The sequence below is a fragment of the Centroberyx affinis genome, unplaced genomic scaffold, assembly GCF_046629955.1.
Source record: "Centroberyx affinis isolate AG114_WGS23_722 - 3 ecotype Tasmania unplaced genomic scaffold, CSIRO-AGI_Caff_v1 ptg002780l_1, whole genome shotgun sequence".
Classification (NCBI taxonomy): domain Eukaryota; kingdom Metazoa; phylum Chordata; class Actinopteri; order Beryciformes; family Berycidae; genus Centroberyx; species Centroberyx affinis.
The window spans coordinates 1-139,597 of NW_027280935.1; the positions used below are offsets into that span (position 1 = coordinate 1).

Here is a 139,597-nt window from a genome sequence, read left to right on the forward strand (position 1 = left end):
CTCACTTCTGCTGTGAATGATCAGGGAACTCACTTCTGCTGTGAATGATCAGGGAAATCAAATTGCATTGATATCCAGTGTTCTTGTCATCATTGTGCTTGTTAAAATCAAAGTAGTGAGAATACCTTCACCCAGAGAAATTCAACTTTTCTGCATTTTCCAAACTGTCAGACTACCTAAACCGGCTTAGTGTGAGTGGACGATGACTATGATTTAGACTAATCTGGAAATTGAGGTGGGATGTAGTTTTTGGATAATTCAACTTCAATCTGACATTTGGGGTGATAACAATGATTTGTAACTACAATGTTCTTGCTAAAATTAAAATAGTAATCCATTACATTACTTGTTTGTGGGAAAAGTGATAATACCACTGTCATGCGTTACCACCTAACACTGGGAAGAAGGGATGGATGAAGGAGAGGGGGAGTGGGTGGCTGAGTGCATGTTAACACCAGGTTTTGCCATGACATGGAGAGAGATGGTGGCTAGAAAAGTGGTAAAACAGACTGAGAGGGAGGAGGACATTTCGGAGGATTGTTGTTTCATCATTTGGAAATTCAAAGCTGAAAGCTAAAAACAGCAGCTTGGTTTGGCCATTCAGGAGTAAAGCTATCCTGCCCGTTGCCCCCCCCCCCCCCCCCCCCCTCTCTCTCATTCTCTCTCTCTCCAGCCTGATGAGACATTGGAGCCTTTCTTTGACTCTCTGGTTCGCCAGACTCCTGTCCCCAACCTCTTCTCTCTCCAGTTGTGTGGAGCCGGCTTCACCCAGAACTACTCCCTGGGCAGTGCTACTGTCGGCGGCAGCATGGTGAGAGACACACACACATGCGCGCGCACACACACACACACACATACACAAATCAGTAAATGCCATATTTGGAGCCAATATTTGATAATCTGTGTCCCTGTGCTCTCAGATCATTGGAGGAGTGGACCCATCACTCTACGTAGGAGAGCTTTGGTACACACCCATCCGCAGGGAGTGGTACTACGAGGTTATTATCGTGCGCATTGAGGTGAATGGACAGGACCTCAACATGGACTGTAAAGAGGTGAGATCTGACAGATGGATGGATGCAAAAATCAAAGAAAGAAAGAAGGAAAGAAAGAAAGAATGGAGAATCAGTACTTGATACTAGCACACTGAATAATTTTAGAGAATATAGCTGATAGAGACTAACAACTGGTTTCTCTCTCTGTTACAGTATAACTATGATAAGAGCATTGTGGACAGTGGCACCACCAACCTGCGCCTACCTAGAAAAGTGTTCCAGGCTGCTGTCAAGGCCATTGAAGCTGCCTCTTCGGTCAGTCCTTACTGTACCATAGATACCATGTTATAACTCTATCTTTAACTTCTCTATCATGCCCTCTATGCTGTTGTCTTTCATTTTTCTTAGAGACTCCTTTTTTTCTCCATTTTCTTAATCCACTGCCCCAACCATCACCCATGTCTTGAGAGGTCTGATGAAAGTAGATGATAGTATTCTACCACACACTGAAAAGCCTCAGACTCATTCCATTACTTTAATATTTATAAGAAAGACAACTCTTGCCCCTGTATGGATGGAAAAGCCTGTCAATCAGCATTTAGACCACAATAAAACTCTCAATTGAAACCAAATAGATTTAATAAAACAGATTAATGCATACTGATCAAAATGTTGCATTAGAATCAATTCAGGTTAAGTGCTTTCCACAGACAACCAGTGTAGTATTGATCGATTATACAATAAATATGTAATCAAACAAACTGCAACTGACGACACTGATTGGCCAATATCTATAATAATAGATTTTAACAAAAGGCCAATATTGGTCCCATCCCCAGCAAACTGACAGGTCGGTCTAACTCCAACACAAACCTTGAATGGCATGTCTCAAGACTTCTCCAGACATCAATGTAAATAATCCTATGTCGTGGAAGGAACACTCACATATTGTCTTGTGTCTCCTACTCCCCCTTCTTTCAGACGGAGCAGTTTCCCTCTGGGTTCTGGCTGGGGGAGCAGCTGGTGTGTTGGCAGGCTGGTACCACACCATGGCACATCTTCCCTGTCATTTCCCTCTACCTGATGAGTGAGAACCGCAACCAGTCCTTCAGAATATCCATCCTCCCCCAGGTAACTCACTTCCACCCGAACGTGGTTTGCTTAAGCCAAATAGATACGCACTAGACCACAGACCCACCATTTGATAAGATTTGGTCATTCATATACATTCTTTCATTGGGCTAACTCATTTGGGTCCCATGCTGTAAAAAGTTGAAGGACTACTAAGAAGCAAATGCATTGTAGGAATACCACTGGGACGGGTGTATAATTTACCTGTCCAGCTAATGTGAGGTTTGCACTCTGGATATTTCTTGCAGATGAAAACACATTTGTCATTACTATCAAATGTGAGACAAAGCTGTCCAAGGTTTGGTACATCTTCTATGATTTTAGCTCTTAGTTTCTATCATTGACTGTCTGTAACCATGAATAAATGCAAAATTGCCTTTTCCATATGCACTCCTACGGAAAGTCTGGTCACAATAAGTCGCTCTATCCCTCTCCAGTACTTTTGTATAATCCTCAATATAGACGAAAGCCTAGGCTAGGTACTGTGAAAAAAATGACCACATTTCAAAAAGAGTTGCTTTTGAGTATAATTTCTGAAGCTTTTCATAAAACTCAGACAAGCCATTAAGTGGTTTGTATTCAAAGCCATTCAAAGAGGCCTTGGTGGTGGTGGAATGAATGAGATCTATTTGACAGCGAGCTATGAGAGCCGAGGTTCACTTCAGTGCACCTGTGGGAGGCTGGTGACAAAATGAAAAGCTTGAAAAAAGTTTTTACTTTCTTTATCTTGTGTGCCTAATGTGTGTGTTTAATTTTTGATGCATTCTCATATTGGCTAAGCAATAAATCACCACACATAGAAAGTATGCAAAGCCCACACAGATGCATAGACATAAAGGCAGATACCCGGCAGATGATCGAGAGCCATGCTGGCATTCTAGGCATTAAGTTAAGCTCATTTAACCCCATTCCTCTACCTCTTTCTCCTTCTCTCCCTGTTTCCTTGCAGCAATACCTGCGGCCCGTAGAGGACGTGGCCTCAGCCCAGGAGGACTGCTATAAGTTCGCCGTGTCCCAGTCCAGCACCGGCACAGTCATGGGAGCTGTTATCATGGAAGGCTTCTACGTGGTCTTCGACCGTGAGAAGAAACGCATCGGCTTCGCTGTCAGCACCTGCCACGGTGAGGAGGAGGAGAGGATGGAGGGACGAGGAGGGGGAAGAGAGGGAGAAGGATCAGGGATGGCTATATTTAGAATGAGGAAGGTGTGGATATTAATAGGATGAAGGGCTGGGATGGAGGAACTACAGAAATATGGGAGGAAAAGAAAAAGAAGAAAAATGAGCAGGACAGCAGATGGGAGTTCCTGTACGCTTCGTTACAGTCCTTGGATTCCGACTCGACTGCCTACAGTGCTGTAAGGGAAGAGCTTCATTCTAAACTGAGACCTGCTCTTACTCAGCATGGATTATTTTTGAAGGTGTTAGCTCACTAAAGACCTTTGCTGACAAAATAGTAACATATTAGATGGCATAATCATTGTATTCCTCAAGTATTAAGCAATGAGTTCAGTTAACATGGATTTTTCAAAATGAGTATGTGTATTTGGATGAAACCCTACAGATATCCAAACTTCTAACTTCTCCCCATTCTCCCCAGTGCATGACGAGTTTCGCACAGCGTCAGTAGAAGGCCCGTTCCACGGCGTCGACCTGGAGGACTGCGGCTACAACATCCCCCAGACGGACGAGTCCACGCTCATGACCATCGCCTACATCATGGCGGGCATCTGCGCTCTCTTCATGCTGCCGCTGTGTCTCATGGTGTGCCAGTGGCGCTTCGCCCGCTGCCTCCGCCCACACGGGGACTTTGCCGACGACATATCCCTCCTCAAGTGACAGGGGGAGAGGAGACGGACACGAGGAGGCATAGGGACTTGCACTTCAAATATAGGAAAGAGATTGATTGTGGTTAAAGATTTCAATAGATATACAGCATCATGAGGTGTAGGCGCTGTCGAAAGAGAGCTACGAAAACTCTTTTCAGGAATATGATATATAAAATAAATACAGACATACAGTGAATACTCAGAGACCAAGCCGCTCTCAAACCGGAGAGCATGGATGGATAACTAGAGCCATTACTGACATATACGAAGAAGCGAAAGCGGGTATCATCAGCTTCAGTTATGCCTGTTCGAGCAACCTATGCAGATAAGCATGGAGATGTAGGGAGCAGAAGAAAGGCAAACTCTGTGTGAAATGGGAAACAAAAAAAAATTGCTCATTGTTATGAATAATGTGGAAATTAACCTTGGAATTTGAGATTGGATTTGAGATTGAACGATTTTTCTCTTAACATTGCAAATCTCCACAGAGTGATTTTGGTTAGTGGGAAATGAGCAGGCAACAGATAATTTACAGACATGATAAAATGAGAAAACTCACGATTCAGATGTAGATCGCTTTGTTGAGGCATGATGTAAGACATAATATATGTATGAGGTGAATACATGAGTGTGTGGTCACCTGTGTGTGTGGGAGCTTGTGTGTGGATATAGATGTATAGATGTACGTGGTTGTGTGAATGGATGATATGGGGTTTGACGTGTGTGTGAGCATGCCTGTAAGTGTGCACAGCTGTACTGTAAGTCTATACACAGAAAGATTAAATGAAAATGAAGATGATAATTATTGAGTATGAATAGCATCTATGAAACACTATTTTGCATATGCCAGCAAATAATTCTGAAATACAAATCAAGTAAGCATAAAGAGACTAATTTGGTCAAATATCAGATTGTAACAGCATTTATGATAAGTTCAGTTTTACTCAGTGTAAAACTGAGACTACTGAATACAGTTAATATCAGATGTCACTTTTTCTTCTTATATTGATAGCTTAAATGTATCTATTGTACATAGAGTTGTGCATTTCAGATCAGTATGCACAAATTTGCACACACTCATACACAAAACCACATTGCTTATCCTCGCCAACTACTGCTGCACCATCTGATGATTTGCACATGTAACAACACATTACATGTAAATGAACCAAGACTATAGGGCTTCTTTCACAGACACAGAAACAGCCTAATTCACCACATCTTTCAATGGGGACCATCTGTATGCTAGGACGAAGAAACCAGCCCAAAATATGTTATACACAAAAGAACACATGTATGTCTATGAGGGACAGTTTCTACTGTCTCTCAGCAAGCTGTAAATAGAAGAACTCAGAACTGTATATTGATCTGCCAGGCGCTGGCTGGCAGCACAATTGAACCAATAAAGTACTTATTGTAACTGTAACATGCAGTCATGTGGTTTTTAATTTCTCAAGTTACCAAGTACATATCCAACTCTACAAAACTCAAACCATCTATTATTTTGTGTCAACATCTTTAAGTTTGACCATTTTCATAACAGAAAGTTCCAAATTTCCATTTCAAGCATTCAGTGTTTCCCCCAGAATTGTATTCTTGTCAAGGCAGAAAAGGATTTAGACCATAATGTGACATTACCCATTCTAATGAAATTCTTTTAGGTGGGGTGGCAGCTCCTTAAGGCAGGGTGGAGAAGGTTCCGTAAAAGGTTTTACAGATTGAGACCACTGAGGAGTTAAAAAAAAAAATAGGAAGAAACTTTCATTATATTGGAGGTTGATGACAATGACCAATTTTAAATAAAAGGCCAGTAATGGCCTGACATATGCATGTCAGGAAATCATCATCAGCCTAAACCTAATGCAGAATCAGCATTATCTTTTAGATAACTAATTCAAAAACGATTTTTTTATAAACTTGTTTTTGTGTAAATCTTTTATCCGATTTCTTTAAATTATATTTCTATCCTTTATTCTTATCTTTTTATCTTGTGGTGCATTTCTGTTTTTACTTTTACTTTAATTTATTTTTCTATTGATATTGAGTAGGATATTTGCTTTGTTTAATTGTTAAAGCTATTTATGAACAAGTGCCATTTGTATTAAAGTGTATTATTAGATGTTACTGTATTACGACCAGTGTCACCCATCAGAAACAGAGCCGAGACCAAAGCCTGAGACGCAGACCCTAGACTGCCCTCCTGTGGTTTGGTTCGAGTGCTGCACTTGACTCAATCATGGCTTCAAACCAATCAGGTGACACGTATGACGTTTCCGAAACTGTTGGCTGACGTAGTACGTCTGTTTGCGTAATTTGTGTTTTACGGAAATGAGATGACAAGCTTACCAGTGTTTTTTGTCGCACATAGACGAGGGACGACTTCAGTGGAAAGGTAATATACGTGTGTTATGATAAAAAAAAAAAAACTATTGTGGCAAAACGTTTTCATGGCCACTGATACCTTCCCTTTTCCGTTCTCGTAGAAAGGCGGCGATGACAGTCTTTAGGTCGCCAGCGTTTGTTTGGTATCTGAATTAGCTTTCACAACCACAACAGTAACTGTACGGTGAAACTCGTGTCCTGCTCCAAGTTGTTCCCAGTTTCAACAATGTTGCTACAAATTTATATTGACATTAGTCATTTCGTCGTAGCCGTAGAGTGTAGCAAACCTTTGTCATACAATTGAGGCGGTTCAGTCAACGACTAACGGTAGCTAGCTAGCCAACTGGATGAGCTACCAGCTAAAAACTGGGCAATCAGCAAAATTGAGAGCTAGCTAGCTACCTGCCTTCTGCCTAGCTAGGTGTAACAGCTGTTAGGTGGTTTCAAAGTATGATAACTTTAATTTAAATCCCACTGACCACTGAAGTCAGATTGTTGTTGATGCTAATGTTTTTAAAAGTTTTAGAGGTGATCTGTTTGAAACATATTGACTCACAGTTTTATCTGTGATACTTTAGATCTGTTGATCTCTATAGGGATATTATCTTCTGTTGCCCTCCTACAGTGGGAGGACAGAGGTCAGGGTCAGATACTGAACAACAGCTGGTTGTTCAGTATCTGACAAGAGTGTGTAAATCCAAGCCCTCACTCCCCTCCGAGAGGCAGCCTGCCCTCCATGTGATGTATTATGTACGCCATGTGGAGGGATACTCACTTGGAACTAAAGTTAACAAGGAGGACTGGTGAACTGGTATAAAAACGGGAATGAAACATTTTATATCTTTAATTCTCAAAGAATTATGGGAAATCTAAATCAATAAACTCCATCAGAGGGAGGATAGTCCTAGGGGAGGGAACATCAATATGAACTCATGAACAAAAAATGTAAACGACTGACACTCCAAAAGGGCGTGTTAACACATCCGGGTACTGCAGGAGATTCCCCCGAGTGTGGAACGAGGAGGGAACGTAAAACTCTCAGCCATTCAGCCAGTGTCTTGCCTGAGGACACTTCAGCAGGGCAGATGTTTGTTGTGATAGGGATGCCTTCCCCCCCTTTCTGTATTTTTTTTTTTTTTTTTTCTGTTTTTTTTCTCAGTTACAAACTGTCTCTGAAAAATACAGAGACGGTTTACTGTCATCTGGGCGTATTTGTCAGTAAGTGCTTATCTAGGACTGCTGATCAACTTCCCTTAATTAGCCTATCTCTTTTCATTTAAGTTGAAAGCAAGACCTCCCTCCAGATCAGCACAACTATTCTGACATACTCACCAGTATGTGTCAGTTTTCAAATGGTGGATATCTCCTTGTGGAATGACACTCTTAACTTTAGTACGTTCTTTTAGTTAAGTTGGCAAGATTCACTAGTTAGTTCTTCACAGTTTGGGGCCGAGACATCTAGACTAGGAACAAGCTTATCGTGCAATCTTGTTATGACACGTCTTTATTTAGTATGCGTAATATGAGCATACACACCCGTGTTATATAGCTGGGTCATTTTGTAGGTTGGCTGTTTTGATGACATAAGTCTTTTCAGGGAAAATGGTTCACTGAAAGAATATCTTCTACTTTGTACAGGTTTGTGCTCCTCCTCCCAGTAGACTACTTTGTGTTTTCACACTGGCTAGTGAAATCATAGCTGAAGTGTAGTGAATCACAGGTCCCACCTTTTAATATCAAAACAGAGTTATCTCTGAGTTATCTGATGGTATGTGATGTTTCCCTTTTAAAGAAGAAAGTTGATTGTTTTTCTTCTGTCATTTAGCTAACAAGGCTATGAAAGCTCATGGTACAGCACTCGTCTGTGAAAGCGTCTTCACAGTGTGTATGGTTAGCTCAAGGATAGACTTGAGTTGCGATTTATCAAGAGAGTGTTAATGAAGCATGTGCTTCAACCACAGCTCTCTGAATCGGTGGTCGGTAAGAGAGTTAGCCTGCTGCTGTGAAATGTAACTGTTGGCCTCCGAATACTGATGAGTAGCCAGATTGTTCTCAGTACTAACAACATCTCCGTTCCTCTCCTCTTCTCATCTCTCTTTGTCTCTTGTATCCAGGTTGCTGTTCAGATGAGGAAGGCCTGCCTGGTTGACCCCACGCATCGCCTCCGTTGCCATGGCAACGCCCTATTTCCCCCCATTCCTCCTGCTCCTCTTTCTGTCCTCCTTCTCCCTGCTGGTTCTGACCCTCCTGCCCTCTGTTGCCCCCTCCTCCTCCTCCCCTCCCTCGCCATCGCCGTCCCACTCCTGTTGTCCAGGTCAGTCCTGGGCGGTCCGGCTCCACTCTGACCCACATCTGAAGGGAGAAGATGGGGAGCAGAGCTCTGTGGACCTGGATCTGATTGCCGACAGGGTGAAGTATTTTTTTCATTCATATATTTTTAGCCCCGCGACAGAAGGGGCTCTATGGAGCGCACGGTCGGTCGGTCAGTCGGCCAGTCGCTCTGTTCACCATTTTATGGCCATGTGGGTGAAAGTGTGCTGCAGGGAGTTTGATTGCAGACTCTCAATCGGGAGACCTGAGGTTGATTCCCGGCAGAGATGCTTCCACAAAATTCAACGTCTCGGGGCTGTTAGACTCTTACTCTAACAGCGCCATAGTGGCATTATGTTTGATGCTCCCTGTTTGTATCCTATTTTCTGCTGCTGCAATGACCCCATTTCCCCACGGGGATCATCTTCATCTAATCTATTTTAAAGTTGCCTAGGTCAGGGAAAAGGATAGGTTGCCCGGTTATAGAAGTATCGCCCCAGTTTAAATTGTGTACTGATTGGCTGTATTCTCTCCATCCCAGGTAGCGGAGCAGGCCGGACTGGAGAACCAGGGCCAGATTGGGCAGCTGGAAGGCCACTACCTGCTGTGTGCTGCCAAGCCTGACGCTAGGTCTGTGGCCGGGGGAAAGAGTGTCCGGCCCGGGGACGTTCTGGCAGCCCACCCCCATGTCCTGTGGCACTCCCAGGAGAGAGTGCTCAGCCGTTCCAAGAGATCAGTGGCCTTCAACGACCCCCGATACCCCAAACAGTGGCACCTGGTGAGGATGTGGATGATCCGTCTCGCCACTTTCCATTTTCAACCTTTTTCTTTTCACTGCCCTTCTCACCCGACCGCTTCCTTATTTTACCCCGTCCCTTGCAGCACAATGACCTCAGTAAGGGCATGGACATCAACGTGACGGGGGTGTGGGAGCGCAACATCACTGGCCGAGGAGTTACAGTGGTGGTGGTTGACGACGGGGTGGAACACACCCTCCAGGACATCCAGCCTAACTATGTAAGTCAGAACCGTAACAGTCATTTCACGCTATGATCGAATGTGCTTATGACTGGATAGTAGAGATAAGAGAAATCCATTTGAACTACCTATGAACTTTATGTGGGAGTCTTTCTGTTATGGATTAACTTTTTGGAGAGAGTTTAGGGTTTCTGAAAAAGCACAATCGCCAAGTAAGGCAAACGGTTTGCACGTTTGCCAACTAAGGGTGTGTTCCTGCCATTCCAGTTTTTTCAAACTGCCAATGGCTTTTTTTTTTTTTTTTAACATTAAAGTCAAGGTGGAGTCACCAAAAGGCAAGGCAGACAGAAAGCATCCACTTTGGAAAACTTGCTGTGTCTGGCTTTATTTTAAGCAGAGTGGAGTGAGTGAATGAGTCTATTTATTTATGTATTTATTTATTTTTTTGGAGAAAGTCCAATCACAGCCAAAAAAAAGAGGCAGGTTTCGCACTAGGTGGGCAGCTGACAGTAGATTTTCTATAATGATAGTCTTTGCACAACCGTGTGTATGTGCCAGGCGGAGGAGAAAGATAAAGTCAGAATCTGTAGACTCCCGCACACTGTCTTCACTTGCAAGGATTTTATTTCAAGACACAGCGTTTCGGGCAGGTGACCTTCATCAGGTTTTGCGGGAGTCTGACAGATTCTGACTCATTTTGATTCATTTCAGCTGACGGTTGATGACATCAACAACCAGAATAAAAATGGGGTTGTTCGTACATGGAGCATGGGGTTTCTGGTACAAAAGTGCTGAGAGTGGCAGTACTGCAGCTACATGTAATGGAAACAAACTATCTGTTATGCAACCTGCTAATGTTTTTTTATCAGCACAAAATTAAGTTGAGGCAGTGCTTTTGCTACAAAAAAAGCACAAAAGTGTGAACACTCCCTAAGAGGTCAAAACATTCTATATTCTTTTCCATTTCATATAAGCGGTCACTGGTCCAATAACGTTATTCATGTTTAGACTTAGTGACAGTTCAATCAGAGCATCAGAAGTTTGGATTTCAAGTCTAACTATTTTTCATTGTGATCTGGTTAAGTCTGGGTAGCGGTGCCTCTGAGGAACTTGCCTTTCCCTTTCTGTAAACCACGTACTCATTCGCCCACAATGCGCTTGTGTCCCTCTCAAGAGTCCGGAGGGCAGTTACGACCTGAACTCCAATGACCCAGACCCCATGCCCCACCCGGACGCCCACAGTGATAACCACCACGGGACACGCTGCGCCGGAGAGATCGCCGCCGTTCCCAACAACAGCTTCTGTGCCGTGGGAGTGGCCTACGGCAGCAAGGTGGCAGGTGCGGGAGGCTTTCTTGTTCAAAGCTCGGATATCCCAGCGCTAAACAAGACAGGACTGTGTTGTGACGCCTCTCTTTCTCCTTGTTCTGTGTTGAGGTATCAGAGTCCTGGACGGCCCACTGACAGACAGCATGGAGGCCATCGCCTTCAACAAGCACTACCAGGTCAACGACGTCTACAGCTGCAGGTGTGGAACACTGTCTGTCTGGTCCCATTAGGTATTTCTGTAAGGATAGAGACTTCAGTACACTTTAAAATATCATTGGGAAAATTGGGACCTAAATATATTTCTGATATCGGTTTAAAACAGTTTCCAAGGATGTTTTAATGTGAATTTTTACCATCCCATAGTATCATATTGTCAACATTTTGTGCTCATTTGGCTTCACACATCCACATTGAACTTGTCCACCTCCTGCACATCGCCGTACGTTAAGTGATTCCTTTGATTTGGACTGTTGTCTCTTCTAGTTGGGGTCCAGATGATGATGGACGCACTGTGGACGGACCACATCCTCTAGGCAAGGTGAGAGAAAAATCCAAAGTGCCAGGCAAGAAAGCTTGTGTGCACCACTCTCTTTCTCCTGCAGAGGGCAGTACACGGCAGCAGATCAGTCACAGACATGTGGCAGGATTGTGTTTACAATGTTTGAACTGTTTGTTTTAATTTCTCTCTTGTACTTGATGTTAAAAAAGTATCATTTTCCCTCTTTTAACACAGCAAATTATCTTACAGTGGATGATGAAGCAGCATTTTGTGTCTTTCCTCCGCAGGCGGCGCTGCAGCACGGCGTGATCGCTGGCAGACGAGGCTTCGGCAGCATCTTCGTGGTTGCCAGCGGTAACGGTGGTCAATACAATGACAACTGCAACTATGACGGCTACGCCAACTCCATCTACACCATCACTATCGGTAAGACACAGCAGCTGTCAGGTGTGTGTGTGCTTGTGTTTTAGATGTGGACATGTGTGCATAAGGCCATAAATGATCATGCTATGTGTGTGTGTGTGTCTGTGTGTGTGTTGCAGGGGCAGTAGATGAGAATGGCCGGATGCCCTTCTATGCTGAAGAGTGTGCGTCCATGCTGGCTGTCACCTTCAGCAGTGGGGGGAACGAGATGAGGAGCATTGTAAGTCCAAAGTGAACACACATACACACACACACACACACACACACACAAAAGGGATCAAGAAAGATGACGAGGCTAAAGAATGGAGGAATGAGGACAGGAGGATCACTGGATCATCCCAAAGTTTCCTTCAGGATATCTGTGGATCCTGGAAAAGTCATAAAAAATATATAAATTGGAATTAATATGTATTAAAATGTCTTAAATACTCTTAGTAGAGATCTTATTTTTTCACCATGCAATGGTTTATTTGCACTGCATGTCCACTGTTAGACTCAGGGTATGCAACATGTTTTTTTTAATTACATGTCCTTACTAAGCACAACTTGACTTAGTGTCCCTTTCCAGTTAATTTCCTTTTTCATTCCTCCGCTTCATTAACTATATTCAATCGGAAATAGGCTGGTTTTTCCAGTCTTGTTTCTTAAATCTCTATTAAATTTAAATTTTCTGAAACCTGCAGATACCATAGTCATTTAGCAAGATACTGAATCCCCTAGTTGCTTCAGAGATGCTCCTCCTGCACTCAAACAAATCCCTAATTGCACTGTATGGCAGTTGAAGCGCTCTAAAATTGAAATGTTAGTGATAGCGAAAGAAGTTTGAAAGATTGAAAAAGAACTCTACAGCTGGAGGAGCAGACAGTATTTTAATCAGAAATGATGACAGATGAATGGAGTATGGGCTCAGTGAAGCCATCGGCTTCTATTTGCTGCTGTTTGTGGCTGTCACCGTGGTAACACAACCTGGAGCAGGGATGTCATTGCCAGGTGGAGAAGTGCTCAGCAGGCACTGGTTCCCTCTGGAGAAGACTGATCCACCACCAACCACAGAATGCATCATAAGCCAACTGCTTACCACACACTTCCTGTAGTATTTCACTCTGTTCAATCCAACCAAGTCTATGAAGCTCAACTGGTTTCCCAAATTCATTTTTATCACAGTGTTGTTACCATCTCAAAAGCCTGGAAAAGTCACAGTACAGGCCCACAGCAGTTATGGAAACATATTACACATCAACAACGTTTTGGCAATGTCATGGCAGTTTGTTCATAATTTTAATTTCTCAACCAGTCAGGTCAAACTTGACTGCTGGTAGACTGAGGCAATTTTAAGGACTAATAACCCAAATAAAAAATTCCTGATTATATAAGTCCCTAAGGAATAGTTGTGGCTAACCAAAAAACATGGGGTACTAGAATCAGCTTTTTAACCAAAGAAATTCAATGTTTGAATATGCATGTTGACAAATCGTCATGGATACTTCACTATTTATCATAGAAAGCTTGTTGAAATTGTAAACAAAATGTGTATAAACCTTTTACTACTGAGTCTTTTATTTGTAAGCCTATGCAGTTAAATATGATTTTAGTGTCAGGATGGGTTTTGGGAACTGATGCTTTGTTTGGGCTTAATCGCTAGATTTGCACTGGAAAGACATTGGTGTTTTTAGACTGATCATTTATCAATCCCTGAGGGACAAACTGGGGTAAAATTAGGGTTATGATTTAGCTCACAATGTCCACTATCAGTCTTTACTTTGGCCCTTGTCACCAAAGCAGCTACTGCTTTTACTGCCAGTCCAGCCTCTCTTACCCATTCTCATTTAAGACTGTTAATGTCATAACAGTTAATAACAATTAATCACAGAACAGTCCAAATCACAGTATTGACTATTGCAATTTCCGAAAAACGCAAGAGGCTGCAATTTACTATTAAAGAGAAAATGGTTTCAGACGGCCTTCAAAACAAGGTGTTCTTTTACTGTGCACAATCCTAGGCCATGCTTTGCCATATTCAAACTAAATGAAGCCTGTTAAGATTTCAGGTTTTTCTCCCCAAAGTGCTGAAAATTGAATTATGTAGAAATAGCAGTCCACACGTGTACTGTAATTGCATTATCAAGACAAAAAAGTGTGACGTTTATGTTAATATGACGCCGCCCTATTATGGAAACTCGCCTCCTGATAACGCTTGTACGCTGTCACCACAAAGACAGCTGCCTCAGGACGAACACGACTGGCTCTGCTGGAAAACCCAGTGGATGTGCTGCACTTGCACAGCAGCTCCTATCTGTCTACATGGGCGGGACAGCTGTTGGAAAAAGGCCTTACATGACGTCCGTCTGTAAACACAGAGGTCTGGGAATTCCTCGGCACACATCCCTACGGTCCCTCTATCACACAGGCTGTCACTACTGTGTGTGTGTGTGTGTGTGTTGAAAAGTGCGTGCCTCTAAGTGGTGGTCGTGGAGGTTATATGCGATTGTGTGTATTGTATACGAGTATGTATGATTGTATATGGGTGTTTTTCTCGCTGTGAGAAACTCTGAGCTGAGCTGAGTGTCTTTCGATCTAATATGGTATAGGTCTAATATGTCTCACACACACACACGATAGAAGTGAGAGAGACAAAGGTGAAAAAGAATAGTAAGAGACGACCTCCTCTCCCCTCTTAAAGTTCCCATCCACTATAAATTCTTCCTCTCCTCCCTCCCCATTCACTTACCATGTTGTATTCTGTCACAATATTAAACTCCTCATTCCTCCTCTGCATTTCCATTCCCCATTTCTATTTTTTTTCTTTTATTGGTAGAACTACTCTCTCTCCCTCTCTCTCTCTCATTCCTTTCATCTCCCTAAAAGCTGAACCTCCCTATGGCCTCTCCCCCCTGTCAGTCAGTCTTCATCTGCACCATTAACCGTACACAAACCATGTCAACCTCAGGCCACCCAAAAGTAAATATGTCCTGCCGTGACGGGCTCCGTGACACCGGCGCCTTGGGTGAAGTGCTAGGGACTTTGACTGTTTATGTTGGATATACCCTAATGTATACGTACGTGTGTGTTAACAGTTTGTGTTTGGTCTCCTGCCAGCGCTATCACCACCCTCGGCACCGTTTGCACGTGTCTCCGCAGTCGTATCTCCCGCTCTCAACGCCTCACTGTCAACCTGTCTGTCTTCTTAGGTGACGTCGGACTGGTCCATGCTGCACGGGACCGGTTGTACGGACGGACACACCGGCACGTCGGCCGCGGCCCCGCTGGCGGCCGGCATGGTGGCCCTCATGCTGCAGGTGCGGCCCTGCCTCACCTGGAGGGACGTCCAGCACATCATCGCCTTCACCGCCACCAAGGTAGGCTTCATTCTCATAAGTGTAAATATTATGTGATGAAGTTCATTGCTGCGGTAGTGACTTTACAGGCCTGTATCGCTGTGTAATTCACCTGGTTTCTCATGTCAGAACCTTAAAGGAAAACTCCACCCTCAACACAGTCTCGCACTGTTAGATATCATCGTTCTGTGATGTTCAACGCATTCCAGAGGTGATTTGTGATGAAGCGTTGTCATTTTTTGGTGAACCAACATTCCTTCAATCTGCCTCATCTATCTTTACTTCAGTTAATGAGTTCCTACATTTCCCAGATTGGACTTTCGCCAACCCCCATAGAAGAGACGAGAACTTGTTGCGTTCAGCTCTCGGTTATACATGTAGGTGGAGAGAGCAATAGAGATAGCATAGTAAGAGCATAAGAGTGAGGGTTTTTCCAGTCGAGAAAAGTGGGAGTCGCACCCCTTACTCAAAACTCAACATGTCTTGTAGCTGCATTGCATTCTGGTCTATTGAGGCAACTGTCGGTGGAGAAATTGGTATCTCTGCCTCTTCTACGATGGATTTCTCCCTGTTGACTATTGAGTGCCTGTGCAAAAATGCAACATACATCGGCAATTTTTTTTTTTTTACAGTTTTGAAGTGTTTTAGTGTGGATGCTGTAGAGGTCAGTGGGTGGGCCATGGCAGAAACATTCCCATTATGGCCTCCCATAATAAAAAATAAACAAACTCTCATTATACTGAATTGGACAAAAACATTCACCAAATGATAGTTGTTGTGTTAACCCTAACCCATCCACTCTCATCTACTTAGGTTGATTAGAATAAGTTATTTTGGGGGCGCCCTGGAGGCTCACAGAGTAGAGCGCGTACCATAAGGCTCAGTCCTTCCCACAGCGACCCAGGTTCGAATCCGGCCCGTGGTTATTTGCTGCATGTCCTCCCCTCTCTCTCTCCCATACCTTCCTGTCTCTCTCTCACACCGTTTCTATCAATAAAGCATAAAATGCCTAAAATAAATCTTCAAAAAAAAAAAAAAGAATTAGTTATTTTGCAATCTCGGAACCCATCGTCTATCCGTCTGACGACAGATTAGACTCTGGGGGCGACGGCCAATATTTTGGGGTTTCCGGTGTAGCCAGCGGACATCCGGGCCAAGACTTCCTCTTCTGTGCGCCGGTCATTGTTTACAGTCCGATTAGCAACTTGAGACGCGAGAATGGAGTTGGAGTTGAGAGACGACGTCTCATATGCAGATATCTGTTTATAGAGATTAGCCGAAATGTCGTCTGGACCTAAAACACCTACAAAAAGTATCGATGTTTGTGTATTGTGTGAAGAAACGTTCGACTCGTCACGTCTCAAGTTGCTAATCGGACTGTAAACAATGACCGGTGCACAGAAGAGGAAGTCTTGGCCCAGATGTCCGCTGGCTACACCGGAAACCCCGAAATATTGGCCGTCGCCCTCAGAGTCTAATCTGTCGTCAGACGGATAGACGATGGGTTCCGAGATTGGTTATTTTGTAACTATAGTGCTTATATGTTATTGTGTTTTTGATATTGTAAGTGGACAAGAGAACAAAAGTTGTGTGTGTGTCTCTTATTTGTGAATGTGTGTTTGGACAGTACGACACCAGCGCAGACTGGAGGAAGAACGGAGCTGGCTTCCACCACAGTCACCAGCACGGCTTCGGCCTGCTCAACGCATGGAGACTGGTCAACGCTGCCAAGGTACACACATACACACAGAATAGTTATGTATGGAACTTTGGAGCCTTTTAGGTATCGACTGAACAATATACTAAGCGCCGGAAAATCTTTCGCTTTTCACTGGAGAAACCTGCTTTACTGTCACTCGTCAGACAGCCAGTCTATCTACTATCAGTGTTGTGGTTACATTCAGCTTTATTTGCATTTTGTTTCACTTCATTTTAGCCCTGTGTTATCTAATAAAGAGCAAACCAAGTCAACATGATCATAATATTTCAGGCCAACAGCTGCGCAGCCCCTCCAGCCACCAAAACTAGTTTAGCCTCCTCCACTGTCTTCCATGTGATAACAGCCACACAGGCAGCATCCTTAACTAACTCCATCACTCCTGTTTGAAACGCATGTATCTTGCATGTATTTTTTTCATGTTCAGCAAATCTCTCTCTCTTTCTTTCTCTCTCTCTCTCTCTCTCTCTCTCTCTCTCTCTCTCTCTCTCTCTCTCTCTCTCTCTCTCTCTCTCTCTCTCTCTCTCTCTCTCTCTCTCTCTCTCTCTCTCTCTCTCTCTCTCTCTCTCTCTCTCTCTCTATGTCAGGTTTGGGAGTCCGTGCCATTCCTTGTCTCCTATCAGAGTCCGGTATTGAAGGAGGAAGAGCCTATCATGATTTATCCTGACAAACTGATCCACATCTGGAATGGTAACTAGCTCTACTTGCTCTCCCTCTCCCCTCCCCCTCCCTCTCTCTCTCTCTCTCTCTCTCTCTCTCCCTCTCTGCCTCAGCTCTCTATTGGACAGTTGTTTGTAGAGTTTACACATTGCAGTACGTAGCCAGTCCCTCCCTCCCTGCTCCTCAGTCAGTCTGCCTGTCCATATTAGGAAATGTTCTTCAGTTTGTGTGTCCCAGTGTCCACTCTGAAATATTGGACTATTGGACTCTCTCTCTCTCTCTCTCTCTCTCTCTCTCTCTCTCTCTCTCTCTCTCTCTCTCTCTCTCTCTCTCTCTCTCTCTCTCTCTCTCTCTCTCTCCCTCACACACACACACACACTTGCATGTACACACAGGGTGACCTTATCCTAGCAGAAACATCTCCTCCTCCCTCTGCTGATTCTCTCTTCTCTTTTTCCTCCCCTCCCTCGATCTGTATCTTCCCTCTTTTATGGCCTCGCTGTGGTCAGGAGCACAGCCAGAGGACGTGCGTCTGTGTGTGTGTGTGTGTGTCTGTTTAAATGAGTTCGCATATGTCTGTATTTGCCACTGGAAGAAAGAATTTCCTCACTGCTGTGTGTGTGGGGCAGATAAAGTGGATTGTGTGTGTGTGTGTGTGTTACTGTCTAGTCTCATGCAGCAGCAGTTTCTGTAGGACAAAGCAAAGAGTTGCTGACAGTTACAAAGTACGCCTGGGCTAAATTTCAAAAAGATATTATACTGTTTCAAACCGCCTTATTACACATTTCCCCATTCAAAACTCCCATGAATCATTCATGGTCAAATCCGTACCAGTCTTTTTCTCATTGACAGTGTTCAGGTCAGCCTGTCACTCTCCTCCACAGTGTGTTTGTTGTTCTAGTTGCTATGTGTTTTGGCTGCCTTATTAGCTAATTTCCTGCCCTCAGCATTTCAAAGAGCTGCCTTCCCATGTGAACACAGCCGCTACTGGTGTGTGTGTGTGTGTGTGTGTGTGTGTGTGTGTGTGTGTGTGTGTGTGTGTGTGTGTGTGTGTGTGTGTGTGTGTGTGTGTGTGTGTGTGTGTGTGTGTGTGTGTGTGTGTGTGTGTGTGTGTGTAGTTTGTGTGTAGTTTGTGCCAACTTTCACCTTATAACCACCAGTCAGATCCCATTCCCATCCAGCACTAGAGGGGAGTGAGTGGTGTTGCTTAATGGAAAGATGTCGCAGTTGCTCAAGTGATACAGGGTGTGTTTGTGTGGTACTGAGTGAAAGGTATCTGTGTGTGTGTGTGTGTTGCCTCTCATTGTGGGAGGTATTGGAGCGTCAGTCTTTGGCTGTGAAAGGTGTGTTATATACAAAGCAGCAGAGTGAAGAACTGATAAAGTGAGGGATATTGAAGTGAAGGAAAGAGAGGGAGAGAGCTTGTGATAAAAGAGGGAGGGTGATTGAAAATGTAACAACATTCAAGATTCAACTGTTATTTGTCCCAAAGCCAAAAAAAAAAATTACACAAGACAGAGGAAATAATATAGTTATAGTGAACACGTATTCTCTCCTTTCCTGCCAATAAAGCATATTGAACCAAAAGGAGGTTTGACATTGTTCCCTGTGTTAGAAATCGTAGAAACCTATCTTCTACCAATCATTTCCTCTCTTCCTCCACTCTTGTTGCCTCCCTTCCTCCCTTTTTCCCTGTCCTGCCTTCCTCTTCCCCTCCACAGTCTCCACGCCTCTCCTCTCTTTCTTCCACCTGTCTCCGTCTCCTTACCGCCTCTTCCTCTACAGTCTCTCTCTCTCTCCTCCCACACCATACACCCTTTCCTTCCCTCTCCTCCCTTCCTCGTTCCCTTGCATCCCTCCCTGGCCCGAGGATGTGTGCAGCCCTACATGGTCAAGTAGCATCAGGGCCCACAGGCAGAGTCCAGGAAATACCAGGGCATTACTGGACACTCGCACTGGGGGGGGGGGGGGTGATGGTGAGGAAGACTGATTGATGATGGCTTAAAGGATAAGGCCGGTGTTTTTTAATGCATCGCTTACCGTTACAAATCCTATGTAAATAACAAAATCGGCAATGATTTTGTTTTGCCAGCATGTAGCCGGTGCCCAATGAAGCCATGTCCCAGCAGCCATAGAACTCCATTGTATTAAAAAAATGATTAAAAACACGTCACAGGTTCTATGCTGCCAATGTTTGTTTTGATTTTGTAATATTTCATCATCACGATGCACCGGGCCAGCCGACTTTTTCCTCAAACAACTTAATAAGCCGGCTGTAAACACGTTTGCGATCTCAGGAAAGTAGTTCCGTAGCACCGAAAATAGTCCCCGGCGTGATGAAGAATTTGTTCCCATTTGATTTGGTAATAACTACAACAGCCTGACTTTTCGTGGTAACAGTTAGCGATTTTTAAAATTGAAACTATGTCTTTGTGAGCTGTATTTCAAGGTTTTTAGCTTACAATTGGAGCCAATGACTTCTGGGTTGACGGCTAAAAACGGTACGTGGAAAGTCAGAAAGTAACGGGAGTAGAGCAAACGCATTGTTGATTTTGTTATTTTCATAGGATTTGTTGACGGTAAGCAATGCATTAAAAAACACCGGCCTTATCCTTTAAAGGAGAGAGAATGGAGAGATTTGCCACATTTCAAGATGCCACTGTGTCAGGCACGCCTTGTGTTTTATTTCTCATCCAGCTGCTCTGCTTCGCCCCCCCATCATGTTGTGCAACAACTGAAAATGCACAAACTGCCAGATAATGTAATAACTTGTCAAAATGTAAGAAAGTGTCCCTCTAAATGGGTGTAATGTAATAAATTGCTATGCATTAGATATTGTAATAGCATCACACTATTACATTAACCAGGTTTCAGTACATTTCCAACCCATTTAGAGGGAGATTTTTATTAAATTTTTAATAACATCTGATATTGTAACAATGTTTTCCTGGTAATATAATGCATTATTACCTTAACTGGGGATAATTGCATTAGAAGGAGTGTACTTCTACAATTGTTATTTTGAAAGTAATGGCAGATAGCCTCATCATTCCAGGATATACACACAGACACACACACACTAAGCTCATGTCTCCTCTCCCCCAGTCACTTCCGCTGACCTGAGCCAGTCGGGGCTGCAGACACTGGAGCATGTGTCGGTTACGGTGACGATAAGCCATCCTTGCCGTGGCAACGTGGAGATCATGCTGGTCTGCCCCAGCGGCATGACATCACTCATCGGGGCCCGCCGCGCCATCGACACGTACATACACACACACACACACACACACGCTCACCCACTTGAAACCATTTTTAATATATGTGATCACGTCTTCAATGCTTTTAGCGCAGATTAAGAGATAATGGTGAAAAAAGATGAAATTAGTGTGTTTGGTTAAATAATTGAGTGAGATTAGTATTGAACACCAAGTAGAGCATTGAGAATTGAGTAGAATTGCGGCTACAAAAGGAAGGAAATAAAATAATATAATAATCATATAGAAAACAGTATGCATATTTATAATTGAGTACATGTTATACCTGTACTGTAGTGATGGCAAAAATTCAGTTAAAAAAATATTATTCAGGTACAGAAACAAGTGAAAAACAAACAAATCACCCTATGAAGTTTGTATGTGTTTGAATATGTGGGCATATGTTTCTCGGTGTTAGCTGACATAGTTGTCTCTTGCTGGTGCGCGTGTGTGTGTGTGTGTGTGTGTGTTGATATGCATACAGGGACCCTTCAGGCTACCAGGACTGGACTTTTTCCACTGTGCGCTGCTGGGGAGAGAGAGCTGAAGGCCAGTACCGCCTACAGATAGCTGACCACAGTAAGACGCTGCTACACACACACACACACACACACACACACACACACACGTGCATACACTGACAAACAGAGGAAGTATTGTGAAGCATCTAGCGAAGAGAAGTGTCAGTAATGGGATGGGAATGTCTTAGCGAGGGTGGGATGCACACACGCGTCTCTGTCTGTTGTTCGCATGTATTTTTTTCATGTTCAGCCAATCTCTCTCTCTTTCTCTCTCTCTCTTGTTACACATCGCTGCATGTCCACACTTGGCCTGAAAATGGCAATCATCCTGTGTCTGCATTCCTTTTTCCTGCTCTCATTCTCCTTCTCTTTCCTTGCTTATGCATTGTGGCTAGATCACGTCCAGACTGCGTAGAATCCTGATCACAATGCGAACCTGATCGCTTCTTTATCTGGTTTTTCTTGTGCTTCCTTGTGACCAAACGTACACCCAACACACTCCTGTCTGTGTGTCCCTGTAGAAGAGCCGGCGTCCCAGAGGTGCGCTGCAGTGGGGGTGCTGAAGCAGTGGAAGCTGACGCTGTACGGCTCCTCTCTGACCGACAGCGATGTCAGGGACAGACAGAGGTCAGCACTCACACACTTTTCATACTGTCGTCCGCCTAGTGACGGCAATGTAAGTCTGTTTTATGGAATGCAAGTGATTTCCTCCCAGGTACACTGAACGCTTCCTTCAGGCTGGCTTTCCCCTGAACTATGGGATTGTATTCTTTTTGAATTATTCTGTGCATTTTCCCTTTTTTATTTTATTTGTTGTTTGTTGTTTGATTATTGGCATTTTTTTTTTTTATTTATCTTGTATTTGTAACTTTGATCAGGGTTATTACAGTTTTGGGTTTAATGCATGCTGATTGTCTGTGTGGTGATTGACAGACTAGTGGAGGAGGCTATGAGTGGCCAGTATCTGGACAGCAGCTTCTCTCTGCCCTGCCCCCCCGGCCTGGACATCCCACCGGAGATCGTTAACCCCTTCACCTCCAACAGCCTCAAGGTAAACTCCCACTCCACCTCTCTCTCTCTCTCTCTCTCTCTCTCTGTGTCTCTCTGTCTCTCTCTCTCAACATCAAGGTACACACACACCAAACCAAACAAAATCTACAGGTATATAGAATATTATATATAGGTATGTAGTTTTATGCACTGTCAATATCCTTCTCTCACAATCAGAATGGATTTATCATCTTTTTCTTACCTACATCAAAGAAGAGATGTGAAGACGGTATGCAGCCGGTTTTTCATCTTCAACTCTCCCTCTCACTCTATATCTGTCTCTATTTTTGTCTAAAGTGTTCCCACTGGTCATGGAATTCCTGGAATATCAAGGAATTCTGAGCTGTATTCCAAACAGGGCAAGTCAGGGAATTAGATAAATTCTCTGGGGAAGTCGGGGGATATCAGAGAATTTTACAAATGGTCACTTCACAGGAATATAGTAGAATGTATTTTCACACATTCATTGTATTAGATTGTGTGTTTTGAGTCCATCTGTATTGGAAGCCAGACTGTTTACCTTTTTAGAAAAAAACAATATTAACAAACCAGGAAGGAATACATTTTTTTAGGTCATGGAAGCTCCAACCCACAGTGGGAACCCTGTGTCTTTATTTTTTTTCTCTTCCTCCCAGTTTTCCCCTCTCCTCCTTGCTCCCTCTCTCCTCTTCCCCTCTTGTTTCTTCTCTCCCACCTCATCCGCACGTCCATCAGAGAACTGGAGAATCCAGCAGTCTTGGCATTCTGATTTACCGTCTCTGTCTTTCTCCTCCAGTTCCTGCTGTTGCTGGGCTGCTTTGCTCTCTTCTGGTCCCTCTACTACACCCTGGAGGTCACCCTGGCCCACCTGGACCTCAGGGACCTGCTCTGCCTGCGCAGGAGACGGCGAGGTCACCGGGCCAGGAGGGGACGCCGAGGCGTAGAGGAGGCAACGCTGGAGGAGGAAGAGGAGGCGGAGGAGGAGGAAGAGGAGTGGGACTCAGGGGTCGAGTTGCATGCAGTGCTGGAAAAAGTGATGCATATCAATGGAGAGAGGCCCGCCACATAGCACTGAACCAGATGATGGACCTAAGACCTCTCACTGTCCATGCTCATGGATCCTCTCAGGCTCTGACCCCCTTTAACCTTTCTGCTGTCCTACTCTGGCCCCTTAAGTCTTAACTGTGATGGGTTGGGGCACAGAGTGGACTGGAGATGGACCTGACTGTGAAGAGTGGACTCACTTGTGTCCCTCTCTGCATTCCCCAAACATGTGGCCTTGTATCAAAATCTATGTGTGTTCGTGCATTGACATAGGCAGTAGGGGTGTCAGAGAGTGTGTGAGTGTGTGTTCTTGTACTTCTATCCTTCTACCAAATGTCCTCACAAGGACAAAGATGAGGAAAATCCTCCAAAGAGAGGACATTTTGCCAGTCAGGGGGCTAGATAAGGGTTGGGACTTTGGTTTAGGGTTAAGATTAGGTTTAGGTAAGGGGTAAGGTTTAGGCATGTAGTGGAGAGCGTCCTAATAAGATTAAATGTACAAGGATGCTTGTGTGTGTGTGTGTGTGTGTGTGTGTGTGTGTGTGTGTACATGCTTGTATGTAGGCATATGTGTACACAAGGCAGAGGTTTTTAGATTGGTGGGATGTGCCACTATCATGGCACAGACACCATTGAGCATTAACGTAAGGGAGAAAGTGCACTATAGAAAGTTACAGAACTGCTGATGTGTGTGTGTGTATGTTACAGTTACTGTGTGCTGATGTGTGTGTGTGTGTGTGTGTTCCTGTGAGTGTGTGTGTGTGTGTGTGTATGTGTTGTGGCACGAGTGTGTGTGCCTGTAGTGTGCGAGGTCTTCCATGAAAGTGAGGTTTCAAGAGAATACTGTCATTTTAAGAAAAAAAAATATTTATTTTCTGAGATTGTATTTGATGCATTTGACTTTCAAGTCTGGGGTTGTTGTGTGTGGGTTATCAATTTCCTCCAGTACTTAAAAACTTGAAGTGGGTTTTTCCAAGTGTGTGGGGTTTGCATATGTATGTTTTTTTTTGTTTGTTTTTTTTTAAATCAAGTGTAATATATACACAGTGTGCCTGTTGTACAGATATAAACCATCTGAGTTTAATGATTTATATATAAAGTGTTTAAAAAAAGGTATTAAAGAGTTCTAATTTTTTATGTAAAGGACTGTTTGGAGTGAAGCTGGAGGCTGTGCTTTGCTGTGCAATTCACAGGTGATCTGAATGATAATAAAAGACTGTTGATGGAATATCCTTTCTGATTGTGTTCATATGTTTGGAACATGGGTAACACACAGACACACACACTTCTTCACATCAAACTGAAATACCCAGAATCACAAAGTCAGTGCGGTGATGTATTTCAAAGTCATTATTTAATAAGACAATGTACAAAAATATTGGAGCTGATACAGCAGGCGTAGCATTCTGCAGGAAGTGGTAAATATTGGTCAGTATTGTAACATATATTGTAAGTATTTGTACGCTACGGTTTGTATCACCACTCAATTTGCAAAAAACATCCTTTCTGTAGGCTTAAGACTTAATCTTGATGTTTGAGTCAGAATCCAGAACTATTTCTTATATCTAGGGAGGAGATTCCATAATTCACACATTGGTTGAGAGATGAAACAGTTATTGTTGTTTTCTTAAACTCTCTCACATGCCCACATAGTGTATAAGAAGGAACAACTTGACTTAGGCACAAGATTAGCTTGGGTTGTTTTTTTTTACGTCCAAGGCAAGTAAACTCATTACATACTGTATATTGGCTCTTTTTACAGCAACTGGTTCTGGTTTTAGGGCATTATTAAGACTACAAAGATTCAGTTTTACTCGTCCTACCTGCAGCGGGAAGGACAAAGCAGGGTGAGCTTTGCAATGGTCGCCAGTGCAAGATTCTATGTAAGGGGTTCACGGGAAGTGTTGAGACTAAGGAGGGGTACATGGAGGTGCGGAAGGTTTGGGGACTGAAATGTAGAAAGTAGCGGAGTTCCGAAGCAGAAAAGGTTTTGGGGACGGAAAAGGAGTTTTAGTGGACCGACAAGAAGCTTACAGGCTCTAAGAGGGTGTTAGGGGCGTCAGGGTCGAGGAGCTGAAGAGGTTTTGGGTATCTGTGGCTCAGTGATTTCAGAGGATCTGTCGGGCTCTTCCATAGCTCATGCCCTCCTGAGAGGCTCCCTTATTGGACCCCATCTGTAGGCCAATCACATTTTTCCCCGCCTTCATCTGCTCATCGGAGAAATCCCGCTTGTTCTCCTGGGATTTCCTGCAACAAATCATGGGAAATGTCAAAAGACAAAAGACATACCCTGGAATGAAACTTGAGAATGTAAGAGATTAGCTGCTAGAGTAACTGGTTACGTTCAGCTCAGATTTTAGGACCGGAACTCAAGTATTCGCTAAATTCTGATTCTCACTAGAGTCCAAAGGGTAAATCAAGGTCCAGCTCCTGCATAGGACTCACTTGAAGAACCAGTTAGGGTCTCCGCTGTAGGTGCCTTCGTTCTTGGTGACGGCCAAGCTGCCCAGAGCTGACAGGGTCCTCTGCACTGCCGCCAGGTCCTTACCTGTCCCAGCACACATACAGGCAAGACTATCAATCCAGCATCAGTCACATCATGATCACTCTGTGCCTGTGCATCATCATATCTGAACTTTACAACAGAATTCTTCAATATATGGTCTATCTAGGTTGGGGTGAAAGTCTTTCACCCCCTACCAGTTCGTCTCTTCCAAAGAATACGTTCCAGAAGAATTTGTTCTTGTTGCTCAAAGTCATTCTAACACTCAAAGTGTTTGCAGTAACCAAGGAAAGAAAACCATGAAAAGCCCTCTGACCTTCCCAGAGGTCCACGGTCTGGAACATGTCGGTCTTGGTGACCCCGTACTTCTCTGCACCATTGAGGAACTGGGAGATCTGCTCCATCTGCTTGAAGGCCATGGACGAGCTCTGGATCTTCTTCACCGGCTTGTCCCCAGGGAACAGACTGTTTATCAGCTCACTCAGGACCTGGGGAGATGGGATGGAGGGACGAGGGGTAGAAGAGAGGGTAGGGAAGGGGAGGACAGGAAGGAGGAGAGGGGGAGGTTAGCGGCATTCATCTTAATAACATTCACATTGGGTCAATATGACCCGACCAGATTAACCGCTGCATGATAGATGTGCAGTACTCTTACTTACTCTTTTACTTGTTCTGAAAACAATCAAAAGACTTTGTGCTTGTAGTAGGGCATTGTGTGAGCCTATGGTGCCACCTACATACAGAATATGGACGTTTTATTCATCACTTTGAATTACTTGAAACTTGAAAACTGCTCATGCTCATGAGGGACGGGATGAGAGACATTTGCAACCATCTAGGAGTTCATCCACACCTAAATCCTGGGGAGGAAAGTGTTCAATAGCTGCTTTAATGCTTCCATAAAGTGGTATTCAGGGTAAACATGGGTGGCAATCAGCAACATCTGAAAAATAATCAATCCAACACACTACGTGTACTCACACATCCGTCTTTAAGCCAGGTCTGGAAGCCCAGTTTGCCCGCCTCTGGCTTGCCCACACCAGAGCCGCACTGGAGGCTGATCCACTCCACCAAGATCTGCTCCAGTTCGACGTCATACTTGCTGTCGATCTTGTCCTGAACCTGCCGGCTCATCCCGTAAGATGGACCCTTGTTAGCCATGCCTCCCTGACAGTTGAGACGGAAATGGAGGAAGGGGAAGAAGATTGAGAGGGATAGAGGACAGGAGCAGGAGGAGGGGATTGTGGAGAAGATGGATGGAGAAGATGGATGAGAGGGAGAGGGATGAAGGAGGACAGGGTAGGAAGGGAGAGAGGCAGGGGTGGAGGGATACATTGAAGGGAGAGGTGAGAGGGATTAAGGGAGAAAGTCAAAGAAAAATAAATATGTCAAGGGATTTAACTGCAGATAAGTTTTCACATTGTCTATTGGCTACAGAATAGAGGAAGAGGAAATATGATGCTCTGCAGTTTAGTTTCCCCTGGTAACATCCTTACCTACCTTCTTTACAACTTACAGCAGTGTGTATATTCATGTCAACTTTTGGGTCTGCACTTTGTATACTGTCATCAGACTATCAGTGCATTCATACATTGTTCTGTGTGCATGTGAATTGGCATCCCAGTTTCCACTAGGGTTGTGTTTTGGTTGAAACAAACAATAGCCACCAGTCCAGTATTTGGACATAGCTATAGCCACAAACATGCAGAGGCTTGCGAATACCTTTGGACAATTGCCACATTTACTCACAAACACACATATACTCCCTGCATATATAGAAATCCAAACATTGATGACATGCATGTCAAAGGCGTGTGTATAAGCACAGATGTTCAGCACGCAAGTTGAGTACCTTTACTTTCCCAAAACAGAGACAAACTGCATCAATAGCCTTGTGTCTCCAGATGCACACCAATTAGCCGTATCATGACCTGTGTCTGAGGCAAAGTGGTGTACAATAGGAGCTCTGTATCAGCCAGCTGATTTTTGCATACTTGATTACTTAAATACACTCTCTCTCTTTCTCTTTTCTCTGTCAACACACACACACACACACACACACACACACACACACCAGCATTTTTGCCATTGTATTGCTTTTGGGCCAACAGCCAAGTGCAAAGCCCATGTCAAAGTGCTGTCTGCACCGTCACCTTTGTTGCCATCTTGGTGTCAGGTCACTTCAACTTGTTCCTGAGGGGGGGTTCAAAGTTCAAATGTTAAAGGTTAAAACCAGGAGCTGACCTGATGAGTTTCATCCCTGGTCTGAGATGATGGATGGATGTTTCCAGGGGCAACAATGAAGTAATATTTGTGAACCATGCACAACTTTTCTTTCTCAATTTTGGGAGAAAATGCTTTTTTCCATGGGTCGATGGGTTTTCTCACTCATGGTATTTGCTGCGGTTTACATTGCATAACGTGATAGAATGCCAAGTTGGGCCAAGACCGGGTTAACACGTGATTTCTTCTACCTCGTCTTACAGTTATAATGTGCAGGCCACTCAGCACAACACTGCTGACAGACAGATGCACAGGTCTGCATACTGAAGTCTACGTGCCAGTGGCATTAATGGACTGCTGCCCAGACTGTCCGCAGACTGTCACCACCAACCCAGTCTAATATTCACTGCATTCCCTCTGGTGCTTTTCCAGACCCCAAGAAACCAAACACACATGCAGGGCAACATGCTCACTTACACACAGCCACAAGTTTAGATATGTTCTCTCTCTCTCTCTCTCTCTCTGACTGTCTGTCTCTCTCTTGCACACACACACACACACACACACACATACATACTCATACTCCTCATTACCCTCGCTGACATATGCGTCATTATAGAATCATTACCAAGCAATGTTTGTCTGGTATGCCGTTAACTTGTCCTTTTTTCCATTGGCCCCCAGTCCTCAGCCTCATAAACAACTATCTGGACCGCAATTACTAATCATACACGCTGAACTCTTTGCAGAGAAAGAAATAGAGGTTATGTTCACTACATTGTGCACTCAATGCCCTCTATGTCCTGCCTGAAAAGAGAAGAGAAGAGAAGAGAAGAGAAGAGAAGAGAAGAGAAGAGAAGAGAAGAGAAGAGAAGAGAAGAGAAGCAACATCCCACATCAGTCTGTATTTGCGTATCACATAATAGCTTTGGAGGTTAAATAAGACCGTTGGGGCCTAGTTTTCATGGTATTTATGTGCGTCCAGGGATCTGGTGTTATGTTTGGGACCAAGCCCAGATATAACAACTCAGGATCAGCTGATAAACAAGCTTCTGTGGTGCCTGGCTGTGTCTCCCATATCTAATGCAGTCAGTGGTCTTACTAGTTATCATATTTATTGAAAGGAATAGGTGCTGTTCACTTACAAACTTGCAATACTATGTATTTTTATAAAACATAACTTTCTTACAATGGTCTGGCAAGCAAGGGATGCCATATTCAATATATTAATACTAATACTCCTGCTATTACTATTAATACTGCTGCAACTACTACTGATGCTACAAGTTCTACTACAGACTACTGCTACTACAGCTTCTAATAAAGGTACTGCCACTACTACTACTACTACTACTACAATTTCTATTACTGCTGCTGCTACTACTATAATAACAGAGAAGAAGAAAAAATACAAAAAGGCAAATGCACAAAATAATTAAAAGAATAAAAATAGAATACAGACCACAGATTCAAATGAAAGGAGGCCTGTTTTCAAAACTGTTAATGTACTGTATCCCACAAAACATGACATCATTGCCTCCATCCGTCCCTCCATGTTCTGTTTTTCCTGCTCTGTTTCTGTATCACCATGGCAAATCTGCCTAATGCCAGAGCAGGAAACCAGTGTGAGGGCTGTGGTCACTGTGGCAAACTGTGGCAGCGCGGAGGGGACGTGGCGTCATGTGGCCTTGCCTCCACTACAGTTAACCAGCTAACCACCGTATAATGACTTGGTATAAGCTGCCAGTGAACTGTGTAAGATAATAATCTGATGCATGACTGAGCCAATTCTCTTCCCAGTTTCCCCCTCCTTAGGTCAAAGCCAGCTACAGAACAGCTGAGGCTAGTAAATCTTTAGGATCTTTCTTGACACTTCAGCTGGGCAGATGCTTGCCAACGCACCAGCTTGAACCCGGGGGCCGCTGGTTGAAAGACGGTCCCTCTGTTTGCTGATGTAGGGTGGCGAGGCCCTCAAAGTCAGAGCCCTCTCATTATATGGCTCTGGTTTATGCCATCTGTTCAGAACACTGTGCTGCTTCACTTAGAGCTGCCAGCAGCCTCGAAGTATGGAAAGTGTTTTGATGCAGCTCAGTCCTAGAGCCCTTCATGGTTCTGGTTATGCTAAAGGGCTTTATTGCTGCTGCGTGTCTGTGCTGTTGCATTCATATTGACTCTGGAATGGCAGTGTAGATAGTGCGATCAGATTCAGCTCAATCCCAGAACCCTGCACTGTATACAGCTGTGGTTAATTCCCATTTGTCGGCCTTATGAACTACTGTGCCTCTCTGTTCTGCTCCATCTGTGTGTGTGTGTGTGTGCTGCCTCTGACCGGCAGTGTAGATAGTGTTATCTGCTCTTGTTGCTGCTACTTAGCAAGCTAAGCTGTCTTAGACTTCTGCTGCAGGCCTGGTGTTGCTGGAGTCACTGGAACTGCTGTGGTCCTGAATGCTTCACCAGTTATCTTCACTTCAAACATCACAGCCCTGCTTCTAGTAACGGCGATGGAAATTTTGGATGTGTTTGAACGTCTTTTATGGACAGTAACGCATAGAATATGCCTTATTTATCTATATCTCTGTATCCAATTCCATGTATATGCCTGTCTACCTGTCTGTGACTTGTTTTTCTATACCTGCCAGTCTGTCCAGGTAACTCAGCTGTCTGCATCTGTGTCTTCAGTGGAAAGTGTGTCTACCCCTCATGGCTTCTGAACTCATCCAAAGCCCATGTATGGCAGTGGATCATTTGCTAGCGTAAACACAGATATGCAAGTGTTACACAGGTATGCGTCACTGTCCAGCTCACCTCCCAGCTTCTCCTCACCTGCTTCCACACACAATACACACACACATAAAGCCTCAGCTGATATCAGAGTGATGGTACAGAGAAACAGCCAATGAGTCTACATTTCCATAAAGTCATCTTTTGTCCAGTTATTAACAGATGACTGACGACTGAACATGATCGACCCCATAAAGCATATCGTATATAACAGCATTTTCATAAACAGCAAGTACGCCCACACAGGATGGAATGAGTAACTGAGATGATGGATATGACACCCAAATAAGTTAGAGAAACAGCAATATCAAACTTCACACTTAGGTATGATAAACAATGACAGCGCTGTATGCTGTTTAACTCAATGTCTTGATACAGCGCTTGATCTTTTGACCTTTTACTGGTTAAATTGCTTCTGTTATATAAGGAGTCCAACCTCTGCTAGTGTCACCATTTTGCCAAAGAAGTTTGAGGAGTCCTATATATGAATATGAAATGATATGGGGCCAGGCTAGAAAAGACGTCAGGCATTCTAAACTACTGACTGACTGACTGACTGACTGAGTGATCACCTGACTGACCGCTTGACTGACCAAAGGCCTGACTGTCTTTTCACCTGACTGTCTGTCCAAAAACTCAGTACAGGACCCTCGGCCTATGGAAGAGTAAAAGAAAGGCATACTCACTGTGTGAAGGAATAAGTGAAGAGTCAATCCTCTGCTGGCTACTAGTGCAGCGTGTGGGGGTGAGTGTGGATGCTTGACTGAGTGTTTGTATACGCTTCGCAGGGACCTCCCTCTAAAAAGTGCCGGCTTAAAAGGACCAGACGAGGCAAAATGACTTCACTAGTCTACCAAAGAGAGGGAGGGAGGGAGGGAGGGAGGGAGGAAGAGGGAGAGAGAGAGAGGAAAAAGGAGGGAGAGAGGGGGAAGGAAAAAGGAAACCTCATCCTTAAAAGGGCATAGCCTTTCTGCAGCTCTCTCTCGCTCCCTCTCCCCTCCGCCTCTCTCTCTCTGCCTCTCTTTCCCTCCGTCTCTCATCCTCTCGGTCTGGTAAAAAAGCCCGGCCTTATTTGGGTAGAGCTGCTCTGTGGAGAGGAGAGCGAGCAGCCAGACGGCTTCGGTTTGGTCAGCAGGAATTCTCCAAATACCTTCACCACACCTCTCCTCCTTCAGACCGACTGCAAGGAGGCAAGGGAGGGGGGAGAGAGAGAGAGAGAGAGAGAGAGAGAGAGAGAGAGAGAGATGTGGATGTGGAAAGAGAGTGGATGCAGACATGGATTGAAAGAATGGAGAGAGGAAAAAGAGGCAAGGGAGGCAGAAAAGAGAGCGAAGGAGGTGGTGCTGAATAATGCCATGGTAGGAAGCACAACAAAAGCCAAAAAAAGGAAACACAATTTTTCCTCAATACACATTTTTCTCTACCGAAGTTTGCAGTTGGAGGAGAGAAGGAAGGAAGGAAGGAAGGAAGGAAGGAAGGAAGGAAGGAAGGAAGGAATGATAGGAGGAAGAAAGGCAGTGAAGGTGATGCACAAAAGGTGTGCATTAGGACAGGAGAGGAAGGAAGGAAAGAAGGAAGGAAGGAAGGAAGGAAGGAAGGAAGGAAGGAAGGAAGGAAGGAAGATATGGTAATGCTCAAAATGAGAGAAAACAGAGGAGAGGAGAGGAGTCATCCAGGCAGAGAACACCATTTAAGTCCTCGGTACTCTTCAGCAGCTGTACTCCTAGTGTATGAGTGTGTGTGTGTGTGTGTGTGTGTGTGTGTGTGTGTGTGTGCTCCCCACCCACCCCATCCCATCTATTGATGGTAAAACATTCCCATCTCATTACCGACGCTTCTCTTGGCACAGCGCTCCTGGGTCCATATTTACCAAAGTTTCCTAGTACTAAGAGTTGGTCCTGGTGGTGAAAGATAATCCTTAGAAATATGTCATTTTCTAAGAATTTCCCCATAAAAATAAGATTAGATCCTATTAAAGATAAAAAAAAAACTATTCATGAAGCATCTTAGCCCTTAAGACAACTCCTGAAACTGTTAAGAGGGAGGAGGACTTTTAGAAAGATTAGGATTTTCTTAAGAAGAGGAGAAAATGGCTGCAAGAAGCGGAGAAATGTTAAAAATGGTCCAAACGCTGAATGGCAGGGAGTTAATAAAGTGCTTCATCAATCATGCAGCGATGATCATTAGAGATAAGTGATCACAATGTTAAAATATTTGGCAACAGGCAAAAAGCAGGTCAGCAGTGATGATTTGGGTCTATCATAACCCTCCATCAGCAGAATAATCACAAAAACAATTGTAGCTCTTTCACAGCCTGTTGTGACGCAGTTTATTTAATTCCCACTAGATGTCTGCAGCTTGCGAGCCAACAACGCTGCATTTATGGGTATAACAGGCTTCCCCGGTGTTGATGGGACACACGTTTGCATCTACTCTTGTTCGACAACCCTATTTATATAGGCTTGCCAACTGTAGTCATGGTCTTGAGCCATATTCACCACCTCTTAACGTCAAATTGATCATAATAAGATCAGCCTGCCACTTCCACACAAATAAAGCCATCATCACGCCTCAGCCTGTGAGGAACGTGTGAGTATTAAAAAGTTTGGCAAGTAAGTAATTAAGTAAGTTTAGTCAAAAACTCTGTCAAAAGTTTTTTGACATTATAAGTAAGCCACACTTTAAACAAAATTGTGTGACTATTGAGTGTGACGCAACGGGGTCAACCACACGTGCTCTGAAAACTTTCACTTCAACATATAAGTGAGGACTTCAGATAGGCCTAACACACAGACCTATCAAATTAGCGTAGGAACAACAATTACGACTGCTCGAATTTAGTTGGGAAGTTAGCTAGCTTACTAGCTAGTTAGCTACCTAGGTTATATTCTGGCAGCTAGCTATAGCGGGCCAAATATATTGCCTTTAAATATGAATCTACATCCCTCTGAATTTTTGATATCAGCAAAGCAAGCAAAGATGTTTATTGTTTAGCAATAGGGAACAAATTTTGTGTTGGTGGAGGGCCAAAACACAATTATTAAATGAAAACCCAAAGTTTTGTTTTTGTTTAATGTTTGATATTGTAAAAATGCTGTAAATGTAAAATAAGCAGCCCATTCCTACCACACTGGTGCCAATAACCACGATATAGCACTCCCTCTTATAGCACTCCCTCTTATGTTATAGCACTCCCTCTTACAGCACTCCCTCTTATGTTATAGCACTCCCTCTTATATGTTATAGCACACCTTCTTATATGTTATAGCACTCCATCTTATAGCACTCCCTCTTATATGTTATAGCACTCCTTCAGTTTAGCAGTTTCCTGTATTAAAAAAAATTAACATGGTCAGTGGGCTGAATGCCAAAACATTATCTTATTTAGCAAAATAAAAACAGCTGCTTGGGTTTTATATAGTCAAGATGTTTATTGATACAGCCCTAGCCCATTGTATCATTGCTCTCCAGATATTACTGATGTCATCTAGTCTTCCCTGACCTCTCAGAAACTGCCACAGTCTGTCTGCTGTCATCTGGCAAACAATATATCATTTGGTAGCAATTTTACAGCTTATGGATGTGGATAGGAGTTAGCTTTATGGTCAATTTAAAGCGAGGACATGGATTGTTATTCATGTCATGCTGCCAGGCCAATACTAGCCTAACTATAATTATAGAAGCTTAATGGAATGACTGGTATGTGTAAACTTTCATAATGTCTGGAGAGTTAAGAGTCTGTGTGTCTGTATGTGTGTGTGTCTGTATATGTGTGTACACAGGCATGTGCATATGTGCACGTAGACTTAGGTATGGCATGATTTGTGTGTGTATGCTTGTGTATGTGTGTAAGCAGCTTGTACATCAGTAGCCCATGTGTTTATAGAACTGAGGGAACTCACTTACTCCCAGCCTGGCCGTGGTTTGTAATAATTTATAATGGGCTTCCATAGAAGGCACTTGTTTACAATGTGGCACAATATCGTCATAGGCAAAATACCTAGCAGCTTTATGGCATAGGCCCACTGTTATCATTCCCAAATCATATCTAAGGCTCTGACTGCTACCTATTTCCATTACCATTCCATTCCAGTTTGTGTGTGTGTGTGTGTGTGTGTGTGTGTGTGTGTATAGCAGGCAGGCTAAAATTAATACAAAATAGACAAATAAAGCTCCGTAATTTATCAAATCAACTTTTATTATGTCCAAATCAAAACTATTTCACACTTCAGACCATCATTCGTTGTGTAGTGCATTCACAAGTGTGCTCTTATTTATGTTTTAATGTTGGATGTGCATTTGAGAGCCTTCCTGTTTTCCTGATGTGGAAAAATACATTACGCATGCTGCTTTGTGTTTGATTTTGTGTGTGTGCATACATATGTGCCTGCGCCAGTCTATGTGTGTGTATGGCTTATGTTTGTTTTCTCTACAGCGGGGGGTTCTTCAGCTACGGGTCTTGACCCAAAATGGATCGCGAACCTACTTTTGGTGGGTCAACACATGACAGCGAGCAAAAGAGCTGAGCAAGGATAAATGTACTCGGTTTAGGTCCTGGGGTGACAACGTTTAAGAAGCTCCGGTCTCCAGTTTGTGTGTTACTCTTCCTCGCTGGGGTAGAGGAGGAACCCAGAGAACCTGTTGTACTCTTTTCTTCCACAGAGGTGCCTGCCTGACACCAGCTCCATGTAGACCTGGCTGCCTCTCCGCATGTGCACCAACACCACCTGAGGACGTACACATTGTACAAGTAATGGGTGTGTAATGACATTCTTTGCTAAATAGGTGTACATTGCCACTCATTTCAATGAGATAGTATTTTCAGCAGTTGACAACTTTATTGTATTCTTTTTTGATGGATGGCTGCTTGGATGAGAAAGTCACCTGATTTCATTTTTAAATGTTGCCCTAGACATGCTGATTCTACCTCCTCAAAAATGTATGTGTAATCCACTGGAGTAATGAAACTCAGTAACATAAGTAACATAATAGCCTTACTTTAACCAGCCACTGTACTTCCAAAATCTGGACATCAATCATTCCATTTTACAGACTAAAATGTGACTAGTATTACCATCATTTACAACCCATATCAACCATTATGTTCATTAGTGTGTATTATCTCTCAACTTGTTTTTTCCCTTTTGGACATGTTTTTTCCAACTAGAAATCCCCTATTTATGTATTTATTTACAATTTGTAATCTGATCACTGGGTTTGTTTTCAAATCTAACAGATGACAATTGCCATTTTATGTAATCAGATTACTGTCAACAGTGCAGGTGTTGTACCTGAGTGCCGCTGTCCTCCGAGTCTTCCCGGTTGTCCTCCCACATAGACACCACCACTGCCCCGTCATTCATCATCTGGACCTACAGACACGACATAATACACAAAAATACACAAAAGACTCACTATATAGTCTGACACTTTTCTGAAATCAGATGTTTGTTGAGTCTGTCCGGTTTGTTTACCTTGTGGTAGAGGCGCTCAGCGGGTTCTCCTACGTTGGAGTACGCTGTGAAGGAAAAGACGTAGAGACCACAGCGAGGGGCGGTGAAGATACCTGGAAAGGCGGAGGGAGAGTTAGTGGGACTGATGTAGAGGTAAAGTAACCCTAACCCTAAACTATGAACTCTGGTCAATGATTAATATTACTTCCTTGTGTACTATGAACTCAAAAAGGTGGATAACATTTTCACAAGTTCATTGAATTTACCCTCAACAACATTTGTGTGTGTGTGTGTGTCTGTTTCCTACCCAGAGCCGCGTTATATCCATTGCCCTCGTTGATACCGATGTTACCGTAGGCGATGGGAACATTAGTGGTGAAAGGACCAAAGCAGCCTGCACTGGGAACCATGGTGGCCCTGAAGACAATCTGACTGTTTTCTGAGAGAGAAAGAGCGAGAGAGAGCAAGAGAGAGAGAGAGAGAGAGAGAGAGAGAGGCTTCAGTGACATATAGCATGAAAAAATGAGTGTGCACCTGTCTGTGAGTGTGTGTGTTTACCTGTGATCGCCTTGACGCCGGTCTGCAGTGTCTCCAGCCTCTGCCACAGCTTCACCAGCCGGACGAAGGTGGCCTCCTCCAGCTGGTACATCTGGGTGGCCACGCAGCAGCAGCCGCGCTGGCGGTTGAAGGCACAGTCGCAGTCCCAGTCCCCGCAGGGCAAGGGGCCCTTATAGGTGACTGTGGAGCGATGGACGGATGGAGGGGAGACGGGGGCGATGACAAGAGGGGAAGAGAGGAGGAAGGGTAGAAGTTCAAAATGAAACGGCGTCAGAGTGGAGACCAAACTGGCTTGCTGTTATCAGTGACTCCGACTAATTTGGGGGACAAATTGTGGAATGGTAACACACGGACTACTTTCAGGCGGATAAACACAGGCGGATGATTGGCCTTGTAGCGCGGTAGTTCCGATGTAAACGAACCCAACTTCTCAGGTGAAAGTGAGTGAGCGCATTGATTTGAAAAAGCGGAACAGAGACTACTTTTCATTCACGTATAAAATGTTTATTATATGTTTTATACTACTATTCTATTCCTACATATTCAACACATAAATCCCCCTTCATGGATTAACGTTACTGTCTCTGAAGTTTGGATTTGATACCGTAAATGACGAGCAATATCATGAATGGGATTGAATGGTGTCTACTTAGTTTCCATTCAAGGCGATGACGGCAGCGTGACTGTTACACGCCGCAGAGAAACGACTGTTGGACGACTTCTCTGGAGAGATGCCACAAATCACACCCCATATCACTTTCGCTAATTGTGTGATAACAGTGTGTAAACATCCACAGCAATTTTGTAAGGTAGACAGGACAAACTGGAAAATAAGGCTAACTTTCATCAACACCTTAGGAAACCTTTAAGTTAGGGGAATTCATAGGATTCAGGGAAATTATGTAACTGTATGATGGTGAAGCAGGGTGTTGCTGCAAAGTAGCAGGCAATGCTCAGTCGACTTTCTCTGAGTAAATTAAAGTAAAAAAAAATAAATAAAAATAATGTCTGGGATGCAAAACAGTTTCAAAAAGAATTAAGGCTGAATAATGTAAAATTGTACAATACATACTCATAGTGGGTTAGTGTAAGATTAAGGCAGTAGAAAACAGGACCAAAGTGATGTGGTAGTGTGTGTGTGACTTACGTGCCGCATGCTTCATGATTTCATAGGTAGACAGAGCTTCCACACTGGCACAGAGACACAGCGCCGCCCACAGGGACACGACCGACAATGCAACCAACTTCATAATCTGAGGAGAAGTATTTAGTCATGGGTTAATATGCACCTGGAACCATAGAGACTAGATGATTTGTGTCGGGTGGGGGGTAATTTACATGTTACAGGTTTACATTAAGAAACTAACAAAAACAAACTGCTACAGCTGCTGAATAAAAACAGTAATTACAGATCCTAGGCTGGATTTCTCAGGGTTAAAAGGCAATTTAACTGTGAATTTTTGCTAAAAAAAACAACAGCTTTGCACAGCATTTGAAATAATGTTTGTAGAAAAACTGCCTGTATCAGTCAAATCGGCTTAAATGGTAATATTATTCAGAATAATCCATATTCTATAGATTTTGAAGATAAAATAATCCAAAAGTAACAGAAACTACAGATTCTACATCACTGAGTTTGAGTAATCCATTTTATTACTCCATTTATTATAATTTGAGGCAGCCAATCCAAAGCTATAACTCATTACATTTTGAAAATTACCTTTGTGTATTACTGCTTTTCAAATATATTGAAATTGGTTGGAAAGATTTAGTCTCAAAACATAGCTGGTCTACATAGTAAATCACATCGCCCAATCAGTAAATAGTTGAAATATCCAAGAGAGAAGAGAAGCCTAAATTTTGGCTATGAATTCATAAATTTATACATTTTCTCAGAGTCTATTAATCCATCAAAGCACCGACCATTTACATTTAAGGGAAGACACTAATTCCTCAATGCCTTATCACTGTCAAACTGTATCATCTTTGATAAATTGCAACGTCAAAATGATAGATTACGGTTTATTTCTGGTTGGAGTGACTAGTTTATGGATACATTTCTGTGATCAATTTTATTGCTGAATGCACAAGCTCTACACAAGGATAGCAACATAAAACTTACTGTATTTGTTCCCCTGCTCTCCTTGTTCTGAAAGACAGTCTATGCCAAATCCCTGTGAGTTGGTGACACTGAGAGTCTTGGTCATTGCAAGAGTTTTAAGCAGGGGATGGTTTTGACTTCCTCTTGGTGCACATCAGGTGATCTTCCCCTCGACAGGTAAGTGACTGCAGCTCCGCCTCCATCACGCGTAGACACACACACACACACACACACACACATGCAGGTTTCACAGCCAAAACACTGACACGGCAATACCTCCCACAATGAGAGGCAACACCCTGGGTTTCTTTGGTGTGAAAGAGCAAGAATCGATCGCATTGTGCCTTTCAGCAGACTATTGTGTGGACCATAATAGCTTTTATTAGGACACTGGTGTCTGGTTGCTCTCCTCCCACAGGACACTGGCCACTCAGATATGGGACTGATATGGAGAACATTGTTGTTGGGTCTCAGAGTATGTAATGGTCTACAGGGGAGAAGAAAAATAGAAAGGAACTGATAGAACAGTGTTATCGGCCCATCTGAAAAGGCCCAGATCTGACACCAGAATACAGCATCACCCGGTTCTCAGGGAGGAGACACTCCCTACCTTTACTTTCCTTCCCCGCTGACATTGTTGGAGACCCACAGGTGCTGATTGTTGTCTGTTGTGATTCCAGATAAGAGATAGCCGCTTGGCTAAATTGGACTCCAGAGCAAAGTGAGTCAAAAGATTTTGGGTTGCAGGGCCACAATAATACGATAAGCGCTCACCAAGCTAGCCAAGAAACAGGACAGACTCTGCTTCCCTCTTTGTTTTCTAGAGTTACCATTAGGGATACCACCGTCTTTTAATTGTTATCTACCATTGTTTCTTGTTTTTTAGGATAGTGTCATTGCACTGACATGTTTCAAGGAAGATGTGAATTGGATTTCCCAAAGTCATCCAAGCAATTCCTATTTGTTGCAGACACACAAAGCGTTAGAGAATACACTGATTTAGAGATGTCGGTTGTTTTTGGATCCCTTGCTAACTGAGCTGACTGTAACGATTGCTGTCCACATAGGACTGTAAATTGTCTCTTTGTGTACAGCTTTTGCCTATCTCCTATGTCTAAACAAATTTTTTCAGAGGTAAAGAGATTGTATTCTGTGCTTTCATAACATACAGTGGTCTGTGTAACATAACATATCGTGTGCAATTATTTGAGACTGGTTTGATAACTCAGACCCTTTTTACTTATATTCATTCTTCTTCTATATTCATTCTTCTATTTTAGAATAATATATAATATAATATATAATATATGCATATTACAGAAAATCTTTAAAATACCATGCAGCTACTACAGGCAAAAAAGAAAAAAAAACACAGAAACTCCTGATACCATAAAATAACCATAGAAGATGAAATAAATAATTAAATAAGTACATAAATAAATAAAGTAGCTATATAATAAATAAAGTACAATAAACTCACTAATGCGAGAATGGAAGTGACACATCAAAAAACATGTTGCTGTCTAAATATTTAAGGAGCTCACTGCAAAATGACAGTCAGCTGTGTGCTGGTCCATGTGCACGATTGTCCCTGCTCTCATTAATCTCTATAGTGGTTGTTTGTGACCTGAAGCTGCACAGTCACTTGTGAGAGTCCTCCCTGGTCCTCTGGTCCTATTAGATAATGGGGTGTTTCCTATATTGACACTTTTGAAGTTGTTTTGCTCCGAGGGGCCGTGCATTGTCTGTGTTCTTGTGACAGCCACCTGCGTGTATGGAGTCCCCAGCCAGTCAACCTGGTTCTTCTTAGCTTCTTATCAGCTAGATGGAGGCCAGGGTGTATCAGGTGTTGATTTATGTCTGCCTCGGCCTCATCGGACCAAAACAGACCAATCCTTGAGACGACCCATATAACAGGATAGGATGGAGCCACGGCACAGGTCCGCCTTCAGTTCAATGATTTCAAACCATAAGCTGATGTTTGAAGTTTGAAAGGAACACCTCCTTTTCTGATCATGGATGGATTACTGAACAGGCCAACCGGGCACAGGCCCAGGGGCCCAAGAGCTCAGGGGGCCCCTGAGCCAGAGCCTGATACATGATGATGCTATCACTAACTTTACCTTTACTGCCCCACAGTCTAAGGGCTTTGTCATTTATTTATTTACCAAAGCCCCAAAATTCCCCCATAATAACCTAAACATTTGTTTTGAAGGTGTCAACATGGCACTGTCACAGTGAGTGTTCCCCTCAGTTTATCTATAGCGCTTTAGCAGTAAAGCTCTGCATTATTGTCCAAAGGCCTCGTAATGTAAAGTCATGGTTTACAAAGACCCCAAAATGTTGTTTTCCCCTCCTGATCTGTCAGAATAGGACCCACTGACTCATACCAAGTCAGTGGGCAATCAGAGGCATTTTGCACTTTAAAATATGTTTTTTAGGCCAAGAATAATATGTGTTTGCACCTTGTAATTCCTTTGTAATTGTTAGAATTTAGTTTCTTTCCCATAAGGGGCCGGTTCACATGCCGTCTTTTGCGCACTCAAATCCATTCACTTTACTGGGGGCGCGCGGCAGACGCACGCAAACGCGAGGGCAATGCGGTCACGACGCGCACTGACCGCGACCATGGCGCACTGAGATACAAACATCTCAGCTTTTTGGAACGCCGCAAGCGCACCGCATGTCACACAGCCTGAAAGCCTGAAATAAGCCTTGAATCACTCACCATCCAAACGAAGGTCCAGGCGATATTTCCGTACTCTCGTATTTTTGCGCTGCATTATTGTTCAAAGGCCTCGTAAAGTAAAGTCATGGTTTACGAAGACCCCGAAAGTTTTCTACTCCTGATCTGTCAGAATAGGACCCACTGACTCATACGGTAGAAGTTGGGGCATTGCAGGCAATCAGAGGCATTTTGCACTTTAAAATATGTTTTTTAGGCCTAGAATAATATGTGTTTGCAATAACAAAAAAAGATAGGCATAGCAATATTAAATACGCAATGAGGGCATTCAGTTGTTAGAGGTGACTTAAACGGATTCCAAAATTATATTCAGATAGGTGTTTTTCTAACGTGCTGTTGGCTTTGAGTGTGTCAATTCTGAGCTGTAAAGCCTGAGTTGAGATTCAGGTGATATTGTGTGATTGGCTCTGCGTGTAGTTGTGGCAATAAAAGCAGAGTGATCTCTCTGAGATTGTTTGATATGAAGATGAAACTGGTATTTTCATCCTGAGTTCGCTTTCAGTGCAAGTGCCACCTGTAGCATTGTCTTTGTGGTCAGGACAAGGACCAACTAATATAAGCTTGCTTTCAAAGGTTGAGCTTTGATGTTGATGTGATGTGATTGCAGAGAGGAACGTTTAGAGCTCCCAAAGCATTATGGTTGGTAGAACTGCATGATATTTGGAATGACTCATAATGTCAGTGTTCATGCTTTTTGCTTGACCTGTAGAAAGTCATATATTTGTTAGATTATCTCAGTCACCTGCACTTCTGTCATTTCATACAGATATTTGGTTGGTATGTCACATCTGTAGAATGTAAAATAATAAAAAAAAAGGAGCTCCAACCAAAAAAAGTTCCAATTTTAGAAACAGAAGGCTCAAGCTAGCAAGTAACGTCAATAATGTTTAATAATTATGTCAATAGCTATTTGTTATTGTGTTAGTGGATATTAATACAAAGTAACTCACAATGCCAACAACTTTTCATAAAATCCTGATTTATTTTCAATTACAGACACACAGGTATTTAGCATTTTTCCATTACAGTGTACATCACATGATTGAGGATCATGTCAAAGATGTAAAAGATGTGTAAAAGATGAACAGCTGTTACAAAAACAAAGCTAGTCAGGCTGTGTGACATCAATCAGGTGTGACGATAGTCAGAGGATGGCAGATGGCAGTAGAATTAAGAACTTCTTTATTTTGAAAGGTCCGTAACATAATCTCGGTAATTAGGACCTCATCTTAGAAAGGATAGTGGAACATAATGGAATAGAAACAAGCAAATTGAGGATGGAAGGATGTTGCATAGGGGAGAGCATGGCAGGAATAAGAGATTAGGGGCCACAAGGTACAATTATCAATATAGAATGACCTGATCTATCAGACCTTAACCTTGTCAATAGGTCAAGAGTTGGTACAATGCGCGATGCAGCTATTGTTCCCTAGCTTAGTTGGTAGCATAGAGCAGAAAGCCAGTGAAAGTATTGTAGTGGGCTTTGTTGTCGCACAGGTAGCAGCCAGGGGGCAGTTCCACGGCCACCCTATCGCCAGCCTGCAGCCGCAGGGCCAAAACAACGGTGGCGCTGTCTTCTTGGTCCTGCAAGTTCCTGTCACTGGGCCCGGCCATCACCACGCCGTTCACAGTCACAGAGGCACAAGCGTCCAGGCTGTTACCGGGAGAACCTGCGTCACTGTAGACGGTGAGGGCGAAGCTGTAGACACCGGAGCGGGGAACAGTGAAGACACCGGTGGTCGTGTTGTAGCCACCTCCCAGGTTGATGAAGACATGTTTGTAGACGATGACTGCTTTTTCACGATTCACACCTACGCAAATGTGCTCGTCGAGGCTGCCCAGAGAAACAGAGAAGGCACTGCGGCTGTCTGGAGATGGAGAGGAGAGGGGATAATACGGTTAGGTCACGATCAATTTGATTTGGACGCCATTTTAGGTAACATTTGGAAAAGCTCTTGATCGGGCTGTGTGACAGGGTTGGTGTTGTATGAGTGTGAGGTGTGTGCAAGAGTGTTTCATGATGTTCAATACTCTCTTGTGACTCTCTTGTGGTTTGTGTGACTCTCATGGATATGTGTCTCACCTCTGATATTGTTGAGGGTCGCCGTCGCTCTCTCCAAATCCTGTTCCAACACGTTGAGGCTCAGGTTAAAGAACGCCTCCATCCTATACATCTGCTTCTGCATCAGACAGCAGCCGCATGACGCGCTGTCCGTAAGACACACTAAATACACGCACAAAAACATATACAGACAAATAACACCAGGTTGAAGTTGTGCAGATGAGCATATGTGCATACACAGCAACTATGTACATACAGACAACCCAGGCTTAGCTTATTTCTCCATCAACCCCTCACCATTTCCATTGTTTCCAGGCTTAGTTGTCCCCTGCCCACCGTCCCAGTCATATTGGGCTACAGTTGCTCCCAGCAGACACAGGAATGTAATGGCTGAGAGGAGGAGAGCACAAGCATGTACCATTCAGTACTTCACAATTATGTCTTAAAATACGGTCTTTGGTTTCACACTATGCCTCCACTTTCCATCAGGACATTTGACACCTGAATTGTTGTCACAGCGCTTACTTTTTTGAATCTATTTCTAGACTAATTTCTACAAGTCATTCTGGAGTCCAAGTTCTCTGTGGAGCTCCAAGCATCTCCCTCCTACATGCTATGCTGCGATAGTTGCAACTTGTAAGCGTCTCTGGTCTCACCTCTCATGTTGAAGCTGGCAAACGATGATGGTTGCAGAAGGTCAGAAGGACGGATGGTGAGATAGACAAACAGAGGGACAAAAGTCAGGGTTATATACTTTACATAGAGCCCCTCCCTTTCCCTTCAACTTCATTCCTCCTCCTTTGATACTGCTCCTCCCTCTTGTTCTCCTTTCTCCTCCCTGTTTGCCCCTACGCCTGTATACCTGGAGACTCATGCATTTCTTCATCAGTGGGGGCTTCTCTCAAACACACACATGCACACTCACACACACACACACACGCCCTCCAGGGCTTTGTCTTGTAGATGTAGGCCAGGTATCGGCTATCCTCTGGGGCAAGCTGTCCGCGTGGTTTCAAAGTGTTCCCATCAGACAAAGATACTGTCCTTCCTCTCTGTTTACAGGTGCATGCGGGCCTCCGCCTCAGCATTATGGGCAAATGTGTGTGTCATTGAGAGAGTGTCATATTGCGTGTCAAAAAGAGAGAGTGAGCTATCATTGTGTGCGATGCTGAAGATACTGTGTGTACCTGTTCATATACACTTGTGTCAAAGAGAGGGACTCATCGTTGATGTTAAATGTGATAGACGTTTGCGTCAGAGTCTCTAGGTAGCTGTGTTTATGAACTGCTTTGAACTCATTCCCATCACAACAATATATTACAGGTAAAAATGCCGTTTAGATTTTTATAACGTTGCGGTATCATTTTGTATACCACCAGGAATCAACTTCCGATGCAAGATAGACGCTTTGCACCCAAGAGGATGCCATGTCATTAGCGTTCACTTTATTTTCCTAATTTGTTGAACCTGTGCCATTACGGCAGTACATAAAAAACTGTCGCTAGCGTGTGTAAAATGAGAGTCTCATTGTCCTACTGTGAATAGTGTTAGATTACTGAAGTTGAAAACACAAAGCAAGACTATGTGTTTGGATGACAGGAGTAAGAGAGAAACAATTGAATCACAAAAAAATTTCCTCAAAGAAAGCGAGGAACTGAGGAACTGAGATTCAATCAAAGAAATCCTGGATTCAAAATAACACAGCAGTCATGACCGCATTGTAGGTTTATGGATCAGATCTTATCCACAATCAGAGATAGAACAGACAGACAATAGACCAATGAAGGTCAAATACGCCTGCACTGATTCTTCCCATGTACATATCCATGGAGAATACTGAAGATATTACTGATAACTGATAGAATGGGAGGGGGAGGAGCAAAAAGAAGGGGAGAGAGAAAAAAGAAGAGGAAAGCATTCAGGCAGGCAACGTGTAGGGATCAAAGATGGATGTTTTTTTCCAAGGAGTTTTCCAAACAGTTTTTTGGTTATTCCTCTAATTATATAAAGGAGAACTATTATGTAATGCAGAACCTGTATTACACAATATCCAAGCTACCTAAAGACAACACACAAGGGCTACTCATACTCAACAGCATTCAAAATGACCATGGAGCACTCATCTGTTGCAATAGAAGACGTGAACAAAATAAAAAAGATGTGTGGACTGTGAAATTTCTAAGTACTATTTATAATTCAAATCATTATTCTTTTGCTCATTCCTTTATTCATAACAAATACATTTTTTTATACAAGTTTACATGACCAAGGACTGGGTCATAGATGCAAAGCACCCTACTCCTAACCGCCTCTAGGGGCAGATAGGCTAACCCTGAGAGAGTGAACGAATGAATGACTGAATGGATGACTGAATGAATGAATGACTGAATGGATGACTGAATGAATGAATGAATGAATGAATGAATAAATGAATGAAGAAATGAATGAATGTATGTGAGTGAGTTACTTTCTGGATCCATGAGGTGCTTCGCATCTAAAAACATCAGCTGAATGGAGGCTGTGTACAAAGAACATTTGAATAACTGTAGACTCACAATAGAAGGTAGACAGCAAAATAAGTTATTGCAACAGTGTCATAAACTGATATACAGTAGTCTCATTGTTGAAAAGTGTTCTTTTTTTCTGTATTGGATCAAACTCCAGAGCTAGAATTTATGCAAGACATTGACTTCTTAATAAAATAGCGCCACATACTTCCAACCAGATGTGCAGATAGTACTGTAAAACGTATACATGAATGCCCTGTTTCCAACAAGGACCAGGGTTCCACAACAGGCTGTCGTCCATCTAAAGCTCAGTCCAGCTGGCACATAGTCACCGTGGCTCCCGCCCCCGACCAGAACCTGAACCCTGGGTATAGTGGTCCAGTGAACTGGCTCTGGTGCCAGTAGATGAGGTGGGCCTGGTTGTTGGCGATGCGGTAGAAGGCCAGGACCCCAGCATGCTGATCCAGATAGACACCAACCCGTCGGGCCTTGGGCGAGCCCAGCAGGGTCTCCTGGCCCCCGTGCCAGAAGGAGAAGCCTGTCCCGGACCAGTACAAGCTCCAGGACAGGGCATTGTGGCCCAGACGGCTCAGGTCGTCAGAACCCTTGCGTTCCATCTCCTTGTAGGCCATGCCGATGGTGATCTGCACAGCAACAGAGGGGAAACCATTACGAATGGAAGCAAAGGAGTGATGGGAATACACAGCTGACTATGGCAGTTCAGTTGAGTTCATTTATCAATTTACAGCTGCACTAGGCAACTTTGCACGTTGGCCACTCCAAATGGCAGCCAGAGGTAACTGCTTGCAAAATTTGAACTTCAATAGTCAGAAATCATGTGACTTGAGGTCAGTAAACTGCACACAGCACGCTCATGTTTACCAACCCGGGCGGTCTGTGATGCTTTATACCAAAGATGGCAAAGGGACGAGAGAGGAAAAGATCTCAAGTAGGAATGGAAGGTCTCTGATTCCACTTTGTGATTTAGGCTGATAAGATGGGTGTATTTTTAGATAAAAATCTTGATGATTCCCATCAACTTGCATTACAATTGCATGACACATACAACTAGCTGAATCTGCATGCAGTAAGTCCATCCCTATGGATCCTTACCTTCTGTCCAGTCCACTCCACCTCCCAGTAATAGGGGCTGCCAGCCAGGGGCTCTCTGCAGAGGACCTGTCTCCAAAACTGGAAGCGTTCAGGATGGTCTGCTGGGTTCAGGTTCTCAGCCCGCAGTGTGGCCTTACGACCCCCATCTGACAGCAGCAGGTGGCGATACTCAGTGTTGGGGTCCATGGTGGGCTCAAAGCGAACTGGAGGGAGAGAGTACAATTCACCAAAGGCTACTGTTGGCTACTGTTGTCTAGATGGCAAATTAAAAGTTGGATCACTATCTATGGTTAAAAAAAGGTTGCTTCCCTTTCGTGTTGAAGAATAAACAGACTCACATTTCAGCATGTCTTCTCTAGTCTTGGGCTCTGGGTTCACAAGTCCCACTGTTGTCACAGGAGATGCTACAAAGAACAAATTTACAACATAAATAAATCACTGCATAAATCACACAACATAGTTCATAGGGGGAAGTTGCAGATTAATTGTCTGCCAACAGCTTCCAATGCGTCAGTATTTACCTTGAGCTTGAGGAGGAGGGAGTGGCGGAGGAGTGGCCGAAGCTGTCAAGAGAGATAGAGGAAGAGAGAGGCCACCAAAAGGAAAAACAAAAATTAAGTCCATGACATCTCACATCAATAAAACAACTTTATTCTTGTACTGTTGCAAGTATTCCTATTAACTTACCTTGAGGGCGAGCAGGGGGTAGAGGCGGAGGGATGGAAGAGGCTTCATTCCCAATGGAAGAGAAAATTAGAGGATAAATGAAACAAAACACTCACTGCCACTGGGAGGCCACAACTGCTTACTCTGCCACTAAGTCAAAGAGAACATGGTATAGTGTCACTGGACACAGTAATTCATTAAGTAAGTAAACTGATGTACCTTGAGGTCGAGGAGGGGGTAAAGGTGGAGGGTTTGTCGTCATCTCATAAACTAGAGAAAAGGGCAGATGGGTTATGAGAAAACGTAAATGTTTTCTTCCATTCAATACATTACTTTGGTATGTGATGATGCAAAGTGTACCTGTATTTAGCTGAGGATTTGGTTGCTTTTCTTGTGCCGTGTTGATTCCTACTAACAAAAACAGCAAAATACTTCATTGTTATTTCTTAACTCTAACTTATGGTCTTTCCAAGAAAACTTGTGCTTGTGTTGAAGGGTTATTGTGAGTTACCTGTGTTCTCTGCAGTGGCCTGACTGCTGTCATCACCTGCTGTAATGCCTGCTGCAGCCACGCCATTTGCTACTGGAGCCATGGAGCCATCATTCACTACAAAAGGAGAGAGGACTGTTTGAACCCTCTGAACAGTTTAGTTTAGTTCAGTTTAGTTTATTAAGTTTATTTGTCAGGGACCATGTGCAAAAAAGAACATTGATCTCAGAAAAGAGAAAAGATGCTTTGCACCAGATTATAGCTATTTGCTAATTTCCATCTGCAGTCCCAGGGCAGGTCGACATGAAATACAGCACAAACAATACAATAAATTACAAAGTACATGTTGAAGTATAAAAAAATCACATCTAGTCACATCACCACATTTCATACACACACTGCACAATATGTGAGATCACATAATGCTATACAATAACACTAACAATAACAGAAAATAGAATAGAATTGACCTACTGAACCAGATATTACCCCATCCTCTCCATCCACTACTGACCTACTCTGAAGATCTTGACCAGGCTGGCTTTGCAAAGGTCCTGTAGTGAATCTCTGAGATCTGTCATGGCTGAGCGGATCGAAGCTACCACCACTTCCTCCTGATCCAGCCCTGACTCTTCTCTGGCCCCGGTCTGGCCCCGCGGCTCCAAGGTCAGGAAGTTCTGGAGAACAAGTAACACAAATTAGTGCAACGACTGACTGAGGTTCTCATTGTACTGGTGGTGAATCCTATCCTTTATTTATCCAGGGAAAACCGACTGAGCACAACTGCATGCTTTCAGTAACACCCTGCTTCACATTCAGTTACATTCATGCCTGGCACAACCACAAATGACTGGCAAAGTGATGTTAATAAAATTGGTAGGTGTACCTGATTTAGGATGAGGGTGAAGGGTTGCGTTTTTGCAGGTGCAACTGAAGCTCATCAAGCATGCACAATAGAAAACCCACTAATCTATAATATCAGGATTACATTCCCTTCCCAGTGGCCCATGTGTTATACCTTCAAGAAGCAGATGTGGTCCTGCATGTCTGCCAGTCTGCTCATCTCCTCACTCCTCCAGTGGAGCTGTGCCACCTCCTGCTCCAGACTGTGGATTTGCCCCTCGGCCCGGCTGCCTAGGGAGGCCTCATGGGTGCCAAGGAGCTCGCCCACCTGGGTGCCCATGAGCTCCACGCTCTTCATCAGCTCTGAGAACAAATCTGCACTCTCCCTCTGCAGTGCCTGGACTGAGGCCTGGGAGTGGAAGTAGGGGAAGAGAGGGAGACAGGAGGGTGAAGGGTGAGCAGATGATAGAGGAAGGAGGAGCAACAAAGAGAGGGAGAGAGGAAAGAAAGAGGGAAGGTTGACTATAGGCTGTTAATGACAAAAAGGCCCCTACATCAAACTTAGGTAGTGGTGCTGAAACTATCAGGCAATTGTTCCTTACCTTATGTTGACGAGCAGCTTGTGGGAGCTCCTTAAGCTCCTTCTCAGTCTCTTGGATTCTCTTCTGTACGTCTGCCTGCATCTGAACTAGCTCATTCTGGACACACACACACACACACACACACACACACACACACACACATTATGTAGCATCAACATAAAAACCCCCCCTCCTTGACAAGAATAGACTGAGATGAACAGATTGGTTTCAGTCACCTGCGCCATAAAAGCAAAATCTCGTTTTCAGGAAATAACTGTAAACCTGACTAAATAAGGAGGAACACATCTGCAGATGAGACATGGACATGGACTGCAAAGATTGTTGGTTGTTTAACAAGAACTTCAAGTTCAGCTGCACTGTGAAAACACTACACTTGTGACAACGCAATACTTTATTCACAGTCCTCGACACTAAGAACCACATGAAATGAAAACAAAATAAAAGAGCACTATAATATTATAATATTACCATGGTAATATTTGGCTTGTCCAATACATACCTGTCTCTCTCTCCTCTCTTCCTGTGGCCTGAGCACACGATGGCCCTTGTGTCCATGCTGACAACACTCCTCACACACGCACTCCTTGTCATCGTGGCAGAACAGGTCCAGGGGTCGCTGGTGTTGAGGGCAGGGTCTGGGGGCCACCGTGGGGAGCTGAGGGTACACACTCCCCTGCCGCAGAGGAGCCCCGTCCGGTAGGACCTCCAAGTAGATAGGCATCGATGGTGGGGCAGAGGAGATAGACATGTAGGGGCTCTGCTTGAAGCTGTTGGCTCTCAGTTTCTCCATAGCCTCCACTAGGACAGTGCTCCTGGCCAGCGAGGGTCGAGGGTTGAAGACCTGCCTACACTGGGGGCAGCTGTACTGGCCCTTGGTGTCCCCCCTGTCCCAATGCCCCTGGATGCAACCCAAGCAGTACGAGTGTCCACAGGGTAGAGTGGCCGGGTCGTTCAGGGTCTCCAGGCAGACTGAGCAGACGAAGGTCTCCTCTTCAGACCAGGCTGAGGCCATGGTGTTGGGTGGAAAGGAGGAGGGTGAGCTAGATTTTCCAGAGGTGAGACCTGGGAGTATGGATAACCACAAGGTTCCCTGTTGGAGCAGGCTAAAGAACTAGGAATAATGCTATCAAGGCAACCAAGTTATAGCAACGCACACAGGGAAGGCCAAGCTGAAATGCCAATTCAGATGCATCACATGCTGTTTAAAAATCTAAGCCACCTGGGCTCAGGGTGGAGCTGGAAGAACAGGTGGGGCAAGGAGTTTCTCTCTGATGTCAAAGGTGCGTCATGAATGTCATGAATGGTCATGAATGGTAGGCCTTTGGAATAACAGTGATGTACCACTGTTGACCACTCTTATATTGCTGTATAACTAATAACATAGTATGGACACACAATCTTATTTTTGCCAGATAGGACTGGTAGGCTCCTTGTTGACTAAAATAGAACTGATCACTATGGTTTCAGCCTCCTCAGTGATGCAAATGAGAAGGAATCTGAAGAGGGCAGACTGGTTTTTCACCTTCTCCTAAGACATGACGAGTGACGAGTGACATGAGGACACTATGAAACTATCAGGGGTTTTCCTCAAGATTTCACCAGTCAATAATGTCACCTCTCCTCCCCCTATTTATTGATCCCAAATACTAAACGGGGAATAGTTGTGAAATAAGTTTGCCGTCATCACAGTATAGTGAGGGCAGGGCTTACTGACATGAAGTAACTGAACGCCATATTGACTACTGGCAGCCAGCTAGCTGGGCGAAGGGCCAGCTATCGATGTTTCAACTTTCAAGGTGAGTGTGTTCAGCTTTCAAACTATATTTTACTTTTAAAATGGGGCCACTTTGATGATGTTTGACTTTGAGATGGAGACGTCCGATCATTGTTTTTCAACGAGTGCGAATTTTAGCACCAGGATACTATTATATTTGTCCTTCTTATTTTGCCGGTTTTATGCTAGGCTGTTAGCCGGCTAGTTAGCATTTGACAGCTGACTGAACTAACGTTAGTTAACCAGCGTTGGATAACACTAGCTGACAGTAGAGAAGCTGCAAAGCTGACAATTGTACCAGGTAGTGTAATTTTATAGACTGCTGTTAACACCAAAGGATAGCTAGCAAATGTTCGCCAGCTAGCTAACGTTAGCTGGCTTACAAGTTAGCAAGTCAAAGTTTGACAACAATGGACAGGTTGGATTGGATTGACTGACAGCTGAACTCCATGGGTTTGAAGAATTGTAAGTTAAGTTATCTGGATCCATAACAATAGCTGGAGTGAACCAAACAGATAAACCTTAAGTGTAGCTAGTACTGCTAATAGTTAAGCTTGGTAAACATCCGAGCTCGGATCAGCGAGGCTTCTGATATCTGAGACAGCCCCCTCTACTCACCAGGTCAGGATCCTCCTCCTCTCAAGCAGGTGGAGACATGTGGCTTTTCACGGTCTACTTGAGCTGGGAAATAGATGATACTCCAAATACAATCAAATACTGATACTTTTACTTGATTATTATAATGAATGGTACTGATTAAATTCTCTTATATGGCTTCTAAAGTTGCATCATGTTTCCATTTCTTTCTCTAGAATGTTTAGGGGTCCTCAGATCCTGACCTGGTCTTGTCCCATAAGGCCACTGCTGCTCGGAGTGAGAGACCCCCACCTCCCTGCTGTATCTGAACACACGTGTACCAGATGGCATGGTGCTAGAGCTGGGCAGGACAGGAGAGATGAAGGGAGCAATGGCAGAGATGGAGGAAAGGAAGGATTGTCATTATCCAAAGAGACTGCAGACTCGGCGCTCTCCTTGTCAGGCTCGGACTGTGATAATTATCAGCTGAAAGCAGCTTCATCTCAAAACCTCATACCCAGAGGATTTCTTTCCAGCCGTCACCAGCCAGCTCAGGTCTCAAAACCCAAGCTAGCATCTGACACTTTGAAGTCCACCATATTGGAAGATTTAGCACAAAATCCCAAAGCTCTGAGCACTTACCATGACTGTTCCATCCACACCACGTGCCTTCCACCCCAGAGACGCCCATGGAACACTAACCAACCTTCACTTAGTTTCACTGCTAAAACTCAGGGTCTCCTTCTTCAAAGCCATTCATTTTACAGACAACAATATCATAGACCTGTTAGCTTGTCGACACACAGACCATGGATTTTGAACCACTTCCAGAGTAGACTTCCGCCCCGCAGCCTCTCTTTTCCCCAGACCAGAGCCGTCCATCTGGCTGCCCCTCGTGAGGCGACTGCCTTGAGGGGCTGCCTGTCCCCAGAGAATGAAGAGAGGTGTCGACGGAGCCTGGGGCCCAACCTGAAGTTCTATGAGGGGGCCAAAGGGAGGAGAGGCGCGGGTCAGACCCAGGGAAAGGGCCAGGGGAGATGCGCGTCCGTCCTGGTCTCTCTCTGTTCTGTGGAGGGGGAGCCGGCGTTCCTCTTCACCCTGCGCTCCAGCACACTGAAGGGCAGACACAAGGGAGATGTCAGGTTAGTGCCGGGCTAGTACCATGCCTCATAAATGAAACAGTGTTTTCTGTAGATGTTAAATTATATTAGATGAAATGATCCCTATGGGGAAATTGGGTCATTGCAGAGGCAGATAACAGGATACAGCAAAGAAAAATAGGATATAAATAAGAATAGAGCAAGTGGGGGGTATTAAACATAACAGAACTAGCAATTTCTGTTACGAAAATATATTAGTAAAAATAAATATGACAAATATGATGATAGATGATAAATATGACAAAATATGACAGCATGCAAAATGACAGCAGTAGAACATACTGAGACAAAGTAAATGAATTGAAAATATACAGTATATGAGGATGTCATATATATGAGAAAACTTGAGTTTGTGCGCAGCAGTGTATTGCAAACTCATTTCCTTCCATTTGTAGCTTCGCAGGAGGGAAGAGCGATCCGTCCGACCGAGACGTGGTGGCCACGGCGCTGAGAGAAGCCCGGGAGGAGCTGGGTGTTAACGTGGCAACAGAGCAGGTCTGGGGCGTCCTGCAGCCTCTCAGGGACATGGTGAGGGAAAACCAGCAGAAATCAGACCTTTACTGATTCTCGGTCTTTGGCAGGACGTTCAGATTACGAGTGACAGAGCTACAGGAAGTAAGTCATTTTCAGTGGGAGTCGGCGACACAGAGCTGTGTCGAAGTTGAGCTGACCTCAGCTTTGTTCACCCTCCAGTGACAACCAATCACAATAGTGAGAAAGTTGTTTTCCATTCCCCTTTTGCTGAAGGTGCTTTCAATTCTCAATCCATGTTCACACAATGCATGGAAATAAAATCCATTCAAATGTATAGGCCTACAGATCCCTACAATATATATAAAAGGAGGAGGAGATATGATAGGATGATACAGGAACAATGTTCTGTCATTCTATTACATATACTTTGTCTTACATTATATTGTTGTGAAATTTTCATGTATGGCCATCAAGCTAAAAACAAGGCTGATTTCTTAGTTCCTCAAAAGTTTACATTTTAAAGTTAAAGTTGCATACAGTTAAATGTAATATTTTGTTTTAGAGGTCTTAAAATGTTGTGGCTCCTTGGTAAGCTGTTTTTTTCTGGTTAGAGTTCAGCCCAGTCCCTGTATTTTCTGATAAGTCTACAGTCGTCCTCATTTTCACATTTATTTCAGTAGCGAAATTGGTGTTTATATTTAATTCTCATCATTGCCATTAAAAAGTCTTAAATTTAGCATGATGAAACTTGCAAACATCCTCTCTACATACTGCAGTCCACTACCCTACAGACTCTGGTTTGCCATTAAGTCAGGCCACTGTCAAATATTTTTCCCTGCAGGAATTGTATCAAGTATCAAGAGAGCTCAGCAGAATGTTGTTATTAATTTGGCCTAGCTTGTAAATTAGAGAAATAAATGGCACATTATTTTGCAAGTGCTCTCTAAGCTCACCTGAATTTTCCGGTACATACAAAACACTATAATTAAGACAAGGAACAACGTAGGCATTTCTATCACTTGTCTAATTAGCAGAATTAGCAGTCTTGGCATTCTGCTATGATACGTGCCTCTGAATCTGACGCTGTTCCTGTTTTTCTCTCGCCCCAGTCAGGGATGATGATTGCTCCTGTCCTGGCTAACCTCGGGCCCCTAGAGGTGCTGTCCTTCAAACCAAACCCTGTAGAGGTATAGTCATCCAATTCCTATTGGTGTATCACTTCCCTATATTTTATATCCACCCTAAAAGGGCAGATTTCCACTTGTCTCACAATTGAAATGGCTGGAGGTTATTTTAAGGCATGGTGGCAATTTATCACCAGCTAGCCACTAAATTCTGGTAAATTTTGGTTGTGGCTGATAAGTTTGTTTAATGTACCAGATACTTTGGCACATAAAAAAAACATTATTTTATTGTGTTGTATGTTTCTATGTCTGGGTAAAAAAAAAATACAAAAGTAGCTGGTGTGTATTTGAAAACCACTGAGGCCAAAAAATTAAAGGGGCATTAAGTAATCTATGACTTCTAATCACTTCTATCAGCGACCAAGAAACAACATCAGTAGGTCTCTGACACAGCTTGTGGTGGCCTGAAAATTGACACAAACCATAAAGTCACAGAGTACTGACTGGAAAGTGAGCTTTGAAAGTCATTAATCTCAGCACCAGGCAGAGTAATTGAGTCCTTGGTGTTGGTCTGGGTTCAAATCCAGACTGAAATTTGTTTCTAATGAATGCCAAAATTGTAACATGTAGTTTTTTGGCTTTGTCTACCCCAGGTGGAGGAGATCTTCACCTTGTCCCTGTCCCACTTGTGTAACCCCCAGAACCGTGGCTACACACACTTCCGCACTGGCGACAAGTATGGATACACACTTCCAGTGTTTCGTAACGGCAAGCATCGAGTGTGGGGCCTGACAGCCGTCGCCCTGGACCACACCCTCAAACTCATTGTGCCGCCTTAGCAACTGGCTCAGCCAATCACAGCTGTACGAGTTAAGCACATGAATATCATTTATGATAACGGAATGATTTGATTTTGACTAATGTGCAATCAGCAGGTCTTGGTGTAGCAAAGTCAGGGCAGGCATCAATGTGAATACAGATACAGATAGATATTTATTCACCCACTCTCACTTATGTTGGAAATTCCTTTCATGATTGTAAGTAATACAGTAAGGAGTAGGGTATTTTCGCTTTTTGCACTTTCTGAGCCTTGGGTGAATAAGAATCTGTTGAATGGATTGGTGTGTAAACATGGTGGCCAACTGGACTGATGTCAAAGAGGAAGAGTAGAAGTTGACGTTTTGGTCAATTCCGTTATGGAACAGATATGAAAAACATAATGACATCAACGGGAATGCCAGTATTTTTATGCACCTGATCCATTCAGACTTACCTGAACCCTCCACAGTATCAATATTGATCATATTAGGGACCTCTTAATTGTCTAAATGCTTACAAATCCTTCTTTAACCTGTCTTCACCTCTTCTGCAACTCCAATTACCAATGAAATTGATTTAATAAGTTAATAACAAATCATAAGTTTTCACCTGTTCAATCATGGAAAGAGTACTATATGTGGTCTTAATATTTTGTACAATCATTCATGATGCCGCATAAAGATCAGTGACCAGAATATTTCCTTTAGGATCAATCAACCTCAATGAGCATCAAAGCTCCTTTTAAAAAAAACCCTGTGTTTTTAACTGAAAATGGTGAGCAGTATTCTCCGTAGATGTGGGTTGAAAAGTAGATGAAATCATTCACATTTCAAATGTCAGCTTCTTCTGTGGCACTTGGACATGGGTAGCCCATGTAGCACATGGGGAGACTTCTGTTTATTATATTGTATCAGGCGGGCTCAGTCAAGCACAGCTGAAATACAGGCAATGATTTCCAGTGTGATTCAACCCATGTCTGTTTCCCATTTTCCCTCCCACTGCAATCACTGAAATAATATGAGCACACCATGCTGTGGTGCGCTGTTGAACAATGCAATAAAAGATGTTTTATGATAAAAAGCTATTCTCTCTGTAATATTCATTCCTACATTATGCGAGAATAATCTCTCTTTGACATGATTGACATCAAAGCAATAAATAAAGCGCAGAAAAATAATTTACATGCAATTTGATTCCAATCGGAGATTAAGAACTTTCATTTGATTCGTCCAGCATAATCAGTACTGAATCACACAAAATCAAAAAAACCCTTTGCATCTACTCGAAAGCTGCACTTTCAACAGTTCAACAGTCACTTTTGCAACAGCTAATGTTCCATAGTGTTGTGCACCGGTTGTATGGGCTTCTTGTTAGGTAGTGTAGTTATTGTAGTCTTAGGTTTTGGCTCTCCCTTGTGGCCTGCTTGTGACAACAACACACCTCTTCAATGTTGTGGACCTGGTGGCCTATCCAATGGGCCTTAATCCAAAAAGCAGCAGAAAACTAGCATTGACTCCACAGTCATGCAATGTGCAGGCCTTTGAGTCCTCAAGCACTCCATCCTGTGCATCAGGTGCCAGATGATATGGAAAGAAATGTTTGGAGTGCAGCCGGGATAATTCCCTGTTTCTCACTGCTACACTGTCTCATTGTTAACTTGAATCCATTGTTGCTGTTGAGGCATCAAGGCAACGAGCACTCCATGGGGTCCTGTGAGTCGGGCAGGAGGTGGCAGTTGAAGGGCCAGCTGAAGGAGAAGAGATCCAGGGCCTGGCCGCACTGCTGTTCAGCCGAGGTGCAGACGGAGCGGCACGGCTGCAGGACGCCACCGTGAGGGCTGCACTGGGGCAGGAACATCCCACACAGCAGCCTCCGCAGGGGCTCGAAGCACGCCAGCTCCATCAACACCTGGACGAGAATACATACAGAGAGTAAGGAGGAGGGAAGTGGAAGAGGGGTTTGCATACAGTATGTTAGGGTTGAATTAGCCGCTGAAGTGGCTGTATCTACATGAGCGAGTGAGTCAGTTGTCCATTCGTTCCTTTTTGTTTTATTTGACGCACATATTGCACACTCACATTTGTTTGAATGGTTTTATGTATTTTAATTATTATTGTCAAAAACCTGAGCCTGTATAACTAGTTGGGGGACTGCACTTAAAAAGTGGACAGCAGGAGGCAGTGCAGCGCTGCGGCCTCGCACTGGGACTGGAGGACCACGCGCTGGTTAGTTTTCTCACATGCTGAGAAGCTTTGGAAAAGAGAAGCTAAGCATTTGCCATGTCTTTCATTCTCTCCTATTTTTGCAGGTTGGTGTGGTAAAAGTACATAAAACCAAATCAAAAATATTCCTTAACGTATATTAACCCATTTTCCTTGTGTTAAAATGAGAGGTTGTAGCGAGAATCGAGTTTTAAGACTGTTGTAAAGGAATGACTAGCTACTGTCGAATGTTGCTAGCAAGATGGCTGCTTTGCATTTTATTTGTCCGTAAGTCTTTGGCTCCTGCATTTTCGTGGTGGACTGATGTAAATGGGTAAAACATTGATAATGTCCATGAAAACTCTTAACCCACGCTATCCCAGTTGGCGTATTCAGCGTTAGAATAATTTGTTTGTTCTATAAATGCCAATTGTAATAGGTTAGTCTTCAAGTAGCCTACTCCATAGGAGCATGAATATGTTTTGTAGCTAAATGCTAACCAATGTATGTGGATTTTTATCACCAGTATGAAGAGACCAAATCTACTGTAGAGAGGTGATTTGTGGTTGGTGATTGGTTTAATGTTGAGATGTGTGAATGGGACACTAAAGCAGTTAAATGCAAAATGTTATGTTATATAGATAAGTTTAGGCTTGTATTTCATTTTTGATATGCACATATTTTTTATTAATTTTATCTCTTAGTTGGAATTTCATTTTTAATGCATTTCAAAAAGGACTTTGCATGATTTAAAGAACAAGGGACAAACACAGTAGCCCTAAATGTGAGAAAGTAAGTATTTGAGCCAAAGACTATTGATAATTGCCAAATGTTTAACAAATGTATCCTGAGAAGCTTTTGAAGAGAGGCCACACGTTTTCCGTCTCGTTCATTGTCTCCTGTTTTCGCAGGGTATCACACCTCTTATTGGCTCTCACCGCCCGAGACCTGTAACACCACCATGGGGCTCTGGAGAAAGTAAGTCTTGCACCATCATGCACAGCTCCTTCAATGCAAACTACAGCAAATGTTGATGGTAGCTGAAATAGTATGCAAATTTGTCTGCAACAGTGGCCACAAATATTGGCAATATCAAAAAAATATGGAGAAATAACAAGATGATAAAGCAGCAATTGTTATTTAAAGGTTACTTATTTTGTTACATAGCTCACAGATCCACAAACATACAGTAGTGGACACATCAATTAATTTCTGAAAATCATTAAATAAACTAAATAAAACATTAATTAATAACTGAAGTTAATGCAGTGTTGCCTGGGTACTTTATATGCCCAGTTGCATCTATCTATGCATGTGTGTGAGTTGTATGCGTGTTTTACCCGGTACTGCCGCAGCAGCGTAGCAGCCTCTCTCTGATCGGCAATGGACAGCCAGATGTTAGGGAAGGAGGTGAGGTTGTAGCCGAGGCCCTGACACATTTCTACCTCTATGAACTCACATGATGAAGCTGGTGGGGTGGAGAGAGATTATCATTCATATTCTTATTTAACATGCATTCATTTTTATTTTTCACATTCAGAGAACTAAAGAGCTAGAGGAAGAGATAGACGTGTAGGGTAGGTTTTGGTTTGAAGTGGATTGGACTGGACTTAATTGATCCCTAAGAGATAGCTTCCAAAGCTTTCTAGTTTTTGGATTCCATTATTGTAGTGATTTAATAGTTGGACTGCTTTCAGTGGTTTGGATTGGACCCATTGGTCGAAATGGAAAATCTCTAATTTCTCACAACGCTGGCAAATTTGGCACATCTACTTTATTTGATAGTTCACAATGGAGAATAACAGGAAAGATGGGAAAGTATGATGCCATGACGTGATAAAGGTCATGAGCATAGACTGTATGAGCTGGATTCAGATGTGTGATGTCACAAGTACATGGTGTACAGCATAGACTGCTTAGCCACCTCAACACGGAACAAATCTCTTTTCCACGTTTTTCTTACCTTTTCTCCTCACCTGCCATTTATTTTCCTTACACTTCCCTATCATATATTATCATTCAACGGGCATAGTCACGTTTATTTATATAGCCCTTCGTCACAAGCATGTCTCAAAGGACTTTACAGAGAATGAGCTTACCTACTCTACGGCTGTACTCACTACAAATTGATAAGAGCATCAGCTAAATGCATAAATGTAGACCCTGACCTTGCCTGGCACATGTAACAGAGTGTCTGTGGGTCCTGAATAACGCTTAAATTATATTGTCTAAGCTCATGGCCTTGAAGGGTCTGGAATATAGTTAAATTAGTAAATAAATGAAAATAAAACTAAATTCAGTTTTAGAGGTCTTAAAATGTTGCAGTTTCTTGGTGCACTGTTTTTCAACCTGGTCACATGCTGTGAAACTGCTCTTATGTATGTATGTCTTTTGAGCATGTATATCTTTTTTATGTATTATGAATGTCTTGAAAAAGTCTTTAAAAGTCTGTAACTTGGGATAGAGATAAGAGCAACACACCAAAGGGAGGGTAGGTGGAGTTGTCGCAGCCTCGCTCGTCTGCTCCGTCAGAGCAGTCGTTCCATCCATCACACAACCACTGCTGCTGCAGACACTCTCCTGTACTGCAGGCAAACTGGCTGGGACCACAGGTCCCTTCAGACAGAAAACACAGGGGTTGGTAAAAAAAGAAGAAGGAAAAAAAACAAATTATGTTAGTAGGTGGGAATGTAAAGAATTTGCCTCGTAACTGGACTGTGGTACCAGTAGTGCTGTGGGTAAAATTAATTAGTAGAAACTGGAGTTAACAGTAGCAAGAACTCACTATCTGCTAGGGACACGGCCTGGTATGTTGCATTAAAGCCACTGTCAGCCACTCCCTCGTCAGCCACAAACACCACAGTCATCTGGGGGCCAGAGGAGGTCAGGTCTGGTGGGAAGCTGGTACCACAAAACCTGAGACAGTGACAGAGGTGAGTCAGAGAGAAGCCAAAGAAGGAGGAGAGAGAAAATAGGACGCATCAAAAAATAGCTAGTGGTTATATAAACCTCATAAAAGAGGACCATATTTACCCTCCAAATATGAGCTTGAAACACATCTCTGACAAGGTAAGGATCATTCAAGCTGCAGTCACTGTCCAGTAGGCTACAAATATGTCACAACAGGGTAGTAAAAACTGATAAGGAGTTTGAATATAGCATGTGACATGCATAGAATAAATGATGAAATAAAGAGATACTGTAGGTCTCACCGTCCTAGGACCCGTCCAGCTCCAGTGTCGCCGCTGTCGTGGACCTCCACATAGTCAAACTCACACACATCCTGAGTTTCCAGGCTGAAGTTCCTGAAGCTCAGTCTGATCACATGACCCTCCTCTATGGATATACGCCAAGTACACAACTGACAGACAGATACATATATATGGAGAGAGAGACAAAGACAGGAGATCAGAAAACAAACCCAAGTTTCACAGTGACACAGCTCTGTAATAGCCAGCTTGGAGCGTGTCTAGAGGTATTTTGAATTTACCTGCTGGTGAGGGTAAGGCTTGGGGTGGTTTGGACTTGCCAGGTATCCATACGGCCCTGTCTTCTGTCCACCACACTCTGTGTAATGACATGGGGAACAACAGCTATGAGTACTGAGCAACATAGATTTAAAAGGTCAAATCAGTAAGAGATCATACTTTTTCCTGGATTCACCTGGCCAAGCATTTTCATGGAAAGAGCAGGTGATCCTACTATTTCATACGCCCAATGTATAATAATGCATGACATCAACAGAGGATCACTTGTTTGACATTGTTCGTTTAGGATCAATCAGTGTCAAAGTGCCTTTTCAGTTTTTAACTGAAATGATTTGAAAAGTTTATGAAATCATTTTCATTACAATGGGAGATTGTGACTGTGCATTTCTTTGTACTCTGTGAGCATGAAGTCAATAGGATTGTGTTCTAGGTTCTAGGTTTTGATCAAAACATGGTATCAGTTTGCTTGCTCTCACCGTTGTGCTTATGGCTACAGTTGGCCTCATCTGTTTGGTCGTGGCAGTTTGGTTGGCTGTCACACACAGATACAGGCAGCAAACAGCGGCCACTGTCACACATGAACTCCTCTCTGGAGCAGCTCTCTGAGAAAACACACATTTGTATTACTATGTTTCTGAGGACCTTCATAGGCAACATTCATTTCCTAACCTCGTAGCCTAACCATTACATAAACCTAAGTCTAACCGTAACACTAAACCCCAAAATAACCCCTTAAAGCTGCAATAAGGCTAATAGCTAAGCTAAACATACGAGAAATGTCGCCGGTTACCAGTCTTGCTTTGCCAGATCTTTCTCCCTCTGAAGGTTACGTGTCCCACAATGACAAGTGAAGAGGCAGGTATCAAGTTTACTAGTTTAACAAGTTTACTTGCTTCATTGATTCCACCATTATGAGAATTTCTTTCAGGAATGGGAGGGGTTGAGGGACTAATACTAAGTTATTTGCAGCCCACATTTGTATCAACAAGTCGCTCTCACTCTCGGGTAGCTAAAACAACCTCCTAATATCATACCTCTGTAAACAACAATGTGTGAATAAGATAAACAGAGGGCACCCCACAGCAAATAATACACATAACCAACTGGATTACATATAAACTCTGACAATCTCAGCAACTCAACCCAGCCAGGTCTACATTTGAGGTAGCTGCATGAAACAAACAATATGTAACTGCTCCATACTGAGCAAAACCAAAACACCACATCTCAAGCAACATCAACGACAACAAAATCACCATCTCTCAAGCACAAAAATAGACTTTAACTTGACTTGAAACAAAAGTCATGACAAGTGAATAACTATGTCAAAACTACTATCAAAACCTACACTACACACCATTTTAGGTTTAGATGGTTATGCAAGGGTCTCAAATAAGGCGTTCGCCTACAGTAAATATTTATTTGAGTGACATGGCTTTGTACTTTAATTGAATAGAAATCCTGTACAAAATGCATGTATTTCTCCTTGCTCTGGACTGTCATGTCCCCAGCTTCCTTGTGACTTCCTCAGAAGAAGAACAACACTAGTGAGCCTCAAGTTCATGATAGTGTATGACAGGTCCACCTTGACTAAAGCAAGCCTACAATCTCTGTATTAATCATAGTCTAAGCAATCTTGGCGTGTCTGCTGTCAGCAGCTTAAAAAGATCTAGTGGAAAATAGAATCTTGCTGACTGCATGCTCCAGAAAATTATACTGTAGTCATGGATATATCAGCTTTCATTCAGACTTTGTTTGATTGATCAAACAGCCAAGTTGGCTGAATCCACAGGCCACCATCACAAGTCCCCAATTCATCTTATCTAAGAAGGGACCTGTTCATGTGTGGGGGCGTTCTGGTGGCTCGTTAGGTTATGGCAGTCGTTTTCAATGATGTGCCATCATGACCCAATATTCATATTGGTATTGCAGTGAATGCTGGGGCAGCCTTGTGCTTTTAACCCAGCACTGTAATTGCCTCAGTTTCAAGGGAACATCAGAGGGCTGAACAACCACTCGCCCTCGTTTCATTTGGCTCACTTGGTAATGGGACATCCTCAAACATGGCAATGGCTTGCACGAACGCGCAAATCTGAGGGTTAGTGTCTAGGTGTTGAGTGGACGAATTGGGATGGGGGGTAAGAGTATGAATTAGGCTCTTTTACAGAAGGTTTGAATTTTAAGCAATCTGCCCAGTGGTGAGTATATGTTGTTTGAAGTACAGTAGACATAGCTATAGGACTGCAGCAGTTGTCAAAACTCTGTGTTGATACACCATGATGGAGAGCAGGCTGAAGTTAGCATTGGTGATGACCAATTTAATTGACTTTCTTTTGAAGTTTTTGACAAATGTTAACTCAGTTGCTAACTTCAGTTAAAACGTAGTTTATTGAGGTTACTAGAAATACAAGAGAACACACAAAGATACATGCACAGATGTGCATATACATGGAAACGTGCAGGGACATGAACACAGGGGCACGTGTGTGCACATACACACACACACACACACACACTACTGACTGTGTTCAGGTGGTATGGCCCTGTACTGTGCAGTGAAGCCGCTGCCTGCGATGCTGCCATCAGAGCGGAAGGTGACCCACACTGTGCTGCTGTTAGTGTTGACTGTCGGTGGTGCTACATTACCACAGAACCTACAGAAGAGAGGTATAGACCAAGAGAAGAGAAGACAGAAGAGTGGCCAAGAGAAGAAGAGAAAGGAGATTCTAATTCTAATGCATACTTGTAAATGAATCTTTTTTTAAATGATCTGTTTTTTCCATGTAGTATAGGAATGTTCTATTCCTTTAACACTTTTGTGTTGGTAGATGATTTTACAAACTTTCCAATGTAAATTCTTAAAGCATTTGTCAACAAGAGTTCTGCAACATTAGAATTTAATGAATCATGTTATGACACAAAGACTCACCTAACTCCACTATCAAAGCATGCCATTTAAGTAAAAAGGGTCAAGGAGTTTAAATGCTATGAAGTTTCTCCAAGAAAGAAAAGTCTTCAATAATAGTGACTGCCTGTGCATAGACCTTTAGTGCCACCTACCAACTATTAAAGGTAATGACACGTATACTAATAATGTCACTTCAGAACATATAAAGATTATGCTCGGCATACTTTGTTCCAGATGGTTGGTTTTGCCACAAGAGACAAAGTCAACTTACTATACAGTAGTTTTCCATAATTGACAAATTACCTGACACTATTCTTCTGATTCTGTTCTATATTTGCAGTTACTGTTTGAGGTCTGCCTCGCATCCTTCGTCATCTACGACCATCCCACAGAGCAACAATGCCCAGAGTTTCAAACGGTTTTCACATGAGCAGAGACAGATGTTGACATTTGGATATTTTACAGTGTGGGATGGACACTGATGTCAAGCCAGGATGTCACCATTTTTATACACCTGGTAAGTTACCTATAAAAAAAAAACCGCATCCTTAATTTGTCTCTCATCCTCCAAAGACATCTCATTTACTCTCAGTGAAGGAAATGAGAAGGTGTATCATTATGTCATCGGAAGTATCATTACATTTACATTTTAGGCAATTACATGACATTCTCATTCAGAGTGACTTACAATGAGTGCAACAATAGAAAAACTTACACACAACCAAAAATAAGGAGTACAAAGGTTAGAGGCCTCAAGTAAAAAAGTGCGTAGATTTCACACTGAAAGATGGCATACGCACACAACTTGAAAAGTGCGTACACACAGAAAGTTTCAGATGTATAAAATCATGTGTACACCAGGTCCTGCGCACCTTGTCTTTATACATCCCAGTCAACGTGAAATTGAGCGCACATGCACAAGCCTCTCATGCCGCCTTGTCCCGTAATGAACTATGCAAATGATCATAGATACGCCCCTCTTGTCATTTTCTTGTCAAAAAAACAATGCCGAATGTGTGCTGTTTTCAGTGCGCCCCGCTCCAAATATTTCCAGTGTACTTTTACACACGCTGTGTCTTTGTAAGGTAAAAATTGCATAGATGAACTGATTCAAAAAACAATGTGCCGTGTTCAGTGTTACCTGCTCTGCCACTCCAAATATGGACAATGTGCTTCCTTAGTGTTTTTGGCTGGACCGCAACAGCGGGGCCAGCCGTATAAATGCGAATGTCTGTCACTCACTGACTGACTGAGTGATGAAGTTACACCATTGGTCGGCTGTGGCACGTGGCACACTATAGCATTACAGAGCCAGAAAATTGCTGATCTCTGCTGAGATCGGGAGCCAGTAAGCAGGCTGACCAATATCATGCATGTAAGCTGAAGCTAACTGAAGCTAAAGTAGAATCTATACAATTATATCATATCGCCGGTTATTTCGATGAATATGCGTGAGCTCAGTCCACCTGACAGCCCTCTGTTCTGTCGGCAGAGAGAGAGACACAGACAAGCATGGAGGTTTCGGCCGGTTTCCCGGAGTTTCCCTGGGGCATGGTTGCAGCCAGTGCCGATAGCTGGGCGCCGATTTGTTCCCGGTGATCCGGCCGAGATTTCGGCGGGGGTCCCGACGCCGATGCGTCACCGGGTGTCTGGCGATTTCAGTCTACGATGGAAGATGGGAAGTGATGCTGCTGTTCTGGTGGGAGGATCATCCCACCACTGGGAAGCCAGAAGGGATAACTGATTTGTCCAATAACTGAGATACTGAGATAACTAGGCGTGTTTTATTTGTGTGGTATGACCATGGAGATCTCTGGAATCTGACTAACCTGGTAACCACAGAACTCTGGTCAATCTGCTCCTGCACCTCCAGCCAGTCAAACAGACAGGGGGACGGCCCCTCCACGGTCAGGGAGGAAACGTGGATCTGGACCAGGGACGGGGGCTGGACCCGGATCACCCACACACATAGCAAGTCGGGGGGGTAGGAGCCAGGGTGGTTGGGGGAACTGAAACTGCCTTCTGAGTCGGTCAGTACACCTCCACAACCTGAGAGAGAGAGAAAAAAAGAAAGGACGCCTTATTTTCGATATATTTTCAATATATCACGGCCGTACTTGTCCTTAGCGCTGTTCGTATGTAAGAGAGGGACAGACCATGATTGGTATATGTAACTGCACAGTTGTATTTAGTCAGGTCTGTGATGTGGCATGTTAGTGTTGCAGCAGGGGGTGGACTGATTGGGCTTCACCCCCTAAACCAATAGAGTCTCGTTTGCGGACAAAGCCTGTGTGAAATTGATCACATGTACGCATGTATGGTAACTAGAGGCATTGAGGTACTGTCCCGCCTATGATCACAGAGCTAGTAACCATGCATAACTATCGGGACAGTTGCTCAGAAAATCCTACGTGTTTCAGATGGGGGGAATCTGGCAGGCTGCGGTGCTGCTGTACTGTCCCTCTGACTTCTGTTGCCAGGGATTGTGGGTAAACTATGAGACACTCCATCTCCACTACTCAGCAGGTCTGGAGGGTTGGTGGACAGCAGCTGCCCATCCACCGCCTGGCCTTTCATCTCTAGACCAGAGAGAGAAAACAAAGATAGAGAATAGATGCATGACAGGTTGGCTGGTCCAAGAAGACTTTCATATAAAGAGAGATACTCACCATATCTGACACTCACTCTGGCAAAATTATTGCTAAAATTAAAAGTTTAAGTGGTGAGGTAGCTTCTATTTGATACCTTTGTATACAAAATAGAAGCATATTCAAGGATGTAGGCTAATCATCTAAATGTTTGAAAATCGGCAATGATCGCTGCAGTGCAATTAGCAATGAGGTAACTTCTTTTTCCTCTGAACAGTTAGGCCTATATGACATTTTGGAACAACCTCCTTTGAGTAAAGTGAAATACCTATGAATTAGGATAGGATAGGAAATAAGCATACATGAAACAGGTAGAATTTTTGTATTGAAGTACAATGTAGGTACCTAATAGTACAGATATCAGATTAAATTTACTTAATTTATTTATTTACTTAATGCTACACTGTGCAGTGTGCGCAGAATGTGGATGGCGTGATAAACCAGCTTATACCTAGCCTATACCATTAATTAAATTTAAATTTCATTGGAATTAAGTCTATAATTACATTGTGTGTGTACTGTGTGTAGCCCATTTGACCCGCAAAGTTGATGTGACAGTCCCATTACAGTCATTATCATATTTTTTGTTGTTTCTGTCTGTATCAGGCAAAAGAGTGCAGTAAAAAGTTATATAAAAAATTATGTATGTAAATATATATTAAGAATCTTGAGAGAGAATCGTGATCTCAATTCTAAGCAAGAAAATTGAGATTCTCATTTTATCCAGAATCATGCAGCCCTAGTATATATATATATATATAGTGTGTATATATATATATATATATATATATATATATACTGTATACATACACACATACTCATACACATATACGCACACATATATACATAAACATATGCGCATATACATACACACCAACCTACAAATAAAATTGTGAAAAATTAAAAATGACAAGGACATTTCTATGCATTGTGACGACTGATATGTAGTGCTCTAGCGACTCACGTGTGAGGATGAGGACCAGCGCCAGTCCCAGGGCTGCTACCAGGAGTATGACAGTAGCGGAGACCACCACCACCCCCCAGCTGCACCCTGGCCCCCGCAGACGCATCACACACACCCCAAACAGAGGCCGGCCTGAAGGAGAGAGCATGCACACAATTTTTATTTTTGTGTTTTAGTTGCAATTCTACTTTCTAGTTCAGTTTCATTAATTTCAGTTTTTAGAGTTTCCGTTTAGTTTCCGTTTTTTCACATAATTTAGTTTTTGCCGGGCCTCTGGGACCGGCCTAGAAGAGTGAAAGTAGCTAGCTGACTGACTGACTGACTGATTCACTGATTTCTTATCAGTACTGATCTGACAGGATGAAATATTTATTATTCTCAGGCAGGTTGCAGGCAAAACTCTGATCTGATCGGAAACAAATCACTTAAATTCCAAACTGTTAGACTTTTCCATGTAACCTGAGAATTCATAAATCGTTTCAATTAACTGTGCAAATGACTGTATATAACAAGTGCTGAGATGAGCATCCATAACACGTAAATCATCTGCATCTATTTAAGCATCTCTATAGCAACAAACATAAGGGACATACAGTATAGGCTACATAATGCTATAAGACATACTATATTTAAACACAACATAAGGCATTTGAAAGCAAACTTAAAGGCATTAGCCTCCATCAGGTGGCACAAATATGAATAAAAATGGGCAAAAAGTAAAACCTGATAAAAAAAATGACTTAATGTAGCCTAATGTAGAACAGGGCAGTGGGAATCTGAGTATTTCAAATATACAAAGCCATTATGTTTATGGTTTTTCCAATAAGTTTTTCTTGTGACATAATGAATATTTGCTGTTTCTACAGTAGCTGAATCTGTCTTCATTTTACATCGACAACGGCTAGTTTAAAAGTTTGTATACGAGTTTCGGGAGTTTCCAGAGACAGCGAGTCACGCTACTACAAGCATCCATTCAAATCCTTGAATGAACATCTGCATAGCAACAGGTGTGTCAGTACCAACTACAGGAAACAACCCCAAAACATGTCATCTGATAGCCAGAGGTGCCTCGTGCTTGGAAAGCCTAGGATAACAAAATGAACTGAGGGCCTTTGATGACAGGTCACCAAATTTCTGTCCAATAAACAAGCTCTTTGTGAGTCCATGTGACCTTTTTTTTTTTTTTTTTACAAGCCCTGGTTCGTTTGCATTTGGGCAGTGTGAACCTAAACGAACCAAATACAAAAATGTTACAATGTAAACTTTTCGGCTATGATTTGGACCAAAGAACGACCATTTCAGTTAACCTTTTTAACATTGTTTGGTACACACATCCTTTTCTGAATATATTCTAGTTCATATATATTCAGTTGAAGTTCAGACAAAGAAAGCAATAAGCTGGTTGGCTGACTCACTAGCTGCTGGTGGTTTGATTGGTTCGGGGGTGGATGAGGAAGTCCTGAATCCCTCCACCCTCTCCTCTCTCTCCCCCTCCAGCTCAAAGGCAGGGTTGCAGAACACATTCTGGGGAGAAGAGAAAAAAGTGGAAATTTATCTATCACGCCAATAACGTCTTCACACAGTGACTCACAGACATTTTATGCCAGTACTGATTTTAAGTAACATTTCATGAACTATACACAGGGTTCCCATCCAAAATGTATAAAAATGGAGCATTGAAATAATGTGCAGAAGCCAACATCCATTCAAGAGGTGGCCCAGTAAACTGCATGTCCATTAAGGCCAGCTCTTCACTGAAATCTTCAATATATTTTTTGACTGTCAATGGACCATAAATGGGTGCAAGTTCAGGTGAGGGAGGTGCTGATCAAATGTCCCGCTAAATCTATGGCCTTTCCTGCCAATACAGCAACATCACTAGCCATCAATACATGGCATCATTCTCACTCACCTTGTAAATGTCAGATGAGTCTGAATACACTGCTACCTGGGTGAGGTCAGACATCTTTAGTCTGCTGTCCCTTCCTCAGGGAAACAAGAGGGACCCAGATATCAGCCCTCTTCTTTCCACAGAGCCTAATGTTGTGATAAATACAGCATCGATGGCATTGTGATGTGAGCTGTTTGTCGATATGGAAACATTAAAAAAGGTCACCCCAGTTTGCCCGAAGAATCACTTTTCGCTCCAGCTAGAAACTTCCACTGAAGTGCAGAAATCTTCCGGCCTTCTCTCTCCCAGCATAACAGAGTAGCCCATTGTTGGAAATCCATCAAAGTAATCCTGATGAAAATGAAGAAAAAATTTAATGTGAAATACACAATGTATTTCACATGAAGGAATTTTCAAAATCCAGTTATCAAAATATCCATGTTTGATGCTGTTGTCTGTCCTGTTGTGTGGTTGAGTGAAAGCACCATAGACTTATATTTCTCTTGTTATTTTTGATGGTGTGTGAGTAGTTATAAAAGAGTTGTATGAAGTCCTTCACGGTGTTCAACAAAGCCGAGTCAGCTGAGAGGACTGAGCTCTGAGGAGGAGGGAGGGAGTGGAGGAGGGGGGTGAGTGTGGGAGGTGGGTCCCTGTTAAATCTCTGTAATACCCATAATGATCTTTTAAGCTCCTAAAGTGTTTTATTCACATACACACTTGTATGTCCAAATAGACATGAGAGCAGGTGCACAAACTAATTAGGCATCAAAAAAACAGTGTTGGCATGAGATTGGGTTTGTGAATGGTGAATAATATGTGGGAAATACTTAATAGATTGTGAGATTTGCAATTGCACTAGTTGACTTTTCTTAAGGATGATGCTTCTCCAATTATTGAACCATTAAAGTTCTACAGTAGCTTATTTTTGGCAAAGGTTTGGGGTAAACTTGTCAACAAGTAATGTATGATTTTACACCAACAAAGTTATCAAACGGTTTGAGTTTTCAAGAATGTTAAAGAAATACTGTAGTTCACCCAAAAATGAAAATTCAGTCATTAACTACTCACCCCCATGCCAGTTGAAACTCTGGTGAAGTTTGTTAGTCCATTAACACACCCGGAGCTTGCCAGCACGACTCTGTAGCAGCCTTCTTCAAAACAACTGAAGTCTTTGAGGGCTGATCATAGAGTTCCAAAAATAATAACATTTGGTTGTTGTGGGGCACCCGCTGGGTAACTTTTTGTACTGTGGGTGCCTTTTTGTACTTCATATAAGTGGCAACTCAGCCTACGTTGCTGACGTCAGGCCTGAGCGTGGAGCCCTGTCATCTATGTTGTGCTGCTGCTATGCATCCTACTCTTCATCCGAGAGGGTGAGTGGCCTCTAAGTCTGTGTTACACCCAACTAAGCCAGGGTCCACTGGTTCCACCAGGGAAGGTCCAGAGCTTCTCCTGCCAGGAAAGGTTCACTCTGTCTGGGTCAGCCCAGAGGAACTGCACCCTCTCTGGGGAGTGGACAGGAACCAACCCTGTCTGTGACAACCACGGTGAGGTGGGGTGTAATGCAGAAATGCGGTCATACTTTTTATTGTTCTGCTTTGTCCCATGGCACAGCAGAGGGCATCACAAGGCAAATTCTGGATCCTTCATCAGACGCTTTGTGAGATGGTCTAGAGAGCATCTTTGGCTACGAGATCTGGGGGGCTCATTCATAAAACTCTGCAGTAACAGAACCTGGTAATTTTAACTAATTCATACATTTACCACAGCTGTGAATACCGTGACGTAGCCACATTACGGCTGTGTTATCCTCAGCTGTAGGCCGGGAGACAGCCAATAAAACCTACATTTTAATTAACCTTTACATATTTAACACCTGTCCATGCCTGTGTGTCAGGGGCCAAATAGATATGTCAGAACGGCAGAGAAAAACAACATTCTCTCCCGTTGCTCTCCCATAGCTCCAGAACCTGCATGACCTGCACACTCAGAGGTAAATTTTCATCTTTTATTTTTACCAATACGTTGGGGGGAAATTGCCTTTTTTTTTCCGATTAATAACATTTTCTCATAATTCTGATAAAAGATCTCATAATTCTAAGATGCCTAAAATTCCAGAAGTGCAACATGCTTTAAAGTTTCAACCCACGAAGAGCAGTGCAGCAGCAATTTTCTAGCCCATGTGATTTAGTATTGATTTATTCATTGACAGAGAGCACTATAAAGTTGTATGTGATTAACACAGTCAATCATAGGCTGCAGTATGACAATACTTCTTCCTTTAGTGAGTTTCTCCTCAGTAAAATCATGACAGGAGTTTGGCTCAGTAGTAAAGCAAAAAATAGAAAGTTTGGCCATTGTGAATAACTTGAACAATGTGCAATTAACAGTATGGTTGCAATTAAATGATGAACTTGACAAATGTCACAGGCTAACACAAAATTGGCTGTAATGAACTTTGTGTCCAGTCTTCACGAAACTTGTCTCTGTGTCTGTCTACCTTCCTTGTTTTATCTAGTCTTTTCAAAGTGAGCATGGACCCCACAATCGCTTCTGGCAGCTATATTATTTTTCCTCTTCTTTCTTTCTTTTTTTCTTTGGACTAAAAATGCCTTCCCATGAATGGAAATGCACAAAACTTGGCAGAATGGTCTAGTCTGGTCCAAAACTACATATGCTTCAGTTTTGGGCCAATTGCCGTAATGGTGGCACTATAGCAACTGTCCAAAGTTTGAAACTTAAATAATTTGTTAAAAATCAGCAGTATATGCTACTGTTTTCTGAGGATGTAGGCCCGAGTAAGAGGAATCTTTTGTACACTGTTACTTAGTGGAAATGATGAAGTCCATCACATCATATCTAGCATCTTGATATGTAGTCAAATACATTTTCTATAAGGTTTTAAATTTCATCAGAAAATAAGCTTACAGCACAGGAAAATGTCTGACTGTAATGGGACTGTACACATCCACAGCAAGATCACACTTAATAAATACCTAGCCTTCATGAAAATAAATTACACAATTAAGCAGTCATGGTAGATGAAGCATGTGAAATGTCAGGATTATATCTCAAAAAATCAATTTTCAACATAATTTTGAACTTGGCTGTCACCTACAAAATCAAACTCAATGGGAAATTGGAGCATTTTCAAATGTTGATATTTCCTGAATAGTTAAACTAAACCTATGAAAAGGTATTTTCAAAAAATGTGTTCATAATGTTGCTTTTCTCAATTTTATCTCCAATATGAAATTAATTACAAATATTTGAATTCTGCCGTTATTGTCAAGCAAATAACTCAGTAGCAGGGCCATGGGCTGTCCAGTAGGAGGCAACAGGGCCAGCCAAAATGCCTATGATGATGATATTATGATTATTATGATTATTATGATGAGACTGAGGCATTATGTTCATCAACAAGGCAATGTGTTGTCACAAGTTGCTGTGTTTACAGTATGATCTTTTTCTGCCGAATATAATTTTTACTTATGCTCATAGGTAATATGGTAATTGTTCATTGTATGATGCCTGCTGATTACATACTACGATGCTAATCTTTCATGCTAAAAGACTATGCTGATATGCTAATTTTAGTGCAGCCTATTGTTATGATCAATAAGTTCCTCTAACAGTTTAAAGATGCTATTTAGGCTCAACAGATTTCATTTTTGTCCTCCTTTTATCTGTTTTTTTCTTTCTGTTTTTCGAGATTTGTCTGATGTTGGGACAAGTGGGTGGACTGGGTAGGTAATAAAAGATAGTAGAAAAGGCAGAGAATGACACTGAAATCTGAAGAATGACAATAAACAATGGCCAGTCACAATAATAAAAGTAAGAATTATGATATCAGACAAATAGAATTTAAAGAAAAAAAGGAAAGTAACAATAGCAATATCGGTCCTAGTTTTTTTTCTCTTCCCTGCCATTTTTTTTTAGCAGTTTTTCCTTAACCCATTTTTCCTTCCTTTTAGATATACAATCCTCACAAATCCCATTAAGATTAACAAAATTACAATAAAACAAAAACAACAATATAGGACAATACATACAAACAGCAGCTAGTAAATTTGAATGAATAACAAATCATTCTGTCCTGTATAATGAAAGGCCACGGCAGCACATAATAGGTGACTGAGTGGCTGTGCCAAGACCTGAATTTGGATCTCCTGCACCTCAAGCCAGTTCTCGCACCACTAGACTGTATTGTCAAATTTGGTTTTCACAGCACTCGGTCACATAGTATAAACAATTTGGAAGCGAAAAGCATATTCCAGTTGAAATTTAAATCTCAGGGTCTCTTCAAGATTAAATTACTCTGATGTAGTGTTACAGATGTGTGGATGTTGCTTGTGTGGATCAGTAGGCTACTTTACACCAAAATACAGTTTCAAAATTGAGTTGTGGGTTAAAAAAAAATAAAAATAAACAAACGCCACAGGTGATGTGTTTTTGGGCTAATTTTTGGATATGCCTGAGAGTGAAAGTACATTTCAGTGTGGTCTATGTGTAAAAACACAAAATCTGCCGGGTCTGAAAGGGTTTTAATCAGATTTTGAGAGGGGAGATTAGATACACATTAGATATATAGTGAATACATGGGAAGGTTTAGATCCCTATTCTTAGTTATCAATAAATAATCTTTCGGAAGATTAATCTCTCTTGGGCTGAAGAGAAAATTTTGAATATGAATATTCAAAATGAATATTTTTCATTTGTGTATGTTCATGTTTGCCTATACTGTTGATGGGAAATATTTCTAAGACACCAATAAATGATTGATTGATTGATTCTCCCCTCTACCACCTCTTTTTATTCATCATTTGTAGTTGAACATGACCAGTAATAGCAGTCTCAAAGCTGTTGAATAGTAACCTACACTACAATCACAGTACAAAACTGAATTTACACTCATTACTCTTTTACTACTCTGGAATTAATATGAAAGGCAACTTGTCAGGGTCATACAACTCTAATGAAAACTCCAGCATTAAAAAAAACCCAAATTAATTTCCTTCACCAATCCCTCCACTATTCTTATGTAGAAATTCCCCTGGAGGAATTCCCCCAGCTCATCCAGAGAATCCCTTTCCCCCCCAGTTCTCCTCTGTCCCTAGCTGTGGCGGCCAGCCCGCGTTGGTCGGGTCTAAGCCTTGCTATCAATTTCACGTGGTGGCCAACGGTGGTACTGCAGCCTGAAATTCTCATGCAGTCCAAAAATATTTTCGCTCTCGACCGGCATTATAATAGGCAGCCCTCTAAAACTGTTAAGATACCTTGATCACATCACACAAGTCCAAGAAACACTCTTTGAATTATGAAATTGCTAATCACGATATCTTTGAAAAATTAATCAGAGCCATATAAAGGCGGATAAGAGTTTTAGAAAGTCCTTCACGGTGTTCAACAAAGCCGAGTCAGCTGAGAGGACTGAGCCCTGAGGAGGGAGGGAGTGGGAGAGGGGGGTGAGTGTGGGGGGTGGGTCCCTGTTAAATCTCTGTAATACCCATGATGATCTTTTGAGCTCCTAAAATGCTATATTCACATACACACTCGCATGTCCAAATTGATGTGAGAGCAGGTGCACAAACACATACACAAACAATTGTATATGAGCACTACACACCATTTTCAACCAAACCAAACCAAACCAGGTTGGCACAGGCAGCACAATCTGAGTCATTTAGTAATCATTCTGGGTAGTTAGGCATCAAAACAACAGTTTAGGGGGAAGATTGGGTTTGGGAATGGTGAATAATATGTAAAAAATACTGAACAGATTATGAGACTTGATATTGCACTACTTTATTCAATCATTAAAGCCCTACAGTAGCTTCTTTTTGGCAAAACTAGTGCAAACTTTACATCAACAAATAATGTAAGCTTTTACACCAACAAAGTTAGGTTGGCTTTTAAATAACCTTAAAGGGAAAGACCTTGGCAAAGATGTCGCTTCGGAAACCGAAAGCAAGAGCGCCCATGTATTACAGCACAGATCAGTGGTTCTGTCCTATATTGCTCAATCCTTCCTTCCCGGTCTGGTGCTGCTGTGTTAATGGGTAATCAGTCTTCAAACAAAGCAGCTGACTTGCGGTCGATATAGACACTATCACTGTGGTTTCTGTCAGATAACACAAACAAAACTCATAGAGTCCTGTCATGTATGTTGTGCCGTTGCTGTGGATCCTACTCTTCATCCAAGAGGGTGAGTAGCCTCTAACTCTGTGTTGGATCTGAAGATTCAAGTTGCCTTACCTTTGTGCCCTTGTGTTTCAGTGTCTGTGTATTTTCTGTGTATTATTATCACAAATGCATCTATCTGTGTATGTGTATCGATAGATGCATGTTTATCACTGACTGTCTTACTGTGTGTGCTCCAGTGCATCTGCAGGAGGAAGAGTATGACTATAATGACGAAGAGTATGAGGAGCCCCTGCCTCTGAACTGCTCCACCACAGAGACCATCAGAGGTGGAAATGTCACTTATTCACAGGTAGGAATACATTGCACACCTTCTTAACTTATTGCAAGGTTAAAATATAAATGTTACATTTGCACAAATATAGCACTACTATCCACCAATAATGAAAATGTGAGAGTTATGCACCTACTGTAGTTTGTATGAATTGTATGAATTTGATTTCATGTACTGAATGTGAAGCTGACAGTTACAAAAATAGACAGTTACAAAAATAGGTTTCCAGTCATAATAAAAAGGAAGTACAATGCCTGGAAAATGAAGCAACCCCAGAGTCTCTTCTCTGGTAAGCTTCACATCACTTTTTTTAATTGAACTCCAAAAGTGAACAAAGGGTGACCAAATGTGTCCTACACAGGGAGGGATGGAGGGCAGTGTGCTGACCTACCATTGTGGCCCCGGACACTACCCTTTCCCTGTCAGTCATAGGCTGTGCAGCGCTGACGGGGAGTGGTCAACCATGAGATTGGCCAATGGCAGACCGCTGTCACAGGCCACTTGTAAAGGTAATGTGTTGGATGCTGGCTAGAGTGGGAGGAGGGATGCTTTCACGATACTTTATCTGCCTCTCACATGGACTCCAATGCACAGATACAGCATTTCATGCTAATAATCTGAGCTGAAAGACTCTTGTCTCTCAAAGTACCAGAATCTCTTTCTCTTCCTCTTTTCATCTCTTCCTCCTTCCCTCCACCCTCTCTCTCTGTCCATACCAAACCCCCCTCTCCCTCTCTCAGAGGTGTTGTGTCCGGCCCAGCTCCAGCTGGACAATGGGGACATCTGGCCCAGGGACCAGTGGTTCCATCCAGGGAAGGTCCAGAGCTTCTCCTGCCAGGAAGGGTTCACTCTGTCTGGGTCAGCCCAGAGGAACTGCACCCTCTCTGGGGAGTGGACAGGAACCAACCCTATCTGTGACAACCACGGTGAGGGATACTCATACTTTTTATTCCCTCATGAAGCTGGTACAGGTTAGGCTGACAGGATTTTCATTCAATTGAGTTAATCGGGCCTAATTCATCAGGTGTGTCAGTTCCCATAGCAGAGTCTAACAGTGAGCTGCTGTGCACACAGGCGTGCACCGACTGAGCTCACACTTACTTAGGTCTAGACAACAAATCTGCAAAAACAGATCACTGATCAAAACTGACAATTCATCCTTTTAAAGGTTAAATGTGCAATATTTCTGCTTTACTGAAGCGTAATATAACTAGTAAATATCAGCAGAGGTTCCCGAATGGTAGTGAGTGAAACAAAGGCTACATTCAGACTGCAGGCAATAGTGGCCCAAATCAGATTTTTTTTGCTCATATGTGACTCAGATCTGTTTTTTCATAACAATGTGAACAGCACAAATCACATGGAATCTGATCTTTTCAATTCTGATTTGGGCCACTTTCATATGTGGTCCTAAATCAGATACAGGTCTGATTTTTTGCAATGCGACCTCAGTCTGAACAGTCATATCGGAATTCATGCGACTTTTACGTCACTCTAGATCGACATTCATCACAATTTGCCGCTGGCGGGAGTCACTCGGTGAATACAAACATGGAAGACAGCTGCGATGGAGGTAGTCAGTGGAGGGACAGTGAGGTGTTAGACCTCATAAGTATTTGGGGTGAAATTTTGGATGAAATCTGTTTCAGTGAAGCTATTCACGTCACGAACCATGCAGATGATGGTCACAGGCCACATTGGACTAGAAATTACACATAGACCCTTTAAGCCTTTTACCCATTTTCTCTTTAACTGGAAAATATAACATAGGAATTAATATGTATTTCCATGTTATGTCATAAATGTTAAATGTTCTTAAATTTTTAATCTTGGCAGCCTCTATGCTTCTTCCTGTAATTAGTCATTTGAAATATGTTGAGAAGGAAAAATTAAAATCATCATTTGAAGTGTATTATGATGCATTTCAAGCAGATTACAAGCCCATTAGGAGCATGGGGAAACCTTTCTTACGATTTAAGACAAACATCATCAGACAAACATCAGAAAAGTAGATTCAGTTTAATAACATGTTATTAGCCATTCAGTTGCCCGCTATATTAGTCAATCCCATACATTTTTTACACATTGTGATTGTGGTGGTAATTATCATGCACTCACAATGTGCTTACAATGCATTTCTGATGCTTTATAATGCCTTATGAGCAACTCTTCAAATAAAATGTTGCCTAATCATCTTTTGTAATCAAAGTTCCATTCTGAACCATTGTACACACACTCATGCACACACACACACGTATACAGCCCATTTTTAATGGTTGTGTCACTTACTGTATGGTCTTTTTTAATGTTTTATTTTGTTTTTATTGTAACACCACCTAAACCAGACCTGTCCCTCTGTCTTAAAATCCAGCTGATGACTGTAAGGATCCGGGGGTCCCACCAGGGGCCCAGAGGTCAGCAGGCCGGTTTCGAACAGGAGAGAAGGTGAAATACCAGTGTCAGACTGGTCTGGATCTGCTGGGTTCGGATGAGAGGGTTTGCCTGGAGAACAGGGAGTGGAGCGGCACGGCACCACGATGCCAGGGTGTGAACCATTATAGTTTTGTAGATACATTTAGCACACAGTCATAAGCAGAGTGTTGGGTTCAGGTCCTTTTGTTCCTTTGAAACAGCAGAGGCTACATTGCCAGGCCTGAACCCAAAACCCATGGGTGCCATGGGAATGGCAAGGTGTAGACCTCACCATACGTTAGCTTAGTACCAGAAAGGCTAAGCTGTCGTCAGTTGACAGCTGTTGTATGTTGACAGCTTATGAATTTTAGAATTTCGGTTTTCAAAATATCCCAAAATGCCTTTTACTAGACCCATTTTCTGTATAATCTTGTGTTGTTAGATTTTCAAAATTATGCAAGGAAATAGTAGTTGTGATTATATTTACCCCCGTTAATTGACAGTTTGGCATTGTCTTAGACCCCTCAAATCCCTTGGCCTTTCTAGTGTCAAGTGAGTCCAAATTTAATCTCAGAATTATATTAACTATTTTACAGCAAAGTTCAAGCAGAAATTGACAGAAATCTATTTGGATGCCATATCTGGGGGAAAAACACCCATTCAGGACCAATGTTCCCTCTCAGCTGATAGTTTGATGACCTACATCTAATGATTTATCATATTAAACAAATATCTTGTCAGTCATTAATCCACATGTCCCCCAGAAATTTTGTTTATTTAAGTATTCTTGGTGGCAAATTGATACCCCTGCCAAAACCACTGAGCTATCAGTGCAGGCTAATCTTCTGTGTTGTGTATCATCACCAACTGTCCACCTTCAGCATGCTGGGCATTGAAGTGGTAACAAATGAGTACACAGGACACTATTATATATCCTGAAACATCCATGGATGATATCCTTTGTGCTTGAATGCAGGCCCGAGTACCTTTGACTCCCCCAGCGTTGTGGCAGCGGCCATGGCAGGGTCACTTTCTGGGGTCATGGATGTACTCTCACCGGAGTTCAAAAAGAAGGGTGGGTATAACTTGTGTCACAACCATCTCATAGTTTCTAAATGTTTTAGCACATGCAAAATGTCAGGGGACTTTCACACTGGCCTTTTAGTTTGAACAAATTCACCTGTAGGAAGCAGTCTGCGTACAGTTCCATGCGAACTGTGAGAACGCAGTCCGTACTCATTCAGGAAATAAAAACGAGTGCATGAGCTTCTGCTGCAAATAGGCCTATATCTACTGCCTGTCTTCTGAAAAACCTTGTGCGAGCAGCTCGCCTTCTGTGCATCTGCAGCATGACTGTATGTGAGGCACACAGGCGCAGGTGTTGCTCACTGTTGTGCACATTTTGGTAGTGACACAAAATAAACAAAATCATTGCAAAGAACGCAAGGCACACATTATGACGAATGTTTAACGCAAACCTTTCGGCAGAAAACAGACCAGCGGTGCTGGGGGGCTTGGGAACAATCTCAAGTAAACATACCAAAGAAAAAAACAACCTTAGAATTAGTTCTGAGGTGTAATAGGACTTTGCAAGTTCATATTGTGCGTGCACATGAATGGTGTGTGAGTGGGGGAAGCATATCTGTATTGTAATTATTCCCCTCTACCCCTTCAAGTGTCCTTTGGTCGAACTGTGCGTGTGACTGATGGCAGTCGTATCAACATCTATGTCTTACTGGACACATCGGGCAGCATCACCAAGGAGGGCTTCCAAAAATCCAGGGACGCCACTATTGATCTTATCAGGAAGGTCTGTATCAACTGAACTCGACTTGATTCAACAGGGGCAGAGGGGCAAACTTTTGTCCGCAACAGATAGATGAATAAGAGCAAGCGTATACTGCATAATGACAGTGAGACAAACAAGATTCTGTGCATGCAACTTTGGCAAAATGCATGAGTGCACAAATTAATACTCGTCTGGACTTTATCACTCCTGGCCTGACATATGCGACAACGCCTTTGATACAGGAACTCATTGAGTTGTCTGTCATCCTCAGTTGTTGCTCATATGTTTTCTTCCCTGCCCTCCCAGTTGGACAGCTATGAGGTGCAGATGAAGTTCCATGTGATATCGTTCGCCAGCCAGGCTAAAGACATCGTGGACATCAGGAATACATTCACAAGTAGCAATGCTGACCGAGTCATAAGGATACTGACGGCGTTCAACCACAATAGTAGGATACTGCAGCTTGTCATTCTTTCATTCTTTAATTTGTTCATTCATTCATTTAATCACCACAACCTTTTGTCTCCTATGTTGTGACCTCCCAAATTAAGGCTGATTCAGACAAGTACAACTGTAATGCATCTCTGTATTCAGTAGTTCATTGATTCAATCATTGATTCATTGATTCACGCAGCAGCTCAATTACTCACTCTTTTCCATGTCTTCATCTGCAGGCCATGGCAATCAGACGGGCACCAACCTCTATGCTGCGTTGCACCGCGTTAATGAGGTGATGTCCTTCTTCAAGCAAAACAGCAGGGAGTACCATTTTTACGAGACCCAGAACATCATCATCATACAAACTGATGGTAAAGAGACAGGATGAATCACCTTTAGATTACACAGGATGCCTCTGAGACAGACAGGTGGGAGGGACAAACACGCTCTAAGAATAAGATGCTCAAAAGCACCTTTTGACAGCTCATAAAATGACTTTTGACCTTTGGACAGCCGTGCAGAACCATGTAGGAGCTGTCCAACCTTTTACAATCAATGGCTCTTCGAATATAGCTCTTTCGAGATTAGAAAAGGGAACATTAGAAGAATCCTTTCGTTTTAGAGTGTAGAAATGCATTCCTTATTCCTCTCTTTCTCTGTCTGCAGGTTACTCCAACGTAGGCACCAGGCCTCAGGTTGCCCTGGCCCATATCCGCCAGCTGTTGGGCTACAGCACCACAGCCCAGGACCACACCGAGGAGACACTGCTGGGTATTGTAATGAATCATATCCATACAATAAAATTAAGTTTGCTAGTTCGTAGCGCACCACTTATATTTACATTTTAGCTACTTAGCTGGCACTTATCCAGAACGACTTAAAATGAGTACAGCAGTAGAATAAGCTTCAGCTCCTAAATCACCAAACTTGGAAATGGTTTTATATTGTGCCAGTTAAGAAACATGTTTGCAGTAAGTGTGTGTGTGTGTGTGTGCCTTCAGACGTCTATGTATTTGGTGTTGGGAAGGACGTGAACAAAGTTGAGTTGAATGCCATCGCCTCAAAGAAGCGCGATGAGAAGCACGTCTTCATTCTGAGAGACTACAAAACACTGGGAGAGGTTTTCAACAGCATGATCAGTAAGTAGGCTGCCAACTATCCATGATACTGTGTACATTATGATCAAGTGTATGTCGGGTATGAAACTTCTGTTCACTCCGGCAAGTGGATTCATAATTCCAGCTGTCATTTGTCAGCAGGCAAATTAGTTTTCAGTATAGAAATGATTAATTGAAGACTGGCAACCTGCGAAAGTGGCTTTTTAGAAATGACAGACATGGCAGCCACAGCAAAAATGTACCAGCATTTATCTGGTGGATGGTGTTCACAAATCTGAATGTATGATATGGAAAAATTCATCATTTAAACATCAGATCCTGTGAATTTACTACTTTTTAGTTAATGAATCATAATAATTAACAATGTTATGTTTGATAATACAGGTGACAAGAGTGTGACGATGTGTGGGGTGGCTCAGGAAGACGTGTCCAACCAGGATGAGACGGCCTACACCAGACCCTGGCACGTCACTCTGAAGTTGGTGAGAACTGTGTACATTCAGCCACTCAAGTCATTTGAATGTATTTTTCCATCATTTTGATATTTTACAGTGGATTTTCTCAAATTTAATTTCTCAAACTGCCTCTTTTGACCCTTTCCCTCCCCATAGATTGAGGGGCAATCACAGACGACGTGCTTTGGATCCATCGTGAGCCAGAACTGGGTGCTGACGGCGGCTCACTGCTTTGCCAGAGCAAGCACAGAGAAAATCACCCGGCGGGTGGAGGTAGAATACGGTCAGTGTTAGCACAGGAAAACAACTGGGAGATTTTGACATTTGTGCACATGCTAAAGAGAAAAACAGAGAGAGAGAAATGGAGAGAATTATCCATCTTGTTGATTTCACACTTATTGCTGACATAACAGGTCACCCCTCTTTGTTTCCTAGGTGCGGGTACGGTGTCAACCAAGGCGGTGATCATGCACCCCAAGTACAACACCGCTGCACTCAAACACAGAAATGTATCAGAGTTCTATGACTACGATATAGCTCTGGTACGGGTGAACAAGAGCATCCCTCTGTCTTGGAGGGCTAGGTAAGACAGCCCAAAGAAAAGATCTTACACACACACAAACACACAGGCAATGACTGTCCACAACTATTACCAAAGTTACAAAGTCAAAGATAATACTAAGATCTACACTCAAAGCCATCACTTCATTCAAGGAGAGGTATAAAAACATCACACTTTGTTCAACTTGTTTCACATCATGAAAGTGTGCGTATGGGCTGCGTGTGTTCTTGTATGAAATGTTTAGTCTTTAATGTGTGTTTGTATGTTGTACAACAGACCCATCTGCTTGCCATGCACCGTACCAGCCAGCCGAGCCATGAAGAACATCAACTCTACCTGCCAGCAGCACCGTAAGACATGACCTCCTGACCTTTCGCCTCTCATATAACAGATTACAGACGCTTATCTGTTTTGTGACAAAAATGAACTCTGTATGTGTGTGTAGGAGATGAGCTACTACCACACAAAGAGACTGCTGCCTTCTTCATCCATAAGTCAGGCTCCAAACGCAAGGAAACACACATTCACACGGAAAGTCAGGTGGGTGACAGTCGATGTGACTTGAGTTTGCTTTTTCTTACGAATGAGAGATTTACTGTATTTGGTTCTTATCCGTTTGCTCTCTGCAGAGGGCGGGGTGTGTGGAGAAGGCCAAGCAAACGCTGACAGAGCCCACTGATGTGACTGTGGACGAGTATATTCCTGACCGGTTTCTCTGTTCTGGAGGCTCCACAGGATTTCAGGACTCTATCACCTGTAAAGGTCTGGAGTCAACACTTAAAGTCACCAGGGTTTGACAAATATGGGATTTTGAAAGACAATGCTGTTACAGACATTTTTGTATTGAAGCTGTCAATAGTTTTAGTTTAATAGTAGATATTTTGTACCGATATTCAGCATCTTTAATTTGAACATTTTCATGCCTAAAATGACAAGGATTCAGTGTTTCCCCCCAAATTTTATGCTTTATTACTCTATTAATTCTCACTGATATTTTATTTATTACACTATATTTTCACGTAAACCAAGTAACTATAAGGTTGAAAAAATGCAAATGTTCCTTTAAGTGAAGAATAAAAAAATATATATATATTGAATATTTAAACAAATAAATGTGCAAAGAAAATAAATTTTCCGTTGCAGAATTTACTCACTAATAGCCACAGACACACACACAAATTGACTGTCACCACGAGTACCAAAGATACAAGACAATCACACATACTCTTACACATGAGAAAACTCACACAAGCACACACTCAAATACACCCGCATTCTAAAATATTATAAAGACTGGATAGAGATTATGCATTAACTCCAGTGGCCTGGTGTTTTTTTGTTTTTGTTTTTTTTTATCTTAGGTGACTCTGGTGGTTCCCTCTTCCTTAAAAAAAGAATGCGCTTCTTTCAGGTAAGCAAATCACCATGATTCACCTACATGAAGCTTCATTATACACAGTGTTATCAGTGTAACATGGAAAGTTCACCCACTGTCCTTCCCCATCATCCCAGGTGGGGGTCGTGAGCTGGGGCAACATAGATGTCTGTAGTCCATCTTACTCGGGTCGATACAGCAGTGACAAGCCGCCTCCCGATGCTCGCGACTTCCACATCGACCTGTTCACCATGTTGCCGTGGCTGAAAGAGCATCTGGGTGAGGAGATCCAGTTCCTGCCTGTGGACAACTGAGAGGGCTGCTGAGCAGATGCAGATCCAGGATCAGCCTGCCTGAATCTGCTTAGACTTAGCCACAAGAATGAAAGGCAAACCTTATGATTCAAGAGAACTCATGTAGAGATAGCTAGTTGCTTTAGCCACAGCATACACATGTGGTGGAAATAATCAGCCAGTCATAGTCAGTATTTTAAAACTGTTCTCCAAGGTTTTATTGTTAACTGAAATACAAACATTTCTGACCACTGACAGACTTTGCTGGATTGCAGTGTATTCATTTGTAGAGGAAATTAACAAAATCATATACAACATAAAAGTAATTATCCTGGTTGCTTGCCATACTAATCCTCTAGTAAACTAAGTCCAAGTTCTCCAACACATAATGTACATGGATGCACACCAAGCTGTTGGGGCATATATTCAATTCAAATAAATCTGTTCATTCATATCAATGCAGTGAATTATTTGATACATTGCTTTAGTGAAAAGGACCGGATTTAGCATGGTAGTGCTGGTTAACATTGCCATTCAAATGTGTGGTCAAAGTCCCATAAGCCATATGCACAGAAGCAAAGGAATACAGGCAGCACTGCACAGATGGTAATGTGAGCCTTACAACACATAGTCCACCAGCTTGAACAGAAAAATAAATCAGTCTCTACTGACTAACTTAAGTCTATCTGGTGTGTTTTCCTACCACTTCAGGGAGTACTGGTAGGATTATTGCTTGTTGGTTGGATCCCACTGCTTAGTTCCTTCATTGCCTGTATTCTGTGATCTTTTCTGTGCCAGTAGCAAGCCAGCAAAGCTGCTAGAGTGCTGTCTGTCCAATCAGCCTTCAGAGAACTGTCGAAACAGGGTTTCTGATTGGCTGTCTTTGAAGTTAGGGACAAAGTGGATCTGGAGGATCTCAGAGAAACCCTCGGAAAGATCAGGGGCCACAAAGTGTTTCCTGTCCAGAGAGAGTTCCAGGTTAGAGCGCACAACATCACTGCAACAAATTAATCTGCAATCCTAACCCTGAAATGTGAAGACACTGGTACCTTTATACAGTAGAATTTGAAAAGGTGTGTGGACTTTTGATATCCACAGAATATATTGGCTATTGTGCTGTGACTGCTACATTTCTTCAAGCTCTGTGCAGAAGTTCTCACATGGGGTACATTTCTGATCCGATAATAGTGGGAGAGAGAGAGTTATCCCTGCTGGCCAGTGAGACTTACTTGTAGCTATGGAAGACCATGTCATTGACCTTGGCATGTTTGGTGTCTGAGGGAGCCATCTCACGGAACTGGGAACAACAAGAATGCAATAAAAACACTCCTCAGCACCAGCATTAAATGGAAAAAAAACCAAAAACAGTATAATAGACGGATAAAGGGTAAGCTTATGGAGAGACGAGTCCTACTCTGTTGTTGTGCTTGGCCTCCAGCAGAGAGGCTGAGAAGTGGAAACAGCGGCAGGACACTCCAGCTGCCTTGGCCACATCCACATATCTGGAAAACATACACAAAGCATTGGTTCCACAAACAGGCAAACATTCCTGCACACACATAAGCAGCATATATGCATAAACACCAACAGCACCATACACTCAGTAGCCACTTTATTAGGTTCACCTATCTAGTACTGACATTCTCCTCTAACCTCTCTTGTCAACGAGGTGTTTTGTCTGATTGAATGGTTTCTGGTTATTCCACCATTCTCAGTAAAGTGCCAAAATCTCAGGAAGTACCAAACATCAGACAAAGTTCAAAGTGGTTTAAATTAATAATTTAGTGGAACAGCAACTGAAAATGTCCACCCTGTCTTTATACTTAAGCTTTATTTACACCTGAGTCACTGTCTGGAGCAGCCAGCTGTTTGCATAAAGGTGTACCTAATGAAGTGGATCCTGAGTGTATGGGCATACTCATAACCATAAAAGGGCACACGCACGCAGGCACGCACGCACACACACACACACACGAGTACATTCTTAGACAAACACACATCGATACAGTTGTGGTTTACCGTTTGCGAGACTCGGGGTCTGGGTTGGTGTTGTCTACGGCGACGCTGCGGCCCTCCTTCAGAGCACGCTCACATGCCGACACACAGTTCTGCCACGAACCGAGTGTGTCCTGAAACACACACACACAAATCAAACATTACAGGTGGGTCACGACAAGATGTTAGAGCAGTGGTTCTCAAAGTGGGGTCCAGGGACCCCCAGGGGTCCTTGAGGGGCTTCCAGGGGGTCCCCAGCAAAAAGGGGAATCATTTACTTTCACTATAATTCCATCCATAAGTAACACAATGACAGAATGTATGACTATTTTGGTCATGGGTTTCATACACTTTCTGTAATAAAACATCTAAAAGCAAAAATCTTATCAAATGGGGGTCCGTGAGTTTAGGGGTCCTTGACGTTAAAAAGTTTGAGAACCACTGTGTTAGAGAAGAGGCCCAAATGGAATGTAATACTAATACTAATACTAAGTAATACTAAATACTAAACAATACTAATACTAATAATCATCATCTTTATTTACGTATATTGCACTTTTCAGAACACAGTTACAAAGCAAGGTAACAAATAGCAAAAGCAAGACAAGAAACATAAAAGTAAATAAACCAAAAGATAAAGATGTAAAGATAAAACCATTACATAAAAGCAATATATGAAATTGAAAATTAATTTTAAGATGTGAAAATGTTGAAAGATGAATAAATGAATGTTTTTAATTAACAGGATTAATGTTATAACATTTTTATCATTCTTTTGTGTAACTTTTGCTAAACATCTGAATTCTGTCCAACCTTTCTTTTTACCACTATTTACTACCATATGGATATGAAAGCAAAGGTTTTGTGGTCTGCAAACGCTTTTTGGGCTTTGAGCAAGGCTCTCAATAAAAAGATAAAGATAGATTGCTGACTGAACCCTATTAACACAAGAGGATGTGCGATAAAGATCCACTCACCCTGTTGACGTACACGTAGCCCTTTGGGATGATGTGGCTGTGGAAGAAGGTGGATTTACCAGCTGTGGAAGAAAGGAAGAGAAAAGAGAGAGAGCTGAGAAGGGTGTGGGAGAGGAGGGGGGGACCAGAGGGAAGCTGGAACAAAAGGAAGGGAGAAAGATAAAAGGTGATGTACAGTCCACTTTCACTTACATGCAGGGAAACCCACAGCGACGATGACCTCAGTCTTGCTGGAGGTGAGGGAGGCAGTGGGCGGGTCGTACAGCCTGGCATCGGAGTCCACCTTCCTCTAATAACTCAGGTAAAGACGAACTTTCACAAAACTACCGATACAGGCCAAACCCACACACATGTAGTCTTACACTATACAAGAAAGACTGTGTTAGAGGTTACAGTACACGGCCAGTATGATGGTTTTTACTCACAGGGTCAAATTCAGGCAGGCTGTGGGGGGCGCTCTTCCAGCCCAGGAAGTACTCCTCTGGGGTGTGGAACTGCAACCCGATGTTCAGAGCAAACTACAACAGGGAGACAGAAAGGAAAGAAAACAGGTAAGGTGACAGGTGCACATTATGCTCATATTTTATTGATTTTTTTCTCGATCCCCATGTCTCCCATCATGTCCGATTTACTAATTAATCTTATTTAATGGCAGTTACAGCACCTCAAGAAACCGCAACACCTCTGCAACCAAATTTAAGGCTTAAAGTGCTATATTTAAAGCTGCACTACATTTTTATGTAAAAATGCACTTGTCTTATCAGCCTAAATCACAGGAGACAGTTGAGTCCCTAACGATGGCTGAACCTGCTGTGAAATGATTTTCTCAACCATCTCTATCCCCACCAGCTGCTAAGAAGAAGAAATTTTCGCCCAAGGATTGCGCTTACTGGCATCAGGTTCATGATTTCTGGGTATTGAGATCGTGCCATTTGCCGCTGCCAACATACAAAATTGACGAGAGCAGGTCTTGAGTTTAGATAATATAACTATAGACATTTTAAGTCAAGTTGAGATCTTGGGGCTTACCAGTCGGTCACTGCAGGAGAAATCCTTCTTCTTCTGCCCTGGAGCCCAGTTCACGGGCCTACCTGCTGCATCTGGGGACAGAGGTAATGTCAGATGCTGTGTGTGTGTGTATCACTATGGCAACACCACTATACACACAAGCTCACTCACCTCCTACATAAAAACTCTGGGTCTTGTCAACAGTCACTCCACTGTTAGCCTAAGCAGGAAACACACATACAATTACAACTAGAACATAACCACAAAATACAAACTGTGTTCTTGTCAAACAGTCACATGCAAAGACAACATTACAAGGTGAACAATGGTAAATGGGAGGATTCTGTGACTCAGTTGTCTGTCTGTAATCCATTAGCCCTGCTCTGTGCATTTGTCTTAGGGCAAATGTATGAGGTGTGGTCTTTAAATAGTATGGGTGTGTGTGCATGTGTCTCTAACAGCAAATACCTTCTCACACAAGTGATTCCACATCCCCATCACCGGTTTCCTGTAGACACCTGGACCAGTCGCTACAAACACCTGAAACACACAAGGAAGGACCGCAAACCTCAGCTGTATGTACAATGTCTTGATGAGTGATGAGAGTCAAGCTACAACAGGCCCGACCTGTACAGGCAGCTGCAGCGTGCTGAGGATGTCCTCCACTTTAGACTTGAAGACCTCCGGTCGCAGCTTGCCTTTAGCGATCCCCATCTGGTTGGTGAAGAACACCACCTGGCAGAAAGAGAACACGGACAGACTGTATGGGAATCCACAGTTAATAACCCATGACATTGCAAACGCGTTGCCGGCCCGCTGAGCCACCAGAACACAACATGGCCTGAGCAAATTTAGGCTCAATATTTCAGAGGCTTTCATCTTGCAAAGGTAAGTAAATATTGACAGCTGTCACATGTTCCTCCTCCCCACCTTGTATCCTTTCTTCAGCAAGCTACCCAGCCTGGGCTGGATCTCAGGGAACAGAATCCTGTAAATTAAACAAACACAAGGACGGGACTATTACAACAAACCATATAGACATGAGAGACAGGGACAGAGATAAAGAGAGATAAACAGAAATAGAGATCAAGAGAGAGAAAGGGACAGTCAGTCAGTCACATATCAAATTTCCTGGCGTAAATAAATGGAGAGACCTACTTCCAGTCATCTGGTCCAGTGGGGAACACTTTGCCGGACTTGGTGGTGATGATGCAGCCGTCTATGTCGAACCCAGCAATCTGGAAGAGGAGGTGGAGGAGAAGAGAAAATGCTAAGACATTTACACATTTCCTGCATCATATCACTGCCTTAGTAACTTTGCACACTGGTGGCTCCAAATGGCAGAGAGAGGCAACTGTTCTGAACATCAAATCCCAGAAATCCTGTAAGGTGACATCAGTAAACTGCACACAGCACACTCATGTTTACCACTCTTCTCTATTATAATAGTTAATATAATATAATAGTTAATCCACCTTCTCGCTCCCCTTCACTCCAGCAGCAGTGTAGAGCATCAGGTTGCCGATCTGCTGCCAGTTGCTCTTTGGACAGGCCGATGAAGACGAAGAAGACGAAGGCCGGGTGCTGCCGCTGCTCCCTGCCGTAGTCTTCTCTGCCATCTCCTGCAGCTGCCTCAGCTTTTCCTCTGCCAGTCTCTCCTCCTCCTCCTCGTCCTCCTCTTTCTTCATCCCTCTGTCCGACCCCTTCTCATCTTTCCTTTGGCGCTTCACCTCAGGACCCCCCCTCTCTGGGCTCAGTGACCTCTTAGATGGCTGAAGAGAAACCCCGTATTAAGCCTCACAGAAAACATTTTGTCTCTCAAACTCAATTGGTTGAAATTTTTTTTCCTTTATGTATACCATCTTTGCTGTAACCTTACAGAAAAAACATCCATGAAATGCAAATTACATGGAATAATAAACCAATTAGTTTGCAGCTCAGTAACAAAACACTGCCAAAAGTTTTACCTTCATGGGAGAGGCAGAAAAGAAATCCTTTATATTGCGCTTGGGTCCCGGACTTGACTGCGTCTCTCTATCTTTCCCGTTCCTCCCTCCTTTTGTCTTATCGGTGGCTTTCAGCCCTTTGTGTGCTGCGATGGAGGCTGCTCCGTTGGAGCTAAGGGAGTAGTGCAGTTTAAATGGGTGGCTTTGGTTAACCAGGTAGAGGGTGCCTCCCTGGGCGAGTCTACCAGACTGGCCCCGGCCCAGCTTCTCACTGCCCAGGAAACTGGGGTTGGGACCCAGCTGTGGAGGGAGACGAGAGTGATGTGGACATTGGACTACAGGTTACTGTCTTCTAGATATAATGCCTAAGTTATACAGTTACAGCAAAGTTTATGGGATGGAAGATAAGCAGGGTGAGTCTGGGCAATGGAGGGGAATTTCAACAGATGAGTTTATCTGGCTATTTAACTTTCACTACACATACAGCATAATCTCACCCTAAAAAGTATCTCAGGTCAACCATGAAGTTCAAAAGTGTGAGGAGTGGAATAAATTAAATTATAAACTGGGATACAGTGCTGAACTAAACTGTTTGATTTCATACCTGAGTAACAAGCACATCCTGGTCTGCGAAACAAGCCACCAGCTTCACTAGAGGACACACAAGGAATGTTATCATTACAAACATATAATAAGTACACACACATAGGTGGGTATACATATATAGAGGTATATGTACATGGCTATTGTATGGGTGGGAATATGTGCTCTATGAGGGGCTGTATGTATAAAGTGGCTTTTGGCAACCTTGGCTGAATTAACTAGCTATTGAATCTTGAATTGAAGCTGACTGGACGAGGGGACTTTGTTAGCTACCCTCCTGCTTTCTTGTGTCGGACTCATTCTTACCCAGCAAGTGTGATGCCAAACTCAATTCAAATTCTGGCAGTACAAAATGCCTTGTTTTTCTACAAATGCACACACCTCGTAGAACATGACTTAACACCTTTCAAAAATCATAAGGGTCTTCTGGTAAATTCGGTGTATAGATGATCCATGAATCAGCACTTTATATCAATAAAATATAGCCTACATACATTTGTATTATTGGTTCACGCTGCTGCCTACCGCCCCCCACTGTTTGTTTAGGGGAAGAAGATAGTGAGAGTATGAGGCTAAGTGTTTTATTGAAGTAAGTGATATTTAATGGATATATGCCGAATTGAATATTGGTTTCCAACCATTCGTAAAAAGTCTTAAGATATGGTATACGATGTATACCCTTGCCGATAAACGAGGCAACATGAAACAGACAGGTTTTTTTGATGGAGTTTGGCGTCCAGTTCTCTCCATACGAGAGGATGGTACGTATCGGGCCAGCTATGCCGGACTCCTCACCCTGGTGCCTGGAGCATTTCTTGTCGGTAACCCCGGTGTCCGGACCCCGGCCCAGAATCACAGCCCGCCCGTCCGCCAGAGAGATCCGAGTTCCCGTTGCGCTCACCAGCGTGCACGACATCTGGGGAGGAATCACAGCAAAACTAGTGAGGTTATGGTGTGTTTGTGACCGGTATGACTTTATAAAACTATGAACAGAGAAAGTAAGGTAGTCATCATAGTGCAGTAGCGGCGTACATTTTGAGCAGCAATATCCTACTTTTCAAGTGGCACAACTTCTATTGTGTTTGAGTTGGTTACGTTGAAGTGAAGCGCGCAGGAAGAAACTGGAGGGGGACTGGTTTTGCTGTGGAACCGGAGTCCATCACAAAAATACACTCGTTTAGAAACATGCTCTTCTTAGTCATTCCGCTTGTAATTTGAACTCTTTTCCTGGACGCTGTTGGTGGATTTGCGTCTGATTTCATAGGATTTATGTTCGTCCTGAAAGCTGTATTTGTGAGCGGTGGACAGAGTGACATGACGTCACCTACATAGATGCTGGGCGAGTCACAACCAACTCCCATTGCTACTCCACCCGGGTAGCCACGGACACAAGACAACGCACTACTGAAGCCGCCACTCTTAACATCAGTAAGGCTATAGAGGGAGGCTCAGCGTAAAAGTATTTGCAACTGCTTGAATACAGTGTTTTAATTTGATGTAGGTGTGTGGGAGGGGTGAGGAGGATGGGGGTGTGCCACTGCCAACGAATGTTTGTCAAACTGGGCAGAACATTTGACTACAGATCATTTAATCTCGACCTGTTAGGCTTCTTTCCCTTTGTTTATCCTTAGCTAGATGATAATATACATTTTCATGAGTAACTGTTGAATGTTTTACATATTCAAAAACCAGATAAGCAGGTTTTTCAAGAAATTCTCTGTGTGCAGGCTAGACATTGGCCTGGAAGTCTAAGTTTACTTGTGAACCACCCCTGTTGTTTTGAAGTGTACTGTATTTAATTTGCTTATTCAAACCAATATATTTTTTTAGAATAAACATTCTTGTATTCCAGCCAAACACATTTATTATTCCACTAGGGGATTGCAGCCAGGGTCAAAAGCAATTACAATACACAGAACCGTGTCAAACCACGACATAGTACTAATAGACTAATAGACACTAAATCATGTCAGTGGTAGAATCGGTAGAAGAAGAGCTGTGCAAGATGGGCAGGCAAAGTGCTGTCTGAGTAAGGGCTATTTCATCCTACAATCAGCAAATCAATAGCAGCTGAGAAAAGCAGAATCTGGATATTCTCTCTGTGGAAACTCTGAAGGTCGGAACTCAAACTCTTGTCGGCCAAGTTAAACTTTCCAGAATACAGTACAAAAGCTTACTGATTTTGTAAAACTTCTGTTTACATGTTTTACATAGTCAATGTACTTTGTGACATCATTGCTAACTGTTATATGTCACAGCCAAATTAATATTTAGTCTCAACATCCGCAAATATTGACATTAACTGTGGCTAGACAAACAAGTTTCTCATGCTCAAGAGTCTCCACTCCACCCACATGAGTACACAATAAACTATTCACTCAGAGAGTGTTGACAGGCAGGTGACTCCCTCCACACTGCCCAGTGAGGTGTGATCCTGCAGTAACCTGGCCTGTCATTGGACATTTGCTCGCAGACATCCCTCCTGTTTTTCTCTTTATCTTTTCATCTGAGCTGCTCTTTAACAGTCTCGCTCTCACCTGTTTGTGCAAACTGCTGTGCCTGTGTGGAATGATAGAAGTTGGAGGACTTACTTTGAGGTAAAGATTTAGTTCAAGGATAATCACTGTGGTGTCAGCTGTGGTATATTAGTGGTATTAGTATCAGCACTGTATGCTAGATGTCAAATCTCTCTTTCACTTTCTGTGTTTTTTTTAAAAGCGATACAGTCAAGCCAGAAGCAAAGCAATAGTTTTAGCATGACGTATTTCAGTGGTTTTCAACCCTGTGTTATCGAGACCCAAAGGTATGCAAGGTTTCATTCCAAACAAACACTATAGCAGGCAGCTGATTAGTGAAAGTATGCTAATTAGTGAAATAAGTCGCTATAATGTTTGGTTGGAATGAAAACCTGCAGACTCTCGGGCCTCGATGGCACTCGGTTGAGAACAGATGATTTTATTATCTCTCTCAATCAGTTATAAATCACTTTACTGTTACTACTGTTACTGTCAGTGAGCATTTACTTTTATTTTGAGCTCTCTCAACTCTCTGCCTCTTCCCATAGGGCAGCCTAGCTGACTGTTTGCTCCTCCATCTAGCTACAGCTGTTTAATCGCACACCACTCAGCAGCTACACTCCACCCTCACACCGGACCTTCTGACTCCAGCAAACCTTTCTTCTACCATCCTGCCTCCACCTTCTCCATCCAACCTCCAGCGCATCATTCCTCCTCACCATGTCCACCCAGCCCACCCCTTCCCACCACGAGGTGGCCTACATCTCCCTGATGAGGGGCCTCAGAGAGCTGGACCTGCGGGGCCCCTGCGTCCCCAGCGACCTGGTCCTGATCGGAGACCACGCCTTCCCTCTGGCCATGAACACCCGGGGCCAGGTGCTGATGGCTGCCTCCCTGTACGGCCGTGGACGGATTGTGGTCCTGGGCCACGAGAGCTACCTGACCGCCTTCCCGGCCCTGGTAGAGAACGCACTGACCTGGCTGAGAGGGGACGAATGTGACAACCTGTCTGTGGGGGTCCACCAGAGCGTCAAGGCAATGGCTGATAATCTCAGTAGATCCAGTTTCCAAGCCAGTGTGGTGGGGGCCTTTAATGGCAATCTGGGGGTCGGGGTGTATGTGACAGACGCCTACAGTGTGGATGTAGATGTGAAGGGCCTGGTGGCGTACCTGAAGGCTGGAGGAGGGGTGCTGATAGCTGGACAGGCGTGGAGCTGGGCTGGGGAGCACCCCAAGGAGAACACCCTCCTTGGCTTCCCAGGGAACAAGGTGTCCAGTGTGGCAGGGATCTACTTCTCTGAGCACCAGGGGGAGGTGGAGTGTCTGCCTGTCTACCCTCAGATCCCTTCCTCCTGGCTGGCTGTAGCGTGAGTGTATACTTCTCTTTCATTGCAAATTCAAGACGTTCCAGTATCTAAATTTTCAGCTATTTGCTGAGAGAAAAATCAAGCCATTCACTTCCATTTTGTTTACCTATTAAGTCATTGTGGTGTGTATAATTGTGAGCCAAATGTTTGTCATAATATGATAATACTGCAGTGGGTTTATCATGCATATAACCTTTGTATGTTAAATTGAGCAACTAAGAACAAATGATCTTTGATGTAACTGGTTTGTACAGTTCACTTCTCACTTCTCACTTTTCCATTATTAGGGTTAATGGGGCTGTTTGTTTGGTTTTTTTTAAAAAGAACCCAACCCAATGAAAAATTTAATTAAGAATTTGGAACATTTGTGATAAGAATGGAATTCTCTGTGATATAGCTACTATAATACTAATATGTATCTCATACTTGGTGTGAAGATGCACATCCCTTCAGATGCAAATCCCCTTTTCTGCTCTGCCCATCTCTCTCTTTGTCTCTTTCTCTTTCTCTCTGTCTCTCTCCCTCCTCTTCCCCCTCTCAATACAGAATCGGTAAGGATTTTGAGGACGACTTGGAGTTCCTCCTCCAGGATATTTCAGAGTTTAACATCCAGTGTGGGGTACCTTCTGAGGTTCTGGTCCACGGCCCGCTGGCCTTCCCTATTGGTACCACCCAGGATGGACGGGCCTTCCTGGCAGGAGCCTACTATGGGCAGGGTCGGGTCGTCGTGGTGACGCACGAGGGTAACCTGGGACGACAGGTGAAGTTTGAATTAATGAAAGGTCTGAGAAATGAGAAATCTGTCTCAGCAGGGTAACTTGGTCACTAGGTCAGGATTTTCTCATGTGGTTTCCGTCACAAAATCATATTGTTGATAAGATGGCAGTATTCCGACTGCAAATATGATTACTTATCATATTTCTATTGTCAAATATTAACTTATGGCCTTCAGCAGTATGCAAAATTATGAGGTGTGCGCTTGATCCACAGAATTGTCCCCTGATCTTTATGTCATTATCTCTGTAATAAACTCCTATCTCTCCAATACACTGCCTTCATCACAGGAGCTGGCTTCATTTTGGAACAATGCCGTTCACTGGTTGGACGAGGGCCGGAAGGGGGTGATTGGTGTCCAGCCGTGTCTCGGGCACGCCTTCTCCCTGCTCAGCAAATCGGGGTTCAGCTGTGAGAAGACGGGCTTCAGGAAAGACCTGAGCGTGTTTGTGTGCACGGCGTACAGCGACGAGCACGCACAGGAGATCCAGGACTTTGTGGCAGAAGGAGGCGGCCTGCTGATCGGTGGTCATGCCTGGTACTGGGCACAGACACACCATGGGCAAAACCCAATGACAGACTTCACAGGTAATGTGTACAGATCAAACACATCACAGGCACTTCCCACTGATTGAATGTAATGGACTGTTCTGTACTAGACTGTGACACCCCTCAAGCACAACTCAGGACTTCTCATATTCAATACAGCAGTGCTAAGAGAGAGACACATTTGCAGGCCTAAGTATGATACTCAGTTAAGGGAAAAAAAAACCCGATATGACGTACACACTTTATGGATGGTGGTGATGAATTATGTATGTGCACACAGTCAAATGTAAAGATGTTGAATATCGGCACAAATAGCCCCCATTACTGGTGGCTTCAATGCAAAAATATTGGTTGGAACAAAAGTCCACAGCACTCTTCTTTGAAAGAGAAGTTTTTTCAAAGAAGAGTGCCTTGGACTTTTATTTCATTCAGTTACATACTCCAAACCAAACAAAGAGCCCCTTCTTTTGAAGTTTTGTTTGACACTTTGCACCGTTTTTTTCTTCTTTGTTCCAAAAATATTGGTATCCATATATTCCAAAACGCATACTGGTTGAACCTTCATCATAATAGGTTCAACACAATAGAATAATTCAGCTCTGTTGTGCTGCCCTCCAGGGAACCACATCCTGAACAAGATGGGCTTGAGCCTGCTGGGGGCGACGCTGGGGGCCGGTTGCTACCCGGCCCCGGCCCCTGGTCAGGCCTGTAAAAACAGCTACCACTTCCGCCAGCTTCTGCGCCGCTTCGCTGGCCATGTTGCCCAGGGGGAGAAACTTACCAAGCAGGAGGAGGCGCATCTTAAAAAGCTGGGCGGGGACTGCGCCACCTACCTGCACATGAAGGCTCATGACTGCTCCTCCTATACCCAGGTGGTGTCCACCCTCACGGACATCTTGAAGAAGTCGGGCATGCCACAGGTAGGCATCGAGTGACTGTGTAATAAGTGCATATTTGTATGTTTGTAAGCATGGCCTCCTCTTTATTCTCTTGTCAAAATATGACTTTATTGCTTGTGTCAATTATAGGCAACTATATTTCAAGGGGACAGGAGGGGTGTGAGGGGCAGAGACTTGTGTGTTGCAATTCCTTCTGGTTGCCAGTAGCTGTCAGTAAATGTCATAGATTACTTAATGCACCTTTAGAATGGATCCTCCTATTAGTGCAACCAATATGTGTTCATTATTGATTTTCTTTCATCAAGGTGTGTGACAGCTGCCCTGTGCGGAGCCCCAAGGACCACCTCCTCCTCAGTGTGGGGGCAGAGGTCTATAAGGTGTGCCCAAACCCTGATGCCCTCCTGCCCTACCTCATCAAGGATAACCCCATGATGGCCGTTGTCAGCAACTACAAGATCAAGATTAATGCTAAAACAGCAGGTCAGGCCTCTTTTTTGATCATTAAGAAGACATATCCCCATATTTACTAATGGTTTGCACTGGCACAAATACCTTTATGCACACAAAAAGTAGTTTTATGATTTACTATCGAGGCAATGCATGTAATTTCACCTGATTTCGCACACTATTTAGCGCCCAGTCAAAGCATGTCTTCATTTTTGTGCATGAGAACATGGCTGCTGTTGCTGGTATTATGGAGAAACAGAGAGAGAGAGCTAGACTATGAAAAGAGAGTGTTTTCTATACACATGACCCTATTTGGGATGTCAGAGGATGAGGTGAAAAACAGGTTGGTTGCAATTCTATCTCTCCTGGAAGAAATATGGCTCGACTTGGAATCGCAGACCAGGAGGAGTCATGTTGCCCAAACTTTTGACAACCCTTCCTCTCTTGGCCTCGGGGTCTTTTCAGCAGACAGTGGTATTACAGCACAGACATCACAATCTCTCTTGCGCTGTCTGGGGCACTAAAGGCAATGCTACGGCGACAGGGACAACATATCCGTCATCAGAGCAATAGATGTAAAGACGAGTAATCCCTACATTCTCCTAGTCTCAGAGATGGAACAGATAGCCGCAGGGGGCTGTCCATTCAGCACCACAACATCAATGTGTGTATGTGTGTGTGTACACTTTTCAACGCTTCCGGTTTTCTAATTGCCTAACTGTGGCTGAATTGCGGCTGACCTCATTTGGATGACAGCAAATAGTAAATCATTCACTAAACTGTAAACAGTTGTGCAGTTTAATTTTTTTGCGTGCGCTACTGATTTGTGTGTGTCTTAGTAAATATGGGGGATAATCTGCCCTACAGCTTTTATACAAGTACATACGTCTGAGTTTAACCTCTGCTGCTGCTCTGTGTGTGTGTGTGTGTGTGTGTGTCTGTTAGGAGGAGAGGAGTGGCTCAGTACAGGTCTCTACCTCTCTCCTGGTATGAAGACCTACCTGGCCATGCCAGCAGAGATTGTCAACAAGGGATGGAAGGTACAATGTCATGAAATTAAAATGTCAGGGTTATTGAATTCATCATTGTCTCATTCATCAGTACTCTATCCACTCATCCATCCATTTATCCATCCAGGTAGCCAGTCATACATCCAAGTATTCATATATACATCTATAGAAACAAACTGTTTATACTGCATTTTTCATATAGGTTTTTCAAGGCAGTGACATTTACTCCATGTCTTCCTCAGGTCCAGATAGGCTGTCAGACGGATTATCTGAAAGCTGAGGAGCTGAGGAGAGCACCGTGTGTCCACGAGCGGTTCCCCATTACCACGGAGATGATGCAGGTGTGGAACCTGTGGGGAGGGCTCATCTACCTGGTGGCCCCACCCAAAACACAGGTGGAGGGGGCAGAGGTCACAGTGCAAATCGCCGTACCTGCACCTTATTACAAGTCTGGTGAGTGTGTGTTGAGTGAAACTGAGCAGTGTCTGTATATGTATGTATGTGTGTGTGTGTGTGTGTGTGTGTGTGTGTTGGGGTGGCGGGATGTAGTGTGTATTTCAGGGGTTGAGTAACAAAATCCTGTTCAAATGCTGATGCGTGCATCTTATTTTAGCAATAAAAGTGCAGGCCCAGGTCCGATTGTGTTGCTTTTGCTCCATAAATAAAGTTTTACAGCATGCCATTTTATTTCCATTTGTACATTAGGGTATTAGATTGCTGTGGGTGGCGTCTTTACTGTGGAGGGGATCCAAAAGTGCAGCCTTTCTAGTGGTTGATTGATAGAACAGCACGTGAAAGACAGGTGTACAAGAATATATAATTATACAGTGCCATGTTAGAGAGGAGGAATGCATAGCAGAGATGTAAAGATCTAGGATAATGCAGCAATTTAAAATCACATAGAATCACATAGCTTATGTTGATATTCATTCAGTGCAAATAAATGGTTACACATATACTGCAGCTACAGGTGGATAAAGTAAAAAACACTGAATTTGGAATTCAAACACGCCTCTTTATTTCTGACTTTCTACATCTACCACTGTTTACTTTCTGTTTAACCTATAACTACTACACTGCATCTGGCCTGCCATAATCCCCTGCCCATCTAAAGTGGGCATTATACAATTTACTTACAATATGAACATCACTGCCTGCCTGTTTTTATTCCTATTTAAACTATGGATACAGTGTTAAAGGGAAAGCTTGTGGTACCATCATTATTTTTAATACCTCAGTACATTATTGCATCACTATTTTCAACATTCTTTTTTTTAGAATTCTGTTAGCCTGGCGGGGGTTCTGTTGGCCTGGCAGGCCCAGTAGGGGAAACCCTGCATACATCCATTGGCCCATAGGAAATTCAGTTTCCAAAGGCTAGCACAGAAAACACAGGATACACAAAAGTGATACATATAAAAAAAAAAAAATTCATTTCATTTCAATGTTTATTTGAATAGGGACAGATATAAAGTAATAAAGTACCAACTTTCAAAGTTATCAGTCAGTCTGTTTTTGTGCATGCCAAGTTCAGTGTTAAATCAAACAATGAAAGTCCGTACACTGTAGCTCCCTTTTGTTGCTTTATTTGCACCGCAAAGTCAGAGACATTTCGAGCAATTCAGTGTTAACCCAGTGAAAAGCCCCTCTATTGAAAAGACAGTAGTTTTAATAGAAATATGTAGTTCCTCACAATAAGAGGACATTATTGTTACAGCTGTGGATACTGTGAGCACATTTGGTTTCAGATTTGCAATCATTGAAATAATTCAAAGCTCAGTTTTGAATAACGGGTACCATAACATTCTCATATCCAAATAAAACACCACGAGCCCCCCCTCTCTGCAGGTGTGACAACACCAACTGACTGGTCATTGCTGCGCACAGCCCCCTCACCCTGGGCAGAGTTGGAGTTTGACAACATCATCCTCACCGTGCCGTCGTGTGCTGTTCGGAACCTGGAGCGCCCCGATGAGGTGGCAGCGCTCTGGGACGACATCATGAAGGGCATCGCCGACCTGGCTGCCATCCCACACAAGTTCCCCCGCAAGGAACGCTTTGTGGCAGATGTGCAAATTTCCCATGGTAAGCATTTGCCTGCGACTTATCTCCGCCTTCAGTTTGCTCCCGTTCAGTCATTTTAATATCTCACAATACTTCCATATTCAAACAGCTCTTTTCTCCCCTGCATCTGCTGTTAAAAGAAGGTTGTTAGTTACCTCACTTGGCTGTGTAAAGCTCATAAAACAGACTGAAATGTTTAAAAAGGATAGTTGTCTAAAAACTACTTTCTTGAGAACTTTTGATAAAAATGGCAGCTTACTGATCATTCTATAGTTACTGAGGGCTGGATTTCTTAAGGGTGGATTGAAAGTACCAGCAGCCAGCAGCTGTCTAAGTTTGATAAAAAAATGATGGGACCAACTGTATCAAAGACCTCTTCTGAGACTTGGTAGGGACAACATCTAGGAGATAGGGAAGATTTGGATCAGAAGGGAGATTCAGAGTCTGATGCTCTCAAACATTTTGGTAAAAAGAGAAAAGGAATTCCTCACATTTCTCTGTGGAGGCTTCAGTATTATAACGGAGGGGAGGGTTGATAGCAGAGTTGACTACATTGAACAGTATTCTAGTGTGTAATAATTTACTTTACTCTATTTTTATTCATTTTTATCCTTGTAATTTCTTTTGGTTGCTTCTTTATTTGATTTGTTTTCCTATTCCTTTTCTTTTTATATGAAGCACTTTGTAAACTCTGTTTTTATATAAGATATTATAGGTTATTATAGGTTATTATTATTACCCCCCTTCTCTTTCCCACTCTCATGTTTCTGCATGTCTCCAGAGGCCATGTCGGGACAGATCCCTCTCTTACATCCATCCAAACTGAATGCTCTGTTGTCTCTCCAGGCTGGATGCATGCGGGCTACCCTGTCATGATGCAGTCGTCTGTGGCGGCTGAGCTGGTCAGCACTGACCATGCCAGGCGTTCGGGCCTGTGGGGTCCCATTCACGAACTGGGACACAACCAGCAGAGGGGCTGCTGGGAGTTCCCGTCCCACACCACAGAGTGTACCTGCAACCTGTGGTCGGTGTACGTCCACGAAGAGGTGCTGGGGATCAACAGGGCACAGGTGGAGCAAATCAGTTTTTTGGGCCATGGTCTTAAAGTGACCAATTATGTGACATATCGTCACATCAAAAGATGACACAAAATACAGCCTCTCTTTTTACCTTATGTCAAAGAATTGCTTCGCTTTTCACGATGTCCAGTGTATCACAGTCACCTCATTCCACCTTGAGGAGTGTTATAATATGGTGAATGTCATGTGTTTGATGCAGGCACACCCCAACATGACCCTCGAAAACAGGAAGAGTCGTGCAGAGGGGTACGTTAAGGGAGGCAGGAACCTCAGCGCCTGGGACATGTGGGTGGCTCTGGAGACATACATGCAGGTGAGAATGATAGTAATCTTTGTAGAGGAACAGTGCTTGTATCACGCTGGAGTCTGCAGTTAAACAGATGTATAAATGGTTAAAATAGTTTAGGTATGTGGTAGCGGTTCTAGTTTTTAGTGGTCATTGTAGTAGTGGCACTAGTGGTAGAGGTAGTGTCCATGGTAATAGATGGCAGAGGGTTTATAGGCAAGCTTCTGGGTTGTTATTTCAATGGATTAGTTAACGCTCCCTCTTAACACTCTTTCTTGCAGCCATCTACCCACTAAGGCTGTCAGAATACATTTCCATATTCAAATTTCAGTTGAATGTAAAAAAAAGACAAATTCAAATCCCAACTTGCCTGTCAGATAAGTCAAAAAATGCATTTATTTATTATTTACTGATTTTCACAACCAATTAAACTGAACGCATTATTGGCTCCCCATGCCTTGGCTCCATAGACAGACAGTATACAGCTAAAGAGATAGGTCTCACTTCCGACTACTTCCGTCTTCACGGAAAACACTGTTAGGCAGACTAGACTGGTTCTTTTTTAGCTGGTCTTGGAGACTTTTTTGGCTGGGACTGGGAGTCAATTAGAGTGTTTCATATGGAGGCCAATATCTTTTTTTCTGCGGGAAGCGGATTTAGGAAAACACAGTATTTAAGGTCTTGTTAAGCTACGGATGTTCCTCCTAACTACTCCTCCAAGCAATGTTTGGAAGATATTTGGATTGAATTTCAGTCGAATTTGACTCATTTCAGTCAATTCATAGTCCAATTTGATTTCCCGGGTAAACTGACAGCTCTACTACCCCCTCTCTGCCCGGCCTCCCCCTCCCCCCCCTCCCCCTCTGTCTCCTGCCCTGTAGCTCCAAGACCAGTTTGGCTGGGATGCTTTTAAGAAGGTGTTTGCTGCCTACCACAACATTAGCAATGTTCCCGGGGACAACAAAGGCAAGATGAACCTGTACGCCGAGACGTTCTCCCAGACTGTAGGGAAGAACCTGGCTGGATTCTTCAAGGCCTGGGGCTGGCCCATCGAACCAGCCACTGAGGAGAAACTCTCCAGCCTGCCTCCCTGGAGCGACCACCCCATGGTCCAGTATGGCTGAACCGTTTAGATTGCTGCTAATAAAGGTGGAGAGAGCCGGGTTCAACTACTAAAAGACAGGGTATCTATTTAGTGGGAGAGGAATTTTGGGGGAGGAAAGGAAACTCACAATGCAAAAACACATCTATCTTAACAAGTCATCCTAACCCTTTTGTAAAAAATAAATGAAAAATTCTGCAAAAATAGGATGTGATAATTCCACTTGTCTCCAATACAGTTTCACTTGCATTGTGCCATGCTTTCCAGGTCCATGAGTTGCTTCACATCTAAAAACAAGATTTGAAGACTTAATAATGGTTTAAATGACTTGTTCAGATAGATATTTTGTGCAGAGCAACAGTCAGATTTTCAAACCTACACTGTACCTGCCCAGGAAACACGATATACAATCAATTTATACTGTAGCAGAAGTGTTGACGACCAGAGTTTGATAGTACCTTGGGTCTGTTCAAAATAGGGTAATGTCTATTTTCATTGACATATTTGATTTGTTTCTTTATGTGCAATAGTATGTGTTTAAGATGTGGGAAAGAGCCTTATGTTCCTTACTTTCCTATATGAAGCTTATTTTATAATATTATATTAGATTAGATTAGATAGACTTTATTATCCCAAAGGAAATGTATGCTGTATAAAATACACATAATAGATATCTTCTTCCACAATTGCACAATTCTCATTCATAAAACCAAACTGCATCATACATCCATACAATACATACATGTCTATATACATACTACATACATTCATAAATTGGCATATGTTTGGGATTAGTTATATTATTAAATTAAACATTGCTTTTAAATGTTTGGGGGATGTCTGTTGGGGACTGTCCTGTTGGGGGAGGAAAAACAGAATAGAGTTGTAACGTAAAACTTTATTGTCCATTACATCAATAATATAATGGAGAATTTGTCCTCATCTTATCTTACAGGTCCAGAATTGGTATAAATCTTAAAATAAAATCACCAGTCTTCACATAATTGTGATCTACAAGAATAGAAGCTGACCGGGGAGACAGAAGTACAAAATGGTTCCTCATTTTACAGTCAGTCCATGTTAGTAAATATAGAATAGCACAACTATAATGAACACAAGTTACTAGTGCAATAGCTATTCATTACCACTACAACTAACTACTAATGGACAGTATAGGTAGCAGGTATCAGAACTGTTACATATTTAATCCTGGGCTTTTTGCTGAACCCAATAAACTTCTTTCTGTTTTGAAAAGAGATGGTGTGGGAAAACATTGCACATTGAAAAACATAGGAAGATATATCTAGGAAGAGCATTCATAATATTTCATGAGCTTGGAATTATAAGGTTCCATCTGGGTGGGGTGCAGTTCAGAGATATTGAGTATCAGATTTGACATACCAACTGGCAAAAATCATATCTACTTTCTATCTTTATAATTTATTTATTTTGCATCTACACTGGTAGCATGCTATCATGAGCTTCATCTACTGTGTCTTCCCATGATACTGAGCTCCACAAAAATCTGCTGTAACTCTGACCACAACACCAAGTCTGACCTTAAGTTTGACATCACTATTTCCCTAGAAATTACAAGCTGTTTCCCTAAATCCACTGTCGTCTGTCAATCTCTCCTCACCCTTAGCTGTCCTACAACATGCCTGTTTAAAATGCCTTCCCTCCTGATCTTTTCTCCCTCACTGACAAACTTGATCTTGATATCTTGAGATCTTGAACTCTTTTCTATCAGACAATGAATTTATCCCTAACCGTTTACTCTCAATTGCTGCAAAAAGCTATAGCCTTTTATCCTCTTTAAAGTTTAGACAAACTTTCCTTTGAAAAGCCTTTGCAGAGTTAAATTTACATTTATGTGAGAAAAAAAACAACTGAATCCTCCAAGGCTCTTAGAGCAGATGGTAAGCTGGGCTCCATATTAAAGTTTATCAGGGAGAAGTGAAACTCAATGCAGTCTGTACCGGCCCTTACAGGCAAGTAAAATCAAATTGAATTACATATGATAATTTCTCTGCAAATTGATGTAGCCTTGCAAATTGACATGGCCTTAAAGCTATGAAGATTGTGTGACCAGCTGTTCTGGCATATTATGTGATTGAAATTCTGTCTGCTATCAAAGCATATGCATTAATGTCTATGTGCCATCCACTTGTGTATGTTTACCTCCCTTGAGTGTACTGTGTGTGTTTCTTCTTCCACCTGTTGCATCTATTGGAGAATATTACGATATATAGTTATTAGTAATTATTTTGAAGCTTTTCAGTACCTTTCAATATCTTGCAATATTTTACAATACCACCAAGTAAATATCAATTATCAAAAAATGTGAAAATGTTCATGATTTTTTTCACCATTTCTATTCTATTTCAACTCTATGTAATGTTGGTTCTGTCACATTTTGGTAAATACTCATTTGGCTATATAGTGACATTGACTAGCCAACAACCATATTCCATACTGAAGGGCAGTCCTGCGTGCCTCTGCCCACTGACCTCAATCATGATGAAGGCCTTTGAGCATCCGATTCTGTCCTTTCTCAAATGCCACACGGACCTGCTCCTCAAACCCCTGCAGTCTGCCTACAGGACGAAACAGTCAGTGGGTGATGCAGGCAACATGGGCCTACAGTTTGCCCTGGAACACCTGCACACTGCAGGCTCCTATGTCAGGATGCTGTTAGTTGCTTTTAGCTCCATATTCAACACCATCATCCCTAACTGCTGCTTGCTGCTTAAACCGTCCCAGCTTAAGGTCGCCCTCTGCTGGTGAATCTGAAACTTCCTGGCAGACATAAGGCAATTTGTACAGCTGTGACCCTACCAGTGTGTAAGTGTGTGGTCCTCCTTTTCTCCATGTACATGATTAATTGTACCTCCAGCCAGGCGTCCAAACTCCTTATGTTTGAGGATGACACCACCCTGGTGGGTTTCATCCGCAACAATAATTAAGCCATGTGTAAGACAGAGGTGGAGATCAATGCCTCAACTATGAACTCAGCTGAGTCTTTCAGTTCCTGGGGACAAGAATCACTAGCACCCACAAATGTGACAACACCTCCTGCTTACTCAACATTACTCAACAGTGGATGTTCCTCCTGTGGCAGTTGATGAAAGTCTCATAACCAGACAGATCAGTAATCAAAAACATCTTGACATCCTCCATCATGATTTTCTCTGCCTCCTCCTGTTCCAAAGACAAGTTTCAGCATGTTGCCCACACCGCTACTACCACTGCAACTACTACTAGTAGTAGGATCTTTTGAAGTGCAGTAGCAGACCACCTAGTTTCTCTGTCTGAGGACATCGTCTTGTAAAACCTGCATAGCTCCAGAACCTGCATGACCTGCACACTCAAAGGTACATTTTCATCTTTTATTTTTTACCAATACTTTTTCCTGGTTCTCATATTCTGACATTGGGGTAAGAAGTGCACAGCAAATGATTCCACAGGTTTCACATATTGTATAGATGGCTAGGGAGTAAGAAATCACTTGAAACAGTAATTAGATTACAGATCAGACATTTTGTGGGAAGGTTATTATCTGTTGGAATTCTTAGAAACATATCTGTAGGTTACAAGACATTTTGGTCCAGTCATGTGATTGGACAACTGCAGATGCAGTTCTTTATTTTACAGAACTTAAAATAATAGTTGATAATTGCTGTAGATGGTGACAGTTACACTTGTAAATAAGAAGAAAGCATCATATTCTTTACTTTTTAAGAGTAAGAAGAAGAAAAGAAGAGACAGCATATTACCCCCAGTTTAGCTTTAAAGCTATACTAAGCAATTTTTTCTGAGAGGGTAACAGAAACCACAACACATTTTGTAAACACACACAGCAAAGCTACTGGATGGAAGCCACTTAGGACAAACCATGTATAAAGGCTAATGGCTAAAATAAATGTACCTATAGAGAAATATCGCCCGTTACCAGTCTCGCTTTACCAGATTTTTCTCCCGCTGAAGGTTACATGTCCCACAATGACAAGTGAAGAGGCAGGTAGCAAGTTTACTAGTTGAAAACGTTTACTTGCTCGCTTCATCGATTCGCCATTACTCGGGCCGACTTAGACAAGCTTTAGGAAAGAGGTGAAAATAACAACACAGCTGGCCCGTGTGTGTGGCATTACGTCTCACAGAAATCTTTGCATAGCACACGTTAGTTTCAGGATTGGTTACAGGGTCTGGTTTAACTTAGTGCATTGGAATTTAGGATTGACTAAAATTTTATTGATCACCTTTATGGTGACCTTTAATTTTGGTGTCCAAAATACACTGGCTCCACTGACCCGTGAACTTAGGCAAAATGATAGATAATGATGGTAACTCCAATTGGATGGATGGACAAGATGGTGGCGCTAGAAAAAAAATAATTAAAAGCCGCAACCCCTAAACTGCCCTAAAAGTCTGATTTACTTAGTGTACATATTTAGCTGGACTTACTCTACAGCTTTGCTTATTGGGCCACCACAGTGATAGATTTCGGCCATTTTGTATTCTTTGAAAAACATGTTTTTACATCTCCTTAATCTCTCTCTCCTTCATTGTTGGCAAGATCACCACCAAACCTGGTAGAAAATATCTATGGGACCAAGCTCTTTAAAAGCAGACAAGATATTTTGTGTTACTTATTTATTTTGTTTTTTACTGTATGTTTGTGTCTGTGTCTGTGTGTGTGGTAGGAGCAGCACAGTGGCTCAGTACAGGGCTTTACCTCAGTCCTGGTATGAGGACCTACATGGCCATGCCAGCAGAGATTGTCAAGGAATGGAAGGTATGTCATTCATTCATTCAGTTTCATACTGTTAATCTGTCAAGCCCTAACCAGGATATTGAAAGGTGCAATATGTAACTATGATCTGCAATATCTACCAACCGAGGGTTGGTAAACTACAATTACAATTTACAATTTCACATTTGGCAGACGCTTTTATCCAAAGCGACTTACACATGAGATTTGCATACAACACAAGCAAGTTTCTAGATAGGAGAGAAACAACGAGAGTAAGTGCTATAGAGCTAAGTTCTGGTCCAACAGGACAAAGGTGCTACGAGGACAGTGCAACAAGCTAAGTTCTGGTCCAACAGGGACATAGGTGCTACGAGGGAGTGCTACAAGGCAGTGCTTTGCTGTAATTTGGCTTAAAACAACCCACTGTGAACCCACAATACACATATCATCATTTCCTCTCTTTGGCGCAGACTTTATCAAAATTGTTGAGGACTGAGACCGCCAATTATTGGCAAACCTTTTGCAATTCTTTTGTCCACACCCGAGTCCACATGGCATGTTCATACTTGTCAAAATGATGTTGAACAGTAAGTGTGTGTGTTGAATAATTTCTATGAATGAGAGCTTTGCAGACACAGACTGATACAAGGGGACTGTGTGTGGTGTGCGTGGAAATCATCACAGTCGAGAATAGTGTTAACTGTACCATCTTTGCCAGTTCTCAAGCATGTATTCCTATCCAGAAACACCTCTCAATTTTGAAGTTTAATAATCAACATTGCTTTAAATGGTTGAAGTGAGACCATGCCGAAGATCAGCAATGGTCTGCAAGATTGAGGGTGCACTTGAATAAACAGTGGTATCGTCTGCATAAAGATGTCATTTTCAAATGTAGTCAAACCAATCATTTATACAGAATAAAACACTGTGCCAAGAATTTAACGTTGTGTTACGTCTGTCTGTCTACCTGTCTGTCTGTTGAATCTAATTTATTCTAATAAAACAAAAATGTTAATAGAGCCTTGCAATCTGGTCATTTCACTTTGCCCAGGTCCAAATAGGCTGTCAGACGGATTATCTTGGCTACTTAACGGAACTGAAGAGAGCTCAAGTGGTCCATGAGGTATTTAATGTTACCACAGAGATGATGCAGGTGTGGAACCTGTGGGGAGGGCTCATCTACCAGGTTCCCCCACCTGACACACAAGGGGAGGGGGCAGAGGGCACAGTGCAAATGGCCGTTCTTGCCCCTTATTACAAGTCGGGTGAGTCGGGTTAATTTATTCAGGAGTGGAGAAAAAACAAAATGATATTAAACTCTATTGACTCCCTTCAAGCAGGGCTTGTTAATACATATATTAATTAATATTATACAAGACCAATATACACACATTGGCTCATTTTTTGAATTATGCCTAGTCTGACTTTACTCCTAATTTTTCATATTTTAAACCAGTGGAAGATTTATTCATGTCAGTGTATTCATCTGTTGAGACGCAGTATTCATGCATTCCTAGAGTATAATTACGTTGCTTCCTTCTGCTTGTTGCCCTTTTCAACCTAAGACTAAGGAGGTGACAAATTACTTTCCCTCCATTTGGCATAAGCCACCTGGATCATGCAAAGATGACTGCTAAAATAGAGTGCAGACACATATTTTAAATTGTGAAAAAAACTAGCAGTGGTTTAAGTGTATTGTGCTCAACTGATTGAACTGCTGTCAAATTATACAGCTTTACTCTTGCTAATTCACTTATGGTAAAGCTCTCTGAGTCCACTGTCTCCTGCAAGTTAGTTGTTTATTTGCAGTAAATTATATTTTCTCCACTGAACATACCCTGTCACCACTTCTCTCTTGTCTTCAGGTGTGACAACAGCAGCTGAATGGTCATCGCTGCGTAAAGCCTCCGTCCCTTGGGCAGAGTTTGAGTGTGACAACGTCATCCTTACCGTACTGTCAGATTTTGTTCGGGACCTGGAGAACCTTGATGAGGTGGCGGCACTCTGGAACGACATCATGAGGGCCGTTGCTGACCTGGCAGCCATCCCACACAAATTACCCCGCAAGGAACGCTTTGTAGCAGATGTGCAGATTTCCGTCGGTGAGTGTGTTGGTCTGTCCACTTCTCTCTACCTCTGTTTTGCTAATTTTTATGTTTCTCTCAGTCTTTTGTCATTGAAGCAGCTCTCTCGTCCCATCCTTGTTTCTCTGTCCCTCTCTTTCCTTTCTGTGACTCTCCAGACTGCATCATCTAGTGAGATTTATCTTCTGTTCATTAGGTTGGAGTCATACACTCTGCCCCAGTGCCACTCAACCCTAAAGCTCCATTCTTATAGCACCATTTCTTTCTCTATTTTCCTCCCTGTCTCTCCATCCAGGTTGGATGCATGCAGGTTACCCTGTGATGATGGATGGTGAGGTGGCTAAGATGTTTGACATTACAGCTATCAGAACTCTAACCTGTGGGGTCCCATCCACGAACTGGGACACAACAAACAGAGGGGCAGGTGGGAGTTCAGACCACACACCACAGATGCTACATGCAACCTGTCAGTCGGTGTACGTCCATGAAGAGGTGCTGGGGATCAAGAGGGACAAGGTGGAGTAAATAGATCAATTGTATTAGAAGAGGACAGTGTCTTCACTCTGCAGTACAGCCTGTTTGTATAAGCTCACTATCAGATGTGTAATTCCACATTATATGCTTGTTTTATGAACATATTATTACACACTTAAAATGATGATGAATTATTTATGGTACCCATGGCACACTCTGCTCTGACCTCGGAGGAAAGGCAGAAACAAACGGAGGAGTATGTCAAAGGGGGCAGGAACCTTGTCAAATGGAACGTGTGGGTTGCCCTGGAAACATACTTGCAGGTGAGACAGCATGTTCTGAAATACGTTGCACTCTGGAGTGTAATCTTTTACACACATACTTCTGATATAGCTCATTTTTAAACTTTAATTTAGTAGATTTGTAATAGACCAGCAGTAGTAGTAGATCAGTAGAAAAAAAAATCCCTTAGCTCTTATGCTATTTTTTTCCTATCATTATCATTCTTTGGTCACAGGAATATTGCACTAAGGTTCTGACCTATCTTTGCACTCTTTTTTTGGTGATCTTGGAATTCAAACTCATTCTACTGTTTCTCTGGATAATAGCATTGACTAAATTCTTAAAATGTAAATGACATGGCATGACATGACATTAATGTGCATTAGAAATATAATGTACAATTAAGCATCCCTCTTAATCTCTCCCTCCTCCTTCTCCCCTTCCTCATCCTCTGCTCGTTCTGTCACTCCACCCATCCTACCCATCCTAATTCTCCCCTCTTCCCATCTCTGTCTCCTCCCCTGTAGCTCCAGGAGCAGTTTGGCTGGGATGCTTTTAAGAAGGTGTTTGCTGCCTACCACAACATTAGCAATGTTCCCGGGGACAACAAAGGCAAGATGAACCTGTACGCCGAGACGTTCTCCCAGACTGTAGGGAAGAACCTGGCTGGATTCTTCAAGGCCTGGGGCTGGCCCATCGATCCAGCCACTGAGGAGAAACTCTCCTGCCTGCCTCCCCGGAGCGACCACCCCATGGAACAGTATGGCTGAAAGGAGAGAGAGGGGAATAGAGAAAATTAAGCATAATAAAGGAATAGTTCACCCAAAAATGAAAATTCAGTCATTATCTACTCACCCCCCAACCCAGTAGAAAATGGGGTAAAGTTTCTTAGCCCGTAAAACAGTCCCACAGATCTCTGGAAGAAGTACAATGCAGCTTTCTCCAAAACAACTGCAGTTGCGGAGACCTGTCTTCAGACCATGCTCCAGACTTAAAAAAAAAAGAACAGAAAATAACCACAAAATGGCTCCATGCAGCTCTCCCAAGGCTAATCCAAGTCTCTTGAAGCCAGCAGATCCAAAATTTACTTGAAAAGACCGACATTACACCATTATTTAGCTGAAATCGACACTCTAGCTGTTATTTCAAAATACGTCATGTGCGCTCACCCCAGCCTCGATAGGTAAGACTAGCCCAAATTAGCAGAAACAAGACTTCCGGTTTGGCCGTTTAGCCTTCAAAATAAAAGCGTGAGATTTAAAAATAGGTAGAAATACTGTTTTAAACCAATTACTTTGTATTTAATTGTCAAATTCAATAAATCAACACTCATATTAATGTTTGATGTCCACTTTAGTCTCCGTTCTGTACGTATTCTGCTGTAATATGCAGCGTTTATAGTTAAAAATGCCACATTTTATGGCATTTTTCACTATTATTATGACATCAAACAAAAATCTAAGACTTTAACATGTCATTTACATTTTATTTTCATAGACCAGTGAATTTGAAATGTGGGATGGGAAATTGTGTTTGCTTCATTCTTTGCTTTGCTATATGCAACTATATTACACAGTACACAATTAAATGATAAGTGAAGGGTAGTTTGGGACAGTGCTATTTGGTGAAGGAAGTAAAAGACCCTTTTTAGAAAATAAAACTTTATTATTAATTTATGGTTGTCAAATTTGCCTTTCACAGCACTTGGTTACATTTAAATTATTTACAAGTGAAAAGCATATTTGAGTTGAAAAGTAGTGCCCAGGGTCTCTTTCAGTGTCATATTACTCAAATGTTGTGTTACAGTTGTGTGGATGTTGCTTGTGTGGATCAGTAGGCTCCTACAGTTTTTAGGAGGATTTAGTATGCGGGCATTTTTATGTTGTGCACAGCGCAGTTTAGTCCACTACTTGAAGGGTAGGTTTGTAAAAACCCATCAGTTTGGACAAAATGAGCATTATGTAGGCTATACAATAATCAAATATTGTTATAGCTCTAAGGTCATATAGTCGGTCATTTAGTAATGTTTAGGCTGTTAGGTCTACAGTATGGCTGTACTGAGCACCACCGTGCCTCCAATGCACTTGTTGTCTTGATATGTTCCGGAACCTTTTCCCTCCAGACCGGGAACACCGACGACTTGGTGTTCCGGGACCTCATCATTTACAAATTAAGCACTGATTATAAAATACATGTGAGATGCTTTTAATTTGTTTATGTTGATGTTTTGTCAATGGGAAATATTTGTGAAAAGACATCAATAAATATTCAGTTCTCCCCTCTCCCATCACTTTTTATTCATCCATTTGTGGTTGAACATGAACAGCAATAAGGGAGGCATCAGTCTCAAAGCTGAATGGTAACCTTTACTACATTCACAGTACAAAACAAATGTATACTCATTACTCTTTTACCACACTGCAATTAATATGAAAGGCAAAGGGTCATACAACTAATGAAAACTCATAAATTCATAAAAATTCCAGCATTAAAGGGCAATGACACCCAAATTAACTTCCTTCATCAATCCCTTTGTTACTCTTTTATGCCTTGCAGTTGTTGTGAAACAGCTCCCCTACTGGCTGATTGGAGAACTGCTGCAGGAATTCCCCCAGCTCATCCAGAGAGTGCTTCTCCACCCAGTTCTCCTCTGTGTTCCTCGCGGTGGCAGCACCACTCTGAATGGGCCTGCCATTGTTGTCTACGCAGCAGTAAGCGTTCCACAGGTAGTCAGGGATGTTGACCCGCTTGATGTTATTCTTGACGATCCAGTTGTCTGCAGATGGAACGGCACCGACCAGAACGTAGGCCTTAGAGCACTTGTCTCGGAAAAGGTCGGTGAGCTGGGACTCGTGAATCCTCCAGGCATTCTGGTTCATCTTGGGGTTCTGGGGAACCACGTTGGTCAGGGTGAAGGTGGCATTGCGAGTAGGGACTGTAAGAGAGATGGAGGGACAGAGCTAAAGATAAGGGAGTGAGAGATAGTACGTTTTTTAAAGAGATGAGTTTACAGTTTGTGGATCTGAAAAATTGTGTGGGATAGAGGTGGCAAAAGTGGGGAGGACAGGGAGGGTGGAGAACAAGAGAGTGTGTGGGGGATAGAGTGAGTAAACAAGACTAGTGGTGCCTGGGCCATTCTGGTTGTAAAAGATTTAAAATATATATCAAAATTGCACTTAGACATTGTTGAGTGATGAGCTTGAGGCCAAATCACCCAAGAAGGTCCAAATCAACGGCTACTGCAACTGGACTGAGGAACAAGGGACCATCCATGATGTTGAAGATAGCACCCTTAATGTTAGTAGCAGTTTGCTACTTTATATTGTTAATGTTATTATATTTAGCTCCAAACCAACCAGGTATAATACTAACTGACAGAATAGGCTATACAGTCTTGATCTTTAGTATTAGTAGTATCCCAATGTTTCATATCCTTAGTGGTACTTCTTTGACAGTCAAATTGTTGTTAGCTGTGTCTGCTAGCTAACGTGAGGTGGTTATCACAGTTAGACCTAGTTGGTTTGGGGTTAAATATAACATGAACACTATGAAGTAGCTGACATTAGCTGACTAACATCAGAGTTATTGGTGAACAACTGTGAGCAAGTCTTAGCTTCAATATCATGTACCTTCGATCCACTGTAGCCTTTCATTTGAACCTTGTTGGTAGTTCGCTTTCAAGTTCTACTCATTTCTTATTTATTTATTTTTTATTTATTTATTCACTTAGCACAATAAAACAAAGCAGCAAAAACACAACAACAAAAGAGAAGAAGCAAATTGTGCAGGTGAGATTTAGAAAACCCCTAGAGGCTTATAGAAGGAATCTCACCTCAATACGCATTATAAGCAAATACAAAAGTCATGTAATCCAACAAAAATAAGCAAACAAGCAACCATAAGATTTTTGAAGTTAATTGAAGTTGTGAACATCACCGTTTGGCTGGAAAAATGCTTTACAAGGCAAGGGAAGCGAAGCAGGCTGATGCAAAATTTTGAAAATAAAAACACAAGTTTGGTATTTATTTATGTTAAAAATTGATAAGATGTTGAGCTGATTGAAGAGAGGGGCTGAGTGGTCAGCCCTACTGCTAAATGTGGCAATTCTGCAAAACTTTTTTTGCAAAATATAAAGCTTATGAAGGTGGGTGGGACAAGTAGCTCCCCAAATGATATTGCATTGTATGAGGTACAGATAAATTAAGCTATAATAAAGAGTTAATAGACACTTCTGATGAACCAAACTTCGAAATTTGTCGATGATGCCAATAGATTTGGACATTTTATTGCAAACAAAACGAATATGACTTAGAGCTTAGAGTTTCATCAATCAGGACTGGATGAGACCTGGGTAATTGGGTTATTTCCAATGGAGAGACAAGAATTAGATTTACAATATTTTTTTGATGTCAATATGATAAAATTGGATTTTTTGACATTGAGAGACAATTTGTTTAATTTGAACCATTTGGAAATATTATATATTTCCAATGGTATCAGAATATATATCAGAATTAGCTTTGGCCATAAGTACAGAGAAATTAGTATGTGAGAGAAATAAAAAAATAAATAAAAAAAATAATAATAAATAAATAAATAAAAATAAAAATAAAAATATATAGGTCAATGGCTTGATAATTGAGGAACTAATTTTGATGATCTCTTAATGATATTGAAGGATCATTTTGGTGCATATTTTAATATCTTTTTGCTCAAAGGCCGGTTGAGTCAGCCATTGTTTAAATCTGCTACGCTGTCATCCGAGTTGTGTGTCCTAGTATGACGTAAATCAAATATGGCCCACTACTGACACCGCAAGTTAAATAAATACTTCTGCTAACAAACCATGCGAGACGGACTGCTAACTAATGATGCATTAGTGGCAATATCGATGTAGCTGTCTAAACTATAGCCTAGAACCAGAACAAATAATCAAGTTTCTGTTCGTGCTAATCTAGAAGACCCTGCCCGTTTCAGGCAACAAGCCAGAGTAACCCCATGCTTTTGCTGGACGAGCCACACCTGCAGGTATCATGGGCATACGCATGTTTTAAACATTTTGTTCACTTTGCTGAATTTGTCAAACTCAGCTCAACCGACCTCTTGGGCTGGTCGCCAGCTGTGGCTACTACCCCCTGCTGACGGCAACAAAAAAGCTCCATGTCCAGCTCCAAACTCCACTACCTGCATGGTGTCCATTGGGGTTGAGGTGACCACGGTCGAAGCCAGAGTGTGTGTAGTCCTCGTTCAGAGCCTGTTTCTCCCCCTGGTAGACTCCAGGATGGTCTTTCCCCAGCCAGTAGCCATCTTTCATCTCTGCTTGCCAGGACAAGTCCACCAGCTACAAGACAGAGGCAGCATATTGAAAACTCAGATTTAAAACTCACACAGGCTGTTATTGAGCCAGATGCAAACACCCTCCTCCTGTAATATAATGAGACCATTCCAGGTAGCTATGTTTTATGAACATTGTTTATTGTCTATAACCTACAATCTGTTATTATAAAGAGGGATACTACAGCATAACTGTTATTATAAAGAGGGATACTACAGCATAACTTCATAGTTGCTCTCCAGATCCTGGCAATGATAGGTGTGACCCAAGTTCTGGTACTGTGTCCACATTCTGATACTTTGCCCTCACACCTGTACATACATACACACACACACATAAACACACACGGTACCAACCTGAGGCTCTACAAACCAGCGTTTCTCCCTGCCACCTCCGTTGCTGGGCTGGAAGTGATAAGCAGAGTAGACAGCAATTCGGTGGTTGGTGTCATACAGAGTGGCAAAGTGGTACCTGGTGGTGTAAAGAGAGGCTAAGTGTAGTGGTTAGGCGTTTTGATATGATACAGATCAGTTTTCCCTGCAGAATATGGAGCAGAATCATTTAGACCTCAAAGGACCATACTGGCATTTTCGCATGTTTTAGCCCATTTAGTATACTGTGCCCGTACATTACTAATCAAGATGAAATGATGACACCACATATGACAAGAAAGCCGTCACAGTATACAGTAGTCTATATATTTACTGTTCCCATCCTTTAAGTTGAGGTCTAAATTCCACTTTCATCCCTTTGATTCAATTTTATACCCACCTCCTCCCCCTTGCTCTGTTCATCACAATAACGTCTGTGCATTCATCTCCCATCATCATCAAGTAGTGACAACAATTCTGAGAAGTTGTTAAACTTATAAAACAAAGAGAGTTATGTGTTACCTGTTGAGGAAGCGCTGGCAGAGGCGGGCCGCACCAGGCGTGGCGGCCCCCCACTCTGGCACCTTGCCTTGGTAGAAGTACTTCACGCACTCTGGCTCATCCTGGGGGGAAAAAAAGTAAGGGACAGAGGCTTCAAAGTGAAACACTTACACACACACATACACATCGGCACAGATTTGATGTTCCTAAATATTAATAATTTTGAAATAATTGACACAAAACCTCAAAGCGGGCCACAACATCTGCATGGACCAAAGAGAGGATGGAGAGAAGAGCACATAAAGTTACTGAGGTCTGCATCTTAGCTGGGATTCTCTTCTGGTCAACAGAATAGAATAGAATAGAATAGAATAGAATAGAATAGAATAGAATAGAATAGAACAGAATAGAATAGAATAGAATAGAACAGAATAGTGTTAGAAACAACAAGGCAGTCAAAACCCTTCTAGGTCAAGGTCACAGATTCATTTTTGTCCCACTGAGTATCAATGTTTTCTTTCATCCTATATTTGAATGATTGCAAAGACATTGCAGTGAATGGACACACAGAGAAACACGTTGACACAATGGATATGATATGTTTCTATGTTTTGCGGGATGTAAAAACACCACCAATGTAAATACTGCTCAGGCTTGGATTCTGTAGATAAAAATAAGTATGTGTGTATCTGTGCATGTGTGTATATGTATGTGTGTGTGTGTGTGTGTATCCCTACTCACCTGGAGTTGCCTGTGCCACGGTCTGCCCTGAGCAGACCCTGGCTTTTATACACCACTTCTCTTCACCTTTCACCTCTTTTTTTTCCTCCCGTCCTTTTATCTAAATCTGGTAAACATGTGATATTTGCGTCGGGAGACCCAGAGTTTAGTGGAGATGTGGATGACCAAGATGAGGTGCAGCTCATGTGCAAGCTTGTGTGTGTGTAAATGCGTGTGTGTGTTTGATGTACTGTAGAGGTAAATTGGTTGTAAATTGATGTAAAAATGATGTAACCGGTACTAAAATTAGTAGTAATAGGGAGGTACGAGTCCCTGTGGAATTTGTAAAAGGCAAACCACATATGAGACAACATACTGTATATCAAGGAAACATTTTTTATCTGTGCTATCACACTATGACAATATCTGATGTCATCCCTTTATATTAGACCCATTATGCAATTGATTTATTGTCTAACTCTGTATGAAATATGGCATAATTCCACTACAAGTATGTCTATTCTTAGAACATTAGCTATAATTTCTTGGCAACAAGATCAATGTACACAGTTAAGTCAGATATGGAGTTACATTTCTGAGGTGTTGCCATGATGAGACAGTTAAGCTTAAGGAGTAGGTTTCAATGCATTTGACTATTAAGCGCATTGGACTGTAACACTTTGTTAAAAAACGCAGTATAATGACAATGACAGTTCATTTACAATGCACAGAATCACAGACACATACACACATACACATGAACACACACACAGCTGTAATATCTATTCAGTGTTTTGATATTTAGATCAACTCCTGAATTATTTAGGGTAGATTCCTTTTTTAACTTACAGCATGTGTATTTACCAGGTTCCCTCCCAGTCTCCACAGCCAACTCTTGGTTAGGTAACACCAAGACATCTGTTCATGTGCTATTTTTCCCATGATCACAGCACAGGCTGCGACCTGGCCTCACCTTTTAGTGCACCCGTCCCAATTCTCTCACTTACACTCACTTAACACTTCACTACGCCTCACCTGAATGTGTGTGTAATCCTGCAACTCCCACTGAAAAGCAACAGAATAGTTTCTATTTTTAGTTGGCTATTGATATTTGTGATGATTTGTTTATCAATACTTCAGGAGAGGGTTTCCTGTATGATTTTCTGAAACAAGAACAATGTAAAAAATAAAATGAGTAAAAACACTTTTATGATCATTTTTTGCCCACAGAACTAGTATAGAAGTCAAATTATTGATGGAACAGAAGTTGTAGTTGAAACTTTAAATTATGTCTAATATCTTCATGTGGTTGAGTCTTCTAGTAATTTCAAATTTGCTTGTGAGTGTTAGGTTAGTCAAAGTATAAGTATTAGCATAATGTCTGGAACACCTTTGAGTTTTAAATTGTTAATATTTTTATCTTTGTTCTCTGCATTTATTTCATGTGTTTTAAGCTTGACCTTTAAGTAATTTGCTTCACTTTTGAAGTCCTTTTTGCTGTCCTTTCAGCCATATTGTCTGTATTGTACTGTCTGTATTGTGTTGAGTAATATTTTTGCTTTTGATGTTTGCACTTCAGGAGGTCTAGTGGCCACTACACTGTGAGCTAATGTGTAATAATATTGTAATGTGATACTTTATTGATTCCCAAAGGAGGAATTCCCCATTCACCTGCCCTCCTCCACAGAGAGGTCAGAGGTCAGGGTCAGATACAGAGCAGCATCTCTAGAGCTGGTAGGGATTCAGTGTCTTCAGCACAGCAGATACTTAATCTTATGCGGGCTTTAACCCGGCTCTCCAGGTGAAGGATGGTCTTGCTATCCTGCTTCCCAAAATAAAGTATTAATATTAATAAAGTTAATATATTATTAATCATTAATAAAGTTATTACCATCAATCATTCCTTAAACCTATTCAGGGTACCGAGAAAAGTGCATGCTGGAGGTTGAATAATATTGAATTGGAATGAAGCCACAGTGGCTTCTGGATGCCAGAAAAACAGGAGAACATAAAAGATAAGATAAAGAGAAAGAGGGTACCAGGGAAAACCTGTGTATTTAATCAGCCCTCTATTTTCCCATTACTCTGGACACTCATTTCACACTAACCAATCAGTTGTAATCTTTCAACATTATGGTTAAAATGTCATTTTGGCCCAACCAAGGTCCTTTACTATGGTTTATCACTTACAGAAAAACAACATCAATTTCATATGTAAGAACTAACGTGATCACATGCGAACTGTCCACATGACCATGTGTGTTCACATGTGACTTGCAACATATGAATCATGTACTTCATGTATAAACGTAATATCACGTGACATTCTTGTAGTTTGTCATGTATTGGCTAATTCTGGCTGTACATGGTGTAATCGCGTTTGCTCAGTGTGCTTGCATTATTAATATAATTATTATTATTATTAGCAGTAGTAGTAGATAAAGCAGAGGTGGTAGTTATAGTAGTTGTAGTTGTAGGAAGAGGAGGAGGCATAGGAATACTCATATGGAGGACCAAGCCTGCCATATTAATAAACAAACAAATAAACAAATAAATGCACTAATTTAAGCGGAAATAAATGAATGAATGAATCAATAAATATAAGGACAAAAAAACAAGAAAAGTATAAATAAACTAGCAAAAAAATGTTTTTCAATGAATGAATGAATCAATCAATGTTTTTTTTATCCACACATACATTTAAAATAATATATTCTTACTTATATGTATTAATTTTATTTTATTATTTGTCGCTTAATTTCTTTATGCATTTATCTGTTTATTAATTTATTTCCTTGACTTTGCGCTTTAATTTTAATTAATAACTTGTTCATTTACTTCCTCATTTATTTCTACATTTATTGTTTAATTAATTAATTTATTAATTCATTTTCTTTTTACCTGTGCTTTTATTTAATGATTGGTTTATTTATTCATTTCTTTTCTTTTCTCTGTGCATTTATTTATTTGATATTGATTGATTGATTGATTGATTGATTGATATGGTAGACTTGGTCCTCCTTATATATTAGCAGGAGCATGTGTAATAGTTGGAATAATTCTAGTAGTTGTATTGAGTAAAAGGCAGCTGTTGTTGCTGAAGTCTGCCTCTAGGTTGCAGTGTTGAATCATGATTTCAACTTCACATTTGAGCCCGTTTCTTCTTATTCCATTGCAGATGATATAAATGTGCATCTATCTGGAAAATAATCATTCTGCAAATTGTCGAACCAATCATTGATATGTTATCAACGCTCAAAAGGAGTAAATTACGGTTTTGTCTCACTAGATGGCCAGGAAACATATTCAAAGTGTGGATCCTGGCAGATAATCATTAAAAATGACACTTTGAATGACAAGAAAATGTATTGAACAACCACCACGGCGGGTTTTAGTGATGGCTTTTATGTTTTTTGTTTAGCTCAGAAGTTAATTTGAGTGGACTGCATCTTTAATTGACTTGAATAGCATTTTGTCACTTGAAAAGATCACAGGGAGTTTGGCTCCCCAGACACAGATTAAGCCTAATCCTTGACTCAAAAGCATCTTCAGCCGCTGTCTGTCAATGAGAGGGGACTCAGTGTAGTTCAATAGCATAACATATGTGTAAGACAGTAGACTGGGAATCATGCTAGCAAAAGACACTGTTTAAAGCTTGTAAAATGGGACGCATGGCATAGAAAGTCCGGCACTCTAAGATTTGGTCTTGTTAGTGTCAGTTCCCAGACTGCCAAGCATGTAAAATAGGACACAAGTATCCGCTCCTTAACTTCCTCAAGTTGTCTTTTCTATAGAACAAAGCCTCATATGTGTCCAGGAAACCACATGCATTGATTAACATTGATCCTCGTCACTTGATTGATTGGGAAGTTGGAATGTTAATTAACTAATCTGATTGTCAATTGCCTCTGGGTTCTGTGGTTATATAGATTCTGGGTGGCTAGTGTAGATTATTCTAATTAGACAAATGTTAGATCATTATTATGTTAAGTAGTCATCACTTTAACTTGTTAGTGGACATTGAAGAAAGCATGTGGAGTAGGAGCCGTTTGTTGTTTGCATTAATACACGTCAATACAAGTTTCCTCCAGATTTTTTTCCTTGGCTGGGTGGAAAGCCCTCTGCATTTAGCCACTCAGATTCTAAAGTGAAAACAATACTAATGAAATTCTCCTATAGGCACAAGGCAGGGCGGCCTAAAAATGAGGCAAAGATTTCCCAGTTTTCACAAATAGGGCAATATCACGCAGGTCACGACTGTGGCTCTCGGCGACGCACGCACGGTCGAGTAGGAATCCATATGACTTATTGGAGTGGATGATTCTGGCCTGTATAATGTGGAGTTTCAGTAGCAGCAGGATTCTGGCGGCTGGGTGAAAACAGTGAAGCAGATTGTGGGTCTGACTGCAGTGCTGCTGAGGAGACAAAAAGGTGAGACTGCATCTTTCCCTCAGACTTATCTATCTGCGCTCCAAGGACAGACAGACGGCCAGACACACACCTCAGCCCAGACAGAACAAGGAAAGAGACGAATTCAATCACGCACAACCGAACCCCCCCCCCCCCCCCCCCAAAACCTCCCCCACCCGTTTCCCAATATCTAGTCACCCTCCACCCTTCCCCCGCACTCCCTTTATCATTTTCCCTCATTCTTTTTTTTTTCATCTTTTTAAGTCGCTTCATTTCAGATGCATTCATACATTTCCAATATCTTTATGTATGAGTCTGTCTCCCCCTCCCTCTCTCTTCCTCCTGCACCCCCACCCACCTCCCCTTCTCCCTCCCTCCTTCCTTATCCCATTCTCTCTCTTTCTCTCTCTCTTTCTCCATTCCTCCCCTTTTCACTTCTCCCTACATCTCCCTCCCTACTCCCTCCTCTCTTTTCCTCCCTCCTTCTCTCCCTCCCTCCCTCCCTCCATCCCATTACTGTAATCCATCACTCTTCCATCAGCCACCATGCAAACAGGCCTCCTGGTTACCATGGCAACCACCTCCGGCCCGGCAGTGCGCAGCCCCGCTCTGATTGGCTGGCAGGGCCCAGGCAGTCTCAGTCTGTCTGGGAGATGTGGTAATTGGCTGGGAAGTCACACACACACACGTACACACACACACACACACACACACACACACATGCACACACACATACACATACTGTACACACACAGACACACACACACACACACACAAAATATACATACACATAGTAAGGTACCCACACATTGACATATAGTATACACATCCTTTGCAAACACGCACACACACACACACACACACACATATATAGACGCACATGCTTACACAGGGCCTAAATAAATACACATACTGTATTGGGTGGAGAAACACACACACACACACACACAGTGCACAGACTTCCTTAGAGATATCAGAGGGAGACTGGGGTCAGAGTAATGAAGCTCATAAGAAGATGGGGGCTGTAGGCTGTGTATTTGTGTGTGTGTGCGTGTTTGTTGTGCATGTGTGTGGAAGCGTGCGCGGGTGTGTGTACACGCATGTCTGGAGCCTGTGTGTGTGTATGTGTGTGTGTGTGTGTGTGTGGCACTCGTGCGTGGGCGTCTGTATGCACAGGATGGCGGGTTTTGGGGGGGTGGGTGCAGGATTTTGGATCGGGTTGGAGCTCTGCCAAAGGATGGATGGAGGAATTGGTTTTTTTCAGAGCATATTGTTAAAAATACCTATATTCCCCCAAGGAACCAAGTGTGCACTAGTTTTCAGTTTCTGGCTTCTGGAAGGAGGCAGAAGAGGAGAGGAAGAGGGGAAGGAAAAATGGAATTCTTGATCAGCTTGACTTCACCCTGCTGCTGTTGCTCAGCCGGCTCTGGCCAACACAGCAGCTATGATGAATGTCTCATCTCCAGAAATACATCACAAATAGCAAAACTGTACCTGCCCTGAATAGCAAAGTGTATTCTTTTCTGCAGTGTTCTTCGAAAACAATCGCGGACAATGGAACTATTTTGTTCCCCCGCGGTTTTTCAGGCCAGCTATAGAAACAACACAATGTTGTCCCTGAACCTTTTGTCAGTTGGCAGCAGATTGTCCTGTTCCCAATATTAATCTTTGAATATTTTTTGGAATGCATCACAAAAGGGAACGGAATGGTTCGGCTCAGAGTGTTTTTGCAGCAAAGTGTGTTTAAATGGGAAATGATGATGAGTTATTCAGGACTTCAAAGCCGACTTTGAGCACACTGCTTTGATAGATAGCTATCTGCTCAGTGAAAAGAGGCAAAACGTTTAGTATTGGTCGCAGCTTCCAACCCACATGTATCGCTGCGTATCAGGAAAGCACTGTTGTGTGGGCTGGAATTTCTCCCCCCTCAAAAAAAAAAAACATTGTTATACTAGATAGTGAGCTGGCCTAGTTGGCAACAATACAGACATACCAGACAAACAGACAGACTGACACACACACACACACACACACACATATGCAGTGATTTATACTGCAGAAATCAGAACAAATAAATGCACGCACGCACACACACACACGCACACTAAAAATGACAACACAAATGCGGCAGCCATTTTTATATCTTTTTAATGGAAAAAAATGAGTCGAGGGAAGAGAAGAGAGAAAAAATTGGGTAAATTGAGAAAGCCGGATGAATTCACAGAGAATGACTGACAGCAGTGATGACAGCAATGCAGTCACAGTCCACATTTCAAAGCATTCCCAGGTACCAGACATAGAGAGGAGGGGGAGAAATAAAAAAAAAAAAGAACAAATGTCCAAGAAGATTTCATCTTCCTCTCAAGGTAAAAAATACAAATTAAAAAATCGTCATCTTTATCCAGTGTTGTTTACAACGGACAACCACATTGAAAAAGATAGAAATAAAAAGTGCACTCGCACTCACGCACACACGTACTTACAAGTTATTTCTTATTTTTGGGAAAACGGAAGAAAAAGAAAAATGAAAAGTGCAAGCAAGATCACAGCACAACAATTTACAAGAGCGGCCACGTCCTGCCCGGTTCAGCCGAGGCGTGGCCCAAAGTCTTAACCCTCTAGCCCAGCCACCCTGAAAGCCTATGAGCGGGGAGAGATGGGGGGGTAATGGCGTCAGCTCGAGTCTTGGCGGACCCAGGTGGGGCTTTCTTTGTGATCCCCCCCCCCCCTTGGCGGTGCGTTTGTCCGTATCTACAAAAAGGGAAGGCTCGAAGGTCGGTCAAAACGATACCCACCCTTCCCTCCATCATCATGGCGCCCCCGCCCTCCCCGGATAGTACAATCAAAATTAAGAGTTTGACTCCGCCATGCTTCTCCTATTAAGTGCCAGGAAAGGTCCCAATGTAAAGGCGTTTCAGTCACCGTCGACATCGCCATCCTCCTCCGCCTCGTTCATATTACCGTTATCTTCATCTGTAACAATCGTCTCCATCATCAAACAGTTTCCAGTCACATCTCATACTCATACACGCTTCCTATGCAGATGTTACGGCACCAGCTCTGATTGGTCGACAGAAGTAAACAGTTCTTGATTGGATACTATTGGTGTTTTTTTGCAGGTATAACAATGATTTAACATTCTGTAGAGCGACACGGGCTGCTCCTTCATCCAAGTGCGAGGTGTGAGAGTGTACAGTGAAGTACACTTTGTAGTAATCTGTACTCATTATTAGAGTCTTCTAGCAGTGTCGTGCCATGCAAGTGGTGCCAATGAGAGGAAAATATCTGCAGAATAATAATAATTTACTGTTTTGGTTATGTTTGCTTGTCTCTGACCTTCCAGTAATGATAAGTAGTTATACACACACCAACAGGCTCGCACACACACACACACACACACACACACACACACGCATAAACACATTTAGAGAGCAATGCAACCACACTGTGCAAAATGTGAAAAACACAGATTACAAAACCAAACAAGGAAACAAACAGGAAATGAACAGAAGTTAAAGGTTAGTTCTTATCATTGTTTAGAAAAGCAATACTGACAATATCAAAATATGAAATCAGAAACATTTCAGGTGTCATTCATGCATCAGTGGATTTACATTGAATTGAGGGGTAGCACAGTATTTGCACCTAATGTCTTCCTGTATCAGATGGCAAACACAATTACAATTTAGGTACATTCTCACAAGCCATCTGATCCTGCAAGTTCCTTTGAGAGACATGATGCAGCATTAAATAAGATGGTCATTCAAACCAAAACCAACAGAACTTGAGCAATTTCATACTTTGATATGTACACGAGAATATGGAATATGAAATGGCAATTTGTTGCCCTTACTTCAACCCCCTATTTACAGCTATTGTCTTCAAGCTTAAAGCTCCTGGATCGTTGGATGGATGCCTTCTCCCTACTGATGAACAACTCAGAAATGATGAAAACATCCTCCTAAATCAGCACCTGCAATTTAGCTAACCTGGAACATGCCCGTTAAAGTTGCCTTGAGTAGTCCAGTTAAACTGGTGGATGAAAATGTAGTGGGCCTTTGGGTAAAAAAAATAAAAATAAAAAAACATCAAATTTTTCTCAGTGCAAGCTCACAAGAAAACATGCTGGCTAGCTTCATCCCCTTTTGAACACTCGGCCTTAACATTTCAGCTTGGTCTGTGAACACTGTGTTATAATACTGGCCCCTAGCGTGCAGAGCAGACTGGCAGATAGCAGAGATTTGAATAGCATCCTCTCCTACCAATGTTTCACTTTCGCAAAGTGGGTGGCCTTATGTCTTCTAGGACATGAAGGAGATAAAATCAGCTTGTTTCACTTGGAGAGAAACGGCGCTGGCGAGCTGGCTTTAGTTGGTCGTTGTCAGACAGAATGCCTGAAAAGGAAATGCTGGCTTTCCTTACATTCACATAAGCCACACCTTCCTGCTACTCAGCCCCTCCCACAGACCCCACCTGGCACAGAGCTGGCTACAATTACTGTAGTTCTCAGTCACACACACACAGACACACACACACACACACACACGCACAGAGTTGAAAACACACTCCATTTTGCCAAAAGAGTTCATATCACAAACACATTATTGCGAATTAAGTGTGCTTTCTTTTCAATTTCAATTAAAAGTCTTTAAAAACAATTGAGATAACAACATGCAAATGAAAAACAAAATAAAAAAGGAATCATAAAAAAGAAGTTTTCAGGCCTTGGCAAGGGCCAGACACAGATCTGCATTGTCCACACATCAATCCTACATTCTTAACACACGGATAATACACACCAAGCACCGCGACGTCATTCCAGTCTCACGTTGGATTCACAGTCATTGTTTCACAGAGGAGAAGGGCAAATACGGGTCAGTAAAGGATTTGTGAGAAAGATGCTAAGCCTAAATTGTCATTTTTAAATACATTGTTTGATCAGAGATAGCTGATTAGAGAAAATCCGTCTCTCCTTTCATCCGAGGATGACGTCCGGCCGCTAAAACCTTCGTGTGTCAATCCCAAAATGCATCATTCGTTTGGAAACCCCATGCAGGGAGAGAGAGGGTAGGGTGAGGTCGAAGATGGCGCGAGTTCCCGACCGCGTCCTCGTCGTTTTTGCCGGCGAGGGGCGTTTCTCAAGAGCGTGTGGGGAGAATCAGTCTGGATTCACTGATGAATTCTGTACAATTCACTCCCCGCTGAAAGTGAACAGGGCGGCGAGCCCCGCGGACGAACAAAGGAGCAGAGTCCGGCGTCTCAGCTCTGCCAGACACGGTGAAGGAGAGGAGGAGGAGGAGTGAATGAAATTTTGGTTCGGTGTGTATATTTCACAGTTGGCTAACACTTAAAACAAAGCGCTCCGCGGTGATCCGGCGTCTTCGATGCCCTGTCCTCTGCCTAACAACCATCCATCTTATTAATTCTCGCTCTCCGCCGTCGCTACTTGACTGAGTTGCAGCTGAAGATCATTAGGGCTCTTCCGAGGGCCCTTAAGAGGGCGCCTGTGGAGTAGTGTGCCTCTGAGTGCCCTTGGCAGGCTGGAGTGTGGGTCTCGCTAGCAAACTTATTGCCAGCTGATGAATTCCTCCGTTGAGACAGAAGAGAGGGGGGGGGTTTGGGTCAAGCACAGCGGGGAACGCGAGTGACACAAAAGGGGACGGAGGTTGGAGCGACGTTGGAGAAGGAGCGCGGGGTCAGGCGGCGGGAACGGTCCGTCACGTTCAGGGTGGCGGGTGTGGGGGTGGGGGGTGGTAGAGGAAGTGCCAGTGTGTAGATCGAGGAGGGGGGTGGGGGGGGGGGGAGGCGGAGTCATCTGAGGCACGGCAGGAGGGGTGGGGGGAGGGGGTGGGGGAGGGGGAGGTGACAGAGTGGTGGTTCGGGAGTGGATGAAGGACCGAAAGGAATGAAGGCGCAGCTCCGCACAGATTAAGTGAGGGTGATGTAGGCTGAGGCCTTCTCCTTCAGTTGTCTCAGACACAGATGACAGCTCCAGCTCCCTGCAACACACACACACAGGCACGCACACACACGCACACACACACACACACACACACACAGAGAGAGAGAGAGAGAGAGAGAGAGAGAGAGAGAGCACATCACAGATCAAAAGTTCAATCACCAGTATTGTAAAGCCCCGCGGATTAATCCCTCATTTCAGACAGAGCGTGAAGTAACACCGTAAATTAAAGCTTGATGTTAAAACACCACATGCTGTGTGTGTGTGGTTTGTGGATAGAGGGGATTTGACAACTAGTTTGGTTTGGATTCTGGCATGGGATTTGAAACATTAATCAAACACCAACTTGGGACTGCTGTCAAACCGCAATTCTCAACCTTTTCACTTCAAAGTGTATTTAGACACTGCTCTGTTGTGCCCGCAGGCATTGTGTGAGGATATAGCAAATAGGTTGAAACGGTTTTTTTTTTCTGCAGAGAATTTAGGCACAGTACAGTATGGATCAAAGTACAGGTCTACACGTCTGCACAGTGCTTACCATGCAATAGCCATGGGAGAGCTCAGACAGAACTGGGCTGTTGTGGTAATCTTCTCCACTGTAAACCTAAAATAGCTGCCACCGTTGAATTTTGAAAATGTGGTCGTGTAAATCAACAGCGTTGCATGTGTGGGCTGTGCATGACACTGTTAGTTGGAGTGTTTAACACAAGTGGCACTGCTATGTTCAGCCAAGTGACACCTTTGCCATGGAAACGGATTATCTTTCTACTACTCATTTCCATGACAACGCCATCAAACATCCTAGCTACAGCAGCCATCTTATGTGTGGTAGCCAAATGACAATTGTAGAATATTTGATTTGAATAGGGATGCCTATTTGATTTCCACAGTGCTGTACCTATCTGTACCCTTCCAGCCCTGTCTCTTGTATCCACCCATAGGGTGGTATACTGTATAGCACTGGTTCCCAAAGTGGGGCTCAGGGACCACCGGGGGTCCTTTAGGGTTACAGAGGGTCCACAGTAAAACAAGGAGTTGAATTTTACTATTATTTAACTCCCTGAAAGTCAGCACAGTGAGAATATATGACTGTTTTGATGAGTGGTTTCACTCTCCCCACTGCGGTTATCTCCCCACCTACAGTATAGACAGTTACATAATTCTGTACCAAGTCATATCTAACACAAATCTTTGGGTTTCTTTGCGCTCTGCAGTCTTACCAAATCCTGCAGACTGATCCATTTGGAGGTCCTTGATATGAAAACGTTTGGGAACCCCTGGTATACAGTATGCGGCATCTATACATTACTGTGTCCATATTCTGCTTATTGCGAGCCAGTGTTGCTGTGCTGTACCTACCCTCTGGTGGCTCAGACATGGGGGGGCTCAGACAGTACATGTGGTAGCCTCTGTCACAATCATCACAGAACAACAACTGGTCCTGGAACAGAAGAAAATGCCCAAATAGACAGACATTATGTGGCGGGCACATCTGAATCACAGCTGAGGAGGACACAGTCTGACGTGTTTATTTGAACGGCGGGAGTGTGTGCGGTGCTCGAACATAAGAAGGTGTCTCTGTGTTTGCCTGTATAAATATCAATGGAGAGGCTGGGCTGAGAGGGTACATACATGTCCCTCGCTCATAGTTCCCTGTCCAAACTGCCTTTTTTTCCCACTGATCTATAGTTATCATGGATGTTTACATTTTTGGCTGTCTCTGCTGTCAACAGACTGTAAAGGGGTAAGAATGGATAAGTTGAATGCAAATCCCTGCTTCTTGTTCATGAATTTTAAAAATAGCCTTCTTTTCAGGTTGACAGCCATGCATTTTTTGAAACTGTTATGGGTTTTAAATGGGTTTCATGGATCCCAGGATCTCTAATTGGGCAGCAGGGTGGCCTAGTGGTTAAAGAGCCCATCCTTCAACCAGAGGCAAGACACTGAATCACTACCAGCTCCATGGTGCGGTTTGAAAAGAGAATTTCCCTACAGGGATCAATAAACTATCCCCTTATTATTATTATAAACTTGCTCCACCTATAAAACACCATGTAAAGCTTCACTTCTAGCAGTAACGTGACGTAAAAAATGGAGTTACAAGGTTTTTCCAGCGGCAATATGTAATATGTAATATGTGTGTGTGCGTGTGTGTGTGTGTGCGGCCACATGTGTGTTCAGTAGGGCTTGATATGTGTTAGAGAGAGAGATCCTACGTCATTCTCAGAGGTGCCACACAGGCTGCAGGACTTGCACTCGATGCACTGCCAGCGATAAGTCCTCACCGCAGCCGTCATGTTCACTGTGAACTGGAGACAGGATGGGTGGCCTGGGTGCACACACACACACACACACACACACACACACGCACACATACAGTGTTTTTCACCATCATTTTCAGTATTTTGTGACTCATCCATCATCCATCTATTCATCCATCCATCCATTTATTTGCTCTATGAGGGTGATTTTTTTTATATTTAAAGGTGAATTCCACCAGTTCTTCTGCAAACATTTTTTTTTTTTTTGTTTCATAAACTTTCAGTCATGGATCTCATGAAAAAGCCAAATGTAAACTCATGATATCATTAAATTGCATTCATTAAGATAGTTATACTGCGTATCTAGAATTATGGAAAAATGTAGATATATAAGGGAACATGAATTTAGTTTGAGCCATCTCAGGCAATGCAATTCCATGTTGCCACAGGATTGCTATGTCTTTGATCTTGAGAACTCAGGCTCAAAACTCATAAAATGCACAAAAAATTCAGAAAAATCTCAAAACCATGGTTAGAAACTTAAAAACGCCTTACTTCTTATTCCATTATTGTCCTAGTATTTGCTCTCACATGATGAGTATTTGTAATGTCATTAACACCTTCACTTCCTGACCTTTGCATGCCTTATTTTTGGGTGCTTTTAATTTTGGGGTGTTACAAGGCATTGAATCTTATGCCACTGTTGCACTCATTGCAAGCACAGCTGGTGCCTACCTGAGCGTCCACAGTCAGCACAGGAGATGAGGTCTTCAGGACAGCCCGTCTTCTTGGAGCCTCCAAGACAGAAGTCGCAGTAGCCGTTGGCGATCACCGACCCGTCCGCCGCTTTCTTAGCTGGAAGACAAGACAAGAAGAAAAAGGGGGGCTTTAAACATCTAGCTCCCACCGGACTCTTCCTTTTGAGCTCTTGGCCTTCATCCGCTCTACGGTGTAGAGAAGGAGGAGCAAGAGGGGGAGATGGAGAGCGGAGTGCAAAAGCCACAAGTCGGTGTTAGGAAATCTGGCCCTGGAGTGAAGGAGCTGTATCGATCTCCGGACAGCGAGGCGTAGAGGAGAGAGTGTCAGAGGGTGAGACTCTGAAGTGACAACGGATCACCAAATAATCACTCAAGGTGCAAGGAAGTTGTGTTGAAATCTGTTGAGGGAGAGGGAATGGCAGAGTCGGAAAGGTGGAGAGACAGAGAGAGAGAGAGAGAGAGAGAGGGAGAGAGAGAGTTGCAGGATGCTGTAGACAGAGAGTGATTAGAGGAGAGTCGTAAAGTGGTGGGGTGTAAAACAAAGAAGATCTGAAAGTGGGTCTCCCTTGCCAGACTGCGCACCATCCCAGCTGGGTACAGCACTCTCTCTCTCTCTCTCTCTCTCTCTCTCTCTCTCTCTTCCCATCTGTTTGTTTTGGTAAAAACAAGCACGGTTGCAGGCCCCGCACTGAGTCCCGGGACTCACCGAGCCACGGCTCACCCGGGAAGTGAGAGGGGGGAGGGGGCGCGGGACGGGGAGAGTGGGACACGGACTCCACTGGGAGCCCCTGGGGTCTGGTAAATATTGTCAGAGGAGTGGAAGAGGAGGAGGAAGAGGAGGAAGAGGTGAAGGGAGAAGTGTGTGTGTGTGTGTGTGAGTGTGTGTGTGAGTGTGTGTTGGGGGGGGGGGGGGGATTGCCGGGACAGACCTGCCGTCACGCTGTGCGCAGAGAGGCAAGTGCTCCACGTGAAGCCGTTTCATAATAACTATTAACAAGAGAGAAATTCCCCCTGCCTGCCTGCCTGCGTACTGTATGTGTGAGTGTGCGTGTGAGAGAGTGTGTGTGTGTCAGTTGCACATCTCCTCTGTCTGTCTGCCTGTCTGTCTGTCTGTCTGTCTCTGTCTCCTGCCTATCTGTCTGTCTGTCTGTCTGTCTGTCTGTCTCTGTCTCCTGCCTATCTGTCTGTCTGTCTGTCTGCCTGTCTGTCTGTCTGTCTGTCTCTGTCTCCTGCCTATCTGTCTGTCTGTCTGTCTGCCTGTCTGTCTGTCTGTCTGTCTCTGTCTCCTGCCTATCTGTCTGTCTGTCTGTCTGTCTGACTGTCTGTCTCTGTCTCCTGCCTATCTGTCTGTCTGTCTGTCTGTCTGTCTGTCTGTCTGTCTGTCTCTGTCTCCTGTCTATCTGTCTGTCTGTCTGTCTGTCTGTCTGTCTGTCTGTCTCTGTCTCCTGCCTGTCTGTCTGTCTGTCTGTCTGTCTGTCTGCCTGTCTCTCTGCCTCCTGTCTGTCTCTCTGCCTCCTGCCTGTCTCTCTGCCTCCTGCCTGTCTCTCTGCCTCCTGTCTGTCTCTCTGCCTCCTGCCTGTCTTTCTGCCTCCTGCCTGTCTCTCTGCCTCCTGTCTGTCTCTCTGCCTCCTGTCTGTCTCTCTGCCTCCTGCCTGTCTCTCTGCCTCCTGTCTGTCTCTCTGCCTCCTGCCTGTCTCTCCGCCTCCTGCCTGTCTCTCTGCCTCCTGCCTGTCTTGCCTCTGTGGTTGTATAATCACTTTAATGGCAGCGATCACGTAACCGGCGCAGACTATTTGTATTGTGTCCTTTCTTCTCCAAGACGTAATGCGATGGACGGGCCCTTCACAATGACTCACCAGGCAGGACAGACAGAGAGCTACAGTGAATACAATAGAGTGGATTTCACAGGTACACACACACACACACACACACACACACACACGCATTATGCACACACAGGAAGCTATTCATCCTGCAGAAACATTGCTGCAGGAGTCTTTCTGGTGGTACTGTTTTGAGTTGAGAGTAGTATGTGTGTGTGTGTGTGTGTGTGTGTGTGTGTGTCTCTTTCTCTCTCTAGCGAGGTCATTAATCCATCCATTCCAGGGTGGGGTGGTAAGGGTTTGGGGTGTGGAGGGTGTGGAAGGAGGGGGTTAGAGACAGAAGTGGGGGGTTGGCAGGATAAAAAAATAAAAAAAAGGAGGAATGAGGAGAGCTGAGGAGATGGAGGGAGGGAGGGGGTGGAGGGGCTGAAGGAGGTGGCGGGGGGGTGCTGGAAGAAGAGAGGGAGACGGGAGAAGGGAAAAGAGGATGAGATGGGAAGGAGGCATGAGAGAGGGAGAGAGATTGGGTTTCTACTCCACAGGGTCTGGCTATAATCCTCTGAGAAATAATATAATAAAATAAGAGGAAAAGTCTCTGATCAGGATGAGAGAGAGAGGGCAGAGAGAGAGAGAGAAGACAGAGGGAAAAGGAGAGAGGAAGAGAGAAATTGGAAGCTATACATGCTACTGCAGCATTCAACAGTGTTATAATGAGCAACAGCCATGTGCCACATACTGTCATCTATACTGTCAATAGAGTTATTGCATAAGACTCTACTGCTGGGCTGAACACCTGCAACTTAGAGAGGGTTTCAAACAGTGATGTAGTGGTAAATAAAAAGGTGGGTACACTATCACTTCAGCATAAGCAAACAGCCACCAATATAAACAAAAATCATACTTTCAGACAAAAAAAAAACATTAATTCATGTTTTTCCCCTCAAAATCCCTCTCTTTATATAGTTCACATCAGTTTGATACTATTAACTAGGGATTTTCAGTCCTAAAGATTAATATCAGCCTATAAAAGTGGGTAAACTACCAATTTAACCAATACAAATTTGGCTAAACTGAATTTAGATGGGATGACCTTCACCACATCCCTGGTTCCAAAACACTATATCCATGTCACCTGAAATTCATAGCGCAGTATTTCAAGACAGACAGATGGCTCCATCCTCATAATTCTCCATAATCTCTTTTGCTAGTGATGATGTTGTGAGAGCTTGCTGGTGTCAGCTTTTTTCAAATAGTGAGTCGCATTATGGAAATATCTGCACACATACAGCATCACCAAGCCTCAGTATGGTACAATAGGTACTGTAGGTACATATTGGTTTATAGGCAGTAGGGGTATACCGATATATTGAGCTGATATTGATCTTTTATTTAAAATTAGATATCGGCCAGTCAGTGTCATCTACCTCTGATATGACGGATATGATGCAGTTTGACTTATTACATATTGTAGAATTGAGCAATACTACACTGGTTTTCTATGGGAAGCCCTTAAATTGATTCTAATGTGACATTTTCCACACAAGTATGCAAGAAGATATTTATTATTATTAGTAGTAGTAGTATTATTATGATTTTTATGTTCAGTGATTCAGAGTTTTAGTGTCCCAGAGGCTTTTCCACACTGACAAGAATACCATTCTGAGGGAAACACACACAAATTTTTACAATTTTTACGGAATTTGGGCATTAAAATGGTCACACTGAAAGATATTAAATATCAATCCAAAAATATCAGTATCAGCCTTCAAAACCTCATATATCGGTTGAATCCTTACATCACATACTGCCAAAATCTATACTCCACCTCATGTATTAATTTGAATTAAAAATTAAAATTAGAATATTAAAACCCATATGGCAACCTGTGTGAAACGTTCATGCTACAAATGCACAAACAGAGGCGGGAGCGATGCTGGACGAGTTTACAGCAGTGTATTTATTTCTGAAGAGTCCATCCCAGCCAGATGTTTACTGAGTCTAGCAGGAGGATATAGATATTTAGACAGCTATACAGACACACACAGCATACCGGCCTGGAGCCAACGCAAACATGTCTTCTTCTTGTTCTGGTCAAATAAACTGCCTTTTTTTTTTTTCTTCTCTGCTTTTATTTGGGCTCGCTGCTGCTGATTGGGCCTCACAGTCCCTGGTGGGATAAACTAGGCAGGCACACACACACACACACACACACAAATGAAACACACATACAGCCTACATTATACGTTTGCATCTTGGTCTTGTGCCTATGTGTGTGTGTGCTGCTATGGTTTATGTGCTTGTTTGTGTGCCTGCCTATGTGTGTGTGTGGGTGTGTGTGTGTGTGCACGTGCTCGGAGGCCCCAGAGAGTGAATCAGCAGGTCCTGACACATGTGTGTGAGTCGGGGCTGCCCGCTGGCCTGCCTGCTCAGAAAAAAAACGAAAGAAAAAAAAAACTCCATCAATGATTAAACGCCTGCGGCCATGTTTCAGGACCCGCCTGCAACCACAGACACACCAGCGCTGGTGAAGAGAGGGAGGGAGAGAGGGAGAGAGATGGAGAGAGAGAGAGCGAGCTAATGAGCAGAAATAAAAGGAATAGAAGGCAAGCTGACTAAAGAGACCGGAGAGATTGAAACAAAGAAAAGAAGTCGCAAGTCAGGTGGCTCCGCAACCTTTCCCTCTCTCTCCTCCTCTCCTCCTGTCCCTCCTTTTCCTCTCCGTCTCCTTCTCCAAATCTTTACCTCTCCTGTGTTTTTTTTTTTTTTTCATTGTACCTCCATATCTCCCCTCCTCTACCTGACCCTCCTCTCCCTCACTCTCTCTCTCTCCTCCCTCCTCTCCCTCCTCTCCTCCTCCAATTACCGGGAGGAGTATGAGCAGAACCGCACACTTCACAGCTTTCAAGTGTTGGAGAGAGATCCTCCTGGGAATTATCCAGCAAGAGATGAATCCTCAAATGCTCCTGAACCAACCCCCCCCCCAACACACACACACACACACACACATGCACACACCCTTCCCTGTCTTTCCTCTCTCCTGTTTTCTCTCTCTATCTCATTTTCTCTCCTTCCTTCTCCAGCTCCTTCGCTATACCTTGTGGTGTTATTCCTCCCCCCCTCTCTCTCTCTCTCACTCTCTCACTCTCTCGCTCTCTCTCTCTTCCCTTGCTGCTTTTTCAATATACAGTTATCTCTCTCGTATCGCCTTTGCTATTCTCATTTTGTTTTTTTTTTATTTCACTGTATTTATGCATATAGGAATTTAATCAAACAATGGTAAAAAAAAAAAAAAAAAAAGATACAAAGTTTTTGGGGCCAAGCTAAGAAAATGGGATTAACCGCGGGTTCCTGTGTGGAAGAAAAGACAAAAGAGAGAGGGAAGAGAGAGGAGAGGAGGGGTGGAGGAGAGGAGAGTGGGGGAGTAAGGACACTCCAAAAACCAAAAATCCTTGTATTCAAAGCAAACGTTTCAGCAGGTGAGGCCATTGCTTCAGTGTAATGGAATAATAAACTACTTCATTTTTTGCATCTCGGCACCCTGTTGCTTTAGCCTATTTTGCATAGTGTGAGGAATTTACTTTTTGGGATTATTCCACAGATTCTTAACACCAGATACATATCATCTGCTTGTACTGCAAAAAATATGAATTTTAACATTCACACTGAGTCTTAAAACCTTGATTTTCTTAAAACAAGTGAAAAGAAAATCTGCCTATAGGGTGAGATGATTTCACTTTTTTTTCAATGCAAATCAACTTTCTTGAGGAATTTTCTTGAATCAACTGTCATTTTCTTGATACTAGTGGAGTGATCTGCGTTATTCTGCCTTGTTTCAGTATATTACTAAAGACCCCTGTACTCGAAACAAGTGGAATTATTATTAATGTTTCACTTATTTGAAAAATAAGATCTTTAAGACTCAGTATGTGACTACATGACTTTATAAGACGGACATTTTTTTCAGTGTGGTGTGAGTAATTAAGAAAAGCAATAAGTGCAGAATGAAATCAAGGGATCAGAACAAATCAAGAAGTTCTGACCCCATGGCTTCATCTTCATCCTTCCCTCAACAAAAGGTGGAAGACCTTTCTAGAAAAAAATTTAAAACCCTGAAGTTCCATCTTATTCCTCCTCTGCTACCCCCCCCCCCCCCCCCCCCCCCCCCACACACACACACACACACACACACACACACACACACAGCCCTCCCTCCCAGGAACCAATAGCACAGCCCTACTATAGCTGGTCGATACTCTCATCCTCTGGCTAGCCGCAGTGGAAGCCTCATCGAGTTAGCACCTCCATCCAAGGGAATTACCTTACCCTCCACACACACATGCACACAAACACACACACACACATATACGCACACACACCTATACCTACACCAATACCTGTTGACTTTTCTCACTTTCTCGACTTTTCTCATCTTCCCTCTCTATTTTTTTTTCATTTCCACCTCTCCTCCTCCTCCAGTCATTGTCCCTGGCTGTCTGTCTGTGTGACTCACGCTGCCCTTTGTTCTGAACTTTGTTCGTCTGTAAAAGTGATGAAGATCAACGACGAAAGCATATCAAAACAGCAAAATATTACTGAAAGCATATTAATCTGATGACCAACAGGTTTGCGTTTACTAGGTGAAGTCCTTTTCTGATTGCACATTTCTAAAACTCTCATTCTATTCTATTCTATTCTATTCTATTTTCTATTTAAGTTGCCGTGCTTCACATCATCACAGGTTATCAAAAACACAAAACAAATGTCAAACTGTTAAATGATGTGGTTTGAATGGGAATCTACAAGCAGCGGACGAGCGTGTACTTTGTGACTCTGCGAGTGTTTCTGCTCTTTTCTATTACAAAAGACAATAAACACTCCAATACTGCAGGTATTGTACATGGGGGAAGGGAGAGGGAGGAGGAGGAGGAGGAGGAGGAGGATTTCAAGAACAGAAGTAGCAAAGGGGGAAACAGAAAGAGAGAGAGAGAGAGAAAGAGAGAGAGAGAGGAGGAGAAGGAATATGAGGAGGCACAAAGAGGAGAGAGGGAGGGAGGCAAAAAAAAAAAGTGGCTCCCGTTGTATCGGAGCAGCGGTGTGTGAAAACACACACTCTGCACTCCTGTCGCCTCGCTGCTTAATGAGGAGAGCCTCTCAGGAGCAGCACACACACACACACACAATGAGAGCGCATACACACAATTCAGAACACCCACAACCACACACACACACACACACAAAGATTTATAACCAAGCCTTTGCATAATAACTTTTGCAGTCCGGTTCCAGTCCCATCCCCCACTTGCTCTCTTTAACGTGACGAATGAGAGTCCCTCTGCCCCTGATCCAGCCACACACACACACACACACACACACACACAGTCACAAAATAGTGTACATATATTCTATGGAGAAACAAATGGACAAACAATAGTACAGTGGAAAAAGGCACAAATCTGGCAAAAGCACATACACACACACACACAAGCCCAATACTCAGGGAGACATCGTCAGGTTTTTTTATGCAGACAAGGAGGCAGAGAGGCAGTCAGATGGAAACCGTCAGTCACAGATGAAAAGTCACTTGCTTTCTTTCTCTCTCTCTCTCCTTCCTCCTCTCCTCACTCTCTACGTTCTCTCTCTCTCTCCTCTCCTCTTCCTCTCTGCACTTTCATGCTTTCTCATTATTGCTCCTTCTCTCTGTCTCTGATTCGATCTCTCCTCTGCGCTTCATTGTGCTTCATTTTTTCGCTTCCCCTTTTCTTATTTCTCTCTCTCTCTCTCTCTATCTCTCTATCTCTCTCTCTCTCTCTGTTTTTTCTCTCTCCTGCGTTACACTCAAAGAGGAAATTGGAATTCCTTTTCTGCAATCCATCTGTTGTCACACAAATGCCTGCACCAACGCCATGCTCTCCTCTCTGCCTCTCTCTTTTTCCCTATTTTCACTCCTTTCCTCCCTGTCTCACCCCACCTCCACCCCGCCACCCCACCCACACACACACACACACACACACACACACACACACACACACACGCGCACACGCACCTACACACACATATCCACAGACAAGTACTACTTTCACTCCCATGTCCAGTCAGCAGGTTGCGTAACTCCCAGTGCATTGTGGGTCTAAATGCGTGCAAGTGTGTGTGTATGTTTGTGTGTGTGTGTGTGTGTGTGTGCGTGCGTGTGTGTGTGTGCGAAATGCGAGCTTGTGTGC

General features: G+C 42.8%; 13 protein-coding genes and 1 pseudogene across 17 annotated transcripts in view; 6 read left to right on the top strand and 8 right to left on the bottom strand.

The window, feature by feature from the left end:
• Positions 1-673: 673 nt before the first annotated feature.
• On the top strand, positions 674-3,963 carry LOC139657904 (beta-secretase 1-like; the record flags this gene model as incomplete). Its single annotated transcript, XM_071535889.1, has 6 exons — positions 674-811; positions 921-1,055; positions 1,209-1,310; positions 1,977-2,126; positions 3,076-3,247; positions 3,725-3,963. Coding segments are annotated over 6 exons (936 nt in total), but the record flags the coding sequence as incomplete, so codon positions are not given.
• A 2,315-nt stretch (positions 3,964-6,278) lies between these two features.
• pcsk7 (proprotein convertase subtilisin/kexin type 7) lies at positions 6,279-24,662 on the top strand. Of its 2 annotated transcripts, none has more exons than XM_071535898.1 (17): positions 6,279-6,345; positions 8,450-8,744; positions 9,187-9,423; positions 9,528-9,662; positions 10,798-10,963; positions 11,061-11,151; positions 11,436-11,490; positions 11,739-11,877; positions 11,994-12,094; positions 15,063-15,230; positions 16,837-16,941; positions 17,514-17,616; positions 20,692-20,848; positions 21,325-21,419; positions 21,883-21,988; positions 22,295-22,412; positions 23,187-24,662. In XM_071535898.1, exons 2-17 carry the CDS (start codon positions 8,508-8,510, stop codon positions 23,457-23,459), a joined length of 2,286 nt encoding a protein of 761 aa, XP_071391999.1. In that variant the 5' UTR covers positions 6,279-6,345; positions 8,450-8,507; the 3' UTR covers positions 23,460-24,662. The 2 variants fall into 2 exon arrangements, with proteins under 2 accessions (XP_071391999.1, XP_071392000.1); XM_071535899.1 differs by having other exon boundaries at positions 21,886-21,988.
• Positions 24,663-24,769: 107 nt separating this feature from the next.
• On the bottom strand, positions 24,770-31,750 carry tagln (transgelin). The gene is made up of 6 exons (XM_071535894.1): positions 31,628-31,750; positions 28,091-28,130; positions 26,919-27,104; positions 26,254-26,425; positions 25,880-25,982; positions 24,770-25,681 (listed from the first exon to the last, which is right to left on the bottom strand). Exons 2-6 carry the CDS (start codon positions 28,100-28,102, stop codon positions 25,543-25,545), a joined length of 612 nt encoding a protein of 203 aa, XP_071391995.1. The 5' UTR covers positions 28,103-28,130; positions 31,628-31,750; the 3' UTR covers positions 24,770-25,542.
• Positions 31,751-35,150: 3,400 nt separating this feature from the next.
• Positions 35,151-39,191, bottom strand: cbln18 (cerebellin 18). Its single transcript, XM_071535907.1, has 7 exons — positions 39,075-39,191; positions 38,100-38,205; positions 36,953-37,132; positions 36,702-36,833; positions 36,416-36,507; positions 36,233-36,313; positions 35,151-35,668 (listed from the first exon to the last, which is right to left on the bottom strand). Exons 2-7 carry the CDS (start codon positions 38,200-38,202, stop codon positions 35,540-35,542), a joined length of 717 nt encoding a protein of 238 aa, XP_071392008.1. The 5' UTR covers positions 38,203-38,205; positions 39,075-39,191; the 3' UTR covers positions 35,151-35,539.
• A 3,608-nt stretch (positions 39,192-42,799) lies between these two features.
• cbln20 (cerebellin 20) lies at positions 42,800-44,524 on the bottom strand. The gene is made up of 4 exons (XM_071535895.1): positions 44,518-44,524; positions 44,159-44,251; positions 43,883-44,023; positions 42,800-43,667 (listed from the first exon to the last, which is right to left on the bottom strand). The coding sequence occupies exons 1-4, from the start codon at positions 44,522-44,524 to the stop codon at positions 43,234-43,236; spliced, it is 675 nt and encodes a 224-aa protein (XP_071391996.1). The 3' UTR covers positions 42,800-43,233.
• A 1,191-nt stretch (positions 44,525-45,715) lies between these two features.
• Positions 45,716-51,227, bottom strand: ftr86 (finTRIM family, member 86). Of its 2 annotated transcripts, none has more exons than XM_071535906.1 (12): positions 50,582-51,227; positions 50,083-50,178; positions 49,656-49,889; positions 49,152-49,314; positions 48,659-48,754; positions 48,508-48,555; positions 48,367-48,417; positions 48,169-48,210; positions 48,003-48,044; positions 47,820-47,885; positions 47,482-47,684; positions 45,716-47,012 (listed from the first exon to the last, which is right to left on the bottom strand). In XM_071535906.1, the coding sequence occupies exons 1-12, from the start codon at positions 51,092-51,094 to the stop codon at positions 46,677-46,679; spliced, it is 1,890 nt and encodes a 629-aa protein (XP_071392007.1). In that variant the 5' UTR covers positions 51,095-51,227; the 3' UTR covers positions 45,716-46,676. The 2 variants fall into 2 exon arrangements, with proteins under 2 accessions (XP_071392007.1, XP_071392006.1); XM_071535905.1 differs by having other exon boundaries at positions 48,508-48,558.
• A 468-nt stretch (positions 51,228-51,695) lies between these two features.
• nudt8 (nudix hydrolase 8) lies at positions 51,696-57,068 on the top strand. Its single transcript, XM_071535904.1, has 5 exons — positions 51,696-51,878; positions 52,669-53,574; positions 53,988-54,120; positions 55,176-55,253; positions 55,844-57,068. The coding sequence occupies exons 1-5, from the start codon at positions 51,862-51,864 to the stop codon at positions 56,027-56,029; spliced, it is 1,320 nt and encodes a 439-aa protein (XP_071392005.1). The 5' UTR covers positions 51,696-51,861; the 3' UTR covers positions 56,030-57,068.
• A 624-nt stretch (positions 57,069-57,692) lies between these two features.
• Positions 57,693-70,184, bottom strand: mfrp (membrane frizzled-related protein). The gene is made up of 13 exons (XM_071535903.1): positions 70,131-70,184; positions 69,634-69,742; positions 68,219-68,350; positions 67,018-67,185; positions 66,436-66,655; positions 64,222-64,352; positions 62,175-62,300; positions 61,701-61,777; positions 61,423-61,571; positions 60,996-61,126; positions 60,692-60,826; positions 59,551-59,678; positions 57,693-57,917 (listed from the first exon to the last, which is right to left on the bottom strand). Exons 1-13 carry the CDS (start codon positions 70,182-70,184, stop codon positions 57,693-57,695), a joined length of 1,785 nt encoding a protein of 594 aa, XP_071392004.1.
• Positions 70,185-76,194: 6,010 nt separating this feature from the next.
• On the top strand, positions 76,195-85,283 carry LOC139657905 (complement C2). Its single transcript, XM_071535890.1, has 19 exons — positions 76,195-76,314; positions 76,490-76,602; positions 76,946-77,093; positions 77,325-77,510; positions 78,956-79,129; positions 79,973-80,071; positions 80,673-80,806; positions 81,092-81,233; positions 81,460-81,594; positions 81,890-81,994; positions 82,225-82,362; positions 82,726-82,823; positions 82,953-83,079; positions 83,232-83,379; positions 83,635-83,708; positions 83,804-83,898; positions 83,988-84,120; positions 84,720-84,769; positions 84,871-85,283. The coding sequence occupies exons 1-19, from the start codon at positions 76,269-76,271 to the stop codon at positions 85,045-85,047; spliced, it is 2,322 nt and encodes a 773-aa protein (XP_071391991.1). The 5' UTR covers positions 76,195-76,268; the 3' UTR covers positions 85,048-85,283.
• Positions 85,284-85,436: 153 nt separating this feature from the next.
• pnkp (polynucleotide kinase 3'-phosphatase) lies at positions 85,437-92,826 on the bottom strand. Of its 2 annotated transcripts, none has more exons than XM_071535893.1 (18): positions 92,610-92,826; positions 92,351-92,471; positions 91,557-91,603; positions 90,974-91,252; positions 90,482-90,778; positions 90,165-90,244; positions 89,937-89,994; positions 89,634-89,741; positions 89,475-89,546; positions 89,178-89,226; positions 89,028-89,098; positions 88,424-88,516; positions 88,191-88,287; positions 87,999-88,060; positions 87,046-87,155; positions 86,441-86,528; positions 86,256-86,323; positions 85,437-85,984 (listed from the first exon to the last, which is right to left on the bottom strand). In XM_071535893.1, the coding sequence occupies exons 2-18, from the start codon at positions 92,469-92,471 to the stop codon at positions 85,864-85,866; spliced, it is 1,821 nt and encodes a 606-aa protein (XP_071391994.1). In that variant the 5' UTR covers positions 92,610-92,826; the 3' UTR covers positions 85,437-85,863. The 2 variants fall into 2 exon arrangements, with proteins under 2 accessions (XP_071391994.1, XP_071391993.1); XM_071535892.1 differs by having other exon boundaries at positions 92,588-92,826.
• A 1,021-nt stretch (positions 92,827-93,847) lies between these two features.
• Positions 93,848-105,258, top strand: LOC139657914 (TRPM8 channel-associated factor homolog). 2 transcript variants are annotated; one of them, XM_071535900.1, is made up of 12 exons: positions 93,848-94,152; positions 94,620-95,438; positions 95,985-96,198; positions 96,503-96,800; positions 97,380-97,681; positions 97,966-98,140; positions 99,053-99,147; positions 99,360-99,570; positions 100,966-101,202; positions 102,028-102,251; positions 102,460-102,573; positions 103,428-105,258. In XM_071535900.1, exons 2-12 carry the CDS (start codon positions 94,792-94,794, stop codon positions 103,668-103,670), a joined length of 2,760 nt encoding a protein of 919 aa, XP_071392001.1. In that variant the 5' UTR covers positions 93,848-94,152; positions 94,620-94,791; the 3' UTR covers positions 103,671-105,258. The 2 variants fall into 2 exon arrangements, with proteins under 2 accessions (XP_071392001.1, XP_071392002.1); XM_071535901.1 differs by having other exon boundaries at positions 94,654-95,438.
• Positions 105,259-107,650: 2,392 nt separating this feature from the next.
• Positions 107,651-112,283, top strand: LOC139657909 (TRPM8 channel-associated factor homolog; annotated as a pseudogene).
• Positions 112,284-113,784: 1,501 nt separating this feature from the next.
• On the bottom strand, positions 113,785-117,769 carry LOC139657910 (endonuclease domain-containing 1 protein). The gene is made up of 5 exons (XM_071535896.1): positions 117,692-117,769; positions 117,470-117,570; positions 116,933-117,047; positions 116,426-116,582; positions 113,785-114,176 (listed from the first exon to the last, which is right to left on the bottom strand). The coding sequence occupies exons 1-5, from the start codon at positions 117,767-117,769 to the stop codon at positions 113,785-113,787; spliced, it is 843 nt and encodes a 280-aa protein (XP_071391997.1).
• Positions 117,770-128,506: 10,737 nt separating this feature from the next.
• dpf1 (double PHD fingers 1) overlaps positions 128,507-139,597 on the bottom strand; it is a gene marked incomplete at its 5' end in the record, with an annotated part of 25,023 nt that continues 13,932 nt past the window's right edge. The window contains 4 exons of the mRNA XM_071535897.1: positions 128,507-128,577; positions 129,897-129,978; positions 130,754-130,866; positions 131,534-131,653. Coding sequence (XP_071391998.1) covers positions 128,507-128,577; positions 129,897-129,978; positions 130,754-130,866; positions 131,534-131,653 — 386 coding nt within the window. The remainder of the gene's footprint in view (positions 128,578-129,896; positions 129,979-130,753; positions 130,867-131,533; positions 131,654-139,597) is intronic.

What these genes read in the sequence shown, in the direction of transcription:
- pcsk7 (XM_071535898.1), top strand. Translation starts at nt 8,508, where the DNA reads ATGGCAACGCCCTATTTCCCCCCATTCCTCCTGCTCCTCTTTCTGTCC. An exon ending in AACGACGTCTACAGCTGCAG is followed by an intron (nt 11,152 to 11,435) that starts GTGTGGAACACT and finishes TGTCTCTTCTAG; the next exon opens with TTGGGGTCCAGATGATGATG. An exon ending in CCTACAGATAGCTGACCACA is followed by an intron (nt 21,420 to 21,882) that starts GTAAGACGCTGC and finishes GTGTCCCTGTAG; the next exon opens with AAGAGCCGGCGTCCCAGAGG.
- tagln (XM_071535894.1), bottom strand. An exon ending in GACCGTGGACCTCTGGGAAG is followed by an intron (nt 25,983 to 26,253) that starts GTCAGAGGGCTT and finishes GTGCTGGGACAG; the next exon opens with GTAAGGACCTGGCGGCAGTG. An exon ending in GACCCTAACTGGTTCTTCAA is followed by an intron (nt 25,682 to 25,879) that starts GTGAGTCCTATG and finishes GATTTGTTGCAG; the next exon opens with GAAATCCCAGGAGAACAAGC.
- cbln18 (XM_071535907.1), bottom strand. Translation starts at nt 38,202, where the DNA reads ATGAAGTTGGTTGCATTGTCGGTCGTGTCCCTGTGGGCGGCGCTGTGT. An exon ending in TGGATATAACGCGGCTCTGG is followed by an intron (nt 36,508 to 36,701) that starts GTAGGAAACAGA and finishes CCGCCTTTCCAG; the next exon opens with GTATCTTCACCGCCCCTCGC. An exon ending in CTGAGCGCCTCTACCACAAG is followed by an intron (nt 36,314 to 36,415) that starts GTAAACAAACCG and finishes TCGTGTCTGTAG; the next exon opens with GTCCAGATGATGAATGACGG.
- cbln20 (XM_071535895.1), bottom strand. An exon ending in GCCTGGAAACAATGGAAATG is followed by an intron (nt 44,024 to 44,158) that starts GTGAGGGGTTGA and finishes GCGTGTATTTAG; the next exon opens with TGTGTCTTACGGACAGCGCG. An exon ending in GACCCTCAACAATATCAGAG is followed by an intron (nt 43,668 to 43,882) that starts GTGAGACACATA and finishes CTCCATCTCCAG; the next exon opens with ACAGCCGCAGTGCCTTCTCT.
- ftr86 (XM_071535905.1), bottom strand. Translation starts at nt 51,094, where the DNA reads ATGGCCTCAGCCTGGTCTGAAGAGGAGACCTTCGTCTGCTCAGTCTGC. An exon ending in ACCACATCTGCTTCTTGAAG is followed by an intron (nt 49,315 to 49,655) that starts GTATAACACATG and finishes CTTGTTCTCCAG; the next exon opens with AACTTCCTGACCTTGGAGCC. An exon ending in GGTCAAGATCTTCAGAGTAG is followed by an intron (nt 48,755 to 49,151) that starts GTCAGTAGTGGA and finishes CTCCTTTTGTAG; the next exon opens with TGAATGATGGCTCCATGGCT.
- nudt8 (XM_071535904.1), top strand. An exon ending in AGACACAAGGGAGATGTCAG is followed by an intron (nt 53,575 to 53,987) that starts GTTAGTGCCGGG and finishes TTCCATTTGTAG; the next exon opens with CTTCGCAGGAGGGAAGAGCG. An exon ending in TGCAGCCTCTCAGGGACATG is followed by an intron (nt 54,121 to 55,175) that starts GTGAGGGAAAAC and finishes CTCTCGCCCCAG; the next exon opens with TCAGGGATGATGATTGCTCC.
- mfrp (XM_071535903.1), bottom strand. Translation starts at nt 70,184, where the DNA reads ATGTCTGACCTCACCCAGGTAGCAGTGTATTCAGACTCATCTGACATT. An exon ending in AGCCTTACCCTCACCAGCAG is followed by an intron (nt 61,572 to 61,700) that starts GTAAATTCAAAA and finishes TCTGTCTGTCAG; the next exon opens with TTGTGTACTTGGCGTATATC. An exon ending in CGCTGCTGCGGCAGTACCGG is followed by an intron (nt 57,918 to 59,550) that starts GTAAAACACGCA and finishes ATTCTCGTCCAG; the next exon opens with GTGTTGATGGAGCTGGCGTG.
- LOC139657905 (XM_071535890.1), top strand. Translation starts at nt 76,269, where the DNA reads ATGTATGTTGTGCCGTTGCTGTGGATCCTACTCTTCATCCAAGAGG. An exon ending in CACGGCACCACGATGCCAGG is followed by an intron (nt 79,130 to 79,972) that starts GTGTGAACCATT and finishes GCTTGAATGCAG; the next exon opens with GCCCGAGTACCTTTGACTCC. An exon ending in CTATTGATCTTATCAGGAAG is followed by an intron (nt 80,807 to 81,091) that starts GTCTGTATCAAC and finishes CTGCCCTCCCAG; the next exon opens with TTGGACAGCTATGAGGTGCA.
- pnkp (XM_071535893.1), bottom strand. Translation starts at nt 92,471, where the DNA reads ATGTCGTGCACGCTGGTGAGCGCAACGGGAACTCGGATCTCTCTGGCG. An exon ending in TGCTGAAGAAAGGATACAAG is followed by an intron (nt 89,742 to 89,936) that starts GTGGGGAGGAGG and finishes TCTTTCTGCCAG; the next exon opens with GTGGTGTTCTTCACCAACCA. An exon ending in CGCTGCAGCTGCCTGTACAG is followed by an intron (nt 89,547 to 89,633) that starts GTCGGGCCTGTT and finishes TGTGTGTTTCAG; the next exon opens with GTGTTTGTAGCGACTGGTCC.
- LOC139657914 (XM_071535900.1), top strand. Translation starts at nt 94,792, where the DNA reads ATGTCCACCCAGCCCACCCCTTCCCACCACGAGGTGGCCTACATCTCC. An exon ending in TGCACCTTATTACAAGTCTG is followed by an intron (nt 99,571 to 100,965) that starts GTGAGTGTGTGT and finishes CCCTCTCTGCAG; the next exon opens with GTGTGACAACACCAACTGAC. An exon ending in AGATGTGCAAATTTCCCATG is followed by an intron (nt 101,203 to 102,027) that starts GTAAGCATTTGC and finishes TTGTCTCTCCAG; the next exon opens with GCTGGATGCATGCGGGCTAC.
- LOC139657910 (XM_071535896.1), bottom strand. Translation starts at nt 117,769, where the DNA reads ATGCAGACCTCAGTAACTTTATGTGCTCTTCTCTCCATCCTCTCTTTG. An exon ending in ATGTTGTGGCCCGCTTTGAG is followed by an intron (nt 117,571 to 117,691) that starts GTTTTGTGTCAA and finishes TTTTCCCCCCAG; the next exon opens with GATGAGCCAGAGTGCGTGAA. An exon ending in TGCCAGCGCTTCCTCAACAG is followed by an intron (nt 117,048 to 117,469) that starts GTAACACATAAC and finishes TTACACCACCAG; the next exon opens with GTACCACTTTGCCACTCTGT.